The 142,118-nt window shown below is 44.4% G+C and overlaps 9 protein-coding genes across 9 annotated transcripts; 4 read left to right on the top strand and 5 right to left on the bottom strand.

Annotated features, from left to right (window-relative positions):
• Window positions 1–7,550: 7,550 nt before the first annotated feature.
• On the bottom strand, window positions 7,551–20,445 carry kcnk10a (potassium channel, subfamily K, member 10a). Its single transcript, XM_079571891.1, has 7 exons — window positions 19,987–20,445; window positions 17,329–17,711; window positions 12,824–12,941; window positions 12,385–12,545; window positions 9,389–9,581; window positions 9,123–9,265; window positions 7,551–9,051 (listed from the first exon to the last, which is right to left on the bottom strand). Exons 1-7 carry the CDS (start codon window positions 20,033–20,035, stop codon window positions 8,401–8,403), a joined length of 1,698 nt encoding a protein of 565 aa, XP_079428017.1. The 5' UTR covers window positions 20,036–20,445; the 3' UTR covers window positions 7,551–8,400.
• Window positions 20,446–27,152: 6,707 nt separating this feature from the next.
• On the top strand, window positions 27,153–47,600 carry meis2b (Meis homeobox 2b). Its single transcript, XM_079572106.1, has 13 exons — window positions 27,153–27,444; window positions 28,685–28,908; window positions 29,275–29,416; window positions 29,949–29,999; window positions 30,091–30,141; window positions 30,224–30,364; window positions 33,087–33,201; window positions 41,083–41,222; window positions 44,293–44,369; window positions 44,859–44,917; window positions 45,080–45,169; window positions 45,253–45,353; window positions 47,514–47,600. Exons 1-12 carry the CDS (start codon window positions 27,433–27,435, stop codon window positions 45,309–45,311), a joined length of 1,161 nt encoding a protein of 386 aa, XP_079428232.1. The 5' UTR covers window positions 27,153–27,432; the 3' UTR covers window positions 45,312–45,353; window positions 47,514–47,600.
• Window positions 47,601–60,200: 12,600 nt separating this feature from the next.
• LOC306975314 (uncharacterized protein) lies at window positions 60,201–63,831 on the bottom strand. The gene is made up of 7 exons (XM_079572831.1): window positions 63,681–63,831; window positions 63,450–63,611; window positions 63,116–63,240; window positions 62,734–63,034; window positions 62,561–62,659; window positions 60,917–61,071; window positions 60,201–60,771 (listed from the first exon to the last, which is right to left on the bottom strand). The coding sequence occupies exons 2-7, from the start codon at window positions 63,598–63,600 to the stop codon at window positions 60,748–60,750; spliced, it is 855 nt and encodes a 284-aa protein (XP_079428957.1). The 5' UTR covers window positions 63,601–63,611; window positions 63,681–63,831; the 3' UTR covers window positions 60,201–60,747.
• Window positions 63,832–65,023: 1,192 nt separating this feature from the next.
• On the bottom strand, window positions 65,024–68,679 carry mcm9 (minichromosome maintenance 9 homologous recombination repair factor). Its single transcript, XM_079572412.1, has 14 exons — window positions 68,499–68,679; window positions 68,141–68,318; window positions 67,912–68,059; window positions 67,737–67,843; window positions 67,408–67,614; window positions 67,243–67,324; window positions 66,884–67,084; window positions 66,639–66,764; window positions 66,429–66,548; window positions 66,186–66,360; window positions 65,885–66,096; window positions 65,517–65,717; window positions 65,360–65,442; window positions 65,024–65,254 (listed from the first exon to the last, which is right to left on the bottom strand). The coding sequence occupies exons 2-14, from the start codon at window positions 68,315–68,317 to the stop codon at window positions 65,093–65,095; spliced, it is 2,001 nt and encodes a 666-aa protein (XP_079428538.1). The 5' UTR covers window position 68,318; window positions 68,499–68,679; the 3' UTR covers window positions 65,024–65,092.
• Window positions 68,680–69,124: 445 nt separating this feature from the next.
• LOC306974977 (uncharacterized protein) lies at window positions 69,125–72,968 on the top strand. Its single transcript, XM_079572384.1, has 5 exons — window positions 69,125–69,178; window positions 70,157–70,287; window positions 71,571–71,696; window positions 72,765–72,837; window positions 72,904–72,968. The coding sequence occupies exons 1-5, from the start codon at window positions 69,133–69,135 to the stop codon at window positions 72,957–72,959; spliced, it is 432 nt and encodes a 143-aa protein (XP_079428510.1). The 5' UTR covers window positions 69,125–69,132; the 3' UTR covers window positions 72,960–72,968.
• A 3,734-nt stretch (window positions 72,969–76,702) lies between these two features.
• On the top strand, window positions 76,703–81,136 carry cep85l (centrosomal protein 85L). The gene is made up of 12 exons (XM_079572246.1): window positions 76,703–76,913; window positions 77,297–77,452; window positions 77,910–78,667; window positions 78,729–78,814; window positions 79,073–79,190; window positions 79,269–79,421; window positions 79,505–79,657; window positions 79,728–79,882; window positions 79,982–80,099; window positions 80,336–80,386; window positions 80,538–80,709; window positions 80,818–81,136. Exons 1-12 carry the CDS (start codon window positions 76,880–76,882, stop codon window positions 80,958–80,960), a joined length of 2,097 nt encoding a protein of 698 aa, XP_079428372.1. The 5' UTR covers window positions 76,703–76,879; the 3' UTR covers window positions 80,961–81,136.
• A 31,855-nt stretch (window positions 81,137–112,991) lies between these two features.
• On the top strand, window positions 112,992–115,718 carry LOC306974578 (uncharacterized protein). The gene is made up of 2 exons (XM_079571890.1): window positions 112,992–113,421; window positions 114,219–115,718. Exons 1-2 carry the CDS (start codon window positions 113,323–113,325, stop codon window positions 114,897–114,899), a joined length of 780 nt encoding a protein of 259 aa, XP_079428016.1. The 5' UTR covers window positions 112,992–113,322; the 3' UTR covers window positions 114,900–115,718.
• Window positions 115,719–116,835: 1,117 nt separating this feature from the next.
• Window positions 116,836–121,836, bottom strand: LOC306974881 (histone deacetylase 2). The gene is made up of 14 exons (XM_079572281.1): window positions 121,712–121,836; window positions 120,793–120,905; window positions 120,607–120,724; window positions 120,262–120,336; window positions 119,766–119,904; window positions 119,540–119,681; window positions 119,314–119,406; window positions 119,078–119,186; window positions 117,944–118,084; window positions 117,732–117,840; window positions 117,529–117,659; window positions 117,311–117,466; window positions 117,169–117,226; window positions 116,836–117,086 (listed from the first exon to the last, which is right to left on the bottom strand). Exons 1-14 carry the CDS (start codon window positions 121,764–121,766, stop codon window positions 117,056–117,058), a joined length of 1,470 nt encoding a protein of 489 aa, XP_079428407.1. The 5' UTR covers window positions 121,767–121,836; the 3' UTR covers window positions 116,836–117,055.
• A 1,696-nt stretch (window positions 121,837–123,532) lies between these two features.
• On the bottom strand, window positions 123,533–132,941 carry LOC306974811 (heparan sulfate glucosamine 3-O-sulfotransferase 5). Its single transcript, XM_079572203.1, has 4 exons — window positions 132,748–132,941; window positions 128,676–128,731; window positions 125,004–125,145; window positions 123,533–124,698 (listed from the first exon to the last, which is right to left on the bottom strand). The coding sequence occupies exons 3-4, from the start codon at window positions 125,108–125,110 to the stop codon at window positions 123,771–123,773; spliced, it is 1,035 nt and encodes a 344-aa protein (XP_079428329.1). The 5' UTR covers window positions 125,111–125,145; window positions 128,676–128,731; window positions 132,748–132,941; the 3' UTR covers window positions 123,533–123,770.
• Window positions 132,942–142,118: the final 9,177 nt, after the last annotated feature.

Raw genomic sequence — 142,118 nt, 5'->3', positions numbered from 1 at the left:
CACAAAGACCAGACAGGTACACATCAACTCGTCTAAGCTCAGGAAAGAACATATCTCACTATGTAAACGGTGGCCTATTCCTTTAACAATGCTTTTTTTTTAAATATATATACTTTGTGTTGAAATAGTTTTTAGTCCTGCACTTGTGCTGTTGAGGTGCTGTTGAAAAGCACTGTACAAATAAAGGTTGATGGATTGATCGAGCAGTGCCAAGAACATGTCAGCTACTATAATGTAGGATATAGCAATAGTGAAATATAGCACTTAGGCCTAATGCAGCCTATTTAGGTGAAGTATTAGGCCTAACATAAGATACATTTCCAAAGAATACTGTGTGATGTTTTTCCTATTAAATCTTCTTAAGCCTACAAAAGGTCTACCACATGCTGCATGAATCAGGTAGATTATTGAAGAAAAGGTCAACAAGAGAAAAATAATTAATGCTGCATTTGCTTCAGTGACTCACCATGCAGTCTCCATCTCACAGTGAGCTGTCCAGGCATAACACTAAAAGTACACCTTCTCTTCTCCTCCTCCTGATATGACCATGTTTCCAGTCTTCTCTCAAAGCAAACTCTTTCCTAATAAATCAAACTTCCTCTGATTGTTCATGTGTTGCTTCAAGAAACATTTTGTCGTAGATCTTTGAGGAGAGGGGTCCTTGCACAGGTGTAGACACAGCCCTTTTGCCTGTGCTGAGATAAAATATAAGCAGCATAAATGCAGCTTCTGGAAATAAATAGAAGAGTCATATGGTGTTGCTTGCTATTCCTAACTGAGTATTACAGTTCCCATTTTTTTTTTTTTTTTACATTATACATTTTGGATCACTATCGGGCTGTTTGTTCTGAAGATGAAACAGCAGAGGGCGGTATTGGCCTCTTTCCCACGTGGCTTGACTCGAAACAGGAAGGTTATGGAAACAAAGAATCTGCCAATATAATTTACAGAGGTCGATCCGAAATGTTTCAGACATAAAATACTTTATATCTTTCCCCCAGCAACATCAAATGAACTTAATTAACTTTATAAATACATAGGAAATGAAAGTACATAAAAAAGGAATCGTTTTTACATGGGCACTGCGCAGTACTTTTACTATATTCCATTCTACCACTGCCACTGCTTTTAGCAATCATATAAAGTTAAATGATACTCTGGGGTGTGATGCTGCTGTTGCCGTGGTGACGACGTCTGGATGAGAGTGGGAGACAGTCTGTTCTATTCTGTTCACTTTGATACAGACATGAAGCTGTGTCATGTCGCACTGCTCTGCCCCAGGTGTCTTTATTCTCAAATGGAGAGGAAAAATAGAGAAATACTGGAAAAAAGTGATGTAGCAATATTGGCAATATACTGACCAACAATGACAATCGAAATTCAGATCATAGAGCGTATAAATATCAAGCCCAGACGCATTAATCCCATGGAGAGGACTGACACACTGCTGCGCCACCAAGGACATTACCTAATAGCTTTTGTGATTACAGACGCAGCAGATTTAACACAGTCTTGAATCCATGTTGTTCCAGGAAAGGTTAGAGTAAGTGTCTCCCAGGCTGGTTGTCACCTTTTTACCACAGGTCCATAGCTCTTAAACAGAGCATCCCACAAGAGTCATACTTACATTTAAATAAAGCTTAAACCCTTGACTCTAAGTCGGCATCGCTTACTATAGTATGTGTTATTGCAATAAATAGTTATTAACCGTCAAAAACAGGAAAATGTAATGTGCAGGGCAGGTTGTTGCAACGTTTGGGGTTGGTTGTCGATACTGTTGTTGTTGTTGTTGTTGTTGGTGTCATGGTTCTGTCTATTTGTGTTCTGTCCCCTGTTTTGGTTTGGTTCTGTGTCTAGTCTTTTATTTTGTCATGTCTGTTCTGTCCTTGTGGTTTTGCTTTGCTTCCCTTGTGTTGATTACCTGTCCCGCCCTATATGTTTCACCTGTTCCCTGTTCCTTCTGTATTTAGACCCCCCCTGTGTTTTCCCTTGTCCTGGTCGGTTCATTTGTATTTCTGTTGGTGCGTCGTGTGTGTGTCCTGTTCCTTGTTCCTCTGCCGTGTTCCTGTGCCTGCTCCTGAGTTTTGCATTTTTATTCAGTTCTTGGCCTTGCCAGTAAATTTCCTTTCAACTTGTTTTGGCTGTTTTTCCATTTGGGTCAAATCCCCACCTCACACTCGTGACAGTTGGTGTCTTTACTTTTTAGCAAAATACCTCAGGAATTCATGCATAGCACCCACATATTTGTTCAACAAACACTAATAGCAAAATTATCATAAAAACATGATCATATTCATTTTCAACAACCAATCCCTGACTCACCTGAGACAGCCAGCCCTTAACTGAGCACCTGACAAAAAGCTTGAGTTGACCTCATATGACTTAAGCTTGAAAGCTCATTACATTTTCAACTCAAATCTTTGGTCTATAGGTTTTTGCACAATGCTAGATTTTCAGAAAGTTAAGCTTAGAGATAAGATAAGATAATCCTTTATTGATCTCACAACGGAGAAATTCACTTGTTACATTCGGCATTCAATAAGATCACTCAGGGTGTGCAAAACAGAAATATGTAAACAATTTAATAGGTTAAAAAAAAGTAGTAGTAGAATATCTACAAGGCAAAAGTGACTTCATTTTGTTCTGCAGCTCAGGGTGCAAGAACAAGAAGTTCTTGCGTCTTGTGAAGTATGAATGAGCCATTAGTCTTCCACTGAAAGAGCTGCTCAGCTCCTCTACAGTCCCGTGCAGTGGGTTGGAGGTGTTGTCCATGATGGAGGTGAGCTTGGCTAACACCCTCCTGTCCCTCACCTCCTCCACAGAGTCCAGGGGCAGCCCAGGACAGATCTGGCCCTCCTTACCAGCTTGTTCAGTCTGTTCTTGTCCCGCTCTGTGCTGCCTGGGGAGCAGAGGCTACCACAGACTCATAAAAAGTCCTGAGCAGAGGCCTGCTCACTCTGAAGGACCTCAGTCTCCTCAGAAGGTGGAGGCGACTTTGGCCCTTTCTTGTACAGGGCATTGGTGTTGTGGGACCAGCCCAGTTTACTGTTGAGGTGAACACCCAGGTTCTTGAAACTGTAATCGCCAACAGGCTTTTCATACAAAAAATTGGACAAATGCTTATAAAAGACTAAATTAATCTCGCCATTTCCATGTATTTCGAGGGGAATCAGGATGTTGCAGTTGATGTTCAGTAAAAATATATTGTCACAGCACCCCTAGTGTGGCTATAAGAGGCAATGTGACAACCAACCCGTGTGACAAGCAGTCCTGGTCTCCCCTACCGTTGAATAGAAAGATGGATGTCAGAGAGGAAGATTGCACTTAAGGTTTGTAGCTTTCTCTGAAAATGGAGAACCCCGCGGAGGAGCAGAGTCTGAGCAGGAAGAGGCTGTGCGAGGTGTGGCTGTGAGTTGACAGGAATGTTCTCACCTCGGCTGCTGTTAATTAAGCAGCTGTCTCTTCAAATGAAAATCAACATTCGGCTTTATTTGACTGATCTGTATTCGATTGAAGGTATGGTGCAGGGATGTGAGTTGTGATTGTACTTACCCTCTCTTTAATTAAGAATGCATATGAGGTCACACTACTAGAGAGAGAGAGAGAGAGAGAGAGAGAAAGCACCATCCTAATCGATATCTCATCGACCTGAGCAAACACAGCTCGTAACAGCCAGTACATTATTATTGGGGCTGTCGCAGTCGTCGTCCATCAAAGTCATGGTTCTGATGCCCTCTTCCCGCTTTTGATTGAGGTTTAGCTTTATTTCTCATAAGAAGGTTAACACATAGTCAATGATGCAATGAAATGTATGAGAAGAACATGTGCACACTATTCCTATACATTCACACTCACATAGGAAACACATTGCAAAAGGGAAGCAGAGTCTGTCGGAATTTCTTCATAACAGTCTCTGTGGGGAATGACCAGGACAGATCCTCAGTGACGTTCATGCTAACTTGGAACTTGAAGCTGCTGACCTGCTGCACCTCAGGGTTGTTGCTAGAGGTGCGGTGGTGTCTCTGTCCGTGGTGCTTCCTGAAATCTACTATCAGCTGCTTTGTTTTGCCGACGTTGAGAGAGGTTATTGTCCTGGCACCAAATGGCTCGTGGGCTGTCTGTTGACCATCTCATTGTTATTGGCATTGAGGCCCAAGATAGTGGTGTCTTCAGCAAATGGATTTATTTTGAGCTGTGTTGAGCAGAGCAGTCATGCGTGAACATGGAGTACAGAAGAGGGCTCAGGACACAGCCCTGCGGTGCACCAGTGTTCAGTTCAGGACACACGTGGAGGAGACGTGGCCACATACTCTCTTCAATTTTTGGCCTGAAAAAGTCATATATGGAGTCGCAGATGGACTGTGCACGCACATAAGTGTTCATGCCTCTGAAAGTCTGTAAGGTCATTTAGACAATCAGATTCCTTGAGACATTGTGTAAGCGTTTATATTGATTCAGGTATTTTCCATCATTGCAAAAGGTTGTTTGAGTTGAAAGAAGTACTTAAAAAATGCATATGTTATTGATGAGACCCTAGAGAATTACATAAACATCAATCCAATCTCGACCTCTTCCAATTGTTCGGCGTGCGACTTTTGGATGTCATTTGTGGTTTTGAGATGGCAGCTCGCAGACAGAACATCTGAAGGTGAAAGTGTGGCGTCTGTGTTTACAGAGAATTGGAGCTAAAGCCGCGATTAATTCAGACTGAGAAGGTTACAGCCAATGACGATGAACCTGATCTGCTTCACCGCCCGGGCACTCACGGATCCAAGGTCAAGATGCAAAACTTAGATTATTTGGCCTGTTTTAAGAGTAATCAAAAAGAGCTTACGATAACATATACATAAGGAAAGAAGGTAAGTTGCCAACAGAAGATGCACTTACTCAGTGCTGGTGTGCCTGGGCATGGATAAGTAAGACATAACCTTTATAAGATAATACATAGTAAAGTGCAGGTGAACATCTTAAAAATCATGGTATTTTCCTTGTCTTGAGGGATCTGGGTATACAATGGAACATACTATGAACATACCGTACTTAGGATAATTGTTCATTCATAAACAGGCACCGGTGCACGGCCTAAGTGTGTATGCCAGGCAGAGCCGTCAACAGACTTCCTTGGGCCCAGGGCAAGAAGGTTTTACATACCCCCCTCTCTGGTCTGTTATTTCGAAGAGAAAACGGGCTCCTTCATGGGCAACTTACTTAATTGCCCCGCTTGTCGACGGCCCTCGTGCCTGGTTATGGCTATAAGTTACATACAGACAATATAAAAGGTTCAAACAATCTTTTGTAAATTACATCAGCTTGAGATAATAAGTATCCATTGGAATGCATCCAGAAGCTTTCCCTATTGTGTGGTTGATGTTGCTAATTGTTTTGTAGATAATGTAAGTGCAATGGGGGCAGGTAATTAAGAGCATATTGCTGCAACCTAGTTCTTTTGCTTGAATGTTCGAATAAAAAAAAAAAAGATGAGAGGTGAAAGAAATGACCGGCTAAGACTTTAAAACCACAGAGGAGCACTTCCTCAAGAAGTCGAGGCATCACCTGATGACACCAGCTGGTGCAACAGAGCGTTCTGAGCTCCTGGGAAGAAAACAGGTGACCACCTAATGATGCACGAATGGAACAAAACAGTCTTTAGAGTCTGCTTTTGATACGATCTTAGAGAGGTTTAAAGCTTTGAACATAACAGGGGTAAAAAAGTAAAGATTCTTTCTTTGAACTCAGAGACTTACCACAGAAAATAGAAACCACCTGAATAAGGTTTGGTGAAACGTCTTTATTCAAAGGCATTAACAGTGATTGCACATTACTTGAAGCAGTGTCTGCATACAGAGTGTACTGCAGGTGACTCCTGACATCAGCATAAAAAATAAAATCAAAACAAAGTGCTGGAGTGTTTATGAAGCATGTGGTGTGTTACAATCAACACCATGGACATCAGCAGATTCTGCAGAGCATGCCTTTTCTTTCTTTTTTTGTTCTCAGCTTGATATCTTTGCTGTTCTCTAAAGCATTAAAAAGTCAGTTCTCAGGCATTAACAATAGCCTCGAACTTTGACAAAAGATAATGCATGAGGACAGTCACGTAGGGATTCCATGTAAGAAAGAGGGTACATTAAAAAAAAGCCTGCAGCTCCAATACATTTGTCTGGGCCGTTTGTAGCTTTGTGGGGCACAGCCTGCTGTAAACTAGAAACGGCTTTGACAGCGCTGCATTTGGAGCTTCCCTGTACATGTGTGAACTGCATTTAAAACTGTGAGATTACTCTTAAGGTGCTGAACGAAGTGGGGAGAAGGAGGATATGGATTCTCCAGCAGGTGCTTGAATGTGTCAGAGAAACATTTTGGTGTAGATAGCTCAAATGTGGAGCCTGAGTGATGTATATTTGTTTGCGGTATCACCATCTGCCTGCATAGATTTATTTAAGATATATATTTTTTCTCTTAGACAGAAACATTCTCTATTCTTGCATTCATTATGGCTGATTTAAACTTCACAGGCCATTCAGTATCAGGGTCGGGCTGTACACTATACGTTGAGTTCAAAGTGATCTGAATCTTTATCTTGACTTGAGAAGTTTGATGTGAAAATGAAGAAGAATTTAACTTATAATTTACTTCTTTTTTTTTTTTTTTTCCTATTTATGGGTTTTAATGTTTGTGTTTTATCAGTGCAAGCAGAATTAATCCTTTTTTTTAATCTGCTATCAGAGTACACATTTTAACATAGCAAATATAGAATCATAATAATCAAATTTGAAAACATACTAGATTGATGTAAACTTAGGTTTGGGAACATGGCCACGTCTCCACCAGCACATTTTAGCAACTCCTCAGCACTCAATTGCACCTCCCATTTAGCCTATTCTCCACACACAGTGGTTGGAGCCTTTTGAAATAGTGGGTCTGCAGTCTAACAGTGTTCGCCAGGGGCTGCTCTCCAGTGTATCACCAGTTAAGTTTACATCCAGGCCGGCTCACAGTGAAGGAACTTATCAACTGCAGAGAGGGTCGAGGCCAACATCTACGGATACTGGCTCTATCCCTGTTTTTGTGTGTTACGGTGGTTAGGACAAGAGCGCTGCGCGGTGAGTGGCACTATCTTATGAATTCTATGCAACTGCTGTGATTGGCATGGCTACGCCGCAGCTGCCAATCAAAAAGCTGTCATCTGCGCTTGTCCACACCCACTTTCTTTTGTGCACAAAGAAGCTGGATTTGTCTCGCCGGGCTATCATTTAGTCTGCAGTCTATTTGACGCATCTATTGCCAGCCCTCTCCCACTGATGATTTCCCCACTCTCCAAACATCCCTCACTTCCTGGACACAGCATTTGACACCTGGCATTCAACACCTGCACTTGTCATACATTTGCCACTCTGGTCTCTGCATCCAACACGCTGCACACCCTGCATTCTGCCTTACACTTACATCCTGCCGTTGACGTCTTGCACTCTGCTCCCTGACCTCGACATCCTTGGGCCCTGATCATCCCTTCATCGCATTTCATTTATTAAGTATTTCTAATCTCTTTGTTGAGCCATTGCCCTCACAAGTGAAACAATATCATCCAGTTTATAAAAAGTAAGATTAGCATGCAAAGTTCAAATCCCTATAACCCTTCCCTTTGTTGGAAAGATGATATGTGGAAGTCAGTGATCTTAGTGATGCAAACCTAATTGAGAATGAGCCCTGAGATTGTGTTTTTGGAGGTTATGAGAGCACTGAGACAGAGTGGACTGACATGAGCAGGCTAGGACCATGCACAGAACGTGTGGTACTTTAATGAAGGCAACTGAACAGGCGGATAAACAGCATGGCAGCAACCGCTCTTCTCTCAGCAGCTGCTCTAAAATACCTTTCTCTTCTCTGATTGATGTCACAACATGTGTCACTGAACGAACGGTTACAAAATCACTTGACTTCAATATTAATATTTCATAATAACATGTATGGACTCATTACCCAGCACCATACTTTTTATGAGAGAAGGGTTGTAAATCGAACAAGAACTTGCTCTTTGCCTCTGCCCTTGACAACACAATGACATGACACAATGTGGCCTGACACTGAACACTTGAGTGATGTTGAAGACTTGTTGTTTTGGACCTCACAGGTACAGACAGGAGCTTTGGAACAGAGTGTTAAAGATGGTGCCACGTGATGATTTTCTGTCGGTACGTTGCCGGATGGCCATTACAGACATGCACTAGTTCTACCAGAGTTTTCATGTCCGTCAGTGAGAGACAGGAGTCTTCAGCATGGATCCATCGAAGTCACAGAGAACGAGTACGTACAGTGGACTTCACAACAGGACTGTGCCCCTGTCACACAGAAGGGGCCTAAGGCACTAAAATTGATATTGATTTAAAAACATTTGTAGTCAGTCTACAGGCCCATCTCCCCATGGAGCTCTTTAGTGTCCAGTTCGATGTCTTTCTCTTTGGGCTGCTCCACAGTGAAAGTAAACTGAGGCACATACAGAGGGAAGTCCGACAGGCTCATGTTGCACTCTTTGTCCTCGTCCTCCGTTTCGTCCTTGCGTTTGTCGTCGCTCGTTGGCGTGCTACATTCGAACATGGGAGAGCTGCATCCGTAGGCCTCACTGTGCGGGCGGCGCGCCTCGTCAGGGATGTTTTTCTTCAGGTCGCGGTTCCTGCTGCGCTTAGCCAGCTTGGTGACGGAGCCCAGCCGGTTGAATATGTTGTCCTCCGATGTGGCCTGTTGGTTCGGCCGCGTGTCGCTCTGCTCTGCCCCGCGCAGCCGCAGGTTGTTGAGCTTGGTGTCGATGCTCTCCTGGGAGGAAGTCTTGTAGTTGTTGGTGTCTAGACTGTTGAAGATGGCTCGGCGTTCCGGGGACAGCATGTCCAGGGAGACTGCGCGCTGATCCAGCCCCAGCTGTCTGCGCTCCATGCTGCGGATGGTGGCGGCCCGCTGCAGCTTGTCATGGACCTCCACACTCATGCGCCTGCGTGTCTCCCTCAGCTCGGCTCGAACGTTAGCTTTCCACTCTGCCGCATGGGCTTTTATCTCGCCAACCTGCGACACAACCACCAGTCACTATCACGATACACTCACGACACCAGGTTTAAATGTACTGCAATCCATACCTCTTCTTTGGTCTTCTTGGACAGCACCCTGAGCCAGTCCCCGATCATGTTCAACACTGCAGCGAAGTAGGCCAAACCCCCCAGGATCCAGAACCACACCAGGGGCCGGTACCACTCCCGGTATTCGATACGCCGATTTCCCCCTGGGCAACCACAATTATAGACATTTCAATCCCCGTTTTTAGAATCAACCATGCCAGTTTTTCATGGATTTATTTTTATGTTTCAATACTCATCACGCTGAGATTTGATTTGAGAGAACTGACCTGCTACATAGTCCCCGATGCCCACCGTGGTGAGAGTGATGACCACGAAGTAAGTGGAGTCCAGCGCTGTCCAGCCCTCGATGTATTTGAAGATGACAGCAGGGATGGTGACGAAGAGGATACAGCCCGCCAGAATGAAGAGCAGAGTGGACGCCACACGGATCTTCGTCTGACTGATCTGATGTGACTTGTTCTGGAAGGAAAAGAAGACATTCTGGGAGGCGGCACACAGTTTGGACCAGTTCCACAAAATAATCGGGGGAGACATTACATTTTCCTCAGTGTGTCATTACAGTTTTTCTCCATTGGTTTGGATCTTGAAACAGAAATTACATTCTCAAAACAACATGGACGAATCTCCAAACCACTTGGCAATTGTTCACAACAGAATTGAATTTCTCATTAAATTCATCAAATTGCAATTGAATAGATCCTGTTGATCTAAACTGATTGATTCTCAGTCTAATGGTTGTTCGCTCCAAAACTTGTCAGCGTCATTTCATTGTATAAATCATCACAATAATCTGTTCAATTGTCAAAATTAGTCAAGAACACAACACTGTGAATACCATATACGAATCCCTTGGAACATCTGATAAATTTATCACAGCAATTACTGTAACAGTCAGGTGATTGGTGATGACCAATCAAACAGTATGTTTGATCTTCGTGTGAGGATATTACAGGAGATCAGTGTAGTAAGGGATGGTTGCGACATGCACGCCGTTTCTTCCCTCGTTGCATCGCCAGGGAGAATATACGCTGTGATGTGGACGAGAATCCTTGGCCACACAGAAAGACAGCAGCGTGTAGATGGCCAGGAGGGTGAGGACGTTGGCCAGGAGAGGGAGAGTGGGGACAGCGACCAGCGAAGAACTGTTGTGAAACTCCAGCTTTATTTACAGCACTGTAGGCTGCATATATGTTTGTTTTGTTTGTGTGTTATGTTACAGTATGTTATGCTGAATACATTTTTACTTTTTACTCTGATGTATGAAAGTTACTTTATTTGTGTGAATTATAATGGTTACAATTTCCTTGGCAGTATGTGTGCAATGTGTGATGTCAAACCTTGGAGGCTACTCTTACCCTCAAATCCTATTTCATCCTATTTCTTTGTTGTTGTTTTTTCAGTTTTATACACAACTGTATTGTGTTAGCTAGACAAAAAACAGTAACCATTGTCAATGAAGGACTGGGCTAAGACTGAAAGGTGAACATGTCTAAACATTTAGACTTGCAGTGCTTACACAATGCCAAAGGGACACAGCATTTTGGGGGCACTGACTGTTTAAATGAGAAGGAAATTTAGTTTTGACACATGAGTGAACTGTTTTGGGAGAGCTCTTACAGGTGTACCGTGGTGTTGTGCCGAACCATCCACGTTATTTTGGCAAAAGCACCAAGAGTGTTGAGAACGTCCGGTCTGTTTCAAGAAATGAGCCAAAGCAATTGAGAAGGATCTTTGCCATTTTGGGGGCATTGACAGTTTAAATGAGAAGGAAATTTAGTTATGAAGCATGAGTGAACTGTTTTGGGAGAGATATGATCTTTTGCAAGTGAGCTATAGTGTTGTGCTGAACTGTAAGACTGTTTTGCCAAATGATCTTAGAGTTTTGTAATGTAATTTCTGTTTCAAGAAATGAGCCAAACCAATGGAGAAAAGATGAAAGGCAGGGGGGTTTATTCACTCACACATACATTTCATACTCATACATTTGTAGCCGCTGTTTCAACTGGGGCAACTGACTAGGGCGAGGCTGCACAAATCTGCACCGACGGTCCCTCCGACCACCACCAACCACTCAACATAGGCATTGGGTGAAGTGTCTTGCCTAAGGACACGACAGTCTGCACCTCACCCTAATGGTTTATTTTACACATCATAAAAAATAAAACGCGCTATTTTCATGTTTATGTGCCGTTAAAGGCAACAGAGAAATTGTCACTTTTCAAGTTTGAGAAAAGCGATGTGCTAATGATATATTATGTATATTATGTATGGATGTAAACACAAGAAACAGACTTCTGTGGGAAGTGAGATCATCAGTGAGATCATGTGAACGGTCATTTTTATGCCTCTCATAAAAACACAATGGTGTTTTGTTACAGGAGGCAATAAAATTATATTGCTGCTCTTTTAATAAAAGTAACTGTGGCCAATAAAAATCATTGAACGTCTGTAATTAATTGAGTCATTAATTTGGACTGGAAGATGCTTGGCAAAGGTTCATTGTGGTTTACATGTAACAATAATAGTAACGTTGAAATACTGCAATAGCAAGAGTCTCAAAGCAGTAATATTGTGAACTTTAACTATACTGCGTATGCACATGTATGTGTATATACATACATTGTTTAGTTGCACTAACATGGTGAAGCAGAAGCAGAGCATCTACACCGACTATGACGCTGCTTGAAATGATTGCACTAAAAGACTGAGCAGCAGCTTCTATGCCAGAATCCTTCTAACAGTAAAAGTATACATGTTGTGAAGTCAATACCCTGATAAATACTGTACTATGAGATTTGGACTTTGGCTCAGCAGCATGTGCTCATCAATCACTTGTGTTCAAATACATTTTTCTTATAATATGTCAACAAATTATAAAGCCTCTTTGGGGAAATTGACTTGAGCATTTAAATAAGGGGTGCTCACACTTTTTTGGAAGCTTAATGCTTATGTGGCTCGTGTCTCACAGAAAAATGTTTTTGAGGCTTTAATCGTGCAGAATGTCTCAATTTGTAGTACCATCTCTGAGGATGTGTGCCAATTCAACAAGAAGCTTGAGAGACACCATAAATTGGTCTGAAGGTCACACTTTGGGCACCCCTGATGTAAATGTACGTGAAAAGTGTTCAGTTCTCGATTTAAATGGTGCCTAAAACCGTACGACTGCCTGGACACACCGCTGTCATGTCCAGTAAATTAGAGCAGTGTTATGTTAATGGTCAGTGCGGACTAACGTCTTGCTACGAAGGTATCAGCCACTCACTTTGAACATCTTCTCCACTCGGGCGATGCTCTTGACAAAGATGGTCCCGAGCTGATCACCGACCCCTGCCAGCAGGAAGCCGAACAGCGGGATGCCAAAGATGGCGTAGAGGATACAGAAGATCTTCCCCCCCTTGGTGCTGGGAGCGATGTTCCCGTAGCCTGAGGGGAAACACCATAACTGTGAGCAGACAATTAACAGGGCTAACACCACCTCATCATCGTTGCATCTGCTACAGTCGCCACCAAGTATTCATCCGCTCAGAAACACCTCTGCTGGAGGAACAAGTAGGTGACACAACAACAAACAGTTTTTTTTTTATTGTTGTTAACACGTTCTTCAAGCGAGGCAAGGAAGATTTTGATTCCAATGTTTTTGCTAATGACATATTATGGATTCAAAATTGCCTCTTGAAAGAAGACGAAAGCTCCCCACATACCGATGGTAGTGATGACTGTCCCGGCGAAGAAGAAGGCACTGCCCAGGTCCCAGTGGCTGGAGTTGTAGGAGGTGTCACCGATGGGGTTCACTCCAGCGTTCACCGCATCCACCGAGTGCTATGGGGCAGACAGAGTGTGTTATAGGCTCTGCAGTGGACATCAGGACAGTTTGACAGACTGCAGACGACCACATACAGGCCAGGGCATACAGGTCGGATCAGGGAGGGGGGCGAGGGACAGATGGATCATCAGTGGCAGACGGCGGCACACTGTGGTGAAGGAGACTGAAGGGCACAAGGACCTAAGTGGATGCACAGACGACAGTTTAACCCCTCATTTACTCTGACTCTTGCCTCCGGTCTGTCCAGAGTTTACACCGCTGCGTCATGTCTATGGCTCTGCATCAAGAATACGCAAACAAGTTTATTATTGACAATTGCTGCAGTGATGTAAATGAAGCTGAACAGACTATATTGAGCCAGAGCCAAGTCAGAAACTGTCATCCAGTTAAACTGCACTTTACTGGCCAAAGGGGGAGCCCAGAACCTTGTTTCCTTGTTTTTATCGGACAGACACCATGGCTAGATATTAAAGGCACAATATGCACCTTTTACAGCATCTGTATGAGTGGTCAGCATGGCGCCTTTACTTTTCATTACAGTGGTTTCTCGGACGCTGTAGCGTTGTAGAGACCGCTGTGATGGAAAGTAAAGGTGCCATGCTAACCACTCATACAGCTACTGGGTCACCACAAGGTCAAGCACAAACATCAACTTTTTTTTATTAACTAGAGGCCAACCAATATTGTCTTTTCTAAGGCCGATACCGATGTGCTTGGCCGATATTCTTGGCCGATTTTTTCAAATGTCTGGTCTTTAATCCTGTAAAAAACAAATACTTGGCCGCACCAGCAGGGGCCGATTTTAATTGATTACTTTAGGTGATCCAATCATAGTTTCTGTCCCAGCTTTGACTAGTTGTCATTAGCATTAGCATGTTTTTACTAGCCGCGGCATTTTGCCCCGCGATCAAAAATACTATAGTGGAGATTAAAACTGACTTTGCGATTGAATTCTCCAGATTCTGCACTTCAAAAGGACATGCAGCATGTCCATATTGACGGAGGTTTAGTGAAACTTGTGTTTAACAAACGTGAAGCTAGCTAATATTCATTGCGATGTTTCTCAACCCTCCTGAGGGAGTTGTGGGAGGACTCATTTTAAAGCCCGTTTTTGCTCTTTCCACTGCAAAAAAACCCGGAAAGTCTCTGTCATTTTTGATCCACAAAATATTGTCTTTTTTGGCGCTAGATCGGCCGATAGCTGATTTGGTACAATCCCCAAATATCGGCCCGATATATCGGTCAGCCTCTACCTTTAACCTTAGCTGCACTACCTGAATCAAAGCGAAGTCATAGTAAAATCTCTCATAGACCCTGCCGCACGTCCTGATTATTCACTCGAGTTCATTAGAAGCTCGTCTCAGCCGGAGTTCATAGAAAGACCGAGTTGAGACGTGAACAGGGCAGGCCGCCAAAGCTAACACTGCGCCAATTATAGCCTCTGACTTCCTGGTTCGCACTGGAGGTCATGGATTACTACTTTCTATCAGGGGTCATTATTGGGGAAATGTGAAGCAATAGAAGACTTCCTGTGCATCCTTTTCATAATTGTCGAATAAATAAAACAAATGAAACTTTTTTCAGATGTAAATTAAAAGGTCTCAGGCGATCTCTCCCCATTGATTACAATTGAACTAGTCCTTAGTGTTTAGGGCTCTTTGGATGCTTAAAGACAAATTATGGAAAAGACAGTTTGAAGTAAGTTTTGCACAGTGACAAACGTTAGTCAGTCCTAGTTCCTGATGGGTTGTGGGAGGAATTACTGTGGACGGAGGAGGCAGCGCACATTTGTTCATTTGTCCATTTGTCATTGTTTGTTGCTGCTTTTTTGACATAGCAACTAAAATATGAAAAAAAAAAAAAGCCTTGTGAGTCGGTACCTGTTTAAGCTCTACTCCAGTCATGGTGTGTGTCGGAGTGTGATAAATGCCCTCATCGAACGCACTTACGTCAGCATCACCTCTGTCCGCTCTGATACGTATAGACTTTTACTTTCCATGAGTCTTTAAATCAGACTCTGTGCCAGCGAGGCTCTGTCACTGCAAACGTCCAGCACCATCTGTCCTCCTGCACTTTTTCTACTCTTTTCTCCATTTATCCCTGCACTCCTTCTGCCTCATCCATAATTCAGCAGTGTAAGACTGGACCCATAGCAGCTCCACACACCTCCACCCTGTACCGCGCTCACGAAGACAGGGGTTTTTGCTTGCTGGGGACGAGAATCTAAAATGGGATGGCTCCGTGTTTATTTGCTAGTACGACACTTTTAGATAAATATTTTGTTAGGATTGGGTTTGACAAAAAGATTCTTGTCATGAAATCCAGTTTGCACCTGCTGTTTTACCAGACTGTCAGCATCTTAAAATATTCAAAAGCATCTCTAAGTCGAATTACCACATTGACCAGAGAGTTGACAGATTGATTCTCCTACTAGCATTTTACATTATATCCTTGGGCAAGGCCTTTGATGTTAAGATGTGAACAAGTCTTAGATTTGAAGGACCTAGGGTAAGGCTGAACGACATGGCAAAAAGATTAATCGCATTTTTTTTCTCATATTGATCAATCTCGATTTTCCATGACAGTTTCGCTGTCCATCCAAACAGCTTCCCCAGAGCTGTTGTCCGTGATGACCACACCCACCAGATATAGACGCGGCGAATACCCAGCGACGGCAGATGACGGCAGATGACGGCAGATGACGGCAGATGACGTCGCTGGCGGGCGGGACTGTCTCTTTTAAAAGTAAGTCCAGTTGTGTTGATTCACCCTTCTTTGAGTCTATTTAACTGCCTGGGTGACTGAGAAACTACATTGATTCATGAACTTAGATGTACTTTTTAGACAAACCTCAACTCAAACAAAAGCAGATGCTTAACCACGGCCAAAAATCTTCCATTGTCTCATCCAAACTCCAAATCTAGGTGCTGTTTGTTTATTTATTAGGCTCCATTAGCGGCAGAAAAAAACTGCTGCTGTTCTTCCTGGGGTCTGTAAACCACAGGAAGAACATGTTTCTAAACCTGACCATTACTGAAATTGACCAAAGTAGAGATTGCAATTTTGTATCAGATTTCGATATAAAATGGAGTGGCAGCGTGTCTTGCAAGGCCTTAACTTTACCTGATTTAAAGGGAGGATGATACCTTTTTATCCAAAATCGACTTTAGAACTTTTAACCACATTACAAAGTAGCTCCCTCATCCTCCACGGCAACGATCCGAAGTGCCGTGGCACCACCTTATAGTGTAATGCTCTTCCAGTTTCCCCAGAGCTCCTCTTACGTACATTTACCCCTCCACATCTGGGAGAGGCAGTGGTCTGTTTTGATGGGGAGTGATGAGATAGTATGTGTTTGAAGTTAGAAACTTTTACCTGTAAAAAGCAAAACCCCCACTTTCAGAATGATCAGGGCATTTGCACAAAAGGACGAGATCTATGGTTAGCAACGCCTCCTCTCACATCGTTTAAAGGTGCTTCCAGAAGACTCTGACACCTGATAGCCTCCCGGTTCAACCCAAACACGATTAATGCCTGGCCTAATGTTTACCATAGTGCACTTATGGAGCTGGTTCCCTCCACTCTGCTCTTGTGTGCGCTGTGGACCTGCACGATCCATCCATTCCATTATCAGACCGGGTTTCACCGCTGCCCTGCTCAATAAGCACACAGCACATCACTGCCTCTTCCTATTGTGCGGCGCTATAGAGAGGCCGCAGCTTTCTGGCCGTGAAAAGTCCTGCACTGTGCAATAGTACAGTAATGCAGTCCCGTATTCAGTCCTATACAGCTCCATTGATTCATGCTTTGTTGCCGATGGATTATGCCGTACAACAGAAAGAGAGTAGAGTGGGGTTGGTGCAAAAAGCTGCGGCGGGGCATTGCAGTGAGCGTAATTAAATGTACATGCATTACTGTTGATAACGGCTCGGATTTTTATAGCGCTACAAACTTGACAAGCTTCAAGTGCTAAAAGCAGTTATTCATTCAGGACACACAGCCCTGAACAAATGTGGTTACCAATGTGCGCCAATCACTCTCTCACACCGCATTCTCACAGGCAAGGCGGGATAAGTGTCTTTCAATCGAACCGCCTGGTAAAAAGACAAGCATTGAGCTGACCAACTATCACACAATTATTACGCAAATGATTGTTTTGATATTCTTGGCTGATATGTCAGACTTCACTTGTTACTTGGTAATTTTCCATTTGCATGTGGTTGACAGTATCATGGTTAAGGAGAAACAAATCTAATATCTGATGATTCTTTATAGGCGGTTCCAGGGTTCGGCAACATCAGGTCCGGGGGTCAAATCGAGCCTCCTCCTGCTCCATTTCTTTTGACCAGCACGTGTACGATATGTGTTAGTGGGGACCCTCACCGTTATGAGATCCTCCAGTTCTTTGGGGCTCACACAGGGATGCTTCTGGAGAAACGCTGCCTTCTCTGCCGTGATGGTGATCTTCTGGTTGTCCTCAAAGGGCTGCTCCAGAGCCTGGAACACCAGCCCTCCAGCCACCAAGTACAGCACCACCACCACAAACACCGCCAGCACCGTCTTCAGCTTCATGAAGGTGAAGACCACGGTGCCGTCCGTGCCCGTCTCCATGCTGGCCACCACGCTCGCCGGCCGGGACACCGACAGTCGGGGGACCGAGCAGCCCATGGGGTTCTGCATGGTGGCCAAGCTCGCGTGCACCAGGCTGGACTGGAGCATGCTCGCCTGCACTTTCTTTGGGGGGACCAGGTTGGTGTGAACTGGCACTGTGATGGAAGAAGAGGAAATCTAGATCAGAAACAGTTCAGATCAAAGTGCAGGGTGTAAAAAGCAGTATTTATTGAGTTTTAATGCAACAGTTTGTGTTTTCCAGACGCTCAAAGTCACTTTTCTTTACGTTACTGAGAGAGGACTGATAGATAGAAGTGTGCGATGAGAAGCATTTTGTAAAGACACCATATTATGTAATAACAGCTCAAAACATGAAAACATTTCCACCTAGTTGTTATACAAACCCACTTTCTGCATGTGTGCTGCAAGTTGCATTAATATTATCATTTTGCTACTTATAACAAAATGTGGGAAAGTTTACGGTAGCTCTTGACAATAATGGCACATTAATAGGAGTTGGTAAATATGTGTTTCGTTATATCTGAATTATGTCTGAATATCTTATTTGTTATAAGTGATGAGCTTTACCACTTAGACCATGAATATGTTTCCAAACGTTTGCTAATCCGGACATGTACATATGCCCAACCTTAACCAGCCACACAGCATTATGGCTACTATTTAAGAGCCTATAAATAATTAACAACGGTTTGTAAAACTATGTTAATGCTTCGTGTCAATGCTTTACAAACTGCTTAATAATGTATAGTTACAAAATGATGTGTTTTCATCATTGTCGACATCTGTACTATAGTTTAAGTGTTGGATGTTTCGCCTCTCATCCAAGTAGCTTTGTCAGCAACACTAATAGTGTTTACTAACACTTATTTTGGCCAGCAGGCTCAGAAAGTCAGGGGACAGATCCTCTCTCACTGCATTCTTTAAAACACCAACATCTTAAAAAGGCTAGTTTAAAAACTGTGCCAATGGCCTTTCTGACCACCACCAATCTCTAAACGACAAATGTTGTTGATGAGATCATGGGAACATTACATGCAAGCGTACTGACGTTTTCCGAGTCTCAGGTCTAGCTGTACCGCTTGCTGTAATGCTGCACTGTGTCTTTTAGGGTGAGTAAGGGAAAAAAAAGACTACATTTTTCAATTTGCTCAGTCACACTCTGGTGAAGAGCTACATCTGTCCAAGTCGATCACGCGCCGTCTCAGGAAACCACTCCTGGCGCTGTCATGTCACAGTACACAACAGCAATAATGGACATTCCCGGGAAATGCCAACCTCCACTACTACTTCACCTTGAAGACTTTCCCTTTATGCACACGCAGGATCTGACGTGAGTGGAGATGGCGGTTTTCTCATGTTCCCTTTGAAGGCAATTTCCTTTACAATTTGCACAACAAAAGCTTCAAAAACCAGTTAACGGATTGTTCGTCGAGGTCACGGGAGGACGGGGCTATACCATTTTGCACCCTGACTAATAGTGGGCCTTTCAGACTGCGGTCTCAAAGAGCGGATCAATCGAAATGGGATTTTCTTTGCTAAGATTGGCTTAAACGTGTAGGCCTATGAACTGTGACATGTCAGACACTGTTGTTGCATCACCTTATGCACCAATGTATTCCAGCTTACGCAGAACTGAGAAGAAACATTCTATTCTCTAGTTTGTTTACCTCATAACCAACACCTTGATGCTGCATATGGCTAAACGTTTGCTTTCAGTTAAAACGTTTAGAAACCCCTAATTCTGAAGGAAAAAACGTATATGGAGAGCCAGGAGGGCACACGCAGTGACAGAGACGCCTCGCTGTTTTCGGGGGGTGTTATGTAACAGCGGTTTTAGGGGGATTCGTGACCGCTGTCGCGTGTCTATAACAGGGTTCAGACGCGTTTCTGATACAGGGAGCGTTTGCCCCAGCAGGTGACGCGCCCTCCCCCTGGCTACTGCAGAGGCGGCTGCGAGGGTCAGGAGGACACAGGAGGAGCCCGACACGCTTCACCTGCTGCTGCTCCAGCTGCCGTGCCGGAGCTGACGTGAGCCACATGAAGATGCGCTCAGTCAGTCGATGAGGTAATGGAGTCAAGGCTTCCACTGCAGCCGCTAATGGTGTTTCGACAGGTCTTTAAACGCGCGCACGGAGAGCGGGGGGCGGACTGCAGTGTCTCAGCCAGTGCGACAACGTGGGCATGATCTGGGGACATTGTTGCAGCTCTTTGTCCTTTTTCACATGAACGCCACAATAACATAAAAGGGGAAAAAAAACAGTCTCTAAACCTTATCCTCCCCCCGAATTGTAAAGCTTTCCGTAGACCTGACTGTGAGTAACATGCCACAGGCGCAGAGCTTGGAATAAAAGCGTTTGACAAAGTGACTGACACTTGAATGAATGAGAAGTGCGCCGCCTGTGCGTTTACCTGGAGGGGGGTTCCCCTGTTTTCTCGGGTTCTCACTTGGAAATTTCATCTTTGACTCTCGTCGTTGTAGGCTATCAGTGGGAACTCTGGCGTCGTTAGTTTGGCTTTATCCGAGAGAGGGTAGCAGGCAGGTAAGGGCACTTCATCCCCGTCAGCATCAGCAGCAGCAGCATCACCACCATCAACAACAACACCACCACCTCCAGCACCAGCAGCAGCAGCAGCAGCAGCACGTATCTCCTCCACGGCCAGGCGCCACTGAGCTCGGACCAACGCCGCGGGAGTACCGGGCTCCAGACAGGCACCGTAACGTTCACATCCTGCTGCTGTGTTCCGTGCGCCCCTGCTGCTGTGTTTACTTCAGGTTTATGCGGCGGAGCTTGTCACACGGGTCCACCTCCCCTCCCTCTCTCTCTCTTTCTCGCTCTCTCTCTCTCACACGAGTGCGTTTTTTGGCGAGGTCCGTATATACGCCGGAGCGTGCCATGCCCATGCGTCCTCACGTACTGCGGGCATCAACACGTCAGACCTGCAGAGTGAGTGCAGACCGAAAGAGCGTTTTCCTGTTTTGTTTGTCATCGCGGGAAAGCAAGGCAATGCAATCTACATTAATGATAAGAAAGCACAAAAATATATTTCTTACCCCATGCTTTAATTTGTTGTGTTTCTTCTCTTTTTTTTGTAGGGTTATAAGCGGGAAAACAAGACGCGTGGTCGATACCGCCCTCTCCCGAGTAGATTAAAAGTTGAAGAAGCAAACCACGCCCATACACCTTCTTCAAACTTCCATGCTATCTGTCACTTATCGACAATCCGACAAACGGGCTACACATTGTAAAGGCCAGCAGAGTTTCCGAAACAGGGTAGAGTCGTTCAGAGGAAGGGAGGGGTCAGATGTTTGGTCTCGAGCGCACGTAGAGACTGTCAACAGGTGGTGCATTAGACAAGTCAAGCCTACTGCCTACACCTCTGATAATACAGCGTGACTACAGCACCACCACCGAACCTTTTCCATCCCCCTTTCTTTCATCTGCCAAGTTTAAAGATGTGGTGATCTGTTCCTTCCATCTGTGAACAGGACATGTCTGGTTTCCCTCGTAGCAACGCCGAATGTTGACTAAAGTGCGCCCCCGTGTGTTGCTAAAGAGCGATGCAAGACGTCTTCTGCAGCGTCCCTATTTAGATAGATAGATAGATAGATAGATAGATAGATAGATAGATAGATAGATAGATAGATAGATAGATAGATAGATAGATAGATAGATAGATAGATAGATAGATAGATAGATAGAATCTCCATCCACACCTATCACGTCCAAACCTCCCTCCCTCCCTCTCTCTCTCTCTCCTTCCCTCTTTCTCTCCCTCCCTATCTTTCTCTCGCTCCCTCCCTCTCCTTCCCTCCCTTTCTCCCTCCCTCTCTGTCCATCCCTCTCTTTCTCCCTCCCTCTTTTTCTCTCTCTCTCCATCTCTCCCTCTCTTTCTCTCTCCTTCCCTCTTTCTCCCTCCCTCTCTCCCCTCCCTCTCTCTCTGTTTCCCTCTCTTTCTCTCTCTCTCTCCCTCCTTCCCTCCCTCCCTTTCTCTCTCCTTCCCTCTTTCTCCCTCCCTCCCCTCCCTATCTCTCTGTTTCCCTCTTTCTCTCTCTCTCCCTCCTTCCCTCCCTCCCCCCTCTCTTCCTCCCTCCCTTTCTCTCTCCTTCCCTCTTTCTCCCTCCCTCGCTCCACTCCCTCTCTCTCTGTTTCCCTCCCTCTCTTTCTCTCTCTCTCTCCCTCCTTCCCTCCCTCCCCCTTTCTCCCTCCCTCCCTCTCTGTCCATCCCTCTCTTCCTCCCTCTCTTTCTCTCTCCTTCCCTCTTTCTCCCTCCCCTCCCTCTCTCTCTGTTTCCCTCTTTCTCTCTCTCTCCCTCCTTCCCTTCCCCTCTCTTCCTCCCTCCCTTTCTCTCTCCTTCCCTCTTTCTCCCTCCCTCTCTCCCCTCCCTCTCTCTCTGTTTCCCTCCCTCTCTCTCTCTCTCTCTCTCTCTCTCTCTCCCTCCTTCCCTCCCTCCCCCCTTTCTCCCTCCCCCCTTTCTCCCTCCCTCCCTCCCTCCCTCCCTCCCTCCCTCCCTCTCTGTCCATTCCTCTCTTCCTCCATCCCTTTCTCTCTCCTTCCCTCTCTGTCTCTCTCTCTCCCTCCCTCTCTTTCTCTCTCCCCTCCCTCTCTTTCTCTCTCCCTCTCTCTCTCGCTCTCTCTCTCTTTCTCTCTCCCTCCCTCGCTCTCTCTCCCCCCGCCTTAGTGTCTTTCGCTCTCTCTCTCTTCCACATTTACTGTATCTCTCTCCCTCCCTCACACATGTCTCTCTCTTCCACATCTCTCTCCGTGTGTTCTTCATGTCTCCCCTCTCCTCTGTCTCCCTTCCTTTCCCTCATGTCGGCCTCCATCTCTCTCAATCTCCCCTCCCCGTACTGTATCTCTGGATTCTGTCTTTGGCCAGCTCTCCCTCTGCTGTTTGCTCTCCTGCTGCAATCCCACAGATGTCCAGAAGATGGTGCTGCTCGCCTGTCCTCGGTTACACAGGCTGACCATCACGGCACTAAAACATTTTTTGCCATCACGCCAGAGGCTGGGAAATTATTATCTCTATTTAAGCATGTTTCATGGAGCAGGTGACATTTACGGCCCTTTTACGGTGTGATGACAAGTTTTATTTTATCATTTCACTTTTAAGAACCGACCAATATTTAGCATATAAATGTCTGCCAGTGATTTATTTATAAAGAATTATCCAGCGTTTGCGCTCTCTTTTTTTCTTTTGTATTGTAGAAAGCAATGGCTATTTTTTGTGATTGGATAGAGTGAGTTGCCTGCCTGATGTTCTTTTTGTTCTTTTAATTTCTATGTGTTTAAGATTTTGAATCGTGTATTATTTTTGACTTATTTTTTTTGCATGTTGTAGCTTGTAGGCTGTTGTAGGCTCTATACCTTAAAGTTGAGAGATAAATAACGCAACAAAACAGTTCTCGTAAAATCCTAAAATGAAATCCTAACGGTCTGTTGTCAGGTGGTGGCCCCCGTGAAAGCGCCCCTCGTCCCGACGAAGAGGCTCCGCTCACGGTCCCGTATTTTTAGGCTTTTAAATCATGTTAGTGAGACAAGCCATTTCTCTCGCGGTGTAGATAAGGCGCCTGAGCCGTGCGCGCCGATCTCAGCGCGGCTGCAGATTGGATGGTGTCCCCGTGCTGGGCGCGCACCGCTGCCGGGTGATTAATGTCTTCATTTCCCTTTATTAAAGACTAGAGCAGTGCTGCGGGCTACAGATATAGGCTCACATCGTAAATCTTAGCCAAATGAACAGTCAAATAATCGCTCATCGGAAATGAAATCTGGCCTCATTAATACTGACACCCAGACACGCACCGAGGGAGGGGGGTCAGGGGGGGTCTGCTCTGCCACCTCCAGCCACACCGACTCTCATTGGCAGGGGAGAATTACAGCTCTCCAGACCGGGACGAATCCAACTATATGACTCTAGAAGTTAGAGTCTTCTTTTTACTAACCTCCATGTCATATTTATGGCCTCTTGAAAAGTACCAAAATGCACGTCGAATTGCCAAACAAAATGCTTCGTTTATTGTACAAAGTGTAATATTTTACTGTCCCAGTTGATTTCTGCACTTGACCCCTTGTCTGCACTTTCAGGATTGGCCCATTATTCATGTTTTAGGTTGATGGAGAGAACCAGAACCCCACAGTGAACTCATCCCATGCGTGAAGAGAATCAAGCGAAAGGTCTCACGGTCTTGTCGGGTGAGAATAACCATACTGTATGCCATCGTGCATATTCCCCGTTTGACCAAAAATAATAAGCTTTCTTGGACTCAGTTTTAATTTTCAGCTTTCCATACAGATATCCAAGATATATTTTGAGCAATAGGGTGAAGACATTGAACCTTCCCATCTTCGTATTGTTCTTCCTCTCTCCAGCAGACGTAATGAAAGGGAGCACAGGGTGAATTGATTACAGCGTGATGGATGGTGACTGCTGCATTAGCTGAAGGATTTATAATGAGTGTTGTGATGGATGCTTTATGGAAATGACAGAGGCCACAATTCTTCTGCCGCACAGAGACCGTCAAGTCTGTACAGTGTTGGGGCTTCACTCGGGCGCCATTAGTGTTTATCAATAATCATAAAAAAAACTGGCCCCAAGAAGGATCCCATTTACCATGGGTTGTGTCTTCTCCGTCTTTGGCCCTTTGTCCCACTGAGAATCAGAAGCTCTATATTGGGAAGCCATGGTTGCCTGGACGTTGAACCCGTGACCTTCTTGTTATGACATGAGAGTGCCAAACACGTCATCTTCTCTGCACGTGGCCCCTCCTTGTCTGTGTCTGTGCACCCTCCCCTTTCAGTCCTGTGATTGGACCGAAAATTGCTGGATGCTGCTTTTGTCAGACAAGCCTAAATCAAGATTGAATCAGATTTAAACCGGGTGTAAAAAGGGTAACACATCTCAAAACGGAAATGAAATATGTCTAAACTGGAGGTAAGCCATGTCTATAACTTGACAGACGCGGACATTTGCCTCTCCTCCCAGAAAGCCTCCTCATGGTTGTCTTTATGGCTGTCATGGCCCAGGGGCGGAGCTACAGGGGGTGCCTGAAGTAGCACTGCGTATCTCGGTCATCAAGCAGTCACGTACACCCCGCATGAAATAGAGCCTCCCTCGGCCACGCTAGTCAAAAATGTCTCCACCACTAATTGTTTTCTCACCTACTGCTTCTGACTGGCCGCCTTACCCACTGGCTGAAGGGTGGGTCAAATAAGGTGGACACATTCCCACAACTGCATAGGCGCCGATTTATGTTCTTACCAGTGCGTGCCCAGTCAAAAAAAAAGTCGAGGTCGGGATCCAACTGGCAATCTCGTGGTTGAGCCCGGCGCACTACCTACGGAGCTAAACAAGTGGAACAAAATGGCGCCGCTGCACGTGAAAATTAACTTAATGAATCGGTATTTGCAGAAAACGAAGTAGCGGCTATACAAGATAGGCTATATTTATTGAATCATTTTTTTAAAAATTAGGGCAAATTCACCTGGGTGCCCAAAGATTTGAGTGGGTGCTCCAGCCCCGCAGCACCCACGGCATCGGCGCCTATGCACAACTGTGCAATTACAAAAAATAAAGAAAAACATTGTTAAAGCCATATACTGTGCAGCATTTCACTAAAAATGCTATAAATTACAAGCTTCTACTTGTTTACAGGCATTTTTTTTTTGGTGGAAAAAATCTTTCAACAAAACTTGGAAGCGGGACGTTACCAGCTCATCTCTCAAAAGAAGTTCGGACCAATCAGTTGCTCTTGTGATGTCCCGCACTGTGGCTTTAAACAAACTCTTACCATCGACCCATTCATTGCTCCGGGGCCACAAAACTTGATGGCCGCTCTGAACGGAAAGCCACATTTACGCATATTACGCACCACTGTCCATCCGCGTTGCACAGCCTGCCCCCCCTCAACCCCGGCTCTGACAACGCAAATAATCCTCCGCGGGATTGTGGATGCCGGCTGACACCCCTTGGACCTGCGTGTGGTGGTGGTGGTGGTGAGGGGGTTCTGGGAAAGATGGGGGGAGAGAGGAGGTCAGGGATGCTGGTACACGCTCCTCTCTGGTGATGTGGAGTGAGATGGTAATTTATTACACTTAAGACAAGGCCTGACACCCTGAATCAGCCTCTATTCAGATCAGGCCGGAGTAGGGTTGGTGGTGGTGGTGGAGGGGTGGTAGGGGTAGTGGTGGTAGGGGGGGTGGCGCATGGGTTGGAGGGGGGAGCCCCACGTAAACACACAAAGGAGTAGAAGAAGGAGAGCGGAGGAGGAGAGATGTAGCCTCGGGGCAGCCTGCATGTTTTGCCTGTTTCCTTATAGTTAGTGTATTTATAATTCAAATCCAGGCTTTTAATAATTCACACTCGGAGCATATCAAAAGGGAGAGTGCGTTCTTTGGATGGAGGGAGAGGGGGGGAAAAATGCGGCAAAAACTTTTAAGCAAATGCTGGCTCATTATGGGACCAGGCAAGCAAAGGAAAATGTCCATATAGAATTATTTTCACATTACTCTATATTTTCTCGAAATGTTTGTCTTATTTAGTTGTTATTTATTGTTGTTTGTAAGATTAATCATTGTTGCACATATTCTGTATTTTTTACAATGTTTCTGACAAATGTGAAGACGTTTGGGGGAAGAATTTGAACCTGAATCAGTGAATAACCACAAGATGCAAATGGGTGACACATCTCAAAGAGGAACAAGCTCCGCAAACTTTACTTTGTGGTGATGATTCATCTGACTGTGGCATGGTGATCTTTAAAACTGTCTCAACACAATCCAAGCCCTGCACTGCTAATAGACTCCAATGCCGTTTTGCTTGGGGAATAGTCATGTTCAGCAGCTCTGCAGTGCACAGTTTACACAAGATCACATGAAAGACTTGTATAGGTCCAACCTGCATTTCATGTCCATGTGCAGCCAATACAAATGCTGTTCTTATGGGCATGTTACTGTGAAAAGCACTGAATGAAATATATTAAAGACATTTATAATGATAAACCAGTGCAGTGGACAGAGCTGCACCGAAAACAATTTGAAATTATATTTAAAAAACAAACAAACAAACTCTTTATCAGGCCACTATTTATGCTCTACTTGAAAAAGATCCCTCAGTTTTGATGCACCACACAGTCACCCCCGTTGGACCATTCAAAATAGGGCTGAGAAGCGCGCGCGTACGGGTTCGTGGGGACTACTGTAAGCTCTCGCAGAAACACCGTGAAACACGAGCGCACAGAAGTTTCCTTCAAAGTAAGAGCACTCGTGACACTTTTGGGACAAATACAAGGCTATGACAGGTCTTTCAGAGTAACACCCATAGTTTATTATGAAAGAAGAATATCTACTTATTATTGAAATAAGGAAGGTGAAACAAACAGTGTTCATACTGAACACATGAGCTCATCCCCAAACCATGACTTTTCTCTGTGATAATGATGGAATAACGAGGAGCACGGTCCTGGAGCTTTTACGCTGAAGGCAGACAGGAAGTGACTCCTTTTTCACTAGCCTTTGACGCACAGTGTCCCTAATGCGCGTGAGGAGAGAGAGACGGCTATAAGCGCGCCCACAGAGCAGAGACGCACACAGCCTATGGACTTGTGCCGCGGACGCAGAGAGGAGCCAGAGTGGATCTAGTCCTTGGTGCGCTCGTGGGGGCCCAGGTGATGCTCCGGACTGCGCTGAGTTCACACCTGCTCCATTCTTCAGAGACACGCGGCATTGGGCACATGGTGACGCGCGGACCAGCGAGTCGTTTGGCTTGAGAGAAACGCGCTCTGAGCGCTTTTTAAGGACCCTCTTCGTTTGTTTACGGATTACAATAAGTGGATAACCTCCTCCTCAGACAGCGCAGAGGATGGCCCAAAGGGTACGTGCTCCATCCAAACTATGTGGCAGTTTGAGCGTTTCTTAAATCTGGATTCTGTGAAGTCCTAAATCTTAAAGTGAGTGTGGCTTCTGAAACCGAGCAGAAAACTCAGTGGGCTCGTTTTTACAGACAGGATCTGCCGCTGCAGAGTTGTTTATTTGATTCATCTCACTTCTGCAAGCCACGGATCATTCGACTTCAGGCATTAAAAAACAGACTCAAAAAACGGACAGTGGATTAGGCCTATTTGAAAATGAATTAATGTGTTTCCTTCTGAACTTTGGATGGAAAGGCTCATTTTAGATGATATAAATGACCAAATATCATGACAGCCTAATGAATAACACAAAATGAAACACAGCAAGGGCTGCGTCATTACAGTTATCTAAGAGAGATTATCTTTTCAATTTCTGTAAGATATAAGGCGAGCCAATGTAAGGCCAGGCCAATCAAAATCTATTCGACATACGGGCCTGCTGTAAGCGCACAAATCAACATAAAGACGACTATGGCCAAAGTTTATTTTAATGTATTTTTTAAATTATTATTTAGCCTACATAAAATATATACACATATATGTTAAAATCGTAAATAGAAAATATAAACTCTAGGTTATTTTCCATTCTTAATCTCCAGATACAAACGCGTAACGGGAATTTCTGTATTTTTTGACAATTTCGCGGCGAATTTGATAAAATTAGAGTAAAAACTGCACCTTTGAAATGAGAAGAAAAAAACGTTTCCCCTTGAAGACGAGGGCCGTTTGAGATAAATAAAGGACTGTCCAGAACCTATAGTCAGTTCAACAATCCTTTCGCAATTTGCTTATGCGGGGATTAAAATGAGTTATGACTAATGTCGAATAATAGGCTTAGTCAAAAAATAAATAGATTAATAAAAAATAAATAGATAAAAATAAGAAAATGCAAAAGCACACATCATAATTTTGAGTTCATTTTTGTAATGATCTAATTCCCTTTAGGATATGCTCTGTAAAGGCCTAATCAAAAAATCTCATGAAATTTGGACTTCTGCTTTTTTGCCCTTTTGTTGTTGTTTTTGTTTGTCATGTCTCCTTTGACCCGCAGTCATCAAATGTAAAAAGTCAGGGATTTAATTTCACGCAGGTTATTTTAAAAGAAAGTAGTAGTAATAAAACGGTATAATCACATTAAACCCCGTCATTCGTCACTCGCGGGCCTTTAACGGCGGCTGATCTGTGTCGATCCCATTCCTCCAGTACGACGAGCTGGCGCACTACGGGGGAGCCATGGACGTGCCCACGTCGATGTACGGAGACCCGCACGCGCCCCGGCCGCTGCCCCCGGTCCACCACTTGAACCACGGACCCCCGCCTCACCCCACACAGCACTACGGAGCGCACGCGCCGCACAACATCCTGCCCGGCAGCATGGGCAGCGCCGTCGGCGACGCTCTCAAGAGGGACAAGGACCACATCTACGGGTACGCACAGGGACAGTCGTGGTTTTGACTGCAGGTTATCGGGGCAAACGGAGGCCGTGTTTGTGTCACTTATGTGGGGCTGCAACTTTGAAATCGGAATTTGTATTTTAATTTGCTACCCATGAATGTGTGTTGTGTATTCAGTGTTTCAGATGACATTATTATAGGCCTGTAATATGTAATATAGGAGAAAAAAAGCAGCCCATTACAGATGACTAACTAAAAAAAACTTCTCCGATGGAAAATGCCAGTTGTTAATGTGCTGGTTTTGTTGTAATAGCCTATAGGGAGCTCAAAGGCCAAATAAACGTCATGCCAAAGAGAAACAAGCTCTGGGTCCTGAAACATGCCCTGATGCGTTCACAGACACCCGTTATTCCCGCTGCTGGCGCTGGTTTTCGAGAAGTGCGAGCTGGCCACGTGCACGCCGCGTGAACCCGGCGTGGCGGGCGGCGACGTGTGCTCCTCGGACTCCTTCAACGAGGACATCGCGGTGTTCGCCAAACAGGTCAGTCAGGGCCACACACCGGCACCGCGCGCTTTTACGCACGACGCGGCGGCATGAAGCTCAACGAGGGCCTTCGCCGAGATGCAAGGGGAGAGTGGGCGGTGGTGTTACCATGTAGGTCATCACTTAGATAGGATACACAGGGTAAAGAGTGAAAGAAAAAACAAATGTAGTGGTTGGTAGAGAGGCTATAATATAAGTGAGATAAATCTATTTACTAGAAGAAGAAGAACTATAACTACTCGAGTACAAAAAGTGGTTTGTGTTGTCCTGTGCTCTTCAAAAAAATGCTCCTGAAGTACTCTCTCTGACTATAGGCAGAAACAGAAAATCTACACTCATAATCCAGTTATCAAAAGAACAGCAGTTTCTTAAAGTGATTTATCTTTGTAATTTCCAACAGAGCTGTAGGAGTTTTGTTTATACGAAAGAGGAGAATGTTGTCACAAAACTAACTTATTATTAGAAAGCAGAAATGAGCAGTTGCATTGGCCAAGTTATTAAAGTGGTAAAAAAATGTGTCTTCTTTCAGATTCGCGCAGAAAAGCCACTATTTTCCTCAAACCCAGAGCTGGATAATCTGGTAAGAATAAAGCCTCTTATTTGAAAATGTGTTGCCTCTTTTGTCGTTTGTTGTCCGCTCTCACTCCGTGTTTGTAATCCTGTCTCTGCAGATGATCCAGGCCATCCAAGTGCTGCGCTTCCACCTGCTGGAGCTGGAGAAGGTGCCTCAATGTCCAACCAAACGTAACACGACACATTGTGCACAAGCGTAATCCTAACAAAATGCTCCCGTGATGCGTTCAGGTGCACGAGCTGTGTGACAACTTCTGCCACCGCTACATCAGCTGCCTCAAAGGGAAGATGCCCATCGACCTGGTGATCGAGGACAGGGACATGTGCAAGTCGGACTTCGACGAGCTGTCGGGCTCCTCCAACCTGGACCACGTGAGTCTCCCCTGGAAACCCACAGCTTTGGAGGTCATTCAAGTTACTGTTGCTCAGTGTTAGAGTGAGTTCATCAGATGTTTATGCTCTTGTAGATGGGGACAATTCACATTCAAGTGGTTAATTCAATCTTGTAAAGTTAGAACGTGTTATTACTCCTAAAGACATGTTTAAAATGGTGCACTGTGAACAGAATCTGCAAAATACAGTTCAGGAATTGCAATTCTTGTCTGAAAAATTGCAACCAGATATTTTTTTCCCTAAATCGTGCCACCTTGAATATCACCCCCACAATTTACCAAAAACTTTTGTCCTTACATTGCTCGAAAGGGAAACATTTTGGACCTAAATTCATGTTGTTGGGTTGTGACTTTTTCCATACTGTAGTTTGACAGCTTTATTGCCCCAATGCACAAAGCATGTGGCATAATGCGCTGACAATTGTTCTGTTCTTGGGCAAGACACTTCAGCCTTGACCTGTGTGGCTGATGTTTAGGTTGTTCAGGGAGGTTGTTTATGATCCTTAGCCGTTTGAACGCCTCGCACAAATGTCCCTTTGATGCGATGAAAGCAGACTCTGCGTTAGTCGTGTGGTTGATTCCAGCCGTGCTGCTGCTGCTGCTTCTTCTGCTGCTGCTGCGGCCGAGCTGCAGCTGTTTGTGCTCTGACTCTTTGTTTGGCCGCGTCCTGCTGTGCTCCTCACACTGACACTTCCTATTTTTGGCTTCTACAAAAGAAATGCATACAAGCGCGCCATAAGCATGTTTGCTGTGATCTGAATGCAAACCGGAGCTTAAGGAGCAGCTGACGATGAACTGAACCGAGAGACTGTTTGAAATCTTTTGCCTATGTTCTTTCATTCATCATGATATGGTTTGACTGACAGGACAGGTCAGAAGTTTTGTAGACTTTGAGTGATTTATAAGGGAATGACCTGGAGCATTTACGAAGCTCTGGAAGCTTAAATGTTGCTGCCGTGGGAGCCACTAAACTGTCATTAAAGTCAAAACATTATAATCCTTCAGTTAAAATCTTCAAGGCAAGCATTTTTGAAGAGGACGACCTCATGTTTTCCAAAGCTAAGCAGCAATATCGCCATGGAAACCTCACAGGTGACGTCCCGCTCCGTGAAAAGTTTACAAGTCAGGTCTCAGGAGAGTATTTGTTTCACATTATCACCTGGAATAAAGTTAGCTCTCGCGTTTTATTCTATTTATTAGTGAGAATGCTACATAGTATGGCTTTAAACAATGGTATTCTCCTAATCCAAATTGGGTAAGGGACTTGACAGATCAGTGAAGTCCACTACAGAGAGGATACAGTGTCTGACGGCCCTCGCGTTTGTGTGGCAGCCTCCCGCGGTCCGTGCTGTTAATTGGGTGTCAACAGATGGGGCCCCTTCATTAGCTTGATAAACACAGAAACACATGGCGGCCCCTTTCGAGTGCGTGCGCTTGCGTGTGTGTTTGTGTGTGTGCCGTGGCGACCTGAGAGCGTGCCTGAGAAGGGCCCCATTCACTGGGCTTTTGTCCGCGCGCCTCGTCGTCATCTGCTGAGCTCTTCACCGCGGCCATCCGGCAAACAGCTGACACCGCGCGGCTCAAGAGGTTTGCGGGCGGCTGTGCGTACTCAGGGCGCGGCTCAGGAGGGGGACCACGGCATAAATACGGGCTCTCCGCTCAGGGGCCTCTCACTCCGGAGCGGGACACTGCGCGCAGCACGACGGGACGGCCCTGTGGATTGTGACTTCGATAAAGAGCAAAGGCAGCGTCATGGTAATGTTGGGAGAAGGGAGTTGTGTGTTGTTGTTTTAGTCAGTCGTGTTCTTGTCATTGGAGGCCCTTCCTGGTGCATTGATGTGAAGTGTATGTGAAGGTTCCCATGATTTAAGGATGCTTTGGCCATTGGACTATTTTGTTCTTATCAATTTATTTTGCACATATTCGGCAAACATTGTGCTTCTTTAAAACCAAAAGGCTGCTGGATTAAGAGCAGATGAAAGTTTATTGAAGCAAAGAAATACTTGCATTGAAGTACGTGAAAAAGAGAATCGAAGTACCTGGTTTACTGGAAAAAAGAGAATGAATCCTGTTTTTGGACTATCTTAAAGTTAGATTGCTGATTGAACAAGCATGTTTGTCTTGCCTTGGGCATTTTGTTTTGGGGTAATAATTCTTATTTAAAAAAAAGTCCACAACTACTCAAAATCAGCATGAAGTCTCTTAATTCAAACACTTCTTAAGCAATTTATCTTTTTAAGACCATCCTAGTAGTGAAAAATAAAAACATTTATTTATGATGTAAGATTAGATATTTATGCTGAACTGTAGCTATTGTGGATTACATTTCCTTCACTTATTACTTCCTGAAAGTTGTGAGAAAAAAACATCACTGTCAAGTTTTGGGATGTTGGAAATGTGCTTGGAAAGTTAGGAATGAGTTTGGACAACATGCTCCATCTTTCATTGTTTGTAAAGAGAAAAGTCAGGTGTAGAGCGTTGAAGAAATGTTTCCTCACTCATTTTTTAAGGTTTGACATATCAATATCATCCACCCCTCCCATCCAGTCCAGCAGGTTCCTGGCTCTGTGTAGAATCTCATGTTTGCTTGACTTCTCACCTATGAATCGGTATTGGTACAAGTCGCCCTTTCTGACCTTCTATTCCTTGTGTCTTATCTCCCGGTGTGCGACCCCCCCCCCCCCTCACTCTGACCCCTGCAGAACCCCGCCTCCTGGAGAGACTTGGACGACGCCCACTCCACTCCTTCGGTGGGGACCCCGGGGCCCTCCAGCGGGGGCCACGTGTCACAGAGCGGGGACAACACCAGTGAGCTGGGTAAGAAGAGAGTTCTTCTCCATATCAAAGGGCCGACACGGCGCTGACCTCTGGCGACGGTGGGAGGGATCCATCTAATCTCCTCACAAAGCTTCACATGAGCACTTTAGTGCACCGTGATAAGCCGGGGCCCGCCTTCAAAGCAGCTGTGTTTATCTTAATGAGCCCCATTAGGCACGTTAGCCCAAGTTGGTTTAGCTTTAACGCGGGCTGCCCAATTTACCGCCAGGTTGATGTTATCGCAATGTCTGTATCGCAAAATCGCTCAGGTGTTGCATCGGATTGAGATTTACGATTTTTTTTGGCCAACACTGCCGAAAAACCCATGGTTACTTAACCTCATAATCCCCACCTGAACCAAGCACATTTTCTCTTGTTTGGCTTTACCCAAACCTAAAAGGTTCTTGAATAAAAGCTGCAAAATAGCAGCAAAAACGAGGACTTGATTTTGGTTACAAAGCTTGGTCTGTACATGGCACTCTTATTCAAAGCAGGGCACATTTTGAAAAGCGGAATTCCAAACGGCTGCAAATATTGAGGTCATATCATATTTTCTCCCTACATTGCTCCGCTCGAGCTCGCCGTGTCCTCCAGCCATCACTCCTTATCTAACTCACTCTGCGGCCGATAGCGGAGATGCCCCGTCAGTCTCTTACGTCCGGGCCGTTGAGCTGGAGTTTTCCGACGTGCTAATTAGTGCCCATCACGGTTTTATGGCTTGTTTTTTTGTTTTTGTGCCCTGCGGCGGCTATAAAAATAGCAGAGACTTTAAAGGAACTTTCCCCGGTGCCCATCAGGCTTCAGTGAGCAGCACAACAATGAGAGGATGCTCCCACAGAACGGAGCAGCGCTGGGGCAACACATGGGAGTCAGCGGGGCGGGCAGGAGCACTGACCTGTTTAAGACACATTTACAACTGTATAGGGCTGCACTGTAGATCCACAAATTATCCTCCAAACTAAGTGTAGTCATGGTTTTCCTCATTTACTCCCTGGTCCTGAAAGCATCGCTCTCCTCTGCTAAAAGCATGAAGAGGATGAAAACAAGGGAGTTGGGGGTTTGCTTTCCTGAGATCGGAGTAAACAACTAGAAAATGTTCATGTACATTCTGGGGCAGCTAGATTGATCGTAAGATTGTTTTGGTTGTTTTGTTAGCGCAACTTTAGCTGGCATTAGCATAACATTAGCATGTTGCTTACCGTTCATAGTTGTTTTTTAGCTGCTTCGTTCCTCTAGAATTTGCCTTGGTACCTCTGCATGATTCCATAACCCCCACCAGAAGCCAGCCTTTGTCCACATTTGTTCTCATCGCGTCTTACAAAACTTTTAATGACGTTCTGTACAGCGTGCACATCTGTGGGGGCGCCGCCTACAACAACTGCAGTTGTGTCGTGTAGTGGAAACACAAGCGTGTGCTGGGTAGAGTCGATGCATGATCATGCGAGTACATAGATCGTGGCAGTGGACGGTGGCTTTATGGAATGTGTCAAATTTGTATTGTCAGTAATTTGGTGTCGAAAGGTCCATTTATATGGACTTTTGGTGCATTCCTTGGTGCATTCATAAAGTATTTGTGGAATTAATCAATCATTGGATTGGTGCAGATCTGGTATAGTTTAAGTTGTGTGATCAAAGCCAATAACTTTGAAGAGAAAGATCTAGAGTAGGGTGACCAGATTTTCCACATTAAACACAGGGACACAATGGGAATTTGTATCAGGAGCTAAAAAGTGAATCTTCCTCCAAGGTTTAACTGCATATTTGTTTGTAAAAGTCCCATGTCAATTAAATGGACCTTAGACCTTTCAGCTTTTCATTGTTTCATTTGCTGCAAGAATTTCATGTTTGACACACATGGCCCAAAGTGACTAAGTTTCAAGAAAGAAAAAAAGCTACTCCTTCAAAACTGGGACGTCTGGTCACCCTAATCTAGAGTAATGTGGGCAGTTGCAGCGACGTCTGCAAAGAAAAACATTCGTAGACTCACAGTGAGGAGGGGTTGGATTGTAAAGTAAGTCGCTGCTAGTTAAGTTGGTAAATGGCCATTTAGCAAAAAAAAAAAATCTTATTCAGGAAATCTGAAATTGCTCTCGATCATATTTGTTTACAATGTCATGGAAGATGTTGATGTCCATGTCACATATAGGCAAAAAAAACAACATAATGGTTCTGAGACGTCTCCTCTGCAAAGGCCCTGCACAATGTCATTGGATCTAAATTCAACCAATCTCTCCTTTGAGATGGAGAAGAGCGTGGCTATCTCTTGCACCGGCCTTAAACCAGCCCCACCCCATGACCTTTTGACCCTCTGGAGAATGTGGGTGGAAGGGGGTGTGCAGTGCCCCCCACGGTGATGAAGACAGAGCCAGGGAGAGACAATGGCATCTCCACTCACCAGCACAGAGACAGCCAGAGAGTCATTTGTAGGTGCAGTAGTTGGTGCTGCATTTCAGTGAGCAAAGCAAGCAGATCTTTTTAGCTTTTGCAAAATAAAGGTGCGGCGAGTTTGAGAATTTGTGCTTTTATGTGACTTAAAACAGGAGTCTAAGCAGCGTGTGCCTTTGGTGGCCCGTGTGATCTACAGTGGCCCCCGCGATGCGCCGGGGACACCTTTGTGATGCACACTGCCCCCTGTGTGATCTTCTGTGTAATGCGCTGGGGACCCCTTTGATCGGGCGCTCCCCGCGGGCCCGAGTGTGGCTGTCGGCTATAAGGGCCCGATATCCCTGGAATGTTGGAAATGCCCATCACAAAGAGTGCGGCGGGACAAAAGCGACCGCGGGGGGACACTGGACACTGCTGAGAGGAAGACATGAGGACAGGAAGTTTGTTTAGTCCTTTAGGAAACTAAAGACGAGTCACACCGACATGTTTGAGATATTTCCATATTTACTGGGGCAGCATGATTCATTCAAATCAAAATCGTAGTTTGAATGTTTGCATGCAAATAACTACATACAGTATCTTGCTCTCATTCAGAAACATTGCCGAACATTCAGTTGTGAGGTTTGAACCAGTTTGTTCCCATAAGAACTTCCCTCCTGTAAACACAGAAATAATATACAACAGACTGAAAATCCACCAATTTTTCTGAAATGCAACACAAGTTTTTTGGAGGGATTTGTTGGAATATAACCCCCTCACCCAAATAAGAGGGGTTTTATAGTTTTCATTATTTTTGACCATTCCTATGCTAAAATACCTTACATCTGCAACAATATAAAGAAATAATAAAAGTCATATCTTTATACTTGATACATCTGAAGTGTCTCACCTTAAATATGTTAATTCACGGACTTGTTTATAATCATGACACACTAAATGTAATTGCTCCTAAGTTGATCGACGCTTCCATCACGCGGTCCTCCTTATCAAAACGTGAATGCAGATATTTACCAAAAGCTATCGTGCCGTGACAGCCGCTGCTCAGTGCTGGTTCTCCTGAGTTCCCTGTGAGCTGCTGGGCGATGGAGGGGTGGCGTAGGGGGGGGACATGGTGACAGAGCTGATGGATCTGGGGGCCCCTCAGATCGTTAGACAGACCGCACTGCTCTGCATCACTGACGAGGGAGTGCGGGTAATCAGTTCTGCTAGCTGCTAATGGTCATGTTAACACGGCCAACTTAACCACCGAGAAAACCAACAGGCAATCAGAGGAGACCACTGCGGCTGTGTCCCAAAGCCCCAGTGCGGAGGGAAGCTCTATCTATGTTAGGCTGCTCTCTCCAGACAAAACAGCACGGATCAAGGCACAAATCCACCCATTTCAATATTGCTTCTTCCCTGGACCTTAATGATGTGTTATATCATCATAGTCAAAGCTTTATTAAAGCTACACAGCGGAACATTTCAGGTTATATGTTGCAAAGCCACAAGGTGAACTACGTGCACAACTCAATATCCTAAACAGTAACAAACCCAAGTGTGTTCATCACAGTCTTGTCGATTTGTTAGCGTCCCGCTAGCAGCTGAGCGCGAAAGAGTCATTAACACCACCTCGTGATTAGCCCAGTCCTTCACTACATACTGTCCTTTCTTTAAACTGACAATATTTAAAATTGAAAACATTTTACCTTTTTCATCATCAAAAAGGTATTTTGTCAAAATCTGATGAAATATGTATTTAATTTGTCATGTCTTCCTTTGGTGTCATATTGACAATACACAAAACCAACAAATCATGACACCATGCAGAATTCTCAGGACTTTTATAATATAGTCTTTTGGGGCAAAAAGAATGTTTCCCTACAAAAAGAAAAAAAAAAGTCTGTTATCGACCCTTTAAAGTCTCAGTAATGAAGACTGAAACACGAAATGCTAAACTAATACTATCAAATGCATTTCAGCACATGTTTACCTTAAAAGTAAAACTCTTTGTTATTTGGTCTTTTAAATTGTAATTTTGTTCAGATCTTGTAAGGGTTCAGCCCACATCTAAACACATACTCCTATGCAGTAAAATGTGGCTGCTCAAACATGGGCTGTATGGATCAAAAAGAAATTGAAAGTTCAACATAACCAGTGAAAAGTACATGTTGCCTGTAGCGGAATATTGTGACTATACAAACATTGACGCAGTTCTGCACACTGTATCCATATGTGTGCAGGGTGTAGGACAAAGGCTGAGTGGTTAAGAGCCCGACTTTAGAGGAAGCCTTCTTCGTGTCTTCAGGAGCTGTTTTTCTCTGTGCTTCTCGGTGTAGCCTCGGGCCAATCCTGCAGTCGTGTTCCCTCCGGTACTACCCCCCTCTCCCCCGCGCAAACCCCCCGCCGACGCTGGCACGAGGGGGGCAGAGCAGCGCTGCGTCACACGCGGCACAGACAGGCGCGCTGGCCGCCAACAGTCACAAAGCATTAGTGTAGAGAACGAGTGCCCCGCGGCCGCTTCTGAGCACCGCGGACCAGGGGCGTGTGGGTGTGTGAGGGAGTGTGAGGCAGTGTGAGGCAGTGTGTGGGGATGGGAGCACAATTAGACAGATATGCTTTTGGTTTCTGCTTTTTTCGGTGCTGGCTTCTTTATATTTAGATGTCCTTCACGGTTTCCCTAGAAGCAAACAGTTTAGGACCATCATTGCTAGATCTTGAAATAAAAAGGAAACGGTGAGACTGGGGCACGTCAGGCCTGTCAACAAGGGCTTAACATTAATATTAGCCAACAAGCCGAACACTCTCACTAGCCACTTTGATCTGTTTAGTTTTATGCATATCTATTTTAACTGAGTTACCAGTTACTTTTTAACATAGCCTTGAAAGCAAAGATGATGAGAAGAAACAAAAAAGTAAGATTAAATAAAAACTCTAAAAACATGTATGAAGATGCCACATGTACTTGTGCTAGAGCCGTTTGTGGAGACAAGCCACTGTGGGCAGTGAGTAAAAACGTGAACTTCAAGTCCTAATGACAACAGTCAGTAAACGTCCTGTCTCTGACTTAGTCTGAGAGTATAGGCGAGAGTATATGAAGTGCTGAGTACAGTCTAAGTGTAGGACAGAAGGGTGACCCTGTCCCACCAGCTCTGGACACCCCCCTGCCCTCCCCTGCTCCCTCAGCCCAGGCCTGGGAGCTTGTCCTTTCATTGTCCATATTCATTAAGTAAAATATTTATGCATGAGTATGGCGCATATAGGCACGTTTGATTGATGCGTCTCCAAAAACAAAAAGACATGCCAGGCCAATCTTAAGAAAAGTAGGGTTGTGCCCCCGGGGGAGGAGTCTCTCAGATACATTATTCACATGCCCTGCAGGCAGGCTTTCAAGGCTGCTCTGCCCTGAGGGCCAGAGAAATAACCAGCTCTGTTAAAAGTAAATCATGGCGGCTGATACACAATTAATGCGTCCGAGGAGCGCCCTGCGTTGGAGGCTGTTAGCTGGCAGCGGCGGAAGTCTCAGCTTAAAGAAGGCCTCCTGTTAGGGCCAGCCCACTCCCCGCCGAAATCAAACACAGCCCTGCTAATGGGAGCAGCTCAGAGTCCTGCAGACAGGCTCAGAGAGAGATACAGCAGAGGAAACCAAGCAGCTTTCATCACAACTACCCCAAACAACAACAAAACACTCCACACTTTGGAACGGCATGAAAAGCCACTAAAACATACTGTTGTCAAATAATCGGTGTGTGCCTTTAATTACAATATAAACACTTTACATTAGAATAAAGGGTTGAAAAAGAAAATAGAAATAAAAACATATACATCATAAATCAAATATATTGCGCTTTGAAACATAAGACACCATAATTGGCAAATATTTAATTTACTATAGTAGTACATAGTATTTATCACATTCAGGAAATACAGGATCCGGTCTCTGTAGCTCAAACCTATTTCATTTTCTGGAAGTGATTTGGTTTCTTTAGTTCATAACAAACTTTTGGTCTTCCAGTGAAGTGAACAACAATGTCAATGTTTTTTCCCCCTAATCCTTCACACCTCAAACAATTTTACATGTTGAGAAGTTCCACATTGATGGACTCTCACAGAAGCTAACAGGTGCGTGCTTCTGATCTTCTCGTGCCCTTTATTCTGCTTTGCCTCCTGATTAGCTCCTTCTTCTTGTTAGCTTAGCGCTATTTCAGAAGTGGGCCACATATAAAGGGTAGCGCAGCGGTCGGAGCATCATTATTTTATGTAAGGCTCTGACTCGCCTCTCATTATCTCACGTCAAACTGGAGCCTCACATTGGATTAATAGCGGTGTTTTTCTCGCGCCTGCTCCACTCCACAGCCCAGTGTTCGTTAGCCAGCGTCCGCCGAGCCGGGCGGAGGTGAGACTGGCTGTGCACACGCGAGAATCCTTCCTTTCAGGGCACATTTGTAGCGTGCAGCATCAAGGCATTGCACTAAAGTAATGGCCACGAGAGCTAAGAACTTGGTGACTTTGGAATCCGCAACTTCAGAAATGGTTTTGTTTACTTACTAGGATTATAAAACGCTACACATGTTTCAATATGATTTGTTACCATGCCGTTGGCTGAAAGTGAAAGCTTGTTTTCATGTTTTATATGTGCCATCGGTACTAGGTCATCGAGTACCCCCAAGGGTCCCCGTTTCCTGGTTTATACCAGTGGTTTTCAATAGTAGCTTCGGGACCTTCAAACTGTCATATACATAATTTATTAGCCTATTTCAGACTAACAGATAACAAAACATTTTAGAATATAAGTATAAAACATAATTAAACTTTTATGCAAAATCGAATACAATGCTGTTAAAAAAACACACCTGGAGCTGGGTTTTGACCCGCTCGCGCATCTTTGAGTAATCTTTGGGTAATCTTTGAATCTTCTCCAGTGTCTGTTCATATCACCAAAGAGCTCCTCCTGAGGTCCTATGTACAGTGGGGCAAAAAAGTATTTGGCCAAAATCCAATAGCTTATGGGGGACTGACGAAACTGACCCCACTGTATATGATGCCGAATGAAGTGCTGTCCTCACCTCTCGATCTCTTGCTAAGCTTAATCCTTTCATCCCAAAGTAAAATCACTACAGCCACACAGGCCGCACAATATTTATACTTTTCTCTTTATTGAAACAGCTGCACAGCAAAGAGGAGCGAGAGGAGGGCGTTTGAGGGGCTTACGGGGAGATTGCGTGAAAACCAGGAAGTGAACCTACTGGATGTATTTTGTTGTGTTTTCTTATAGGAACTAAAACCATTTTGTCCTGATTTCCTTTCAAGACAAAATGGCACAACCGACATTAGGATCATCTTGACACCTCACGCCTTTTACACAGTTCTGAAATGCATTAAAGTATGTATTAGCTCACAAGTCTACGGTGAACTCATTGCACCTGATCTAGCCTAATCCCTCCGAGCTACCTCAATGTGTCGTGACCACCACGTACCTCTGGCCGAGACACTTACCGCTGCGTGTGTGTTGTGCAGGGGACGGTCTGGACAACAGCCTGGCGTCACCTGGGACTGGCGACGAGGACGACCAGGACAAAAAGCGGCAGAAGAAACGGGGCATCTTCCCCAAAGTGGCCACCAACATCATGAGGGCGTGGCTGTTCCAGCACCTAACGGTAAGCCCTTTAGAAATGTGCACCGATGGTTTCAGGACTTCTTACTCCACTGACACGTAATTGAACACAAAGCAATTCAATTAATCGGTGTTCTCCGGAGCTTTGAATCAGAAATGCAATCATGTAACTTGCTACACTCCAACGATTAGACCTCTACAATATTCTGGAATGTTAGTATATCCGTTTTTCCTCCTTATTTCAATGCTCCTGGACACATTTAAACATAGAGCTCCAAAATTTCTAGCTTGCATCTCTTGCGATTTGTTTGTATTTCATTCATTCGGTCGGCCTTTTAGCAGTGATCTAAGGAGCTTCTTTGAGCGCGATCAGAAGAGGAAAAACTCAGGGCGGAATTTGAAAGATGCAAAATGCTTTGATGTTGCCGTCTTCTCCATCGGGCCTCACTCGTTCAACATAAAGCCTGTGAAACTAGAAGACAGTCAAAGGCCGGGATTCCTCAACTATTTTCACTTTTAAGAATACAAGTCTTCAACTGATCGTAATTAGGTGTTCCTGCAGACCGCAGCCCCACAAACCATTGGAAGATCTTTTCACCTCTGCGCCTGCCCGCTCCCCTCCCCTCCCCTCGGCCGAGCTAACTCTTGTCCCGAGTTTGTTAAAGCCCCTCTGAATCGGGCTAATCCTTTTCTTCCCAAGCAGCACCTTTAGATTCGTGTCATAAAGGGGGCCTAATTGAATTAAGCCCTCCGCGTTCCCCTGGACCTTTCAGCTCCTATTACCGCACTACGAGTGTTAGGCCATGGCAGGATGTGTTTGTGAACAGCGCGTTTGGGCCCTGAAAGGCCTTTGCAGCGGACAGGCGATCGTGCATTCATCAGCGCGAGAGGAGGGGATAACAGCTTGTTTCTCATCGTTGTTCGAAAGGTGGAAGGCCTCAACTCAAAGTCCTGCTTTTGTCTAAGAGCCTCAGAAGATGCCCCTGTAAGGACGCAGCTGTACAGGCTTGTGCTCAGATAGTTTAGAGAGGACACGTTAGCCTATTGGAAGTACTAACATTTGTAGAACAGTTACGGGTAATTACAAGGACAAACGTTAGCCGGAATGGATTTGTTAAAAGGAATTACAAAAGCAAATAGATTTCCGATTTATGCTCTACATGCACATTTTATCGATGAGCCACAATAAGACTGGTATTCATAACATGCCCTTATATGTCTAAACTACAGGATCGGCAAGTTTCATACAGTAGTGACTGAATGATATTGATGGGCAGATATCATATCACTTCAGATTTTAATGCTCTTAATGCTGCAGTTACTGGTGCCATACAATTATTGTTTTGTCACAGTTCACTGTAAAGAGAGTAAAATAAGTCGTAGAAAATGTTTTTTGAGCCGAATTGAGGTCCTTTTACAAATGGAAAAGCCCTCCCTTCTAGAACAGCATGGGCCCGTTCTTCCGTCTTGCGCTAAAACAGCGTGGGTCCAAACGAAACGGTCGACTTCCCTGTGAACAACTGTTTCACCATGGTTATTGCCTTGTGACTGCGGTCAGTGGCTAAAGAAAAAAAAAAGGTCAACTAAGGTGGGGTTTGCTGCTTTCCCTTCACAGCTTCTTCATCTTTTCCTCCATAACACCGCGCTGCCTCATGCGCTCCCTTCAGCATTTAGGCTCCATCTCTTTTCAGCTCTCACAGGACAAACTATAAACTTAATTTATCTCACTGTGAGTTAAGCACTGCCCATTGAGAGAGAGTAAATATATCAACAGTGCCGTTGTGGCGCTGATATTGAAGATATGATCTTTGCACTGCAGAAACGTGATCAAAACACTTTTCTTCCGCTTCCCTCCCACCCCGCCATGCCCGTTCTGTGTTAAAATATTCAGGTCTATACTATAAAGTTTGGAGTCTGGAGCTGAAGATCACACAGAGTACACCTCGTCAGTGCGAACATCTAGTCTACAGTCTGCATTTAGAAACACAAGATCAGGCCCTGTAAGTCCAACCCGCTGCCAGAGATAGTAGCTGACGAAGCCTCTTCAGGTGAGAAACGAAAGGTTCTCAATTATAGATCCATTAAAGATTAAAGATCATCATTCTCTACGATGGAATACTCTTGTATGAGTAAGTGCTTGCACAATCACATCCAGTTTGCATCATGCATCAGATCCCAAAATATCGGCAAAGCTTGGTATTGGCCATGAAGACAGAAAACCTGTAACTAAGACAACGGCAGGCTTTATCATCTTCTAATTGTGAATGTTGGAATGGCCATTGCAGTTAATCTCGCAGCCCCAGATGTCTTGCAGAATTGCTCTCATCATAAAAATACAATTGAAGAGCGTGGGAAGCTTCATTTTACCGGGGCCAGCGCTATCACGTATAAGACCTTATCATTCCGCGAACACACATTTTCTCATATCCCCGCGCTGAAACCGGCGCGATATTGCCCCGTGTGCGAGAGCAGTTTAGATGAAGTGCTTGGAAGCTCATCCATCACCGCGGCCCATAGAACAACACTGCCTCTGTGACAGGCGCAGAATAGAGCCGCGGCCCGCACCCCTGCTCCGTGTCTACAGGTCAGCTCTGTGTACCATCTGCCGCCTCCTACGCTCTCGCTCGCTCACACACACACACACACACACACACACACACACACGCACACACACACACACACCTACACACACACACACACACACACACACACACAAGGGAGGGTTAGGGCCCCCCCACAACAATAGGCCCCATTGTCCCGCTTTGTACCCCACCAGATAATTTGTCAAGCAATGTCAAATAATGTCAAATACTGTCACAATGCCACGCGCTTTTTGGCCCCGGGAGCGAGGGGCCGATCCGTGGTCATCCTCTGTGTGTGTGTGTGTGTGTGTGTGTGTGTGTGTGTGTGTGTGTGTGTGTGTGTGTGTGTGTGTGTGTGGAGAGTCCATGCTGGGCCCCCAGAGCGCGGGAGCAGGGGCCACGTCATCTGCGCACCTACCAAAGGAGCACGACACTAGCTTAGTCCACAAAGTTGTTGTTCTTTTCCGGTTCCGATTTTTCCACTCACTCTCATTGCTAAAATTGACTTTTCTCTATCCTGTCCCTCCGCAGCACCCGTACCCCTCTGAGGAACAGAAGAAGCAGCTCGCGCAAGACACGGGCCTCACCATTCTCCAAGTCAACAACTGGTACGTTTGAATGATATCTATTTCCGTTCTACGATATCTGCCCTCCGGCGTTCGGTTTTCATTTTTCGCTCGATAAATAATTCATGGATTATCGATAAGAGCCGCGAATCGATTGCATTCATCAAAAACAGAGGTATTGACAAAACCATTAGCTTTATCCGCGCCTGAGGCCAGATCATTCAGTTAGTCGGTTTGTAAGCGTTCAGACCATATGGAAATACGGTTTCTACTCCAATTATGTTCACAGGTTAAGACGATATACAAAATGATATAAAAACTAAATGGAAAATGGCTTTGATGAGTTTTGTAGGTCTTAGCTTTCAAATGTGGCTTTTCCCTGGCCTATAGGCTCATTTAGATTTGGGCAAGCCTAAAATATGCTTGGTTAAAGTGGGGGTTAAGGGACCACTGATGTTGTTCGGCGTTTCCGTTGTTTTGCTTTGACATGTTCACAATTGAATAAATCTCTCTGCCTTTTCCTTTTCGCAGGTTCATCAATGCCAGAAGAAGAATAGTGCAGCCGATGATTGACCAGTCCAACAGAACAGGTGGGGACAACGTCATTCCTAGATAGATTTACTACCTATGGATTATGCTTTATTCAGACTTTAGAAGATACCTTTAGACATCCAAGGGAGTTTTCACATTTGATAAACGCCCCAAAATGAATGAAACAACGCTAATTTTTCTTTGTGTTGTCTTTCTCTCAGTGAGCCAGGGCACAGGGTACAGCCCAGACGGACAGCCGATGGGAGGCTTCGTCCTGGATGGCCAGCAGCACATGGGCCTGCGACCTGGAGGTATGAAAGCCTGCGGATGATTTATGTGTGAAGTTGCCAGTGTTACATTGAGACTATAGCCGCTGCCTGTGCCCCCTCTGCAGGGCCCATGGGCGGCATGGGGATGAACATGGGCATGGATGGCCAGTGGCACTACATGTAGAGCTGCGTCGCCGAGGCAACCGCCTGACAACAGGGTAACACCGTAAGTATGGACATTTCCTCCACTATGTAGATTCACATGCTCAACATTAGCCACAACTCTTCAAGTAGAATTCATAATTTAACAACTATTTTAAGCCTTTGTAATGTGTTATGAAAATACCCCTACTTATAAGAGTATGCTGTTCTATGCAGTTATACCAAACGCCAGCAGAGGGTGTGCTTCTTCCTCTTATGTGCCAGTAAAATTTAACTTTTGACCACAAACAGGATTAGAGCAAATTTGGAGCATATGTCTATACTTTAAAACTGAGAGAAACATTATAGAAATTGCGGAACATACGCGAGCAAGCAGGAAGTGGAGTAAACCAATCAGTGAAGGGCAGTTATTAGTTGGTCTATGGTAATATTCAAACAGGATTATGAATCACACTCACTTTCTGTTGATGTGTATTTGGTCATTAACCAGCGATTAGAATAAAGCTCTTTCTCCTATGTACCGCCTGTAGGTTGTTAATGAGGCCGAGGGAACTCCCACATCCCAAGAGTGATGCTGTTCACGAATAACACGTGACCACAAATGAATGATTCAGATTACACGGGCTCATTTCAGTTTGGCAGCAGTGGGCAAAAGTGAGTGCTTTGCCCAGACTGATATCCCTGTGTTTGAGGGGTATCATTCAGGATGCCAGGCGAGGAAACCACCGCGTGTCATACTCTGGATAGTGTGTTTTGAGTGTGGAAGAGATGGACTAAATACCACCAGTATATTTTAGATGAGGGTGTGAACTTACCTGCAGGGCTGTTGTAGACGGTGATGGGAACTTTTTTTTTAAACAATTGCCCACACTTTTCGCGTCTTTTAGCTTCCCCACTTCATCTTGTGCCGCCAGCTTCACATCCATTGTGAGTCGTCAAGAAAACTAAGAATGTCTCATAATCCACTGGTGTTTGCAAGTTTCCCTCAGTGTTTGAGCGGCTGCGCGTGAATGAATATAAACTAATGAAAAATGGTTCAAAGTAGACCTCATACTGCTGTACCACAGGTGTGTGTATGTGCGGGGGCGGGACTTAAATCCGTCAGTCAGTACATGTATCAACTCCTGCCCGTTTTCTGTCCTTTGTGGCCCAATTGTCATCAGATGAATAAAGGTATTGATGACATTTTGGCTGTTATGATATAAAAATACCTACATAAAATGGAAAGTACGTGGAAAGTTCTTTCGTCCTGAGATTATTCATGGCAGGTTTGTCGATCCAATCCCTGACAACAGTGATCAGGGATTTGAAAACAATGTCGTGCCCGGACATTTTAAAACGTGCACTATAAACCGCATGCATCAGAAACATGGCGATTGGGTATTTCACTTAATCCACTTAACATTCTCACTTTTCAACGGCTCGAGCACATCCATCTTGTCCCCCCGGTCTGATTAAGAACCAGGGTGCACCCCCCCTTTTCTTCCACCCCCCCACCTCCTATTACCCCGCGCCAGCGCTGACACTTCCCCAAATCAAGATGTATGCGGGAGCCGTGGGCGCACCAACACGCCGACCAACCAGTATTTAACAGGCGCGCTCGCTGCTCAATGAGCCGAGCCGTATAATGACACTTACCTTGATTAATAGAGCTCTTTATATGGAAATAGGAGCGGCTTCATTTTTTTTTCTCCCCCCATTCACCGCAGACAATTTTCAGCATTACCGACGTTTTTTCCCCCCATTATCCCAGCAGCTTTGTTATAACAGCATGGATGGATGGCTGAGAGACGGACGGCGCGCCCTGAACCGGACCCAAATCATTTCGCAGTGAATGACCATTGACTACTTACAGTAATGGCTCGTACGACGCCAGTGTTTTTAGTACGGGTTAATTTGATCCGCAAGCATATGCTGACCGCGGCAGTAAATTTCCTCGGCGCGTCGGGGAAGCGGGGGAGAATGGCCGTTTCACATTTAAAGCCTCCGCCATAACATTTGGACACTGTGGAATACATGAGCGCACGGGGCCACCTCGAAGGAACACTATTTGAACAAAAATAATAATAACCATATGAAGTGCGTAAATGAGAGGTTTCCAACTTTTTTCTGACTTACCAAACCACTTACTCTCTCACTTATTGTAACATCACATTGGAAGAAGGGAATGTTTGAGAAGCCCTTTCGTACACGTGTTTACTGATGATCTTTGTTTCCTTCGCAGGTCTCCATATTTGGCTCAGGGACCTTCATTTCCAGGCAGTGGAGCTCCTCTCACCCACCAGACCTCACCCCCTTCCTCCCGTGAACCTTTCCCTCTTTCTGTGACTCTGCCCCCCCCCCCCCCACCCTCCTCTGCGCCACGTCCGGGCCGGATCCTTACCCACACACTCACGGACTAAAGTGGCCCGTGACCCCGGAGCCTGGACTGACTTCTGCTGGAGAGAAGCTTTAAGTTATTTATTTATTTGGTGCGACTGTGGACGGCACACACAGCACTGGGACTGCTCCTCTGCAGGGCACCTCCTCCTCACTGCACTGAGCTCCTCACACCGGACCCCTGTCTGCATGAGGGCCACTGTACAAGGAAGAAGGACACTCGCAGCACGCTTTGACAGCCATTTTGGACATAAACCACTTGAGGAGAGAAAAGGATCCAACATAAATGTTTTTATACAAAGCAACACGTTTTATATCGTCTTTGTGTTGAAGTCATTGAGACCACTTTGGAGATGTTTGTCCTGTCTCTGGGTTTGTCTCTGTGTCAGATAGTAGTCCTTGGACGTTTTTATCTCTGAGCTGAAAGCGTCTTCGTTTGGGCCTTGGATTGCCTGGACCCCTCACCTCTTCTGGATATTCAAAGACTGGGGAACAGTTTTAAAACTGTCACAGGTTGTGAAACTTGAAGGTTTTTGTATGCTCACACACCTGACTCAACCTGACAGAGCTCATCGATAGCACAGCTGAAGTCTAAGCACACACAGGTATCCACTGCAGGTGTAAGCAGCTTTACAGGAGCCAGACATGAGATCTGAGCACAACATCATCAAAGCGGAGAAATAAACAGATGTATTCACCCGAATTGGCTCCTGAATAAAATGTGCATTGTGCTTCATAAGCCATAGTGTGACTTGTACTCACTGACATACCCTGGTCCAATGTCAAAACATTACACGACAGAGTATTAGACCACTGTGAGGCCATTTGAGTGGAAGTGTCACCCTGAAATGAAGTGTTTTCTCACACACAGTGTGTCAGGCTGAGCACGATGAGGTGAGGGGACACAGGACAGTCACAGGCAACTGCACTGACTCCAAACCGACACACTTTGTTTTTCTTCATGCTCATCTCTGTGTAACCCAGTCTGTCATCTCCTGCACAGAGAATACTAACCCTGCATTAGTTATTATAATGGAAGTGGGTGATTTCTAAGCACTGTGACCATTCCAATGTTCATGTTTTTCTATTATTATGTTGTTTCTTTGGTTAATGAAAATATTTGCATTTTTCCTGGTGCTCTACAGTGTTTACATTAAACCCACGCTTTCACTTGTTCCCAACATTTTAGGAAAGATTTTATTAGGCTATTCGAACTGATGTGCTCCTTTATTTGTTTTTTGTTTTTCCCTTGAGCCATGTCATCTGCTTTAAATTAACAATATTAAAGGTAAAACATTCTCCATAAAAAGAGGCAAACTAAGTCCACTATATGTTTGTATGTAATTTAAATGCGGGAAAGCTATTCTCTGTGCAGGATAAACTTTTACAGACTGCTTTCATTGTACAGTGTTTCTGAAGTGGATGTGAATAGTTTTGTAGTTCACCGACACTGCACTGAAATAAAGACTTTACATTCACTGCGCTTTTTTTTTTAAATGCCATGTTCGCGCGCAACGGATGCGCAGAGCCGCGCTGCTCGCGGTTGAGATATTACGCACGGCTTAACATGGAAAAGAAACGCCCTTTTTAATATGTTACGTTTGTTTTGTTGTTAATGCCATGCAAATGTGTGACTTAACAAACAGAAGGATATATTTTTTTCAATCTTCAAAAACCGTGGGCTCTAACAAATAACAGAAAAGATTTGATAAAAACTATAGGCCTAAAGCCAATCCATCACTGTCATCCACCGGGAAAAAACAACACGTGGCTGGAGAGTATTTTTAATCACATAAATATAATGATAAAAATATAATTAATATTTCATGGCATATGGTTTTATTAAATGTGAAATAGTCTTTCAACAGCGACATTATTAGTGTGAAATAAGACCGACCTTGTGCGTCAGTGTCATCCTGGACGGTTCGTTTCTTTAATATTCCCCCGTGTGTTTCGCTCATATTGGCCGATTCCTTGGTGCTGTGTGACCATGGGCCTGTTTTTTCTTCTTCTTTTTTTCTTTTGACGGTGACTGCAGCCGCGCGTGGGGCTCACACTGCGGCTGCGCTCGGGCCCGATCCGCAGCACGCGCCGCAAACGCGTTCTGAAAGCTGCCGGAAACACGCGCCCAGCTTCGATGAAATATGGGTCAGCGCTCCTTCATCATACACCGCACACACGCGTCAGCTCCGATGATGCCCCCCGCTCCGTCAAGGTCTAATAATAGGCCTCTTTGCTGCGCGCCAGAGAACACTGGCTTTCAGAGCTTTTAGGATTTGGGAAATGATTGATCTCTATTTAAAAAAAAATGAAATTAAAAACAACAACAACAACAATAATAATAATAATAATAATAATAATAATAATAATAATAATAATAATAATAATAATAATAATAATAATAATAATAATAATAATAATAATGTTATAACAATAAGAAGAGTTACCAATCAAAAATATTTGCTTATAAAGCTTTTTTATACTACTAATAATTATTATTATTATTAATCAGAACCATAGACTAAAATTAAGAATGGATTTATTGTGGCCGACTTCTTCCTGGAAATGGCAGCTGGCTCCAGAGGCTCCTGGCTCTCATGGACTTTACATTGAAACGTTTTGGCCTCTCTGTAAGTCATTATTGAACACAGGCTTGTCATTCTAACCCCAACATGTTCGTCTGAACATGGGCAACAGCGTCCTATATTTTTCCTTTTTTTTGCCTTTTCTATATGGTGGAGCTGGCTCCAAAAACCTGGTCAAATTGCTAACATGGCTGAGCTTCGTTAGCCCTCAGTCCATTAACTGATCAGAACTACCCGACTGTTGTTGCTGTAAACAGTGACAAATATAATGTTGCTTGGAAAGTTCGGAAAAAGTTTGTACAACGATCAACAAATATAAAATGCATACATCATTGTTTGTAAACCAAAAAGAAAAAAATCCAGGAAAGGGCCTTTAAAAAACAAACAATTTTCATTCGTGACTTGGCCAAGAAGAAGTAGCCTGGTCAGTCAGCCACTTGCTGTTCAAAAGCACAAGCGTCTGGGACTCTGTTTGCAGCCAGTCCCAAAAGTGAAAAACATGTTATTTTATTGTTCTAGAATCCCTCAAATCCCACACCATTCTGACCAAACTTTATAACTTCTTTAGGTTAAAGAGTTGAGTCTGGATTTGTAAAAAGAAGGCACTGTTTCTCAATCTTCAGTGTGATTTTTATTTGTTACTTTCACGTTTTCGTATTCTTAAAGTCGCCATGTTGGACGGACCACACCTGTCAGAACAGAACTGTAAAGAAAGGAAACGCATGTAGTCTGGTCTTGTGCAGACAGTAAAAAACAAAAATTGAGTTGGCCATGTTTCGGCCATGTTTCGGCCATGTTTGGCCCATGCACAATGTAGCCTAAATAATGACTTGCAGCCTAAATATGGAGATTTGATTTTTCCGGTGACACACATCGCCGGGTCTGCCTGCGTGTTGGCTTGGCTGCGTTGGCCGGGTTCGGGGGTCAGGGATGGGGGCAGTGGGGGGCGCTCTAATGGCTCTAACGCTCATCTTCTCCATCATGTCACTGTCAGGGCTGACCTCGCAAAGCGCTCATCTCCCCCACGCGCACGGACGCTCGCTGTGATCCGTGCAGGACACGCTCAGGACACACTCAGGCTGGTGCTGGAGCACTGTGGTGGTGGTCTTTAGATACGATGCCGTGCATGCAGAGCTTTGTTCATGTAAATTGCAACATACAACGTAGGCTGTATAAAAAATGTTTGTTATTTTTTTTAAAAACTGTAAGGAATGTCATATTTTGTCATTAAAATTGTCCAGTGCGAGAGACATTTTGATGATGGCCCAATTGGGTAAATTGAGCCATGCCTTTCAGCTAAAATGGGCCACCATTAAGTTGATGTTCAGCAGATACTTTGATGATTTAAGCTAGCAAAAGTAATGATGATGTTGCAGATCCTGGTTGGAGATTAACACCATAGATCAAAGCCAGGGAGTAGCACCACATGATGGAAATAAGCAGCGGTTCCTGCATCATATCTTTGACTTTCTGTTCTGGTCACTGTTGGACAGCTGTACAGTAAAAAACAAGAGGTCTGCAATGACTTTGCATCTTCTGTTGCCTCCTCCAACTAGTAATTGCCACTGTCTCCGTAACTATGGGCCTTAGGTGGGTGTTCTGAGCATGTTTCCTAAAGCTGGCGATGCATCCTTTCCAAGATCTTGTGCAGGAAAGACAGAGCTCTGAGCACTTGGTTTGTTCACTGCTATGATCCAGGATCAGCTGAGTACAGCAGTCTGTCGAGGTCAGTTCAATGGGAACTGTGCATAAACAATGCAGATGTTCTTTTAATGTTTCTTTTACATGTTCATTAAAGATAAATCAATAGAAATATGCACTTTAATCAATGAATAATAACTGGATTTGGCAGAGATATCCACCTGACTCCCTTTGGCTGATGAGTAGCATTTGAAAAATATGGAAAAAGCTTTAATAAGTTTAAAAGGCTCTAGGGCTTAAACCATTAAGTTTTATCACCTCAACTTCATCTAAAAATAGAATTAACGGACCATTATTATATAGGGTTTTTTTATTGACCAAAAACAGGCTCAATTTACCTCACATCAAGTGAGGAAAACATTTGCAACAATCCATCAGAGGCCAGCACAGCGGCCTGTTTAATGCAATGTTTAATGCTATAACTAAAGAAAAGAAATCAACACTTTACAATTATAGCGCCTGTAAAGATATAACAGGTGGTGGTAAGGGCTCTCCATTCACCACCGATCTCTCACTCACAGACACATGGGTGAGGCCCCTTATACTGCACAAAACAGTTCCCAAGCAGGATTAAAGTGTGACTACATGTTTTCTCTGTCCTCGAAGTGCAAGAGAAAACGAAGACCTACCGTACTCCTAAAGGTTGACTGACAGGGTAAACTTAAGTTGTAAAGCGCTGATGAAACATAGGCTGGATGCATCAGCGGTCATTTACTCATGTGGTGACGCACGGACAGGCTGCAATCAAAGGGACACGTGTCGGAGGAGGTTTCTCACAGGAGACGGCAGCTGTCAGACTGAAGCACCGAGGGCCCGTCAGTTAGTGCCGTCCCGGATTGTCAAACACTCTCTGGGCAGTAGCTTATTGTGTATAGATTTGTTTATTTTTGCCTACATATTAGATTCTAGAAGATGTTCTGAAAGGTGCCACTAATCCCAGAAAACTTAGAAACGTTGATACAGTCCAAAGCTCCACTGTAATGTTGTTTTGGTGATCAGGAAGCCCACATATTTGTTGGAAAATAACCAAAAAAACAAAACCTGATGGGAAGTCCTCGCAGCAGCTGTACCCCGAGGCACAGGCGGACCTCAGTGGTGAGGAGTAGATCCGTGCCAAGTGTTATCAATGTGAAGATGTTGTCAGAGAGCGGCCATCACTGCTCCTGCCACACTCCATTCGTCTGGAGGAGGACGCCGACACACAGCAACATGTCCACAAGATCAACCACAAGTGCTCCGACGGGGGACTTCTCAGAGTGTCACGTCCGCCGGTGAGGAGCCTGTGCCAGCACTGGTTAGAGTATAGTCAGACGCTGGTGTGGATGGAGTCGTCAACGCTCAGTCTGCACTTTCTTTTTTCCTCTGATTTTCCTCTGTCAGATCATCAAATTGTTCAGATACTGTCAAGATACAATATTTGCACACATTTGAGTCATTCTTTCAAGTTTGTTCAAAGAAGAAAAAAAAAATCAGTCCCCGATCAGACCTGGGAATGTGAAATCCTCCCTCATGTCACCAAATGTTTCAGACCAGTGCTTCTACTTTCACACCAAGCACCACCTCATGAGATATAGGAGCTTCCAAGAACCAGCAGGCCTGACGCAAGATCAAATCAGGACTAAAGCAGGTCTAAAGTAAACCCGAGTTGGCCTCAATGATGTGTATATCATGGCTGAATCTCCTGTCCCGGGCTGCATTGGTTATTGATTGAACTTATTGATTGACCTCAGGATGTGGCCCTCAAAGGTGAAGAACAACAACGCTATAAATGCAAGGCAAGGCATTGCATTAGACACCTGAACACATGAAAACCTCAAATGAAATCTGGAACCTTGAGACATCATCTGGATTTTGCTGGAGAGATATTCAAATCAAAGTAGGCCCCATGCAGCTTAGAGGAAGTTGCGTAGTCATTTGGCAGGTATTCACAGCAGATGCCGTTTCCCTGGTGCATATGGAAAATCACAATGTTTCACTACACAGATAATGTTGAACACGAATACAAACTTTTCAGTGATTTTACGGGCTACACTCATCAACAAATAAGACAAATAAGATCACTTAAACCTGCTTTTTGCAATAACTTACCAACTTACCTACATGTTGATTGATATAAAATAAGCAAGACGTGATACCTCCAGCTAAGAACTTTGACCCTGGCTCCTCCACTGGGTGAAGGATGGGTCAAATGCAGAGGTAGCAATAAAGTCAATATCAATATAACAAATTAAAACAACAGATCTATCCAAAGCTGAATCCTCTTTTCTAAAAACTCTCTGCATACCGAGCTCAGAATTGCCCAGATTTGTCTTGTGATGGTGGTGAATGGAGTAAGACCAATTGTCTAAACTCCCTCTAACAAGTCTGAATTGAAACTAATCAAAAGCCACATAAAGCCTAACTGCATGGACCTGTGCTCTGCAGTCAGAGTGATGAATGAGCGCGGCGCGGCCAGCCTCATCCATCAGCGGGCTGCAGCAGCCTGACAGGAACGGTCAAATAACGTTTAGCACACGGCAGCCCTGTGTTTGGTGGAGATTATTACTGTCACAGCTGTAATGGATTAGCTTGGACCTGAGCACGCTCGGCCAATGGGAGAGGGCCGCTGCGCATTAGCATTGCTATCAGAGGTCGGCCGGGCGGCAGTGCGCCCTGATTGACAGATGGGTGGCTGCCCGGCAGACAGCGCGCCGGGCCCGGGCCAAACAGCCAGCAGCCAATTATGTAGGCACAAACAGGGCCATTCATCATTCAGTTAGACACCTGTCCCCCGTGCACACAAAGGGGCGGCCCCAGAGCAGCTCAGCCATGGGAGGATGCTCATTACACTGGCATGCACAGGTTTACAGTGCACCCTGGACCCGGCACCAGGAGCACCAGGAGCGGACCTCTACTGTATATGTGGTACTTCACTCTCAAGTCTGCAGGGAGTGAGACTGAAGAAACATGTGACATCCGTGTCTTAGATTGGTCAGCTCTGTCCCCCACACTCCTCCACTCACACACCCTCTCTCACATTTAGGTAAGCATTCACTTTGGAGGGGGGGACTGACATGTTCCTATAAATCTACCCCCCGAGCACGGCAGGCCAACTGGGACCAGTACCTTTTACGTTTTTGTTATTGTTTCTTATATAACCAGAATATTCAATTATGTATTGTACTGTAACTGTAATTCCTCACTGCCTGATTCGGGAGATGAGTCCTAAACCCCCAAAGTGGATCCTTCATTATGCCAGTATATGTCCCAGCTGTATAAGAAGTGCTGACATGCTTTCATAAGGTAAGGTAATGTATGCTTTTTACACCCTGCTGGAATATTTTTCCTTCCGATGCCGCTGCTGGGACAACCTTTCAGTCTAGGGGCTGATTTTCAGAGGTTTTCCGTGTGTTGCATGTTGTAATGTTCTTGTTGTTTGTTACTGCTGCAGTACTGGGATGGTTTGGTTTCATCCTTGTTGTTTTCGGACACTTTTAACATCTGTCCAGGGACCACAGATGAGCAAAAACCTTCTGGATAATACTATCTTTATGGACATGTTCTTTACTATGCACTGTCCCCTCAAACAAATAAATGCAATAAAATGTCTTGATAAAGGGTTTTTGTTTTAAATCTACTACCTTTGTGGACACATCTCTTTCAGGATGCAACGCAAACAAAAGCAGATATAGCATTGAGTTGAATTGAGAGGAAAGCAGCAAGTCAACAGTCTTCCCAGAAGTAAATTCCACAACACTCTCATATAATGTTCACACACGGATGAGTAATGGTCTCCCACTGAGGTGTTTTTGGTCTGAAAGGTACACAGTAATCAGAAATAAAACCAAGGATGGTCAGCAAGTCTCAAAACCATTCACAGATTGCACGATTGAAAAACGCCCGACCTTGAGAAGAAAAACAATCATCTGAATGATTAAATTACTATCTAAATGCACCGTGCTGCTTGTTTTTCCGTTAAAAAGGCACATTTGGCTTCCGTAGTTGTGCACATGCAGGTTCCAGACAAAGCCGGGGCTCTGAGCGAGCTGCTTGCAGAGCCTTACATCTATATGTATGTGTTGCAGATGTAAGTGGAAGTGTCAGCGGATGATGGATGATCGGAGCACTGGGCTGCGTCTCCCAGCCGCATACAAGTGGCTTATTCCCCATCCATCTCTGCGCGCTGCCTCATCTGTCCAGGGAAAGCCATTTTCTGTGCACCGCAGCGCGCCGCTTAAGGTTATTCCATTTCTTCATTACAAACCTTTTTCCTGTGCTCCAAAGCCACACTCGCCACTATTCAACCGCTACACCAGGCCTTACAAGAACCAGATTTGTATGTTTTTTTTAATAGCTGAACACTTTGGAATTATAACTGGGTATTCAGTTCAAACCCCTCTCTTTTTAATTTTGTTTTAATAACTACTCACTGGTGGCTCAGATGGAACAGCGTTGTCTTAGGAAGGTTGGCGGTTTGAATCCCGGCTCACGCAGGCGCAGACTGTGTCCTGAGGCAAGACCCTTCACCAACTGTGCCTGTGTGAATGTAGTGTGTGAGTGAATGGTCGGTGGTGGTCAGAGTGAACAATGGCGCAGATTGTTAGCCTCGCTTTTGTCCGTCTACCCCAGGGCAGCTCTAGTAGCCTACACCACCGAGTATGGAGTGAATGGTTAATGACTACAGTGCAGGTTGTTGCCCCCTTACATAAGGCTACTAGCCAGCTTTAAGAGTATGCCTGTCGAGCAAAAGGGAAATCAAATCTGCACTGGTACATGGTCTGAAAAGACAAAAGGAATCAGTCACACTCAGTCACCAATATGATTGTTCGATTTAGCAGAAGTTAAATGACAGTCTTCAACGTAGACACCACTTTCCCTTTGAGAATCAGTGAGGATCTTACTGAACCTGAGGAAGATAGTACCTTTGCACAAACCTTTTGTGATAACTGTACATTCCTATACAATTACCCAGTACTTTTTACTTGAGCTTGAGTAAAAATCATTTGAGTAAAGAAAAGGCCATTAATTCCCAATGTGAGTAAATTGTAATGTCAAAGCATTGTGTATTATATGAAAGAAATGTGAAGTTCTTGCACTTAATCTTAATGACATCTTTGATCTATTTTTTTTTTAAACACATTTTTTTAACAGTGGTTCTCAAACTGTGGAGCACATACAAAGGTGGTATTTCTTCTTGCCATCTGCAATTTCATTTTGTTTTAATAAGAAATTGTTTAATTTATGCTTTAGCAACGCACTCAAGTTATGTGTATTGACATTGTTTACATTCCGATAAGACATAATGTTACCCAGTTTGTGTTCTTTTTAAATCCGGTTTAGTCCTGATTTCATTTCAATCTAGGCCTGGTGGCACTTGAAAGGTCAAATATTTTATGAGGTGAAAAGACATATAGACAAATCCCAGTTTTCGCTTCATGCCTATTCAACAGGAAGTAAATCACACTATCACACTCAGACAGTTTGAGAACTTAAGTAGCATTTTCAGCTCGGATTTTTCTCATTTTACTTGAATTTTTGTTTGGCCCAAGACTTTTTTTTATTTCTTTGAGTATTTCAGTATTTGTCCTAGTGAAGCATATCAATTAGAAAATATCACCTTAGGCACTTTCCTTCATCATCTTGCAAAAGCAAACTGGAAAAAGGGCAAAGCACTGGTAACCTTTAGACATGAACCGTTCCTTACTAAAAATGACATGACAGATAAAGATTTTAACGAATGCCTTATATCCCCCATCAGGCTGTCAGGATCCCATATGTTGAAAATGATTTGCGTCTTTCCTCATGTGCAGTGCGTGTTGTGTCTGCCGGGTTTGGGCTGTGTGTGGGGGTCCAGACAAAGAGAGTCGCGGCGTCATCATTAATCTCAGTCAGCGCAGAGGCCGGCCCAATCTGCACGAGCAGCTCAGTGACAAATGCCACCACCGCGCTGGGGAAAAGCATCTCCGGCTTCAGCTCGCCTTAATGTCACATCCATCAGACTGACCCTGTCCTGCCACGGCCATCACGTCACCCTGCCGTGGCCATACAATTAGACTACACCATGCAACACCAGGCAAAACCACGGCAACACAATCAGACTACACCATGCAACACCAGGCAAGACCACGGCAACACAATCAGACCAAACCATACAACACCAGGCAAAACCACGGCAACACAATCAGACCAAACCATGCAACACCAGGCAAGACCACGGCAACACAATCAGACCAAACCATGCAACACCAGGCAAGACCACGGCAACACAATCAGATCAAACCATGCAACACCAGGCAAGACCACGGCAACACAATTAGACTACACCATGCAACACCAGGCAAGACCACGGCAACACAATCAGACCAAACCATGCAACACCAGGCAAAACCACGGCAACACAATCAGAACAAACCATGCAACACCAGGCAAGACCACGGCAACACAATCAGACTACACCATGCAACACCAGGCAAAACCACGGCAACACAATCAGATCAAACCATGCAACACCAGGCAAGACCACGGCAACACAATCAGACCAAACCATGCAACACCAGGCAAGACCACGGCAACACAATCAGACTACACCATACAACACCAGGTGAAACCACGGCAACACAATCAGACCAAACCATGCAACACCAGGCAAAACCATGGCAACACAATTAGACTACACCATACAACACCAGGTGAAACCACGGCAACACAATCAGAACAAACCATGCAACACCAGGTGAAATCACGGCAACACAATCAGACCAAACCATACAACACCAGGCAAGACCACGGCAACACAATTGGACCAAACCATACAATGCCTGGCAAGACCACGGCAACACAATCAGACCAAACCATACAACACCAGGTGAAATCACGGCAACACAATCAGACCAAACCATACAACACCAGGCAAGACCACGGCAACACAATTGGACCAAACCATACAATGCCTGGCAAGACCACGGCAACACAATCAGACCAAACCATGTAACACCAGGCAAGACCACGGCAACACAATCAGACCAAACCATGTAACACCAGGCAAGACCACAGCAACAAAATCAGACCAAACCATAACACCAAGCAATACCATGGCAAAACAATCAGACCAAACCATACAACACCAGGTGAAACCACGGCAACACAATCAGACCAAACCATACAACACCCATCAAACCTTTGATGGTCATCCTAACCCTAACAGCCCTAAACGTAAGTTTGCAATATGCACCTGGTTAACATGGATGCTTGGTTGTTTCAGGAGGCTGACCCCCCACGGCAACACGATCAGACCAAACCATATAACATCTGGCTAAACCATGGCAACCCAATTAGACCAAAATGATATAAGGCAATACCATGGCACCACAATCAGCCCAATACTGTCAGGCCAAACCAACAGACTTTTTAACAGCCAAACAATCAGATCAAAAACCTTCACATCAGAATAAACCACAGCCACACAATCAGACCAAACTGAGGCATTATCACCAGAGCAAACTATGGCAACACAAACCAATAATATCAGCCCTGCCCAGGTCACATCATCATTCAATCAACACTTGGGTCAGACAACACCTTCAGACCACACTGCCATCAAAACAACAAACCAAAATACTGCAGTCATACTGATACTATCAAACCAAAAATGCCATCATTCCATCAATCAGACCATATGGAAATAGTTCTTATGATTATGTCTCTAACTGTAATGGGAAACGTGACAAAATTATAGGCTGATTAGTGCTCATTTAATATTTTTGTCTTTTATTGCACTAACTGCCTGAGAGGTGTGTATTATTTTAACTATTTCATGTATTAATTCGTTTTTGGTCAAAGTCATGAAGAGAATAATAAGCTGGTAATTGTTAAGACTGCACTAATGGTGCTCAATATGCGAAGAACCAGTTTTGAATTCTCAGGCAGTGTAAGCACGGCTATTTCCCCCATTGTATTGGTTTCTTTATATCTTTTACACCTAACTGTTAATGTGTCAGTCGTTGACATACAGCACTAGAATGCACATCTTTGCATTCTCTGCCGCATGTTTAAACTGGAGTAGCTCTGCTTTGCAGACATGATGACCCAATATGGCTCAACACTGCCCTCTGCTGGCCCGCCTTACTGCAGCTAAAGAAACATTGATCAAAATGTCGTCCCTGACATTAATTTCAATAGTGCACGCAACGATAAATAAAATGAACTCGCCTCAGAATGATCAAACCTTTTCACTTGTGTGCATGAGACTAATGTGTCAAACTTCAACGTATAAGTTAGTATTTTTTATTTGGAGATTTTGGATTCAGTGGAAAAGCAAACACATTTTACAAGAAAAAAAAATCTCAATTACCGTTTTTTTTACACAGTGATTAATAAATTCACATTTAAGCACAAATTGACAGGACAGTGGCACATATATGCGACACAGACAAAATTACATGTATTACAAAAATATAGAGAAGTGACAATTAAAAGCAAATTTAAATGCTTGGTTGTATTGACAGACAGGAATTGATTCTCTCCAAAAGAAGAGGAAGCCTGGCATAATGTATAAAATACATTTGTGACAAAGCACTTCTGAGACCTATATACAGTATATGCTATAAGGTCAACAGATGACACAGACAAACACAAATCTAAATGTAAGCTTTGAACATAAAACTATTAAATGTACAACGCTTAAAATAGAAGTTACATTTTGAAATTGGGGAAAAAAACAATCAAACCATCATTTGTTTCCAGCACATGGAAGAGGCCTCTTGGTTCTTCCAATCATCTGCAGCTCTTGGGCCCCCCTGCCCCTCTGTGCACTCTCTATCTGGCGTACCTCAGTGCCAGCTGAAACAAAAGACAGATACAGCCATGTTCAAAACATGATGTGTGTCCATGTTTTATTGACAGTACTATAAGTACTAGTAGTTTAAGTATCAGTAGTATCAGTAGTAGCAGCATTAGCACGATTGCAGAAGTGCTGAGGACTCACCTGATGAGCCGCGTGTGCAAACCAGGCTGAAGACAGGAGCTGCACGCTCCGGCCTTCAGTCTGGGTCAGTTTGCTCCCCCTCTTCCTCAGAGCCACACTCATCCTCTGCATAAAGTTTCTCATCACACCAGCAGGATCACGCTGCGTCATATGCTCTGCTCAGAATCATCAACATGTGCAGGAGAAGAGCACACACATTTAAACCAGACATTTATGGTAACATTCTTCAATATGGTGTCAGGAAAAGTTACACGTGCACTCACACCAAAAGTAATACTAGTCCTGTGGTTGAAAATGTTATTATGATGTTGCTACATGGCAACAGCAGCTTCAGGGTCAAAATGTAAACAAGACAAAATGTCTTATTTTAAGATTTTTAAAGGTTTTTAGGAGGGTACTTTTTGCAGTGTGATGACCAGTATGGGCTTAACTCGTAACATGTCATTAAAGGCCCGATACTGGACTTTTTTTTATTAACCAACAAAGTAAATTGTTAAATGTGGTCCTTACTGATTCCTGATTCCTGATTTTCCTAACACATACCTAATGAGTTAAAAGAACCTTTCCCAAGTTTCAGGAAGCAACACTATCACTGTAATGTAAACAACAAGCTTGCCAGTTCATGATCAATAAAAAGGATTTGTGATTTGAATTTCCCACAATTGACTCATTTTACTGTTAGGACAAAGCTTATTATTTCCACTATTAGAAAGAAAATCCGATACAGAGCCTTTAACATAGTGCCTGTACTAGTGCAAAGCGTGCGTAGACATTGTAGGGTTAACAGCCACAGTCTTTTGTCTGATCACACACAGCTAAAGTGCTGACAGTGTTTATATGACTCCACACGCTCCATCACAGCGGTGAGTGAGTTTACATGAGGTCAGTCATGAATGGCTGTAGTCAGTGTCCCAGAGCAGCCTGGTACCTCTCTCATCAGTTACACTCCCCCCAGTCAGCGGGGTCAAACCGCGAGCTTCCGAATGACCGCTATTGTATTTACTTTCACTCAAATAAACAAAGCTACTGTTGTCATCGGACTGACGCATCAGAGAGACTTGTGTCTGGTGTGATAACTTACAAATCACATTCAATTACACAAGAAGGCAATCAATATACTGAATGGGCAATAAATCTTACCTAAAAGACAAATCATAAATTATCCTGTATCGTTAAAAAGTCATTAAAAAAAAGCAGTTCCCAAAAGATTTGGGGGGGGGGACTGTCCCAGGAACAAATGTTGCCAAAGAGGAGCAACACATTATGAGTCATAACTCAACATGTAAAAAAGGGAACAAAAAGATCACTACTGGGTGTCTGGCACCATTTACAGTAAGCTATATTAAATTAATATTAACTTTTGGGGGGAAAACGGGATCACACTAATTTCTGCCTGGCCAGCACTTTTAGTAGTGGCAAACAGCATAAATGCTATGTTTAGGGGGGACTATGTGACTATGACAGAAAAGCGCTATATAAAACCAATGCATTATTATTATTATTATTATGTGGACATAAAACATATAAGACAGCCCCTAACATTCTGGACCCACCTCCGCCCCTTATTCAGAATTTGGCACTTGTCTAAAAAATATTTTTGGTGAGTAACAATAACTTTCCAGAGAAAACCTCCCAAGCGCTCACCTTGATCCTTGTATTGCTTTTGTTTAGTAGCCATCTTGCTCTTCATCCGGTTCAGGAGAGCTTTGCAGTGGTAGATGATCAGGTTCATCTGTTGAGCATCTGCACGAGGACAATGGAAGTCAGGAGAGAGGTTCCTTTGTGTGTTATTTGGACTAATTACTTCGATGCCTTACCTCGAGTCAGTTTGGGCTGGCAGTTGATGAAGTGAGTTTGTTTGGGGGGCACGTAGCTTTTGCGTCTGGCGCGCAGACTCCGGGGCGCGGGGCTGGGAGCCGGGCCCTCGCTGGGGTCACCCGGAGCCTTCTTCTGGCCCTCGTGTGTCCCTGGGGTGATCAGCACTCCTCCAGGCGGACCTTTCAGATGGGTCTTACAGGCTGTGTACAGCACTTGGATGAAGATGCACTTGTCGGCGGGCGAGCGGGTCACCCAGTGGTCCACGGTGTTGTCAAAGGCCAGCTCGAACTCGGGGCTGTCCTGGTAATTAAAAAAATATACATCGAAATGAGATGACAGGAGACAGAAACACTGCAGTGATGGTTGTGTGATTGCGACAACCTTGTTCGGGTTTATTCCGTTCACTTGCCGCAGCTCCTCCACTCTCCACTGGGACTTCCTGGTGAGGAGGTCTCCGGTCTTCTTCACCTTTGAGATGTAGAGCTGCTGAGGCTTGTTCTTTGTCACTGTAAACACACACACAGCACTGAAGTACAGCCGTCTCTAAAAACTCGGGGCTGTTGTAAGGACACTGTAGGATTCTGTTTTATTATTAATCCATAAAAGTATCCGCTACATCTGCAAAATCACTCAGGTCTTTCATCGGTGTGAGCAACATTAAGGAACCATTCACGCATTTGCACACACATTCTGCTCCTGTCGTGCAAGTGTCTACCTGAGACGCAGAGGAAGGTGTTTTGGCCCCTCTTCCTGGTGGACAAGAGAGACCTGTACCTCCGCTGAGCCCTCTGCACCTCCACTGCCACCAGCAGCAGCTCTCCGCACGGGACAAACAGCTCCTTGTTCAGCCCATTCTGGTTGTTCATTTTACTCAGACCTTAGGACACATTACAGCTGCGGTTATTCACATGTTGGAATAAGTCAGTTACCACGCTCTTCGGCTTACCGTTTGTTCCCCGGTTGATTCCCCTCTTTATGAAATACGACAGAGTCCAGCCATAGGAGTTAGTAGTTAGTGGTTAGTGTCTGAAGGCAGCCGTGCTCTGCTGCTCCCTTTAAAGGCGCTGGCAGAGGGAGGGTGAATGGGCTGAGCCAGTTACAGAGGCCTCAAAATGGTGCCAAGTCATGGGAGTAGTGGTCTAAGCTCGAACATCCAAACTCCCCTCTCCCCAGACACTTCCTTACAGCAGAGACAGACCACCAACAACGAACATTCACCTGTTGCTCCGAGCGGGTCGATGTCAAAATGTGTAAGGAGCTCTGGGGAGTCTTTGGTCATTATTGATGTAAATGTGTATGCGTTGCTAAACATAGACTATGTATTTTTAGAGAATGTTTTAAATATTTATTGTCTTCCCATGCGTGTTTGCTACTGAAGTAGAGCTGAATTCATTAGTAATTATTATGTATCTGATATAACATATATCAAATTAAAATTTAATTTTTATTCACAAATACTATATTTTAATGCCACAATTGCAAAAATACCAGTGCATATTTTATTGCTTCAGATTTGCAAACAAGGTATACTTTATCAAACTCAGGGTAAGTGGGAAATGTTGTCAAAAGCACATTGGACATGAGCAAACATATGCTGAATGTGTTTCACAAAAACTTGTCATGATTTTCCCCCCAAAATTGATTTGTCAGTTTTAGTTGAATTCAATGCTTTATAATGACTTAAAAGGCGTTAATTTTCATTCATTTAATGACAAAACATCTCCAGGAGATCGTGTGCATACATTAAATATATACACATTTATATTACAATAGTTACCATCATACAAGTGTTTTTTGGACCAACCATTTGAGAGTAACGCAGTTTTGATTGACTATATGTGCTTTACATGTGGTAGAATTGGCAATAAAGCCAATAGAAATGAACTGTGAGACATAAATCTTATAGCTTATCATATTTTACTCTGAATATGTCGCAATCACTCTTTGAACCAGAGCTTCAGACAGACACAAAAGATGGTTGAAATGCTTTCCAATTAATCTATCTTTGGCTAATGAGACGGATGGACATCAAATGACCATGATAACAGTGACAGCCAGTGTTGCCATGCATGAAACTCACAGAGCCTTTAGATTTAGCCGACTGTTCCCAGCCAATCCATACTTTTACTCTTGTTATAATGATTTTCCTCAAGAAAATTGCTACATTTTTGTTTAATTCTTTGTGAAATGCTCCTTATTCAGTCATTATTATAATCATTATATTTTTTGGTAAAAAATTAGGGCTGACTCTTCGCCCTGTATGTACATCATTTCAACTGCTTGAGATCGAAAATAAAGTGTAAAAAAATATCATCATTATTGAAAAATAAAGCATATCTGTATTAGTGCATCTGTTCTTCAGTTGACTGCTTGTGCTGAAAGTCTGTCCATCTCCTTTTGCAGCAGCAGAGGCAAATTGAGTCCTTCTAGAAGTAACTGGCACTGAGTCCTGTACTGCTGCACGGGATCTTCCGGGAAAGACGTCAGTAACGCGTTCATGCTTCCAAGCAGAGCTCCGCCCTAGAGCCGAGACCAGAGTCATGAATCTACATCTACACAAGTCTTTATTTGAAAATATTGTACGATTTTTTGGGGGTCCCATTATGGAAAGAAGAATCGTTTTACCTGCATTGAGCACTCCATAACAGAAACAGCCATGATGGCATCCTCTATGGTTACTGTCTCGCGATACATTAGTTTGGCATGAGCTGTGGGTTAAAAACATATTTAGTCCAGATATAACAAAAAGTATAAAAGAGCAGTGAAGAGACGGATGCACTACCTTCGGCCAGCCTGCTCAGACTCTCCAGCATGCGTATGGTGGTGCGAGCGTTGCGTCCTTGGCTCTGCCTCTGCAGCTGGTAGTAGCTGGTCAGGACCCTGTTGGCGTCCTGTGAGAGCGCTGGCTGCATGCGTTTGATCAAACAGAAGTACGCCTTCATCCGGTCTATGGACCACAGGCTGGACGAGTCGCCGGGCTGACCTGAACACACGCACAGAAAGAAAAAACATTTTTCAAAGAAGAGATATGGGATAAAATATATAAAATTTTTCCATTTTGTCCATATCTTTTCACTGATCTAGTGACCCTTACTAATCTTTTCCATGATATTTGAATTGAGATTTGATACAAACACGGAGAAGCCGTACCTGGCATGCCCCTGTCCTCCAGGATGAAGGAGGAGATGGTGCGGTCCCACTCGGCGTTCCTGCTGTCCAGCAGAACCAGCACCAGGTCGAAGCGGCTGAGCAGAGGACTGGCCAGAGCCACGTTCTCCGACAGAGACTGGGCCGGGTCGTACTGGCCTTTGGGGTTAGTGGCTGCCAGGATGGTAGTCCGGGTGTTCAGCTTACACACCATACTAGGAGGAGACACTTCACTCAATAAAACACATTTCAAACTACTACTACTAATCTCTGTGACCCAGACAGAGAGTGCGGTGTGGCGTACCCTGCTTTGGCCACACTGATGGACTGCTGCTCCATAGCCTCGTGTATGCTGATGCGGTCGTGCTCCTTGATGCTGTTGAACTCATCGATGCAGCACAAACCGCCATCGGACAAGACTAAAGCCCCTGCCTCAAGGTGCCACTCACCCCCATCCTTCACAGCAGCTACGGTCAGACCTGAAAGAGCAGAGGGAAATCAATATACTCACGTCACATTAGGTACAACTAACTTAAAGAGGCCCTACCTGCGTTCGTTGACCCGATCCCAGCTGTGAGCACAGAGCGAGGCATGACTTTAGCTGCGTACTTGAGGAACTGAGACTTTCCTGTTCCGGGGTCGCCCACCAGAAGAATGTGACACTCGCCTACGGAAAGAGCAAATCTTTATGAATCCAAACGCAAACAGCTTTATCTTTCAACAGTATGTAAAAAATAAGCTTTCAACTGAACTTTACCTCGAACTTTACTACCCATGGAATCTATCCTCTGCACCCCTCCAGCCATCACCATAGCCACGGCCAGCTTGACCACGTACATGCCAAATATCTGTGGGCAAAAGCTCATCAAGATCTGGTCCCTGCCTACAGAAAAAAACAAAAAAACAATTAACATAAATCAAGATAGCACTTCTAAATTCCTGTACATATTAATAACATAGAGCGAACTAAAAAGAATGCATGTCTCAGCCTCCAGAACTCACCGGCGAGCGGGTTGAGCCTGTAGGTGTCCCAGAAGTCCTCCACGTCGCGGTGAGCCTCCTCCAGCAGCACCGAAGTGGCCGAGTGCTGGTTGTTCACCTCAATATTGTTGGCTTTCAGAATGAGCTCCACGTCGCAGCGGGAGCCCTCGGTGAACGGCTTCCAGCGCTGACACACGATCCCATAGACCGTCACGTCATCTCCTGCAAAGACAGAAAGTAATTGGTGATAAGAAGATGCTTATTATATAATAAGAATGGAACAGTTACTAGGGATGCACTCAAATTTCCCACAAGAAAAGGAGCACGTCTTCTCTCTTGTCCAAGCAATGTGTTACTCATTACGTTCAGGAATACATTACCTGATTTGCAACTGTCAACCAAGTCATCCTCCAGAGCTATGAGCATGGAGCGGGGAATGCTGCCCACGGACAGCCGCTGGACCTATGATGAGAAAAAAAAACACCTTCTATACCGGGAGAATAATAAGATTCTGGATTCGTATTTATCAGCAGTATTGTCCCCACCTGCTCTTGGATCTTGATCTCCTGGTAGTCCCTGCAGGCGGCCGGCTCGGTGTCGCCCGAGAGGCAGCTGAACTTGCGGGACTCGCAGCGCTCAGGGTTGGGGCAGGCGGCGGGAGGAACAAACGTGTAGAACTGGTCAAACTCGGCGGCAACTTTAAAAACATGCCGGCACTTGGCACACATGTAGTCGCGCTGATACTCCAGCACCTGTCAAAGGCAGAGGAAAAGACAAAACCTAGTATTCAGGAGTTTTAGGAGAGATTCATAATATATTTGTATTGTGTCACAGTGTTAAGCTACTTATCTGAGTGAATAATAAAGAGGCTCACCTTAGTGTCACTGGTTCGAATGACTGTGCCATTGACGGACAGGAAATGACCCACATCTCTGGAGCGGGGAATGGTTTCCCTCGTGAGCTCAGGGCACACAGGCAAGCCTAGAAAACAAAAGTTTATACATTAGCTGTTTTGCTCAGGAAGGATGACAAAAGTTTAAAACGTTTACCTGACATGCGTGCGTGAAGTGTGCACAGAAGTTTATGCTCTGCTGCCCTCTGGTGGCCGCTCGCTGACAGTTCCAAAGCTCTTTGCTGCAGAACCTCGTCGAAAAGAGTCAACACTTCATTGGGATACACATTAAAATAGTCCCCGACCTGTAAAAACGGAACGTAAACAAACAACCATGTAATTTATGTTCGTGTAACTTTGTGAAGGAAACATGTGCGAACTCTTACTTCCATGTTTGCTTCAAAGAGGTTCATGGCGTTGACGACAATGGCATGGTGAGTGAGCACTTCAGCCTCAGCGATGACTTGGAGGATGTCTTCATTGTGATGCTCCAGCACGTAATTCTTGAACACGCTGCGGATGAGGCTCTCCTCCTCCGAGCTCAGCCTCATGAACTGGGCCATCCTGGAGACGAGCGGTTACATGGAGCATAAACATGGGCAACAATAAAATAAAAACAGATGAACTTGACAAAAACATAATGCAAAACGTGAATGAACTTCACATTTTGGCAGACGCAAAGCATAAAGGTGTGCACACGTTTTATGGGAAACACACGGTCTTGTGTGTGTGCGGTGTCGTTACCTGCACAAAGCTATAAATTATCCAAAAATGATAAATAATCACATATTTAGTTGTTGCTTCCACAGCTTCGCTTCCACAGAGTTGTGTTTCCCGGGTACCATGTTTCTGTCACCCTGAGTTTTGTTTTTAGGCGAAAGGTTTACTTAAAATAACGAAAGCTCGCCAATGTTGCTGGGTTGTACAGTTTTACAACGCAGGAAAAATATGCCTAAGAATAAAACACATTTTACGATTAAACAAGAATACATTCCATACATTAAGCACGAAAAGTCGCCTGTAAAAATAATATCTGGGCTTTAATTTCGCCGCACCTCTTGTTCGTCTATTACCGTTTCTGACCAGGCAAGTGAGTCTCGCCCCCTAGCGTCTTGTAAAATTGGAGGAGGAGCTCGCGCAGTCCGTTCTGGGGTTTTGGTTGCTGAAGAAAAGTTGTGTGTGTCCGACTCCTTTCGTAGCCTGAAAAAACGAGAATCGACCCCAAGATCCAGCTCGTTTAAGTTTATCGTTGTGTATTTTGTTTACCCTCGGATCACTAGCTGACTTCGGATGAGATTGCATTAATTTTTTCAATCATCTTCGCTCTGCAGCCACCAGCCACCCTCCGCCAGCATCAGTCTATGGCCAGCATCCAGCAATGTGGCCCAATCATCAGCTGCTCGTGGTGCTGCTGTCAGTGTCAGGTAAGTGCATGGCTTTGCAACAGCGTTTGACTCCATCGGGCGCATTACCGAGCTTTGGCCTCGTTTTAACGCATTCGTCACAAGTGTTAGCTAAGGGAAACGTGGGTGCTAGTAGTTGCTTCAAAATTGTCAAGCATGAGTCATGATCTCATGACCGCCGGCTGGTAGGCGGGGGGAATTCTGAGCTGGGTGCTGAAATCCTTTTCCTAGGATGGGAAAGGCAACATTTGCATATCGACTCCCTGATTGGTTAGATTCGTACTAACGCCTGAAAGACACCTTTTGTAAACTTCACTTTCCTTAAAGTTAAGGTTAGTTTGTAAAAGACAGTGACCCTGAAAAGGGACCCTGCAAATGATTAAATATGTCTGTAAACCCGTCTCTGTGAGTTTTGGACCTCAACCAACATTTTAATTTAATAATAATAATAATGATGATGATGATGATGATGATGATGATGATGATGATGATGATGATGCTTTACACTTGTGTTGCGCTTTACAAGCTTGTGTTACCAACTTTCCCAAAGTGCTGATCTGTCGGCTAGTCATTGTTTATTCACTCGGTGGCAAGCTACTGTTGTAGCCACAACTGCCCTTGGGTAGACAGACGGAAGCAAAGCAACCTGTCTGTGCCATTGGCCCCTTCAACCACCACCAACAACTCACTCACTCACTACATTCTGACGGGATCGGGCCGTGCGAAGGGGGAATGGCCTTTTTACTCTAGTGGCTTCCTCTATCATTGTTATCGAAAAATCAGGTATACAGTAGTGCCTTTTAAAGCCACAAAAAAAAAACTGTGAGAAACACTACAAATGTGAAACCAAATAAATGCATTCTTACTTCATAATGTTTTAAGTAAAACATATATCAGGTACTATTTAGGCAAGAGCGCAAACCACTCAGCCCCTGTGCACAAGAAAGACCTCATACAAGGACAGTCTCTGATCGTTTTGTTCTGATGTGCTTTTTGCAGTCTGTTTACAGGCAGTGCTTGGTGCTCGAGCCCCGGGGGTCTATGTGGCCAACCAGACAGTGAGTTGCTGTGAAGAATTGATTATACCCATCGACAAAGACTGCCTAAACAGGTTACTCATTGAAGACATGGTAAGACTTCACACACACTTGAGGCTATTTCACACCAACACAATAATCAACAGTCGTGTCGTGGTCGTGTAGCTTTTGGCCAACGTCGGGACGCGAGTGGTTGGTGTGAACAGCACCGTCGGTCGTAGATGCCATCTGTGGAGGTCGGTGAAACCAGTTCCGTGCTCCCTCGCGCTCCCTTTGCCATACAAGCTGCGCACTGTTTTATCAACTAGCCGGAAAAATATACAAACTTCTATGTGACATTAACAGAAATAAAAAGGCGACGGGACTGTCTGAGAAAACTCACTGGCCAGAGACGACCACCACACAGCATTTGAACGGGGACCAAGGCATTTTGTTACAATTTACCACTATACGTATGTACACTACAAACATCATGTGCACGGGCACTGTGCGGCTATCGGGTCTGGGGTTCAGGTCGCTTGTTGCCCTTAGCAGGTGAGACGGGGAAAGACCTGAGCAGACAAATAGTCGCCTGACAGTGCATCGAGTTGGTGTGAAACCTATTTTACACTGTCCATGAACCAAATAAATGAGTCTAAAAAACAGTGTTCTGATCTTATACTTTATAGCCACAGAAGCTCGTAACTGGTTTTATTCAAACACCCAAAGGTTTGTCTCGTGTTGACGTGCTTTGAGACCTTTCAGTTTCATTTCAGTGTGACCCTGTGTGCCCAGTCCAACTTTAACTAATGTGTGTGATGTGTGGTGTGTTTGATAGACCCTTTTTTTCAAATTTCTTTCTAAATATCTCCCATTATTTTTGTCTGCCATCTCCTCCACCTCACCGTCTGGTTGCTTACCTTGGGTATTTTTCTGTGTTTCACAACTTACCCAACTTATTTGAATTATTATTCAATTTCAATTTTCAATTTATTATTGGAAAACCCCTTGAGATGACACATCTCGTTTGCAAGGGGGACCAAAACATAAAACAAACACAACATATATTAAATAAAAGGAGAAAGACAACTCCCTGCCTTTTAATTGAGTGAAATAAAATAACTTCAGTAGTGAGCCCATTTCGCATCATGTGTGGGAACCCGCCCAACAATTTTGTTTTTGAAATCCCTGTGATTTGGAGTATGTGCATAAAGATGTACAACATTCTCAAGAAAAATTATCCTGTAAGGCTTGACTCTCTGGGCATGTGACTTTATTTTGTTGCTAGTCAGGTGGAGACTCATTTCAATCTATATCATTTCACTCCTCACTCATGTGAATGGAACTCTTTCATAACGCATTTCATCTGCTTTTCTCCTGGTCCCGTTTGTCTCCAGGTTCTGGCTCGGGTGAAGGGGACCAAAGCCGATGTCCTGGAGCCATTTCACTTCCTCCCAGATAAAAATGTGATGCAGGTTGTGGACTGCGTGGGTTTCACCCTTCAGAGCAACTGTGATGTGGTCGTGAGTAAAAAGCATCAGATTTAAATCGTGCTTTTTGGACGCTATAAGTGGCTTTAGTTGCATTTTATTCACTCGCCACAAGGTACTTCTGTAGCTACGAGCTGACTGAGGGGAATGTACCAGCCAATCAGCACCAATACCTCTCCACCGTTAACCCAAACTACACTCAGACATGGGCGGTCTAACCCAAGGACATTACAGGTGAAACTCAAAGTGACATATGTCACTATGCCTTTGTTTGATTTAATTTGGGTGATTTTGGCGATAGCTTGTAAAAAAGTGAAGGTCCCCCACACTTTGAGCTATAATATTGTTTTTTTTTTTTTTACAAGCTGTAAGCCAATTTGTTGTCATTTTGATAATTATGACTCACAGCTTATGAAAAACCCTAATAAAACATCTCAGAAAATTAGAATATTTTGAGAATGGACTGTAAGCCAACATTATAACAAACAAAGGCTTGACATTTGTCACTTTGAATGTCATGAGTCTAAATCATATGTTAGTTTCACATTTTAAGTTGTATTACAGACAGAAGTGAATTTTTTCCACGATATTCTAATTTTCCGAGTTTTACCTGTATGGTATGAAGATAATGAAACTGAAAATCTCCAGGTCACAACCATTCTATCTACATTTTAAAATGTCAGAAACAGTCTAAAATCTAAAAGATGATTGACATTAAAATGGCATATCATCCATATGGGACTTTAAAATACATTTTTTTTAAAAACATTGTTTTGGAGCCTCAGCATCGTTATTGTACGTTGTACAGTTTGAAATTATGTTTCTGTACAAATTAAATAGTAACAATGAAATACAGGGGCGAGAGCTGGTGAAGACTTGGACTGTAGCTCCTCCTGCCGGCAGCTTTAGGAACAAAGTATTAATAAACAACTTTCTCCTCTGATTAATGACTTATGTGAAACTTCAGAACGACTCAGAACCGATATAATGTTGGATTACGGGCTCTAAAAATGTGGTGAACAGTTTTAACAATGCTGCAGCTGTATCCAAGTACAGAAAGACGCACTGACGCTGTAGTGGTTGACAGTTGTTTGCCGACAGGGAAACCTAGAGAGGGAGGACAACATTCACTACCTCGTAACTCCCTGTCCCAATGCTGCTGCTGCCATTCAGGGTAAGTGTGGCTGTGGCTCAGAGGCTATCCTCTCTCGTGCCTCGCAGTAAACTCCTTTTCTTTCAGGATCTGACCGGTGCCTCCTCCTCACTGTGGCTTTGCTGATGCTGAAGTTTCACTAGCACCAGCTGTCATTGTCTCACGATCTTCGAGAGATGAAGTGACCATCTTTTATTCTGTTCTTCTGTGCAATGATGTGAATGTGCGCTGTGTTTAGAACGCTATTTAGTCAAAATGCTATCCCAAAGTTTCTCCAAAACCAAACCAGGTTTTTAACTGGACTATACCAGGTCTAATCTTGGGTTAACCAAAAAAAAAGACAAAAATAGTATGTCGAAATGTCCAAACCTTTGAACTGCAGAGAAGCCTGAAGCAGCCCTCATGAATTGGGATCCCGCTGGGTATCGATAAAATGTTTGTCATTTAGAACTATGGAACAGAACAAAAATAGCTATTTATTCCATAAAAAACTATTACTTAGATCAGTGGTTCGCAACCTGTTTGGTCCCACATACTGAGACCTTCATTTATACTCTCGAGAGCCCCCTAACTTGAGGGTTTGCCAAAATTTGAACAAAATTAGCAACTAAACATAGATTATTCAGTATTTATTAGAGTGTTATATTCATTATGTTTTTTTAATCTGAGGTCATATCAATTACCCCCTGCCAAGGGCTCAAGTACCCAACAGGGGTGTCGTACCCCTGATTGGGAAACACTGCCTTAGACTACTACTACTTCATATCATTTATTTGAGCTGAAAGCATTAACTTAAGCATTAATCTATAATGCTGTCCCTGGACCAACAGGCATTAAAATGTAGTCCCTTGTTTGTTTTGATACATTTGTTTTTTCAAAACCATTTTTTTTTATTTATTCAATACCATACGGGTATCTTTTAAGGGTATCCAGCCCTATACATTTTTAAGGAATTGATTATATATATTATGTAACACAAGATTTTATTCACAAACACGTTTTTCAAAGTAAATGTCAGTCGTTTTGTAATTTTAGATGATTTAAAAAAAAAAGAAGTGCCTTTTATTAATTGCGTTTTCTGGCTGCCGTTATTAACACTTTATTAACATATTAGAAATTAATAAGAATCAATGAAGTGGTTTGTAAATCAAAGGTTGAAGCAGGAACGAGCATCTGGGACATGAGACATGAGGGAAATAATATACTGTATTTATATAACTTGTATATTTATGTATTTATTGTGACTTTAAATTATTTTTGAATTTCATATTGCACAAAACTAGTTGCTGCAGCAGCTAAAGGAAAAGGCAACCAGTTATTTATTTTTTGCTAAAACTGACCATTTCAAGCCACAACAACAAGCAGGATATTTCTGGTGGAATTACTGCAACATAAAACACCAGGCATAGGCTCCACTTAAAAAAAAAAAAAGTAACACCGACTCAAAATTGGTTTAGTGATTGTTTCTTGAGCATACAAACAGGTCTGCCCCGGGACCACAACGCTAAAACCAAATAGAACTCTCTAATTTCAAGTTTTACAAAAGATTTTTTTGCATCATAAAACACTGTAATTTAGCACAGCACTGTGAGGTAGACCAGCACTGTACCGACCTGAAGGTGGAGGAGACCAGAACAAAGTTTACTCCACCTAGAACAAACTCAACCACGAGCCAGTGTTTATGTTTGGGCCACAGACTCGTTCAGTGGTGTCCTCTGGCTCAAACTGACTGTTGAACAGATACTGAAGGATCCCCACATGCAAAAGGGGCAAAGTGAGATCAAAGATATGACATCCTGTGATTTTATGCTGAAATCAAGACTATAAATTTGATAAATATATGCTGTTATTTGCAACTTCAGAACAACTAACACAGCCAGGTCGCATAGGCAGCTCAGACTTCCCTATCCGTGCAGTTGGTAGGATTGGTGCTCCTGTTTCAATCTACAAGCACAAAAAGAATCTGTAATCTTGCTGCTTCTGAAAGGGAATTCCTACCACTGTGTCAGTGAAGTACATTATTTTGTTTGTCAGTGTGACATGTTTAAGTTTGTGCTCCAAATCACGTACAGTATATGGTGATGAGCAACTGAAGTGCCCTTGCACTTTATTTAGGTGTGAACGATGCTCTTTTTTGCTTCAACCAAATACAAATTGAAAGTCGTGCGCTTTGAGAGCTAATCCACCAATAGCAGTAAGTCAACAATATCCAAATCCGAAACTCTTTTATTGGTGAAAATCAAACAATATATTGTAGTTTTCTCAGTTGAAAATATGCACTATCCTCCAACCAGGTGCTACGGCTCTAACCGGGTCCACTGTTCCTTACAGGAGAGCACTTTATGTACAAATAAAGTTTTATAAGCTTTAAAACAAATAATAATAATTAAACACATAATTTAGGTTTTATTCACAGCAATAAGCTATTGGTGGATTGGGGTCGTGTGTTAGGGTTTAAAAAGTCCCAATGAGCAAAACCTAACTGAATCCTGTATGCATGTAAAGATAGTCTATCTAGTTTGTGTGCTTTTAGAATTAGGAGTGTACATGGATGTGTGAAATCACAATGCTGCCTTCAATCATGTTATGCATGTATGCAATTCTTATTAAAACAAATTGAAGACAAATTATTTGTTTTAGTTTCATTTTTCAACCAAACACAACAATGCAGGTGAGGCCATTTTATTTGTAGAATGAAATTCACACACAAGGCAATTCAAAGTGCTTCACAGTTACATAAAGTTACAAGAAAGAAGATACAATCACTCCATATATCAATATATAAAAATGATACAGTAAAAAGCAAGAGTGCAGATAAAATACATTTAATAAGTAAAAAGTGTGAACTGTTTCCAGCCTGAATTTGAACATTGTCATAGTCGACGCCTGTCTCATATCCTCTGGAAGGTCGTTCAAGATTTTTAGTGCGTAAAGCTTAAACACAGCTTCACCGTGTTTAGTCCTCCTTTTATTGATCTCACAATTCACTTGTTACCACAGCTCTCAAGAAACAATTGGGTGCACATGGTCAGGGAAATGTGCAATCAAAGACAAACAGGATAATGTACAAACAAGTAGTAGTAAATAGAGGTACTATCATAGAAAATGTCAACAGCAGAGAAAGTTTAACTTCTCCAAAGCTGTTACAGCCAACATCTGGGATATACTGGGACAATTCACATGACACAAAAACTGTCATAAGGTTAAAGCGTCTTTTCCTTTAGCACATATAAACTAAGGCCCAAATATTACGCTTTATGGACATTTGACCATTACATTGTGGCTTGTTTGTTGTGACCTATTTTGAGCGAGCATTAATTTGTTCCTTCCAGATAACCAGTCATCTGATCTATGGAGATGTCCTCGTCCAAGACGTCTTATGTACAGTATCTGCTGTATATGTACATTCCATCTTTGCATCTGGACGACTTAAGACTCCTCTGACCTGTTACACCATTGGTCCACTCTGATCATGTGATCTGTGTCCTGGCTCTGAACGGGCAGAGCATCTTTGTACAACCTGTGCAAAATGCGTCATCATAATATGCATATGTCAAATAAACCTGCACGCTTAATCCGAGACAACTTCTATCTAGTTTTCATACTTACCAAACCACTTTTTCCCCACAAGAAGGAGGAAAACACAGTTTGACCAGTTACTATACAAGGAAATTTACCGCCAGCAACATCGCTTCGTTCACACGGGTACACAAGAAGCAACGATCCAACGAGCAATGTTTACAGTTTTTCCTCCAGTCACCACCATGTCAACACCATCGACCCTCCATCCACACCATTGAAGTGGACCCACCCATAGAAATATATACAGGACCCACCGCATCAAGCGATCAAACCCTTCTGCGCATGCGTTCCGAGCTGCCCCCTCCTGGAGCGCGTTCTATCCATGGGTAAAGTGAAGCCGTGCTGCTGATGCTGATGCTGCACCCGAGGCATCGCCAAGGACATCCCGGTTCCACGCGTCTGGGTTATGCCTGATTTCTAAAGAAATGCGTGTTTCCATTGACTTCTCTGCCCTGCGCGACTGTTTCATCCGAACGAGAGCATGGAGAGAACTGGAGCAGACGTGAATAAAATAGGTAACGTTAGGCTACGTAGAGATGCGTTTGCTGCGCATCGTTATCCGAGCGCGAAGCTAACAGTGCTAGCTCCATTTTGCTTTGAGTGGATCACCATAGCCTAGTTTGCGTGTGATGCGTTGTGCATAGTTGCCCAGCAGGCCTAAAGATAAGCTAAGTCACATAACACTGCATTGACGTTCATCACTTTACAAAGCACTAAACAATACTCAGTAATCACAGCTATACAGGCTTAATACACAAACCAAACAATATTGTGGTTCTTATGTTGTTGCAAGCTATCGTATTGCATTGCATTGTCAATGATTGCACATACTTGAAGTATGAGGATAATGATTGATTGTCACTTCATTTAATGTAACTCCTGTGCTTTTTTTCCCCAGGCTGCAGCAGTGATGGAGGCTCCTCAGAGCTCCTGTCAGGCCCCAGCAGCCCCCGGGCCATGGCCTTTCGTAACAGGACGTCCGGCCGCAGAGCCAGCTCCCTGTCCGACAGTGGAGACACAGGCTTCTACACATACAGCTCTGACAGTGTAGAAGGTAAGCATGGCATCAAATCAAAAAAAGATATAGTTTGTATATGAGTGTTTCTTGAGAGAATTTCTCCATTGTGAGATCAATAAAGTCCTATCTTATCTTATCTTATTCATTTTTTTTTTTTTTATATATGTACAATTGCATTTTCACAAAATTATCAGTCCAGTCCAGTCGTCTGCTCAATGAAACAACCCTCTGGCAGAGTTTTGTGGCACAGCGGGTCCTCTCATACTGGGGCTGATGAGAACATGAGCGATTTTGTGAGTTGACAAAAAAGACATTTCCTTATCGAAATTATGATAAATTGTATTAGGTCAAAATCAACACTGAGAGATTAAACAAACTTGTAATGATGTCATGGTTGTTGTTTTTTGATACTGTTCATGATTGAGTTCTTGATTCAACAGTCTCTGCATATAAACCTACCTCTGCATATAACCCTACCTCTGTGTGTTTCCAGATGTTTCCATGTACAGCCAGAGAAGCTCCTCTCTGCAGCCCCAGTCCCTCTTTGTGTCAGGCCTGTCTCCCGTGACCCTCCGTCCTCTGTCTCTGACCCGCTCCTATGACCAGCTGTCTGCCCAGCAACACAACACGGCTCAGTGGTACAAGTCCTGCCAACAGCTCACCTCCGCCCCGTCTCCCGGGGTCTCCATGAAGACCAACACCCCAGAGCCCATCAGAAAGAGCTCCTCTCTCAACAAGCTGTCGTCCTGGGCCGTGTATGACTCCGCTCGGACAAGCGGCAACAAGAGCGGTGACTTCCAGGGGTCTTTGGATAGAGGCTTGCTGAAAGGGTACAAAAAGGAGGCGAACAAAACTGACTTTTACCTGCCGCTGACGCCTTCATTTCGCAACAGCTCCCTCCTCCGCTCTCCCGGGTCGGGTCCGTGCCACCACTACAAGCTGAGCCGCAAGTCCACGGGCGTCGAGTCGGAATTGTCCATGCGCCGGAGCACCTCGGCCTTCTCCTCGCCGATCAAACACAACCTCTTCACAGGCTACGCTGCTTCACCGGATCTGTCCAGCCGGAGCTTGAGCGAGCAGCCCCCTTTCGATCACCCACTCCACCCGGAGGTGCGCACGCAGATGTGGCTGAGCGAACAGCTGGCGTATAAGCCGAAGTTTGAGGTGGGGAAGAACGAGACAGCGGAGAACTACGGGGAAAAGCTCACCAGGCAAACGGGGAGTACTCTGCAGAAGTCGGGGCTGAAGCAGGTAACGCCTAACTATTAATGTATATCAATTGCCATTATTCCACTGTCTTCCCTCTTTTCAGATGTTGAAGGGGAGTCCGGCACATGTTCCTGGTCTGGTGAAGTTTCAAGAGGGGCTGCTGAGGCAGAGGGAGCAGGAGATAGACTGGTACTTTCAATTCTCTTCTGATTTTTGTACCGGACTGTAACCCTGGGTTGCCAGATATAAAAAAAAATAATCTGTTATTCACGTAAAAGCTCCTAAAGCCACTCAATTCTGCGGGAATACATGGATCTGGCAACCCAATGCCACGGATAATCTGTTGCAATAAACCTCTTCTAAGTACTTCAGTGTCATAGGTGTGATGTTTTTGTACAAAAGTAATTGGTTAAAAAGTTGTAAAATCTCATTTTGTTGTCCCTTCAGGCAGAAGCAGCAGATTGTGCAGCTCCAGGCGCGGATCACCGAGAACGATCTCAGAGTGCAGCAGGTCCAGCTGAGCCACCGAGGCAGACTGGACCACTCCGGCATCTACAGCACCAAGGTCAGCTTTGAGTTCAAAACTAGACTCAAAGTGGTCCAGTATAACCTGCTCTTTTCAACATATGTGGTATTCCTTCAGGACAGAGTGGCCAGACAGGCGCCTTTCACACTGTGCGACAAAGATCTGAACCAGAAGCTGAGCGCGGCTGAAATGGAACTGCTCCATCTGAAAAATGTGTTTAAGCAGGTCACCCAGAAGTACACGGAGGACATATGCAAAATGGAAGATAAGGTAGGATTTGGTTTAAGTCGTGGCAGACCAGACGGATCCTGAGCAATCCTTTTTTGAATGTGTTTTTATGTTGCTTTGTTCAGATCCAGACGCGGGACAGGTACATCTGCAGTCTGAAGAAGAAGTGCGGCCGAGAGAGCGAGCAGAAGCTGGAGAGGCACCAGCGTGTGGAGACTCTTGAGTGCTATCTGGCCGACCTACCCACGCTCATGGAGGCGCAGGGCCAGAGCCAGCAGGTAGACACAGATACTATAGTACTTAAGTTTCATCATTTACTTACTTTCTGTTTTCTGTGTTCCACCTAAGTTGAAAAAGGTCCAGCTGAAGACAAAGGAAATGGAGCAGAACCTGTCGTGGTTACAGAATAGTCTAGATCAAGGCCAAGGGCTGCTGAGGGAAAAGTACATCCAGATCGAGGAGCAAACCAGGAGGGAGGACGAGCTCTTAGCCACTGTACACAGGTGACTTACCAGCTATCCCGCCTGCTACTATCTATTAAGGCTAGTCTAGTGAGTATTGATCATCATAGAGGTATTGTTGGTGTCTGTCTGTGGTCGCAGTCTGCAGCAGAAGGTGACGCGCTGCCTGGAGGACGGAGCGCGTTTGCCAGTGACGGACCTGAAGAAGCTGCAGACGGAGAGGGCGGAGCTTTTGGAGCAGCAGGGCCACAGCAGCAAGGCAAGGGCACACATACAACAGCTGTCAACAGTAAAATTAGTATTTGGTTTATTTCATATATTGCGAACAGTGATGTATTCACAAATCTCCAAATCTACCCAACCTTTCAGGATAATGGTTGGATTTATAGCATGAGATCGTCCCTTTTTTTTCAGACTTGCACAAGGGCCAAATCTGAAAGCACATTCTCCTTGTTTCCACATTTGGAACAATAATCGTCTTGTCAATCTTTACAGGTCATTGATCAACAGAATGAGCTGATTGAGAAGATGTCTCTACATTTGTTGGTAGGGAAATTTTTTATAATTTCCGTTTGAATTGACATGTCATGTTTTATAAGCTGTCAACCTGCGTTATGAAATCAAAACATCTTTTTAATGTATAGTTTATGTCCATGATGTATTTTCCTGTTTTTGTTCATTCCCTTCTGTGTGTCAGACCGAAGAGGAGTCTCCAGCTCCGCTCTGGCCCGTGTCGCAGAGGCCTGAGGTGTCCCAGCTGGTCAGGGACATGTCCGTGTGTGTGAGGGACCTGCAGGCCCTGGGCACCATCCTGAGGCAGAGGGCCCAGGGACAGGAGCCCAACCTCAACGTGCTGCTCGGGATCAAGTGTATGTACCATATATAACCCCCAAAAGTTGGTTTCGGGCACAGTGTCTGAGTTAACTTTTAAAGTTGTAAAAAAGTAGTAAAAAGAAATGGCTTGTTTCCCCTCACAGCCCTGAGCATGTCCGTGGAGGAGAGCGAGCGAGTGCCGGAGGAAGAAGAGGAGCTGGTGATGAAGCTGCATGAAGTGACCCAGCTCAGGCGGGACATCGAGGAGCTGAGGAGGAGCATGGCCCCGCCCTCCGTCCTGCACTGAAAAAGGTCCCAGGTTTGATTCCCCGGTGCTCCAATAGGCTGAGCCTCCAGTTAAGCTACATAGATACTCCTGGCCACGAACCTATAGCTCAGTATTCGGGCACTGCTGTGCGGTCGCCCACAAAGTACCTGTACCTTTTGGACCATGTAGAAATACAATATGTAAATAAATGCTGAATAACCCACTCTTTTTACTTACTTTTGTGTGTTTTATTTGAAAATTTACTTTTGCTTTTTCACTCTTATTATCACTCTGTGTTAATGTGTTAACATTAACACAAACACTAGTTTATACCAGAGGTGGGCAGTATTCACAAGCATTTAAGTACATGTACTTTAGCAACTCTTTGAAGTAACTGTGCCTTTTGGAGTAGTTTTAGCACTCAATAACAGTACTCTCACTTGAGTAAGTAAGTACTTGATTAAATCTGTAAATACCTAAAAGCTTCTCTTTGACATGAATATAAATCAAAGTTTAATTGATTGGGATTTTATCCCAAGAATTGTATTTTATATACATTTTTTTTTTTATGTTGTTTTCTTTGGAAACATTCAAATTTCCAGAATTATTATTTCGTGGAAATTACTGATTTATGTTTAAATGTCCCATTTATCAAAATGCAAAATCAGACTTTAACACCCAGTCCCTCAGTAATCCCTCAGTTTACTTTTACGTGCGTAAAGTAAATATCTTGAACAACTTTTTTGCCTCCACTTTAGTAAAATTATTTCAAAGGAACGCTACTCTTACTTGAGTAAACATTTTACTCACTCAACTCACTGCAGGTCGATACATATTGAATCTCCCTCTCAAGACAAAAACACATGTCCAGTAGAGGGCGCTCTGACATAGTTATAAAGGATGTAGCCTACCACCATGTAATGAAGTTAGTCCACTAAGAAAATATACATTTACTCCACTAACAATTAAAATGAGCTCTTGCGGGCTACATTTTGGTCCTTTTCATATATCTGTTGCTATTTTGTGACTTTCAGTGACAGCACATGTGCATTTAAAGATGTGAGTTGTGTTTTTTGTCTTGTTTTCTTAGCCAATTTAAGGTATCACACCATTTCGAATCAAAGAAAGCCTTTAGAAGAGACAATTACTACACAAACCATCCCTGGTCAATGAGCTTTCCTGACATTGATATTGATGATAATAATAATAATGAATAATAATAAAATAGATCAGGACAGTGATGTCGCGAGGTAAACTTCTGGACTGTGTTTACTAGCCCAACTACTACTTTCTCCTACTGTATAGTAGCACAGGGCTGGACGAGCGAGGGGCTGGGGCCTAAAGGTGTGCCGCTGACAGGAAGTGGGCCCGCAGTGCATTCCTCCAGCAGATGTTTGACTGAGAAAATATTATGACAGATGGAGAGAGGAAGATACAGAGGAGTCCGGGGCGTGGAACGATGTCCACAAAACTGGCCCTGGTATCCTCACAGCCAAAACAATAGATATCTATAAACTATTAGGCTTATATCTTCTCCTGGGGTCTAGAGAAATCAAACCATGAATGAAACTGCAATCACATCATTATTTCATGTAGGCCACCCATTCATTCTGTCCCCAGAATTAAACCTGAAATCTGAGCTTTCAAATTAGGTATGGAGCGATAAAGGCGTGTCCCTCTCAGTATGGAGTGAAAGGCGACACCGTTTGAGGAGATACAAACCAACACTATGACTCTGTGCTAAGTAATAATAGGATAAACCTGTTTGCAAAATGCCTCCCTAACTTTATGTCGATGCCTTTTCTGACGATTCCACTTTGGTTTCGTTTTTGTCAGGCTTTACAAGATGCAGCGGTGTCCGAACATGCGATTTCTCTGCACACCAGTCGGACCAGTCGGGGCACTCTCACCTATAGATTAAAAACCAAAGAGTAGCCTTTATGGGACCGTTAGTGATCTGATGCTCTTTGAAACTCATCCAGGCGACAGCGGGTTGCGGCAGGATCCGAGCTTGACCCCGGGGCCAAAGCCAGTCCAAAACAAATATCTGAGACGGGAGCTGGAGCTGGAGAGTCGGGGAGGAGGGGTTACTATGGGAAACTGTGGCAGGCAGTTGCAGCAATCACAGTGAATGCGGGGTTGTTGATTTTTTTTCTTTTTTACAAATTTGAACAAGATTTGTGTCAAAGGGAAACAAAGGCAGGGCTTTATCTTCCCTGACTGAACCGGGGAGATATAGATACAGTGCCTCTCGAAAGTATTCATACACCTTGAACTTTTGCACATTTTGTCATGTTTACAACCCTAAACATAAAGATTTTATTTTTATTTTTTTACTGAACGTTCACACACAAGTAACAGACAACTGTGAAGTGAAAGCAAAATGATACATGATTCTGTTATTTTTCAAAAAATAGAAAAGTAAAAAGTGGGGCGTGCATAAGTATTCATACAGCATTTTCTGAGTGCATTAAATTGCCTTTATAACATTCCTAATGACTCCAGAATGTTCACACCTTGGCCTAACGGTTAAATAGAGGCCACCTGTGTGTAATCTACTCTCAGTATAATTTCAGCTGTTCTTTTAGGCCCTCAGAGCTATGGTCGGAGTGTATTGGTCACTAAACAACATCATGAAGGTCAAGGAGCACCAGAGAGGTCAGGGATAAAGTTCTGGAGAAGTTTAAAGCAGCATTAAGTTATAAAAAGATTTCCCAAGATTGAAACATCTCCCGGAGCACTGTTCAATCCATCATTCAGAAATGGAAAGAGTAAAGCACCACTATGAACTTACCAAGACACGGTCGTTCACGTAAACTAACAGACCGAACAAGGAGAGCACTGGTCAGAAATACAACCAAGTGCCCCAAGATAATTCTGGAGGAGCTGTGAAGTCCTGCCGCTGAGCTGGGGGAATCTGTACATGGGACAACTATAAGTCAGACTCTACACAAATCTGGCCTTCATGAACCAGTGGAAGAAGAAAGCCATTAATGAAAGGAGGCCATAAGAAATCCCGTTTGAAGTTTGCTAGAAGCCACATGAAGGACACAGCTCCATGTGGAAGAAGGAGCTTTGGTCAGATGAGAGAAAAATTGAACTTTTTGGCCCAAATGCAAAACGTTTTATATGGAGCAAATCTGACACTGCTCATCGTCCTGAGTGCACCATCCCCAGTGTCAAATATACGGGGGGGTGCATCATGCTGTGGGGCTGCTTTTCCTCAGCGGGGACTGGGGAGATTGTAAGAATAGTTGGGAAGATGGATGGAGCCAAATACAGAGACATTTTGGAGGAAAACCTGCTGGAGTCAGCAAGAGAACTGAGGCTGGGGCGGAGATTTACCTTCCAGCAGGACAATGACCCTAAACACAAAGATAAATCTACAATGGAATGGTTCAATAAAAACATATTAATGTGTTAGAATGGCCCAGTCAAAGTCCTGACCTAAATCCTATTGAAAATCTGTGGAAAGGTCTGAAAACTGCTGTTCACAAACGTTCTCCTTCTAATGTGACAGAGCTTGAGTTGTTTTGTAAAGAGGAATGGGCTAAAATGTCAGTCTCTACATGTGCAAGTCTTGTAGAGTCAAACCCCAAAAGACTTGCTGCTGTTATTGCAGTCAAAGGGGGTTCCACAAAGTATTCATGCATGCTGTATGAATACTTATGCACGCCCCACTTTTCGGTTTTCTATTTTTTGTAAAATAACAGAATCATGTATCATTTCGCTTTCACTTCACAGTTGTCTGTTACTTGTGTGTGAACGTTCAGTAAAAAAAATCAAAATAAAATCTTTATGTTTAGGGTTGTAAACATGACAAAATGTGCAAAAGTTCAAGGTGTATGAATACTTTCGAGAGGCACTGTATAGTCAGAAAGAGATAAATTGACAAGGCAAGTTATGGAAACAAAATCGTTAAAAAGATGAAACTGTGAAAACTCAGAAGTAATGCCCTTTTCTGACTCTTCCATGGTGAAATAGAATCTCAGCCTTTTCCTGGTTTCTTGTATTTAAAGGCAGATGAGTTTGGGGAGAGCTGACCGGAAAAAGTGCCTTCTTCTGCAGATGTTTCACCCCAGCGCTCGACTTTAGCTCTCACAATAAAAGACAGTTGAACGGGAACGGCAGCCAGAGGGAACGCTGCCCTTTGGAGGAGCAGGAGGCGAGACACTCTCCTTCAGTATTATGGAGATTTTTGCTGCAAATGTGATGGGTCCTCTCGCTGCAAGGTCTGTCAAGTTCATGTGCACTGCCATCTTCTATTCCCTCAAAAAAAAAAAGAAAAGTCTTAAAACGTCCTGATCTGGAAGACTGGAGTGTGTCAGGAAAAGAGTGTTTCAGGCCACTCTGCGAAATCGCTGTTGATAGATGGTTTTCAAGAGTTACCTTTATGATCAATGCTTGGTTTAGCGGGGCTCTGGTCAGGAAATGCTATGATGATTTCAAATTTAAAACCATATATGTTTAAATTAAGGTCACAGTTTGTCGTGATAAGTGGAAACTGCGGCCCTTGACAACCGTCGCATGAGCCAAACACCATGACGTGTAATGAAGGCACACGGAATCAGATCTCGCGCTGGAAACCGTCCGAAATCCACTCAGTCGTCTCTGGGGACTCTTTCTCTTTCTTGCGTGCTCTTGCGCCCTACACCGTCACCATGGCAACGGACGGCCCACAATAGCGCTGCCATTCTGCTCCCAAAGTGCCATGACCGAGGCTTACAATGCACACCTGACAGACTCCATTCAGATGTCTTTAGTAACATCTGCCCGCAAGGCAAAGTTGGATCAGGTATGTTTGCGTAACACTCAAGTACTCTTGGGATTCTTTCACATACTGAAACTTCAAATATCTGTTTTTGTGTTGATGCTGTGGCTGTTCTGCACTTCTCACAAAGCAGAAGATTAAAGTTTGAATACTGTTAGGGAACTCCTCACAAACTGTTGACTGTTGACCCTTGAAAATGAAAACCTGCTGTGTCACAACCCACGTCATACTGTATCTGCAGACCACCCAACCAGCGCCAAAGACTAGAGCAACAAAAAAAAAAAGATACACTGTCCCGAGCCCTCCCTCCATGTCGGCCAACCCCTCAGAGAAATATGGACAAGTATGCGCTCTGGAAAGGAAGAGGCCTCTTGTGCATCACAGGCAGAGAGGAGAAAGCCGTGTGTTTCGGCGCCTTTTAAATGATCTTTCATCTGTTGGAGAGGTGCTTCAAGTGTTTCGGGGTTCTTTTTCTTCCAACTGTTCTGAAAGTCCTTGCGCTTTTATTGACAGGGTGCACAAGAACAGGAGGCTGAACATGAGGCCGTGCTTTGGGGGAAGAGTCCTGTGTAATTGACAGTGAGTCTCTCAAGTGTTGTAAAATTAGAACCGCAGCCACAGAAATGAAAGTGGGCACATTCTTTGGGTACGTCCATTGAATAGATCCATGGTTACGTCACATAGACTTACATTAGTAGGCTGTCATGGCTCACTCCTCCACATTTGATTTAATTCTTCCATTTGAGCATGTTAAAAAAGGACAGAAAGGCTGGAAACTCTGCCCCCATTAGCAGTGCTCCAGGGCTTGTCAATCAAAGTCCAAAGCTAACATATCAAGCATAAAATGAACAAATAGAAACAAACAACAGAAAATGTTACTCTTCTCAGTGTTGTCCAGGAGGAAACGGCTTTTTTCTTTAATTCCAGGCTTTTAAGCAGTTTTTGACACATGTAAAGTCCCCATTGGTTTCCATGTTATAGTAAACCTTCTGGAGTCACCACTAGCCACTAGAGGGTGGTATTGCAACATTGTCTGGCTCATTACTTCAGTATTGATATGTTACTTTAAAGGGGCTAGATGCAAGTTCGTGATTTTATACTCACTACTGCCACCTCAGGCCTTATGTGTAACTGCAGCTTAATTAAGCTTGTGCATGATGGCACTTCGGACCCGAATTAACACCTTTTTGAGTGACAGTGAAGGATTTTAGAGGCAGTTTTGGCTAATAGGTCTGGGCTCATTCTACACATTAGGACATGGCTGGAACATGTAGGGGGAGGAAAATACATTATTTTAACATTTTTAAACTACCTATAGTCCCTTTAAAACTAGAAAAAAGATCCAGAGTGAGTCGCAGGGCTGGTCAGGATTTTGAATTGGTCTGGAGTGCCCTCTGCTGGGACCAGTGGGAATGACACATTATAAAACACTGGAAACAAGCCACAGTTTTTTGCTACCAGCATGATACCAAATCCGTGAACATACTTCGACTGCTTAGGATGGGTTTGGTATGGACTATGTGCTTTGAAAATGTGGAGAAGCCAAGAAATAGCTTTAGCAGCATAGAAGAAGAAGCAATCTAAGTGATCAGAGGAAGCAATCTAAGTGAAGAAGCTAAAGTGGGTGTGGATGTTCATTTGGGAAACGTTTGGTATCGCTAATACGTTTCTTTCTTAATGACAATTTTGTAAGTAATATCGCAACATTCTCCTTGGATTGTTCCTCAGTGTGGCTTTATGTTTGTACCTGCATGTCCTCCATCTTGAATTTCATGACCTTTCGGGAGTTTGACATCTCATGAAGGCAGTGTCTGGGTAACTGTGTGTCCTCCCCAGCGCTCCCGTTCCCACCGCCGCTGCTGTGTACCAAAGACTATTGTGTCCAGAGAAAGTCCAGGGGTCAGCCAAAGACCCCCAACGGGTCAGGCACAAGCTGCAGCCGGGAGTGAAGGGAGGACAGAGTGAGCAGTGAGCGAGCGGGGGTTGGTGGGGAGGTGGGGTGGGGCGGGAGAAGTGGGAGAGAGCCGTGACGTCAATAGAGACATTTCAAAAGTTTGGATTTGGATGGATTTGGGTTCAATCGTCTTCTGTCGAGGTCTAACTGAGGTCCTGTATAAAGGTTTGTGAAGTTTTGCTACATAAAACAAAGAGCAGAGGATTTAAGGAATTTAAGTTTTGAAGCGCAATACAATACAAAATATCATGTAAAACTTCTTCACAATACCTTTTTTTAATTCAATGTTAACTTTATGTGCTGACAATCCCAGATGAACTTGAGTTGTGGAGCCGGCCCAGAGTAGTGACAGGCGTTTTGAGCCGATATCTGATACAGGCCCTGTGTTCTGGCACCCAGATGAAGCTGCCTCTCACTTTTCTCTGCTCCACAAAGAAAGTATCAGCAGCGGACACCCACAAAAAGGCCACCGCACCCTCCCTTTATTTTGGCCTCTGAGGTTTCTATGGCAACTTTAATACTATTTAGTCCTTTGCGAGTAAAGCAATACTTGTAGGTGCTTAAGGGAAGAATACCTCAAATCCGGCACTTTGGAAACGAGAGTGTTCAGAGGGAGCCCTGCAGACAAGAGGGGAGGGGTGGTCCACATGCTGCGACCCAAGACTTACAAAAAATAATAATAACAATAGAGGCTGTTTTAATGTTTTAATGGCATTTTCTTTCGACTCTGAACAAAGCCAGAGAAGTGAGCAGGCCACAAGGTAAACACCGTGGACAAATACGTGGAAACAAAAGTGCCAAAAAACAACTATGAAAGGGAAGCTCCACACCCACTTTGAGCTTCTCCCTCGGTGCCGTTTGCATGTCGGTTGGTTGGATCATCGGCTGGAGCGCTGGCTTGACAAGCGCAGGCTCAGTGTCTGCCAGGTTCCGACTTCCAGTGACCCATGCTTCCCACAAAACCGTTTTATAGCTGGAGATACATCTTATTTTGTAAAAGGAGGAGTGAATGGCTCTGAATTAGTGAGTGATGGCGTCATGGAAAAAGATGCGCTGTGCAATTATGAACTTGCAACCCTTTCATCTAACGTCCAGTGACAATACTAGCGGGCTAAACCTCCAACCGTCTCTGCTGATGGTGGCTATAATGCTTGCAGCCCAGTTGGCAGTCACCTCTTGCAACAGCAAAACTACCTCTCTAAAAATTTTCAACGTAAATGCTATGCGTATTTCAGAGGACTATCTTACATCTTCTTAAAGCTTTACCCGTGAAGACTGAAGCTGAGCAGAACCATATACGAGTGGAAAAAGCCTATTCAAATAAGGTTGTCAATATGAAATGCCTCACACTGTAATCATTTGAGAAGAGGAGGGACTCTCGGTGAAGGCTACATGGAGGGAAAAAAAAAGCTAAAGCAGCTTGAGGGTCTGTAGTCATTCAAAGCAGTGCTGACTAATGCAGATCTTGCCATACGCTGGAGGAGGGAAGGCAGAGTTAATAAGAGTGATGAGACCAAAACGTATGTGTGCGGTGCGCTGTCGCTGAGTTACCTGTTGCCGTGGAAACCGTAGGCCCGGGGGATATTAAATCTGCTCATGGGGGTGTCAGATAGCAGTGTAATCTGTGCGTGTCTCTCCATCGGCTCCGCAGTTATTCCCCGGGGACCAGGCCGTGCTGATCTCACACATTCTGATTTCATGGCAGGTTAATGTTGAATGTTCTCATATTTTTTTCTCTTTAGGTTGCTTTGCGATGAAGAGGTTTGATTCAATCGGGCCATCCACCACATAAATCCACACTTTACTATATTCCATGTTTACAAACCTTTTAACTTTCCAAGTGCCACCAAGCCTAGATCAAGACCAAATCCCAACTAAACCGGCTCTAAATACAGCCTAAAGTATATCTAAATTGAGCTGAAACTCTTCACAGCTTTCTTCGTGCTACTGTAGGATCACTCAGAGGCAGCAGAGTGGTTTTCCAGAAGCTCCGCTCGCTGAGCCGGAGCAGGCAGCCAAGTTCACTGCTAAACCAGGCGCAACAGCCAATAATCAACTGCACAGGATGTCTCACACATGTGCCTCAGCCCGTTCAGACACACAGGCCAATGGAGCAGCAGCTTCTCCCACCACCACCAAATCAGACAGTCACTCAGGCAGGGTAAAGAATAGGAGAAAATGGGATTCTGTCCAGTTTATCAGCGGATTCAGTTGGAAAAAGATGGACTTATAGGCATTCTTTCTGAAGTGGGTCAGGTCTAGACATACTTTTATTGTTGATATGTTCTTTTGAATCTGTCTAAACAGTTTCCAAGGATGGTACACTTCAACATGCACAGAATAAAAACTAACTTGTGACCAATGAACGTGAACTTCCTACATATTAACCTGTTTTTACCGACTCACAGACAAGAGGTCTAGACACACGCCAGACATAATGCATCATGTTTCCGACACTGCGTTAGCCAGCCTCGACCTCTGTTATCGCATAATCCTGTTAGGATGCTCTCGCAGACCATGAAGTCATAGCAGCGATCAGAAGACAAAAGCAGATCACGAGGTAAACTGTGGAAGAGCTCAGAGAAGAATGTCTTCTGTTCGTGAATTCATGCCCTCTCCTGCTGAGGCCAACCTGCCTCTGAGCAATCTTCCATCTGCTGCTTCTGCGCTCGCTGGAAAAGCATGTTGGTCACACAAACAAATACAATTGTCTCCTCTTGCAGCTTTATTTACTGTGTTCCAAATGCTCAAAGAACACCAAAAGTCATGGATTACGTATTCCAAGCATCAAGAGTAAACATTCTCTGTCAGATGGAGGCCTAACTGCACTTACTCCCTCCCGTAATCTGACATAAAGCTGGAGCTGAAAGGTGCTGAGCCGTACGATCCAACTCAAACTCTTTTCCTGAAACCGAAGCCGTGGGTTCTGCTGCAGGGGGAACCGCAAGTGCGTTTGAAGTGTTCCTACCAAACCGTGTCCAAAGTCAACATGAGCGGAGCACTGTCCCGACCTCCCGCCCACACATCACTCACGTACAGCTGTTACCGTTTATCTGGAAAAACCACCGCATTCCAGCGCCCCGAGTGGATGTGGGACATGACGCATTCCGCTGGTTCTGTCCTAACGCAAAATCCCCCGAGCGCTCGTGACCTCACAGGATCGCTGCATAGGCCGGACCAACCTCGCAGGTATACCCTTGGCTCAGGAAGAGGATGGGACCTTTCTCCTGAACTACAAGACAGCGTACCCAGATAACTGTTTCGCCTATCCTCAAACACCAACCGGAACCGTGCCCCATTAGTGGAGAACCCTCTTCCCTGTCAAATCTTTCTACATTTTTCAGCCGTGCTCTGTCCTGGTCTTGCATTTTCTTGAGCACACAACACCAGATCTGCTGTACCCTACGTCCCACTTGAGAGGATGCTCATAACTCTCCACCCAAGACAAAGGAAGACACTGCGATCGAATGGGCTGATGCTTTTACCGGTGAGAGCCAGTGTTTCTCAAGAGAAGGTGGATGTGATACCGTCGGCCTGTATCAAGGCGGCAGAGTCCTCTCTCCAGAGTTCACAGACAGGCCACGACAGCCCTGCCGTGGCCCCTGTATTTTATAATGTGCTTTGGGCTGTTCTGAGAAATCCGACCTGCAGCCTTGAGAGTGTTCACACCAGTTTTAGTGACTCTCTGACTCAGTCGTCCGTATCTTTACATGAAAGAGGTCCACTTTCTATTGGGAAAACAAAGTGGATTGAAATGCAAAATGTTAGATCGCAATACCTTCTCATAGAACAACCAATCTCCTGTACTCTACATCTCTTTCGCTTTCACTCTTACGTCTGCTTTCTCTTGAGACTAATTTGAAGTTCCCCACTGTTTTCTCCACCAAAAGAAACATGTCCTTGTGTGGAAGCGTGTTGTGCGCAGGAGAAGCCTGTAGAGAAATGAATGAAGTCCAACCAACAGTCGACAGTCTCCAAGGACACATAACTCCTGGGAACAAAAGTCACGAAGCACAAAGATGGCAAATAAATAAAGCTGCTGTGTGTAAAAGCGGCCCGTTCCTTTTTCGATCGCACGATGGTGAGAGGCGGCTGAATAGTACCTTTGTGCGCTTACTGACATATGCTAGTTCAATTTGTGCTGGAAAAAAGATGAAAGAAAAGAGTACGTTGCCGGCCGTGTGTTGACATCATCTTTTTGCGCTTTTAACCATGCTGTTCCCTCACAATATTTCTCTTGATTCACGCAGTTCAGAGTAATCCCGTTGATTTCGGTCATTTCTTCTTCTTCTACTGCTGAAGCGCTCTGATCTGTACTTCCTGGATTATATTTTACAAATATCCATCCATCCATTCATTTTCTTCCACTTTTCCGTTTCCGTTTCGTGGGAGCAGCTGTTGGAGCTGCCCAAATCACATTGCACCAGCCCCTATGGCTCCTCCTGCAGGTGGTGGGTCCACAGAAGGACGGCCTCACGATTCAAACCGGGCCTGTTGGTCTCTCATAAGGGGCTTCTGAACCGCTCTTTGTCTGACCCGTCACCAAGGACCTGTTTGCCCTGGGAGACCCTACGGGGGCATGAAGCCCCCGACAACAGGGCCCCCAGGATCATTCGGGTGCTCAAACCCCTCCACCACGTTAAGGTGGCGGTTCCAGGAGGAGTATTTTACAAATATGCAACATGAAATGGTTTCCCATTACTAGACCCGCTCTGAGCACTTCTGTGTGTTCACAACAGCATCATCAATGTGCTAAGGCTGCCGTTAGGTGAAACTGAAAGCTTGTATTCACTTCCAACGGCTACATGCAGAGGGAGCTCCTGGCGAAATTAGTCTTGACAAAAGTTTTTTTTTTTTTTACAGGATGTCAGGACAATATGATTGATTCCAATTCTTCCCCCATACCTTGACCTAACCCATATCGTAACCCGATTGTCAGTGCAAAATGTCTTTTTAGGCAACGCCCACTTCCCCTATCATCCTGTAAGAAGCGCCCTGGCCCCTTGTTTCCTGTCCCACTGTAGACATTATTGTATGCTCCTTACAAATGCATTATTTCAAATCATATCTGTTGAGGTGCTCAAAATGGTCTTTTTAAGTTCCTACAATGCATTATGTGTCCACTTTAAAGCATCCTTTCACTATTACTCTCATCCCGTACGCCTAACTCTTCACATGCACAGTCCATGACATCATTGGGTCTGCAGTACTGTATAATATCTGTGCGTGACCTTAGGAGGAGCCTATGTGAGGTTATGCAGAGGGGCCCCATAATTAATGACAATACTCCATCCTCAGGAAACCCTAGAACCTCGTCAATATGCCACAGGTAATGTAAACTTTCCTCAAATGTATGAAAGAAAATCTCATTGTACCCCAGGAATATAAGGCGGGACGTCTGGAGGCATTCGTGCCGACATGTAAGTGAATTATCTGCCAATTACTCAAATTAAGATCAAATAGTCTTAGTTCCGGTAATTCTATCTCAACAAGACATAGTAGTTCTTTGGTGTGTAACATATGACATACATAATTAATAATTTACTTCACATACAATATGTTTGCTCCTAGATGCAGGCGATAATGCTCCTTGATGAAGAGTCAAATCAAAATAAGGTTTTAAGCAAACCGAAAACAAATGACATTAAGTTAAAGTTTTCACCTATTTGAATATTTGTGAATATTGATGGTATTTAGTCACAATGCCACATACAAAGAATGAGCGCAGAAGGGCACATAGAGTGTACTGAATCTCTCTGAAGATTTCAACATGTTTATGGCTCTTCACTACTATATGAATACATTCACTACATTATCTGGCAAGAACCAGCCCCATACTTTTTTTTTTTTTTAAAGAAAACGCGCGACCACAGATAAGAGTTTAACAAGAGCTTCTCTTTTGAGTCTCCAAAGATACAAACACGGTGTGAAGGTCATCTCTGCTGTGCTGCTTTTTCAAACAGACTTTATCATAGCGCCTTCCCCCAAAGTCGACGCTCACAAGGTCAGCAGCCAGCGGTGCACCTCCAGCTGTTCGTGTTCACACAGAGGTTAAAGTCTGGAGTCTGCTCCCCTCAGTTCTGCTGGAAGGAATGTTCAGTGGTTATACAGATCTGCATAACCACATTTAAGAGAGACATGCAAAATCAACCATTTTGAGCTATTAGCCATGTCATAATGGCACTCAATCATCAGAAAAAATGCCCTCATTCACACAGCCTGGAGGAATCATCTTCACTTTGGTTGTTTCTCAGTTGTATCTATTTGCCTAGCAGACCAACCATTCATTCATTCATTCATTCTGTCATACTTTAGATAGGAGATATTGCATGTGTGTGTTGGGGCCATCGGAGCATAATCCTGGACAGCCTCTGTGTGGTGAGCCAAACGAGTTTTCCTGAGTCATGGTTTTTTGGTCCGCCACGTCTCCAGCAGCTCTGCCAAAGTGGAAAAACAGAACGGGCCCAAAGCCAAGCGTGCTCTGTCTACAAGGCTGTCCCACTGCCATCTGAGGACACTCCGGTCTCAGCGCCACAGGTACGTTTCTGTTTTTTAGATGACTTTTCGACAATGTGGGGAGGATGGGAAGATGGGAAGATGTTTTGGCCCGGGAAAATGTGTTTCCGAGAGAGTTCATTCTGTGGGATTACATGGGAAATCCCAAAACAGCCTGCGTTTAAGACAGCACATTTCGGGACCAGGACTTCATTTTGCGGCAAGTTTCGTTCGACCAGAAACTTGGTGGCACATTACTGTCGTCAGAGGGCCACTGCAGCTGCCGGGTGGCTCCCTCCTCTCTTCATTAGACTGTCAGCATAACCACTGTGCAGTGTAATAACAGATCTCCGCACATGCTCACTACCGCTGTGGCCTGTAATGATGTAGCTGTGTGGGATTTTGGCATGTGTGGTGTTCGGAAACAAGCCGTACTTAAGTCTAGCAGACACAATTCAAACATTTAAAAAAAAATCAACCCAATAAATCACGCTCCGTCCCATATGAGGCTCCAATCTTTCTAGAGTGTAGAGCGGACAACTTTCTGCAGGTCTACAGGGATTACCGCCTAATCACACATCTTATTGGAAACTGGAAGGCCAAACATCATGAAGATTCTGGAATTTGGCAACCCAAACCTACCACTCTGCTGACACAACAGAGATTTTCCAATGGCAAATGCCTTCTTTTTTCAGAATCGAGGCAGAGTATAAGCGGTTTCTGGAACCTGGGGTTTATGGTTTTGCTGCAAATTGCAACGAGCAGCAATGCATTTTAATCTTTAGTCCTTTATTCATTTCATCGTATGGTAAAGTTCCACAGTAATGTGACTTTAAGTGAAGCGTTTATTTGCAAAACCAGACAACGGACTAAGCTTAATCGTTTTAGCCGTTTGGGGAAATTTATTCTTCTCATGCTAACTTTGTCAGCATTGTCACATTCCTAAAATGTCTTTATACTGTAGACGCCTGACCAAAAAAGCTTTAACTAACTGTTTTGATCTGGGGTTGTTGAAGTTGGTCAAGTGTAGGTTTAATGTGCCCAAAGAATAAGCTGAACATCCTGAATGACCAGGTTATTCCATCAATGGATTCCAATTTCAGTGCCAGGGTTCATCAGGCTCACATGGTGAAAGAGTGGTTCAGGGAGCACAACACATCATTTTGACACATGGATTGGCCGCTGCAGAGTCCAGATCTTAACCACATTGAGAAATTTAATCATAGCTGAAGGCGGTATTAGAATGTGACCGCTTTTTTTGTTGCAACTTCTTTGGTCAAGAAGTGTATGAGGATTTCCTTCGCTTCTGCAGCACTGACTCTCTGCCCTCTCTCCTATTTGACTGTTCTGTGTGTCCATGCTCTCACCTAGTTTGCATGTGCAGATAGCTCTTAATGCAAACACCCACCTCTTATCACTGCTCTACCTCCCTCTGTTTTGCATAGAGCTTCAAAGCACGGCAGATTGTACTCTGTGCCACCTGCGCCCTCAAAGAGCCCCATTCAGGCCTAAATCTGTCTGAGGAGATAACCACGGCTCATCCTCCCTCCCTCCCCAAACCAAATTATACTTCTGCCACTGTAGCAATGCAGCTGTCCCCCAGTCCATATACACGCACTATTATAGTCTTTTCATTGTTCTGATACTTGTCCCGACGTGTTGCGTGGTTCTTTTGTGGCCAGGCGTCATAGAAGTTCATTGAGGGTAAACCACAGCCTTGGGTGCATCCCAAAAAACACATAACGGAGGCATTGTCGCGCTGCAGCGCTTGACCCACTCCGAGATGGCATGTCATTGACTCCGCTGGCTCTGAATCACAGTCTAACAGTGTGACGTGCGAGTCGGATGAATGTGCACAAGAGCAGAGGGGTCAGGATGGTAACACAGCGAGGCTCCGGGCAGCTACTTTAATGTGCGTAAAAAAATGACAAAAATGTGTTTGTTCATTGAGTAGAAAGTGATTGACTGGCTAAGCTTTGTTCCATTTGTTTTGCTTGAACGGAAGAATGAGCCAAATAAGAGAAAACTTCTTAAAATAGAACTTTTAGGACATCTTTAATGTGCGGTAACATTATGTGGTTTATAAATAGTCTATTAATGACAAAGAAAAAACACCCTAGCTTATCGAGTTTAACAGTCGCCTGGAGTTGTGGCCTCAACAAGTGTCATTTGAGAATACTTGCAGTCAGAAATTAGGCAGCGCCAAGGGGGGGTCCTAAATTGTCTGAAACCCCCCTTAAGACCCCCATCCTCTCCCCAGATCATGGTATAGGTTACAGAGAGAGCGCAGAGACAGAGGGAAGAGCGGCTGTCATGCACTCCCAAATCCCACATGCAGCATCAGCAGGCACAGCCCTCTCCTCCCCATCAAGATTCTTTATAAAAAACTTAGATCAGTCCATCCAGAATTCCATTTTCAGTGAATATGTTTGAGCCATAATCACGGCGTCACTAGCCAATGTAAAATGCCAAGAAAGGTGTTATTTCCCGTAAACACATTCCCCTCTATATAAGCAGGACCCCTCTCTGCCACCAAAAAAGTATAATCTCCGGAGCTGCCACTACTTGCCGTACTGACCTACTGTTCGGAGGTATAATTCAGGTGCCCATTCAACAAACCTGGTGTTGTTTAAGCACCGGTACATGCAAAACATTGACTTTTCACAAGCTCTACCTGTGACAAAGACAAACATGACTGGGGAGCAAAGCTGTGCCACGAGCCATGTCCACATCTGTGTCTATGCGCTGGGACAGTTCAGCAAAGGGAGGTCCACACACCAATCCTCTGTGATGGTGTGAGGCAGTGGGAGGTAGAGATTACAAGATGCACTGTAATGATTTACCCTACAGGGCTTATCTTGTTAGGCCGTTTGGCTACAGGAATGCAATACTGAATATTTATGGCATTGTTCATTAGTCTGAGACCTTTCGGAAACGTCATATCCATGAATGTTATGTTCAACTGTCAGGCTGAATCCGGTACTTCACAGAGGTAAAAGCAAGTGCTGAATGCAAATAGGCAAATTAGATGTAACAAAAAACCTAGTCCAAATCCAGAGGCCATGTGTTTTACAAGCCGTATTACACACCATTTATAAAAGATTGTTAAAGATTTGCCTTGAGAAATAAACGTTAGATAAAAATAGAGATTATTAACAGGAGTCTAGCCTGACATCTGGTTGTGTCACACTGTAAGGCCTATAATGTCCGTGCTGTACGGTCCTTTTTCTCGCTGTGACATTCCGCAGATAAAGGGGCCGTTACAGTGGTGTAGGCTTCAGGCTGGAGACAACAGTGCCGCTGCTCTTCCCCATAAAGAGGGCCTTCATGTCCCGGGACGTATGGACCTTACATGGGCCACACAAAGCTCCGCTCTGTTTGCCACCTGCCGTCGGATGGTCTTCTCTGACAGCAGCACTGGAAAGCAGAGATGTCAGGGAGAGTACAGAACACAAGAATATCCAAATCTTTTGTTTGTAATCGTAACAATAATGCAAGACTTTTATTACTGCCATTCCCAGTTTGTCGGTGCTCTCCAGTGTGAGGTGCATGCTGAAGGTGGGGCCGTGTTTTGAAAAGATTCAATTTCATTTGCATTGTTTGCAGAGTACAGCGCCACACCCTGCGAGGACAAATGGTATCAGGGCAAAAAAGAAAACAAGATGACCTGGAAAACCACTTGCAAAATAAAAATCTGTGGGTGTCACGTCGCAGAGGCATGCGTTATCCTGTATGTTTATCATGTTTGAGCACGTATGTAAGAGAAAAGACACTTAATTTATCAGATAATGTGAGTCTTCCAAATCCGGAGGGACTGCTTGTGGCGTCCTTGGGGAGTTCTCTGCCCATCCTTAAGTCCCAGTGGGTGCGCAGAACTGCCATCATATGTTACACGCCCGTCTCATTACTTTATACCGAGAGGTCAGCAGTGGTCTTTGTGATCAGCGGAGAACCTACGGAGCGGTCAAGGTCACAGTGGTGCATCCGCCTGAGAGTGCTCCTCTGGGAAATCACTCAAATGAGGAGGGAGGGTCCTTCTTCTGGTTAACCGGACAATACATTTAGAGCTATTAGTCAATGATGCTCTGAACACTATGTACATTAGGAAACAAACGGTACAAGTGGTGTATCTTTGCCAGCTTTTAGCAAGAAATGTTGAGGTTGGTTCATTAAATGTCCTGGTTGGCTTTGTCCCACCAAGCAAAATCATTCAAACTATCTCTGAGACACTCTGAAATTGACTGGTATGTAATGTATTTAACCATTTATACAATAGCCAGTTCAATGATGTCATTCGGTGCGTCACCCCTTTGCACATGGGATAGTAGTGATGTCATCTGCAGCGATACCATGTAGGCATATATGACAGCAAACCCTGACATCCAACCGAGGCAATCTGACAGCTGTAATCCCGTGGACAAAGCCCGTCTGTGGCTGTTTACAAGCCCTGGAAAGAAAGATCTCTGCAAAACAGCGGCATCAGAGGGAGCAGAACACAGATAAACCGTGCACATGTGTGTTACAATAGGCCCAGTGTGAAGCGGTACCAACAGTGAGGCTGTTCTGATCGGGAGCACAGGCCTGACACCGGCGTCGTGCATGGGATAAGGCGAGCTCTTATGTCACGGATGGACATCGTGTCAGATGTAAACAACTTTCGGTCCCTTTAACAGTTTGATGTAAACGCCTTTTATTTACAGAGGACAGTTGACTTCACTCAGGCCAGTCAAACAGGCCAGTGAGACCTCTGTTTGACCGCAGTATTGGTCATAAGTTTCATTTTCACCCAAAAGAAGTTCTTGAGGGGGAAGTGGAGATTCCTATTAATCGTCAAATGTCATGGTGTGTAAAGGCTGACCACTATGGCCGGACTGACTGACATGTCGTGGCTGTTTCCTCGAACGCTCACTCTGCGTTAGTTTTGTGACAAACACATTACCAAGCTCCATGTACAGAATGGCTTTTAAAACATTGGTCAAAATGACACCACAGGACACTCACCTCACTCCAAGTAAACCATTCATGAGAATTTCTCACCGCCTTTTGCTCCTCTTTGCGCTTTTTTAGTTCCAGTCTTTTGATCGCCTTCCGAGGAGCTTTTCCCACTCTCATCCTGAGGGTTTGCACAAAATGTATGTATTTTTGTGATAGAGAAGTGGCCCAGATGAAAGGCCACATGCAGAAGTTGTGGTGAAGTGTTTCACTTCTGCTGGCTCGACTGCTGCATCATAAGGGCTGGGTCAGCAATAAAAACAGCTGTAAGTTGATCAAAAGTAGCATTTAGCTCTACTGCTACTTTAATTTTCCCATACGAGTCAATGCAGGCACATGGGTTTGGGGAAATAATAAAACAGATTATGGTGTGGATTAGACTAGACCTTTGTTTCCAAGTGAACGCACACTTTAAGGAAGAAACTGGCCCCAAACCTGAAAAGTGTCCCGACTTAATTTCCCCCCGATTGCCATAATACTGCAGCCAGACTGGAAAAGCCGGTTCTAGCCAAAGAAAGAAGAGGCAATCCGAGCCGGTTGACCTCTCGCCCGGGGATACTCTGTGGAGGGAGGAGGTCATGGTTCTTTTTACTCAGGGAACAGGTGCCTGCAGAGGGGTCTTCATACAGACGCAGTGCCAGGGCGACAGAGGCGGACAGCTGCAGATACAGCTGCTGGCTCACCACAGGTTTCGGACATATTCTCGACATGTGGAACAATAGAAACTAATGTCCTGAATGCTACTGTTACGCGAATGTGGCAAGGCGAGGGTTGACTTCGATTTTACTTTAGCTCCAAAATGCCACAACGCCACCCCAGGAGTTTCACCTGGAGATTTAACTAAATACAGATTGAACAAAGCACAAGGCACACAGGTTCGTTCTGATATAAAATGACAAGCAGGCAATGTCCATCTTACAAAGGTTTGCTTTATTTTTCTATAAGTTAAAACAGTTGTTTGTTGAGTTCCATTTCGAAGTGCACAATTACATTTAATGCAAGTTCTGTACCACTTGTCCATAATTTCAGTTCTTTATCCAGTACCAGGTTTTCGTTACTTCAATACATTTCGTAGTCATTCGGTTGCACTTGTTCCAGAGCGAAGAGAGGACCAGACAAGACAGCAGTTCCCATGCCTGAAGCTGCACAATTAAGGGCGCATCTTAGGCACTATTCAAACAAAATGATATATGTATGTCTTGTATAAAAGTTACCTGCTAACACAACGAGGGAAACCTAAACGGTCGACAGGAGGACGGAGCTTTTTAGTCGGACGCTACGCCGAGGTACCACAGCTGTGACAAGAATACGGCGTGAGTATGTTTTGAAAGATTTTGCTAAGCTAAAAGGCTAGCTGCCACTCTTACCTCCCACAAGAGCGTCGCAAAGTTGGACGATGTAAACAGCGCACCAGATACCAGCGTCACCGACATGCTAAAGTAGCGGAGAAGCTCTGCATTAGGACCAATTTAGCATTAAAACGCATTAATTAGCGGGTTGACGTTACCTGCGCAGACATGAAGGAGCGCTCGAACCGGGTGGCCCGGAGACCAGGGGCGGAAGTGAGAGGTCAGAGGGCGCGTAACCTGAACCACACGCTATTTATAGGGCGACGCAATGCATGACGCAAATAATAAAAACAAAACATTTACGTGGCAGAGCCTGCCTGCAGGCGATACTGCCACATATGCCCCCCCCAAAATGCATCGTCGTCCCGGCGATGCTAAAACACATTCATACCACGCTCGCAAACAACTACCAGGTACTGCAACTTTTCCTCAGCCTACACCCCGCTCGGAGGCTGGAAGAGGTGCCTTGACGGCCGCAGAGGGGCGTGTTGAATGCCGGACAACACACGTACGCAAGGGGTGTACAATGACGCCCATGACTACAGCGGCGGCGCTATGAGGCTAAGGGGGTTCCCCTAAACCGACCACTGTACTAAAGAAACGCCGTGCACCAACGGCCCATCACAAACAGTTTAAAAACAGCTGCCACACCTTCCACCTGTAACCAAATGGGATGTGGGGCCTTGACGGCTTGCCAGCTGAACCACACAGACTTGGCCTGCATAGGAACCGTACCCCAGCCCTTTCCTTTGACACAATAGCTGCGTTGACCGCCCATATAAGTGAGACCACCCCGGATACTGCCCACACCAGCAGCTCCTACCTCTCGACTTACACACTATTGCCGGGTGGGTTTAAGCCACCACCAGGAGGCCACCAGGAACAGCTCCCAGCTCCGATGCCAAGATGCAGTGACCTCACACTTCTACCCCATAACTAATCGTTCTTGGACAACTGCTGTCTTGTCTTTCTCTGCACAAACAAAAAATATATGTTATGCCAATACAATGTACACAGATACAGTCAGTAGAGTAATAGCGTTAGCAGTTCTTTTAGCATTAGCACTTTTCCAAACCATTTAACATGACCAAAGAAATATTTACAGAAAGCATGCATGCACAAAAGGTACAAAATTAAACAAATCACAGCAAAACAAAAATACCGATGTGCAGGTCAAACAAAAACACAAAATTGGTCAGTATGGCTTTCAAAAGGCCAACACAAGAACTTTAGGCTACCACTTCACATTGACAATAGCTATACATTGTATCAATATGGAACATGCCGCTGTCATTTATCAAATCCTGCCCGAACTAACGCCAGAATGTGGCAAGGCGAGGGTTGACTTCGATTTTACTTTAGCTCCAAAATGCCACAACGCCACCCCAGGAGTTTCACCTGGAGATTTAACTAAATACAGATTGAACAAAGCACAAGGCACACAGGTTCGTTCTGATATAAAATGACAAGCAGGCAATGTCCATCTTACAAAGGTTTGCTTTATTTTTCTATAAGTTAAAACAGTTGTTTGTTGAGTTCCATTTCGAAGTGCACAATTACTTTTAATGCAAGTTCTGTACCACTTGTCCATAATTTCAGTTCTTTATCCAGTACCAGGTTTTCGTTACTTCAATACATTTCGTAGTCATTCGGTTGCACTTGTTCCAGAGCGAAGAGAGGACCAGACAAGACAGCAGTTCCCATGCCTGAAGCTGCACAATTAAGGGCGCATCTTAGGCACTATTCAAACAAAATTATATATGTATGTCTTGTATAAAAGTTACCTGCTAACACAACGAGGGAAACCTAAACGGTCGACAGGAGGACGGAGCTTTTTAGTCGGACGCTACGCCGAGGTACCACAGCTGTGACAAGAATACGGCGTGAGTATGTTTTGAAAGATTTTGCTAAGCTAAAAGGCTAGCTGCCACTCTTACCTCCCACAAGAGCGTCGCAAAGTTGGACGATGTAAACAGCGCACCAGATACCAGCGTCACCGACATGCTAAAGTAGCGGAGAAGCTCTGCATTAGGACCAATTTAGCATTAAAACGCATTAATTAGCGGGTTGACGTTCCCTGCGCAGACATGAAGGAGCGCTCGAACCGGGTGGCCCGGAGACCAGGGGCGGAAGTGAGAGGTCAGAGGGCGCGTAACCTGAACCACACGCTATTTATAGGGCGACGCAATGCATGACGCAAATAATAAAAACTGTGTCAATAGCAATGTTATTGTTGTGTTCCTAGGGGGACCACTTTGAGTGTGACACCGGGTCTAAGAGCAGGCTGCAGTAGCATGTACGTGTGTTCCCGCATGTCTACAAATAAAGCTGAGATTACAAACTATTACGTCCATTCTGTATGGTTTAAGACTGAGTAAACGGAACAGAATGAAACATGGTGGCAGCGGTCATGAAAGTACCCGAGGCGAAGAGTTTTGCCACGTAAGAAAAGTGCCGCTAGCTGTTAGCCTAGCCCGGGAGCGCGAACGAGAGACGGCCGATGTCAGGGCCAACTACAAACAGTGACAGTGAGGAACCGAGAGAAGTGGACTTCAAGATGGAAGGTCTGAAGCCGCCACCCACACTGGTGTTGGACTCTGCCAACTTGGCGAAGACATGGAAAAGTTGGAAAGAGGAGTTCACATTGTACACGGACCTCACTCTGCCCAGCGCGGAGGAAACAACAAAAGTAAAGTTGTTCAACTACCTCCTCGGAGAGAGAGGAAGGGAGCTTTTGACCACGCTGGAGAGTGGCAGGACGACGGCCAGGAGGACAGTGAGTTCTATGATGGCGTTGTTCGATGATCACTGTAATCCAAAACTTAATGAGACTGTTGAGAGATACAAGTTCTTTGTGAGGAACCAAGGACAAGACGAGAATATAGACAAATATGTTACAGATCTGAGAGTTTTGGCCAGCACATGCAACTTTGGTGACATAAAAGACTCATTAATAAGAGATCGCATTGTATGTGGTACAAATAGCGCTGCTATGAGAGAAAGACTGCTAAGAGAAGAAAACTTAACGCTGGATAAGTGCATGCAAATATGCAGAGCTGCAGAACTTTCAAGAGAAAACAGCAAAACAATACAAGGAAAGACACTGGAAGAAATACATGCAGTGAAATGGAGTCCAAGGAGAGACAAGAAGGAGGAGATCGACTGCAAATTTTGTGGTAACCTGCATGAGAAAAACAAGCATAAATGCCCAGCTTTTGGCAAGAAGTGTAAGAAGTGTGGAAAAGAGAACCATTTTGCTTCAAAATGTAAGTCCAAGCTGGAGAGAGTAAAGAAAAGCAGACCGATACACACAATATCAGAGTCGAGTGGATCATGTGAGGACATCATGACCATAACGGACGTGTGTGAAAACCAAGAGACAATTAACCAAGTGAAAGAGGCGCACTGTAAAAACCAACAGCTTTTCGCAGGTATGGTGTTGAATAAAAAGCTGATTGACTTCCAAATAGACTGTGGCGCTACTTGTAATGTGATACCTGTGCACATGCTAAGTCCAGACACACAACTTGACAAGACAGAGAAAGTACTAGTGATGTACAACAAGACAAGACTGAAACCGCTGGGAAAGTGTAAAGTTAAGCTCAGAAATCCTAGAAATGAAAAGCTGTACAGGCTGGAGTTCCAAGTGGTAGACCAGGATGACAGGATCCCCTTGCTTGGAAGAAAAGCTAGTGAGGCCATGAAGTTGATTAAAGTACAGTATGAGAACATCCTGGCAATAGACAGCATAGTGACTAAGCAGTGTCCTGAGAATACACGAGAAGGAAGTGAGCAGCTGTCGAACATGGACCAGATAAAGACTGAGTTCAGAGATGTTTTCACTGGTGTAGGCTGCCTCGAAGGAGAGTACAAGATTGAAATAGACAAAAGTGTCCCACCAGTGAAACTCCCGAAGCGCAGAGTGCCTGTTGCTCTGATGGCACCGCTCAAGGAAGAGCTTAAAGACTTGGAGAGGAGAGGCATCATTGCACCAGTTGAGCGCAGTACAGACTGGATAAGCAGCATGGTGTCGGTGACTAAGCCAAATGGAAAGCCAAGGATCTGCATTGACCCCAAACCGCTGAACAAGGCGCTGAAGAGGAGTCATTTCCCTCTACCCACTATTGATGACATCTTACCGGAACTCTCAAAGGCCAAGGTATTCACAGTTTGTGATGTAAAACATGGGTTTTGGCATGTTAAGCTGGACGAGGAGTCAAGCTATCTCACCACGTTTTCGACCCCGTTTGGGCGGTACCGATGGCTCAGGATGCCTATGGGTATCAGCCCAGCTCCAGAAATCTTCCAAAGGAAGCTGATGCAGGCACTGGAGGGTTTACCAGGGGCCTATGTCATCGCAGATGATATACTTATCACAGGTGAGGGAGACACACAGGAAATGGCAAATGAGAGACACAATGAGAATCTGAGACATTTTCTTCTGAGATGCAGGCAAAAGGACATTAAGTTGAATGCGGACAAGTTTAAGCTAAAGAGAGAGTCAGTCCCTTACATTGGACATTTACTGACTTCAGAGGGCCTTCGGATTGACCCGGAGAAGGTACGGGCGATTAAAGACTTGCCCAGGCCCACAGACGTTAAAGGTGTACAGAGACTTGTAGGGATGCTGAACTACTTGTCAAAGTTTTGTGCTCACCTTTCAGATGACTGTGAAGTTTTGAGACAACTTACACACAAGGACAATATGTGGGAGTGGACTGAGGTGCAAGAGACAGCTTTTAACAGACTGAAAGACAAAATAAGTGACGCACCACTACTGAAATACTATGACCAGTCCGAGGAGTTAACGCTGCAGTGTGATGCTTCAGAGACAGGTCTAGGTGCTGCCCTGACTCAGAAAGGTAAACCTGTAGCCTTCGCGAGCAGAGCGCTAACTCCCACCGAAAGGGGTTACGCCCAAATAGAAAAGGAATGTTTAGCCATTGTTTTTGGGATGGAAAAATTCCACCAGTATACATATGGTAGAAAGGTGACAGTGCAGAGTGACCATAAACCCCTTGAGAATATAGTGAGAAAGCCACTACTTAGTGCGCCAAAGAGACTACAGAGAATGTTACTCAGGCTGCAGAAATATGACATTGACGTGACTTACGTACCAGGTAGAGACATGCTGTTAGCAGACACGCTGAGCAGAGCATACTTATCTGACAGTACGCAGGGCGACACAGAGTCCGAACTAGAGACTGTTAACATGCTAACCTACCTACCGATTTCTGCAGAGAGACTGTCCGCAATCCGGGATGCGACAAAAGAGGACGCAAAGTTACAAAGAGTGATAGAGCTGATCAAAAAAGGTTGGCCTAAGCACAAAAGAGACATTACTCTGGACATACAACATTATTTTGCATTCCAGGACGAGCTGAGCTTCCAGGATGGCATTGTGTTCAGGGGAGAAAGAGCAGTTATCCCTGACACGCTCAGAGCCGACCTCACCTGCCGCATACACTCATCACACCTGGGAGTCGAAGGATGCCTCAGACGAGCACGTGAGTGTGTGTACTGGCAGGGCATGAATGAACAGATAAAGACCTTCATATCCAAATGTGACATCTGCAGGTCAGTTGACCCCAAACAACAAAAAGAGACTTTACAGCCCCATGATGTTTCCTACAGACCGTGGTCCAAAGTAGGAAGTGATCTGTTTTCATGGCATAACAAGGACTACATGGTAACTGTGGACTATTATTCAAACTTCTGGGAAGTCGACTATCTCCCAGACACCAAGAGCACCACAGTAATCCACAAGCTGAAAGCACATTTCGCTCGTCAAGGAATACCGGATGTGCTGATTTCCGATAATGGACCGCAGTATTCGTCACAGGAGTTTAAAAAGTTCAGTGAAAAGTGGGAATTCGAGCATCGAACATCTTCACCGGGATACCCACAAAGCAACGGAAAAGCTGAGTCTGCAGTCAAAACAGCAAAACGGCTCATGCAGAAAGCCGCAGCTGCAGGACAAGACCCATACTTGGCTATACTGGATCATCGAAATACTCCAAGCCAAGGTCTTGACACAAGCCCAGCCCAGAGACTTTTGAGTAGGAGAACCCGGACGCTTCTGCCTACAAAAGAGTCACTGTTGGAGCCAGAAGTGACTAACAACGAACAAGGACTTATCAACAACAAACACAGACAGGAGAAATACTACAACCGTACAGCAAAGGACTTGGACTGTCTCAAACCAGGGGACAGTGTGCGAGTCCAACCGTTCGATCATTGCAAAACCTGGAAAGTTGCAAAAGTACTCAAGACTGTGAGCCCAAGATCATACGAGGTTGAGCTGGAGTCAGGTAGTGTCCTGAGGCGTAATCGTCGCCATCTCAGGCACAACCACAGCCCACCTACTCCACCCACTCAAACAGAGACTTTGACCAAAGCACAGATGGTAGTAACCACTGAGAAAGCTGGTGATACCACGGTTACTAGGTCGGGTCGTCAGGTTAAAACACCTGCATATCTGAAAGACTACTGTAAGTGACGGTTGTTTACTGTTTTATTACTGACTGCTGTTGCACCGTAATGAAAAAAAAAAAAAAGAAAAGAAATAAAAAAATGTTAATTTTGGTTAAAGTAAGCTGAAAGATATTATAAAAAAATTAAAAAAAAGAAAAAAAAAAAAGAGAAAGGATGTGTCAATAGCAATGTTATTGTTGTGTTCCTAGGGGGACCACTTTGAGTGTGACACCGGGTCTAAGAGCAGGCTGCAGTAGCATGTACGTGTGTTCCCGCATGTCTACAAATAAAGCTGAGATTACAAACTATTACGTCCATTCTGTATGGTTTAAGACTGAGTAAACGGAACAGAATGAAACAAAAACAAAACATTTACGTGGCAGAGCCTGCCTGCAGGCGATACTGCCACACTTACAATATGAATATATGAGCTTGTTGAACAGAGGGGGATTCTTTTCCAGACAGGTTTTTGACACAGAACTTCCAGCAGGTGCCTCTGGGGGAAGTAACCAGTCGTAAGTCATCGCATATGGCAGTAGCATGAGTTCACTCTCCTAATGGACTATTTACACACTCAATCCTTCATGCCACACATAGGTTGGACTTTCGCTTGTGGGTCTATGTAGCTTTTATGTTCATTTGATGACCATTTTATCAAGAGAGTAAAAGTGCTGGAGGCCAGAAAGTAAATGAAATTGCAGCTTTTTATTAATTGGCTACAATGAATATATAGATGCTTTGTTCCCATATCAAAAAATCCAATGACTCATTAATGTAGAGTCAACTATATGGAAGTACCGCTTGAGTCATCTTTAATATGGGATTTAGTCCGATCCTGTGTGGAAACGGCAGCTGTGCTTAGCCTATTTGCACCTTGCTCATTCCTGATCCTGTTGAACACAAAGGCACGCTCTGGTCCCCTCACTCGCACTGCCCCTTCCCTTCAAAAGAAATGCTAATGAGGAGCCGGAACTCTGTCGGAAGGGTTGGTTGGACTGGTTTTGGGGGTGCATTTCCCTGATGCGCTGACTCATCTGATGTAACATTGCCCCTTTTACACACTCATTACGTTTACATGCAAAGTTTAGTCGAGCCATGCTAAACGTCTGACTCCAACTTATTTAAGCAGTCAAACCAGTCTCGTCTTAGTCTACATGACAGCTTTATCTTCATGGCTTTATCTATTCCATTTCCAGTTAACCTTTCCCAGCACATGTTTGTTGTGACAGTTAGCTTCGATTAGCCGCTGGTGCATTCAGACAGAACCACTGGAGCCACTTTGGAGCTTTAGCCTGTTATATGGCATTTTAGTGTTAGCATTACAGCTACTGGTACTACTACAATTATCCATATCCAAATGTTAAAGGGTATTGACAGGAGAGCTTACAGCCTATGCGTCAGTGTGATACCTCATTTGAAAGCCAAGACCTTCTAGTTTCTAAAAATATGTGTAAGATCTGTGTGCGTGAAGCACAACTTAAAGAACTAAGTAACTTGTTTACCTTAATAAATCCTTTTCGTAGTCCCTCTGGAGGTAATACAAGTGTTAATGGGACGATTGGGGGGTCTTTCTTCTCTCCCTGATGTCTATGTCCAGAAAACCACCAGTGCAACTTTCCCTGCACCGGGTTGGAGGCGCAATACACACTAATAGAATCACGAGAAGAAGCTAACTTGCTAACGGGTGAAGCCAACTGTGGGCTAGCGCCACTTTAGCAGTATTTACAGTCAAGTTTGAGTGAAAAAAAAAGATCTCCATTGTGTAATTGGGTTGTGGCACAATGTACAATATCCCTCTCTCAATTTGTCTTTTCTGTTAGTGTACATTCTCACAGACAATTAATGAGTAAAAGAAAACGCAACATTCTTTTTTTTTTTCATTCGCGTTTCCAGCCAAGTGGGATCCGCACCACAGCGGGACCGGCATAGGCTGCATCTCTTTCTCCCAGGACACGAACATTGTTTAGCTCAAGACGGGGTTAATAAAGTTTTTAGTTTGACCTGCGATAGCCTATCATGCTTAAGGAAGAACACAAGGCGATGTAAATGAGGAAAAGAATTTGGGGTACCATCAGCTCACTGTGTAAATCTATAAGCGACGCCCTCTCGCAAGTGCGATGCAGCGCCAATCACAAGATGTACGTTCCTTTTGTCAGTTTGAGTATGCGCGCTCTTTCCGCCAGGCACAAGATCTGGCCCATGGTCTACACTAGGGTCTCCCCTTATGTTTAAGCTCAAATCCAAGAGAGGTGAATTATTTTTAATTTAGCGCTTGCAGCTAGCGTATCTATGAGAAACCTCTAGTCAGACTGGGCGAGAGATCCGACTTTCCCTTCATTCATGTAACCGTGATGATAGATTAGGCCTCAAAAATAGGAGGAATTCTAACAAGTGCAGTGCTGATGGATTTAGAGTAGGTTGACATGCAGGTGGATTATGAAACATGCACCTGTCGAACTGTGAGAGCTGACAACTCCAGACATGCCCCAAGGTTAATCACTGCCTACTATACTGTATAAAAGACACACAAAAGGCAAAACAAATACCGGATGCAACATGCTATCACCAAGAACAGGTAGACTTTAAAGCGCAATTCCTCTTACAAAATCTGAAGGTTAGAAGATTACAAAAGTATATGTTGTGCAGACTTATTCATTCATGAACCTGGAGTCAAGTCCCAGGCTGCACGGAGCACATCCTTCACATTCCTAAACTGGAGCAATTAGCAAATTCTGCCTTGTGCCATGTAAAGGGCTGGGAACGCCACTTTCATGAATCACTGAGGACCTTTTAAAGCTGATAACAATGACTTTCTGACATTCCACCAAGAAAATGTCCATGTGCCCCCGCAGCCAAGAGAGGTGGAGGGGGCATTGGAACAGAGTCATGATTATCTGTAGGGCTTTCTGGGGGTCTACTGGCTATGGGACCAGCGTTAGACCGGCTTCCCATAGAGCGGTGCGGGGCGGTGGGGCCTGGGAGCAGCGGCTAATCAACAGCTTCCTGCCATCAGTCAAAAGGGATGCACTGCAGAGAATGAGCGCATTGTGCTGACTGTATCATGTCCACAATGTCTCAACCTACTGCGGCCAAAAAGCTGAGACGCATAACAGACCAGTCCTGACTTGGCTTGGTACGGCAAATCAGAATCCCCTTGCAAGAACGTTTGATTTTTACGTTTTGAAGCCCTCGTTGTTCGTGTCCAAGTTCGAATCATTTAGGACTACTAGTTAGTCGTGAACCAAGTGCAAGTCTTCAGTTTGCAAGTCCAAGTTTTGAATATGCAAGTCTAAGTCATGCAAAAAAGGTCACTGTCACTGAAGTCCGACCCCAACTCACAAGCTTGTTTTCTACCTTTCTATTCCAAACAATATTTGCTCAATGGACACTATTTTTGAGCTTAAAACATAAAATCTAATTTGTGGAGCTCTAACTGTTGGTGGACAGGTCATGGCTCCCTCAGAAGTGTGAGCTGTCAAGCAGGCCAGTAAAGAATCTGGCCTGTTGCAAACTTTCTTTCTTTCTAAATGTACTTTGCCGTGAAATGGCACAGCACGGCACACCAGCGGATATTAAACCAAATGTCAAAGACAGACCTGAGTGATCTGCTTGGTGAAAGGTCTGCAGTATCGCTGCTTGAGGTGATTTATGCATCGAGGAAACCCGAGTTTGCACGTAAAAGTGGGATGCAACTTTGTTCTGGCCCACACTTGACAGGTGATGTAAAAGTAATGTGAAGTCCAGGAGCAGGATTCTTCCCACAGGATGTATGCTTATCATGTGATTTCATGTGGCTACATAAACTAGGATCATCCAAACTGTTTGTCATGTGAAAAATGTCACACTTACGGATGTACTCATCCGAATATATGACAATAATGTACAGTATGTGGTCTATCTGGAAAACCCCTAATAATGCTCAGACAATAACTCAACAAGTACTACTGTAATTAACTGTTCTGTGCCTTTCAGACAACCCCCCTTTCTAACCACAGTGAACATGTTTACAGCAATGCTACACATATGCAAATGCTTCAGAGTGTGCCAAGTGTGAAGTCACAGTGGAGTCAGCAGTCGCCGCGGCACAGAGGGGGGGCTCCATCTGCCCCTCTTGCGGGCCCGCCCCAACATGTAACGAACAGAGCCAGCACCTCGCCTTCCGAAACAAAAACCCACAGCTTATGGGAAACTGGATCACCTCTCGCGGCCCGGTGTAGGGTTCCTCTGCCTTTGTTCAGGAGGCGCAGGGACAAATCATGGGTCTTAGCAGCAGATTGAGTCAGTCTTTTCCCACAGGGCACTGGAGTATTCCTGTAAGCACCAGTACAGCAAACAAACAGGCTACTGTCATGCATGAACAACAGCTTCACAACATCCACTGTGTTTTCCTTCTCATGGTCAACACTGCTGGGAAAGGTTTCACAGACAAAAGCGAATAGGAAATGTCACTTAAACTTTGAAAATCTACAATATTCAACATCATCTGCATCTCACCCATCCCACTTCTGATGCTGGTCACTCTGGCCTGTGTCAGTTACAAACACACTGAAGGGCCGGGCTCGCAGATGAAGCAAGGGTTGGGGGATGGCGTGCATGTCAGGTGAGCCGCTGGCCTGCTTTGCATTGCAATGATAACAGATTATAGGACGGAGTGGCAGGAGCTCACCTACAGTAAAGGGCTACGAAAAAGCCCTCACACCATCTCACGTTTGACTTGTAAATGATCCCAAAGCGTTCCAGCACTTCCCCCGATCCCTCTGGGCACCACACGGCCATCAACAGGAGATCAGCATAAGCACACAACACAACTTTTCATGAGCGGCCTACACCTCGAAACCATTCGCAATCATTTCAAGATAAAGTACACCGGTCTTTACAAGCTTTGGATATTCTTTGACCAGGTTTTAGTTCCCTGAAAGCTTAAGGAAAACAAAGGCACCTGTGAATTGTCTTGGTGGGAAAATCTCATGTTTGGCCAATCCTCGAGTGAGTAGACGATGACCTTTGACAACTCTAGTTTTAAACGTGCAATAACGTTTCATGTTTGTTTACGCAGCCTACATAATTGGGTGCTTTATCTTTTGCTTCAAGCTTGAACACATTTCTTACTGGACAGGTTTTTATGAAGTGGTATGTGGCAGGTCAAATATTTTATGAGGTGCTGTGAAAAGTTTGAGAACCATGAGTGACCGTCATTGCTTGGTTTTCAAGGTTCCCTGTAGAACATTTGGTCTACTCCTTATGATGATGTGCGTACTAGAGATGAGGATCCATTTTAATCTCTCTCACCTAAACCAAGCACAAAGTTAAAGCTTCTTGAAAAAGCGTCAAAATGGCATAAAAAACCCATCAAAACTGAGACTAAAAAAGTAGGTATTACCCTGGCCTATAGGCTGTAAACTCTCCAGTCGAGAAGTTTTTAGATTTGGGTAAAGCCGAACTGGAGAAAATATGCTCGGTTAAGGCGGGGAGGTTAAATGCGAATTGTCTCCTCGATTCCACATTTGCACTTTAAAGCCATGGGCTTTTGTGACTGCCCAGCTGGACCGACCAAAAAATCAGTCGCGACTACAGTTCAATTTTTTTCCCTAAAGGTTGCAAAACTTGCTTGCTTAAACTCATGATGGATTGGGAGGTTAGAAATGAGTTTGGAATTTTAGGAATGAGCTTGGACTACAACACTTTCTCCCTCTTTCATTGTTAAGGCAAAAAAAAAAAAAAAAAATCGGGTACAGGGCCTTTAAACGCTTTACACAATTGGATGCGCACACTGGCTGTAACTCCAGTCCATCCTCAGTTTTGGGGGTAGTTGACCTGAAAAGTGCTTAAGACCCCTTGGCTTTTTTCCATTCCTACTTTGTACAATAAAGTTGTCGAAGTATTGCGTAAAAACGAATGTCTGTGCGCCTTGAACGCAGCGCTGCTCCCCATTGTCAGCTCATTGTTCGCCCCCTTTTGCCTTTACGCGCCGCCCTCCCGAACGTGCGCGCTCTGTCATTGGCTGCTCTCATCTGTGGTGCCGTCATCGCTTCGAGACCCATTCATCTGGGCACTTTGGGCGTTGGACTCCCATCTTATTAGCAGCAAAGAAGGGATTTTCCGTGTGCGCAGGGACGTCGGGGGATTTTAAAATCACGTATCGTTTTTTCCTCCTTCACCCACTTCCACTGCGCCGGGGACCGTGCGTTTTTCCAACTTGGCCGCTCGCCGTAGAGGGAGAGCTGAACACACCGGGGGGGACGCAGCTGAGGGGCGACCCCGTTATCACCGCGCAGACTCGGGTCTTTGTTCGCTTCGGATCGCCTACTTCTTCTTTTTCTTTTTCTTCTTCTTCTTTGTTGGGGCGAGCGGCTCAGCGGCAGCAGAATGGGAGCGCAACTGGCGAAGGCAACTGGGAGAGCTGAGATTGCGGCGGAAAAGCCCGGAGAGGCAGCTGTCTCACCCGCCAAAACCAACGGGCAGCAGGTAAACCCACGCAGCGGTGCCCGACGCGCGTAGAAAAAAAAACAAAAACAAAAAAAAGCAAAGAGAGAAAAAAGAAAAGGTGGATACGGACACCGGAGCAACAGTTGATTGTGTGCGCTTTTCTTTTGATGCGTGGATAGCGATGCTTGTGCACAAACATATCTGGCAAACCTTAATTGAGAAATATATGAGAATACATGTTTCAGATATTGATTTGGGACGCCAACAAAAGGCCACCGAGCACCACGCCTTTTGTTCCCGAGCTGCTGCTGTTGCTGACTGTGGACGCGGGGCAGAGAGCGGGGGGCACTGGGCCATGGGAGGGGGGTTGCTCAGTGGGAGGCAGGGCTGGCCTGGCTGGGACACGGGGCCGCTGGATTTGTCACAGTTAACACGTCGGGGCAGATGCAGCGGGTTGCGCGTTCAGTTTCAGTGTAGATCCTCCGAACGCAAAACCTGCAGCTGTTGTTTGAGTGAGCGGCGAGGAAAGTGGAGCAGCGCTGCCCTCTGGTGGCGCGTGGGCGATAGAGAAACAATAACAAAACTTGGAATGGCATTGTTGGACTTCATAGACTGTGTCCATGCGAGCAAGTGTAATGACTAGGCTCTGATGTCACTTAGTTGGTTAGAAACAGACGCACAGTTTTATGGTCGTGGTTGTCGTTTATTTGAGTGGAATGATACAGTCCATTAAAGCACTGTCCAAGTGTGACTCCATTGTTACGGCTGGATCTCGAGCATTGTGTAGAACTTGTAAAATGGTGGCTCTGACTGATTAATGTGTTTGTTTGTTTCAGGAAAATGGCCACGTCAAAGCCAACGGTGATGCAGCAGCTGAAGTTGGTAAAGAGGAAGCTCAGGCCAATGGCAGTGCTCCAGCAGAGGAGGCTCCTAAAGAGGATGGAGAGGTCAAAGCAGAGGCCCCTGCAGAGAATGGGACCGCAGCTGACAAAATAGAGGCAGCACCCGAAGGTGAGGCCAAGCCTGAAGCGGAGGCAACCGCCAGCACCGACACGCCCAAGAAGAAGAAGCGCTTCTCCTTCAAAAAGTCCTTCAAACTCAGTGGCTTCTCCTTCAAGAAGACCAAGAAGGAGACAGGAGAGGGGGCCACAGAGGGCGTAGCTGAAGGGGCAGAGAGCAACACTGAGGCCCCGGCAGAAGGCGCAGCAGCATCAGCAGCAGTAGAGGAGCCCAAGGCTGAAGGAGAGGCAGCCCCCAGCACAGAGCCGGCTGCAGAGGAGCCCAAACCTGAAGCTGAAGCCCCTGTTGCAGAGCCAGCTCCCACAGAAGAGCCCAAAACAGAGGAGAAACCCGCTGAGCCGGCCCCAGAGGCCCCTAAAGAGGAGCCCGCCCCTGCCCCAGTAGAACCAGCCCCTGCCCCAGCGGAATCTGCACCAGCAGAACCAGCTCCTGCACAGGAAGCAGCACCAGCAGAGGCTCCTGCGGAGGCTCCTGCAGAGGCCCCTGCAGCGGAGTGACAGCGCCCCCTGTGGCCACAAGAACTATGTGATCTGAAACCTTTGTCGTCCTGTCCCATAGGCCCCTGACACAAAACCCGCTCGGCCCTCCCTGCCCTGGGCTGTGACAGCGGGTGGCTTTGATTTGTAAAACCAATTAACTACATTCAGCCATATATTTTTTCAACAGTATTATTTTTATTTTGGATTTTTATACAAAATGTAAAAAGGACGCGGCCTTGGGGTGGAGCTGTTATTGCAGGGTAGGGGGTCATTGATCTTTGAAGTCCACAACAAACCAACCAACAAACAAATCAACAAACAAACATGAGACCAGCGTCCACTGAGGAGGACCACAAAGTTTACATCAGCAGCCAGCCTTAGCTCTCCATCAGAGACTGTAGGAATACCACTTCTAGGCTTTCTTGTACGACCTTTTTAAATGTAAGTATGTATAGGCGGAGGAGTTTTTAACTGTGATTATTGTACAAAACGAAATCTTGATCTCAAGGAGCACATGAAGTTTGCAGATTATTTCCATCCAGCCATTTTTAAAACCCACACTCTCGAAAGCATCCCAGACGACTTTTAACCATGACCAAGCTGTGACGTGGCGAGCGTTGCTGTCTACACTGTGCCGTCGGGAGCGTACTGTACCCGGAGACTTCTCAGATGCAAATGTTTGTGTAGCATCTTGTTCATGTTTTCATTTTGTAAATAGTGAAGACGCTTTGGCCAATTTGACTCTTGAGATGGAATGTAACTTTGCCTTTGAAAATGCTATTAAAATGTGTGTGCTAAAGGTGTTCTAATTTCCCCGGAGCACACTAAAAGTGAAAATAAATGTGAATAAAATGTACCGAGAGTGTGTTCTTTGAAAATATCTTCAGTCGTTAGTAAGGAGATTATAGCTTTCGGGTGCTTTTTAGCTATAATTCTCATCTCACAATGACTTGCGAGTTATGCATGGTCCAGTCAGGTACATAAGTCCTCACAATAATCAACATCTTGGGGCAACCTGTGGACCATCTCCTGTGGTGGAAACTAACAAAGTACAAAGTGTAGGCCTACTCACAGGGTTAAAAGAAAAAGTATGTTTTTTTTTTCAATTATGGTTGATATCCATTTATTTTGGCAGTGACCTTTCTGTGACCTCACAATCTAAAGCTGCAGTAAAGCATTTCTGATCAGAAACATCACAACAGTAAAGTCATAAAACTGCGACATATTCACTATCTGATGTTTGACCGGGTTTAGTGACAGTATATTGTAAACTCAGACATTTGTGGGAAAAACACTGCAGTCAATTAAAGCATTTGCATCAATTTTATGAACTTGCAGCCATGTTTTCTAGCATTTCTGTGACAGAGACAGTTGTGAAAATGTGCCTATAAAGAATTTGGATGCTACAAATAGATTGGAAAAGTCAGGTATGAATTTTTAACCACAACTAACAATTTCATTTAGTGGCTGTTCTTTTCATTGTTTATAATAAAAAATAAAAATAAAGGTATAGGGTCTTTAAATAAAAGTAAGTTTATATATATATATATATATATATATATATATATATATATATATATATATATATATATATATATCAGTCCCAATGTCTGCACCTACAGTCACACTTTTTTGTGTGTACTAGACATGTTTGTGATGGAAGCAGCTTCTGTGCGGATAGGGTATTACAGTAGGTCAAAAGATAATACTGGACAATGTTTCGCATAACATTATTTTTGCTTGGTCTTTGGTGCCATCTGGTGGCTATACCTGCAGCAGCAGCACCTCCACACAGTCAAAAGTGCAGAAAGTAAGAAACTATAAAAGCTAGTGTCTTGCATATCAAACAATTGGAATATTTCACTATCATAGTTAAAGGAAAATGATTACACACAAAAAAACAAGATTGTATAAAAAGTTTATTGATAAATGCAAAATATCAAAATTGAGACATGATCGTTTGCCATCTAAAGTCTTGCTGCTAAAAAAAACAATTCAGAAGACTGAGCACATTGGAGACGGTTTCGAAAGGCCTCAATAACATGGCTAATAAAGGGATCGATGGCCGACACGAAAAGATGCAGGTACAAAATCAGCTTCAGAATAAATATAATGCTTCATTGTGGGTGTCTGGGTGAGGGATGGACAGCACCATGAGGCAGTTAGAGAGCACGTCAGGCACTGCTCGTCTGCTCTGCTTTCACACTGTAACACAAGTCAATGTCAGTGCATCTCCTCTTGATTTCATACAATACTACGCTAAACAAAAGAACACAGGTCCCACTACCTTTTCAAGTCAGTTTTGTCAGCACTAATGTCCTTAGACTTCTCCTCTTCTTTGATTTCTAGGGAATGAGCAGAACAGAAAACTTATGTATATGATTTTAGTACCAGAACCAGACAAAAGAACCATTGAATTATGAACACACCAGTCTTCTTGTCCTCGATCTCCTTCTTGTCCTCGTCCACTCGTGGCCTCTTCGCTCCCTTTTTGTTGTTGGCCACGTTCCTCCTGCCTCCCTCTCCTTCATCTTCAGAGTCGGAAAACTCCTCATCGCACGCGATCCGTTTATCTGTGGCTCGGACTGAAACAAACAATTCATGACTGTAATCCGTACACAAAGACTAAGACTAATGATTGACTTACTGGACAGGCGCTTGTCTGGGTCCTCCGTGTCTTCGTCCACCGCCTCTTCTGGTACAGCGTCCTCAGGGATGGCCTGCATCTGCACCCCCGGAGCGTGAGGCAACATGCGCAGGTTCTCAAACAGACGCTGCCTGTACAGAGAGAAAGGGAGATGCTCAGCCTGCTACATATTACAAACGGTTTAAAGGAAACGCTCAGCTCACTTTATTTTGTCCATGTACTCCTGCGTGTTCTGGTTGGTCATGTTGGACGGGCTGATGTGCAGTTTGAAATCTGGCCCAAAGTATTCAAAGTAATCGTTGTATGGTAGTTCTGCAAAAGACAAAGTGAGAATAGATCGAACCAGCACAGCACTCATTAGAGACATCAGCAACATGATTGTATTCATCCACACATGTAAAGAAGTAGCCTGTACCATCTGGGATGTCTGTGTCCAGGGCCACAGCTGTCTCATAGGTCCAGCAGCGGGCGACGTTGCGGATGGTGTAACCCCCTCCCCCCAGCATCAGCAGGGGAAGGTTAAAGGACTTCATGTACTCCACACACTTGGCATGTCCTAAGCAAGACACAGGGCCGACAAGATTCATCATCATCATGATCATTCTAAACACACCCTTTAATGTAGCCATAAGCAGAATTTGCAAAACTAAAATAACTAAGTAAACAACAGATTTAAAGCTAACATATGCTTACAAACATTAGGGTCAAGTCAAATTGATGTTTTTAATGTAATTTTAATTTTTTTCAAGATTGTCAAACATTTAATCAAACAGAGGAAAGATTTTTGGCATTTTTAACTGTAGAAAATTGTTGAGAAATGTCATAATTTTCCAAGAAATTTCGATGGAATGCCCGTTTGTATTCAATTTAATACTTTCTCATGACATTTCAGGCCTTGATTTTGGATCACTTCATTTGACGACTTAAGGCCCAGCTGAAACCCTGAGCATTGTAAAATTTCAGCCAACGGCACGTTAGCAAATCTGAGTGCCATGATGAACACACTTTGAGCACAAAACAGGTCCAGTGATATATTATGGGTTTTAAACATGTGGAGGAAAGTTTTGGATTCCCTCTAAGACGGAGCAAATTCCAGTAAAATACAGATCGGAGCACTTCAGTAGTGCATGACACAACTGAAGTTAACAGGATTACTGAAAACTGTATGAATAAAGAAAAATACTAAGCGAGAAATAATTTTGACAAAGGAAAAATGTTATATGATTAAAATAAAAATAATGCAAATTTAGCATGATTTGTCTTCTTTATTAAAGGGACTAGACGGAGTTTAAAAAATGTTAAAACAATCTATTGTCTACCCCTACTTGCTCCAGCAGTGTCCTAATGTAAAGAAGGAGCCCAGACCCATTCACCACAACTGCCTCTAAAATCCTGCACTGTCAGAAACTGTAATTACATGAAAGACCTGAGGTGGCAGTAGCGAGTACAAAAGTGATCCATCGAGTCTCTTTAAAGTTATGTACAACAAACAGATACAGACCTCCGAGGGACCCACTGCATTAATGTTCACTGACAAAGGGAATCTCACCACGTATGGTGAGGTTGAAGCAGCCGAGCCGGTCCCCTGACAGAGAGTCCGCCCCGCACTGAAGCACCACCGCACTAGGCTGGTACATCTCCATCACTTTGGCCATTACCTGCACACATTACATACACAAATCTTTCTATTTCTTCCTCAACCTTTTCAAACTTTTACAATACACAACGGCAAAAAAGGATTCCAACTACTACATAACATTGTAGTTTGTCACAAGTAATACTCACCGGCTTGAAGATTTGTTCATAGGACTCATCATCAATGCCGTCTCGGAGTGGGAAGTTCACAGCATAATATTTGCCTTTCCCAGCTCCAATATCCTGATTAGACACAATAAAATTAGGTTTTTAAAACAATCAGACTTTAAGATAATATTACGGCTAGAAAAATAGAGGTATGAGTACTTCCTGAAATCGCTACACTATACAAAAAATGACAAAGACCACAGCTCACCCTGAGGTCGCCAGTTCCGGGGAAGTACTCTCCGTATTTGTGGAAGGACACGGTCATGACCCGGTCTGTGGTGTAAAAGGCCTCCTCCACGCCATCGCCGTGGTGGATGTCTATGTCTATGTACAGCACTCTCTGGTGGTACCTGGGCAAGGGCAACAGGAAGGAAGGGACCAATTAGTACAAAATAATGTGATGCATAATAGGAAAAAAACTCAGTTGAACACACTTGAGCAGCTCGAGGATGGCCAGGACGATGTCGTTGACGTAGCAGAAGCCAGAAGCCTCAGATTTCTTGGCGTGGTGAAGGCCTCCGGCCCAGTTGACGGCAATGTCGGTCTGCTGCCTGTTCAGCTTCACTGAGCCAGCTGTGCACAACAACGTCAAAAGATTTCTTAATATTCACACCTAAAAATCTACAACTACCAAGACATAATATTGTAATACTTTCTAAACATTAAAGAGCATTTTATAGAGTAGGTGAAAGCAATGATTTAGCTCATTATTTTGTCACTTTCTGTGGTTTGACATTTCTGTAATTCAGTTCATTATTTTGCTCCCTTCAAATTAATTGGATATTTAGGAAAGCATTAAATTCTGTCACATGCACTTTAAGTAAGCAGAGCCACATCAAGGAACTGTGTTTTATCAACCTGGCTTGATGTCCAAAGAGGGTCCAAGAATTGTTGAAATGATAGTTATACCATCGTGTTCCTGGTACTTACCAGCTGAGCCTCCAGCTGAAAGCTGACAGAACTCGAACAGGCCATCGAACACAGGACAGTCCTCTCCAACATTAACTGGAAAAACAGAAGACTTTTTAAAGACCCATTTTAATGTAATTCAGAAGGGTAAGATTTAAAAATATATATATATATAATTCAAGTAATGAATTTTGAAAACCTTTTGAAATCACTGTAAATAAAGCTCAAAACAATTTACTGCAATTTGTCTAGTCTAACTATATTTTCAAGAATCACTGCATAAATATATTGAACTGTACACTCATTAAACAATACCCCGCCTTAGGCACAGACAGACTGATCACACATAGTTTAGACAGTACGTACATCTCTGCATCTGCTTGCTGAATTCTGACATGTTGTCGGGCCTTATCGACCGGAGGAACTTGATGTAATCGTCACTGTGGTATTTGGTCATTTCGTCTCCGGTGGCTTTGTGTGGTCTCTGATGGAGGACAACATACGGTCAGCCCTGAAGAGTCTCGTATGTTACCTGTGCGGGTTTACACTTACATAGATCTCCATTTTCCTGTACAGCCCGTAGTTCAGGAGAAGGTTGTGGGTCATCCTGATGCGATGGGGCTTCATTGGGTGACCTTGGCCATAGTAATAATTCCCAATGTCACCTGGAAGGAGCGTGGGGGGGGGGGAAAAAGTATTCATATTTACCATTTATAATTCGCATTTATAATCTAGCATTCAGATTGTCTCTCCCCCGTGCTATCCTATCCAATAAGGCTTTGGGTACACCAGTATGAGCTGGGATTGAACCATTGACCTTTGGATCAGTGGACAAACGCTCAATCAATTATACTGCTCAGTTTAGCACTGTACCAAAGGAACTTCCGAGTAAGTGTTGGGACATCACATGGCTATCCAGGAAATGACATCCTCTCTAATTAAAGTGGCCAAAAAGACAAAGCCATTAATCCAACCCAAAGGATATAATATATGTATGATAGTCTGTTATGTGCTTGAACTAGATTGCACTAGATTGACTCAGTTCCTCTTCCAGACAGTGTGTGGACTAGCAGTGCAAGAATATCATTTGAATAGATTTGACTAAACTTTTTCACTTGATAGGGCGCATCGGATTGTGACGTGAGAGACTACACGTAGGAGTTCAGACAATGAGGGTGAAGAGCAGTGTCAGGCACGACGTCTGTCCAACCCACAACCTCCTCTCATTCATTCACAGGACTCCTACACTCTGTTCACATCCATATCGCCGGTGTTCTCTGACGAAACAGTCGATAAATCCGCGAAAAACCCACGGAAAATGCGAATAATGAGCCCTTACGCCGGAGCCGACACTCATCAACACCTCCTCCTCTTCGTCGTTAGCCATGCTAGCTGCACAATCCCACTAATGCCTTAGCTCCGTGGTTAGTGCTAGCCCCGTAAGCTCCCGGTGCTCCGGTGCGGGACCTACCGTCATAGTAATAGCACACTTTCTTCTTGGTGCCCCCCGCAGTGGTGTAGGCCATGATCAAACTGTTCTTCACAAAGTTAGAGTTTTGAGAGATGATCGCAGGGACAGCATCAACACAGGAGAACAGAGAGAGGTGTCGAGGGGGAGGGGCCACAGAGAGGGGGCGGAGCCGGCCCTCACTTTAATTTAAGCAAGGCCCCCTCATCTTTTTATTTCATCTCTTAACCCCCAGCTGGACCGAGCACATTTTCTCCAGTTTGGCTTTGCCCAAATCTAAAGCTTCTGGAAAAAAGTGTCAAAATAGTGACAAAAAGGAGGATGAAAAGAGAACAATGCAGTGACAAAAAAAACAACAACTGCTGGGTTTCAGGTGACATCACAGCATTCTAAAGGCCTATGATATAAAGTATTTTGTTTTTGAGGACATTTTTGGTCTTGTACAGAGAGATCATGGACCCAGTGACTGATTTTAATGATATTTTGTGTAATTCATACATTATCTTTTTAGATGCAACTTGTGAAAGTGTAATGCTGTTAATAGGCAAAACTGGCCACTGCCCCCCACTGGGTCCTGTGACATCCTCACATTCTACAACCTCCAACCCACAAATAACACAATGGGCAAGCACCAAAAAATACAACTAAAGAGTGATGAAAAAGCGACAAAAGTGACAAAAATCCAATGAAAAAGTGACGAAAACTCAAGAAAAAAGTGATAAAAACGTGACGAAAAAGTGACAAAGCAACAAAAAGCAACAAAAAAGTACAAAAACATGAAAAAACGTGGTGAAAACGCAATAAAAAGCTACGATCAGTTTTGTAGGTCTTAGCTTAAAGGAACAGGCCACTGTTTTTCCATACTGAGATATGTTCTTATCTGAGCTTAGACGAGTTGATGCGTACCTGTCCGGTCTTTGTGTGTGCCCTCAGTCTTGCAAAACGACCAAAGATGTTGTTTGCATTTGGCCTCTCCCAATGTATTCCTATAGCTCCAAATGGTGGTGAAGTTGGAAGCTACCACGCTCTTCCACGGGCACAAAGACCAGACAGGTACGCATCAACTCGTCTAAACTCAGGTAAGAACATATCTCAGTACGGAAAAACGGTGGCCTGTTCCTTTTTAAGGCGTTACACTGGCCTATAGGCTGTACGCTACAGTCGAGAAGCTTTTAGAATTGGTTAAAACTGAACTGGAGAAAATGTGCTCAGTAAATAAGGCGGGGGGTAAGGGGTTAAAATGTAATACTTGGTTTAAAATGTACTGAAACAGCCAGCCATTCAGATGAATCTAGAGCAAGCAAGTGAAGGCAATTACAGAACAAACATAATTAATTCATATACACATTAAGGTCATGACTCAAATACAAATACGCCTAACAATAAATCATCAGTAATTATATAGAAGAGTTTATAAATGTCAACCAATAATGTAATTCAAGCAGTTTATTCCACCAAATGTTGCTGAGTAACCAAAGGAATCAGAAATCATCATCTTTCAGGTAATTTGACAGTTAATGACATTATGTGAACTGCCTTGGAAAGTAAATCTATACTGTAGCCTATTTTACATAAAACAAGCAGTGGTCTAGAATAGCATTAAGATGAATGCACAAGAACCCTAATAGACAACTGAAATACAAATCATTTTCATATATATGTTTAGGAATCCAGTGTTCAGCGGTCAATGACAATGGATAGACGACCAAACATTTACCCATGCTGACAAGATCAAAACAACCATGTTAGGGGATGACTAGTGATTAGACTTGGCCTTTGCATGATATCACCTTTGATTGGGGGGGGGGGGGGGGGGGGGGGGTATTTTAAAGTTTGTTAAGGAGTATGCATGCCTAAATGGTCAGCAAATCAATAAACATTTATCAACTAAAAACACATGTGACTAATAGGTAGCTCTAATGTGTATTTAGCTCAATTCTGTTTGGTGCTTTGACATACTGAATGACACTAATAATAATCATAAAATATTTGGTCACATTCATTTTCTTAATTCAGTCAGTGCTATGAAAAATCATATTTGCTGATAGCCTAGATTAGTGCATCATGGCCAGGTGAAAGTCCGCCCAGTGATCTGGTAGAACTTCTGGTTGAACGGGTGGAAGAAGCGTTGTAGTTTGGTCAGCACCGAGGGGTCTACCTCAGGGTGGGTGCGACCTTTGCTGCCTGCTAGGCACTTGCTGAAAACAATGTTAAATCGCAGACAGTAAAATCCCCTGGTGGCGTTAAAGTAGAGGTTGAAGTGGCTGATTCTGGGGGGCAGATTGAGGAATTGCTCCACCAGCGTCAGCTCAGACAAAGGGTCGGTGATGAGCCGGTCCCCGTCCACAATATGGAACTGCTCCACAGGGAAGAACTTGAGCCAGCGCTCCAGGTGTTTGGTGTAAATGCTGGTGCGCACGGCCTTGTACTTTGTGTTCACTTCACACGTACTCGAGTCTATGGCCAGCTTCTCAAACTTGTGGTAAGTTTTGTTTTTGCGTTCCTTACCCTCCAGCACTTGTGTATAGTCCGACACAGCTCTGGTGGTGGGCTCCCTCACAATGATAAGCAGTTTGATGGAAGAGTTCATCTTGAAGATGCGTTCAGGAACTTCCTCTGTGATGAAGTATGCAGGGCTCTTTTCAATGGTAATCTGATGGGGGAAGGAGAAGGGCATTTTACTCCTGTACCATTCAATGCCCCGGGCATAGTTCTTGTCATTGTCAAAGAAGTGAATCTCCTGAGAGGCTTTGACCACGGCTGGGTGCAGGTTAAGCATCTCCAGCAGTGCCCGGGTGCCCCCCTTCCGCACCCCAATGATGATAGCCTGGGGCAGCTGCTGCACCAGCCGTTGGAGGCCCAGCTGCTCCTTTGTGCCATTGCCCCTGCGCAGTTCAAGCAGCAGACCCCGCTTGAACTGAAGGCTGCGCAGGCGGATCTGCTCAGGCCCACGGACCAGTCTGTGCTCGATGTGGCAGATCGGCTGCAGCCTGGAACACAGTATCATGCACATAGGGTCTATTACTGCTTTTCACTATATCTAAGACTCACCACACAATTTATTTGCCAATGTGAATGTCTAGTTTGGGCCTAAAGTAAAGCACTAAAGATTACATTTATCTCTCATTAACGAGAAGCCAAAAGTCAATTCTTGTACTACAGTACAACAAGGCCTCCCTTGGTCTCTTGCTTGCAAAACTATTGTATCATTTATTAAAACTAACAAGGCCTAATTTAGATCTGGGGCCCCAAAAGAAGACTCATGTATCTGTACCTACATGTTCATCTTACTTACCTGTCCAAAGTCCCCACTCGGGCCACTAAATACAGCACACTTCCGATAGCCAGGCTGCCCAAAACCAGGAGCTTCTGTCTGAGCAGTGCCTGCTGTTTGAAGAGCATGGCCCTCCATCAATCTTCAGGACTGTCTCCCGAGCCTGCAAAACAAAAAACAAAACAAAATGTTTTTAAGCAAAGGTCCCAATACAAAGAGGAGCAATACTGACATGCAGTGCACCATTTTTATTCAAATTATCATTATGTGTGTAAGCTCATACTTTCACAAAATCTCTTGGCAATTATACAACTGCTGACTAGCCTTTTTGCACATAATTAAAAGTGAAAAGTGGTGCTGTTTACAGACCACAACATCTCTAATGAGTTTCCCAGAAGAACAAGAGCAGAATCATTAAGAGTGACAATAATGCTGCGGCCTGCACTCACTTCAGGCTCTGCTGCTTTGGACCGTATAATAATATTTTTATATCACACAAGTCAGTGGAGCAGTCACCCATGGATACAAAGGTCTGCAGTTCAAATCCCGGTTGGTGTGTAAACGTTGTGTCAGAGGGGATTTTGCATACTTTATTTAGTCTTTGAGAAAAAAACGTTATTACAAAAAAGTAGAAAAATACACATATGGCCTTGTTTTGGGGGAATTTTAATGTTCAAAACATCCTGACAGAAATTAGATATTCTCCTAAAAACACAAACAGTTTGTGAATAATAAACTTTCTTTTCTAAATATAGGAGAAAAAACTGGCCCAAAATTTCTCAATTAAATAAAAAAGAAAGATTAGACAATAATTGACTATGGCCAGTGGTGCAAAGAGTCTTGTCACAATGTTCTAAATAATTCACAGTCTGTTTGTGAGTGTTACAGATCTCTGCATGTGCACAGGGGAGGACTGTGCAGACCGGCCCATACAACAGATTCTTATTTGAAGGTCATCAAATACACATTATTTATTTATGAAGCGGTGCCACTGTCTTTAAAGAAGCTTCACAATCAATCCTTTATATTGGAGAGAACAAGCAGGTGAACAAGCAACTTGAAACTTGATAATATTCACCTTATTCAGGCACTCACGGTGAGTGGCGCCATCCTGTGTTCATGGCCAGACTGCAGGTCTAACTTAAGCTGACATTGGCTTACATTTATGATATAGATGTAACGTGATATTTCTGACATGCCTCTGTGTATATTGGTCGGCGTCGGTTCTTTACAGAACCTCACAGCCAAACCATTAATGCAGAGTTCCCACACAGACTTATTTTCCTTTGAGCTTTTTTGCAAGTTTTCAGTTTATTTTCATCACTCCCTGTGATTGACAACAATTGGAATTTCCACTGAGAGGAAATACATGCACCACAAAAGTGAGTATGTCAGGATAAATGAACGACATTGTAGTACCTGGGGACCCATCTCCAGATCTGGAGCTATAGAATCATGGTCCGTAGTACTTACCCAGCTGATGGATTAGCCTATTGTGCATGTTTTGGGCTGACAGGAGAGACTAAATAGCACTGACTGCTATTCAGTCTTGCATTCCTACAATTTTATTACATTTACAATATCACAGAAAGTAGACATTTTGTATTATCTGGATAGAAACTACATTCACGGCTACAGTAGATAAATCTTTGCCACCGGACACCTTCCTTAATGAAAAAACAACAAACAAAAGTGTCATGATATCCATAAAAAAGCGACAGGGTGCAATCCAGTGCAATACTCCGGCAAAGAGTTGTGCTCCTAACTCAATTTTGGTCCAAATCCGTGAAACATTGAGTCCTCCATATGACTAATGATGAACCCACTTCTGTCTCTGCGCAGTGACAGAGCGCGCAATAAATAAACTGCAGGCTGGACATTTCCTTTATTAAAATTAATAATTCATAATCCTCTCTCCAGAAGGTGTCAGTGGAAGCGGACAGTGCCGGAGGAGTGCCAGACAAGTTTATCTCAGACAGAAGCTGGACTTTTTTATATACTATTATGTTTTTTGGTCAAGTTTTCCTCATAATCAGCTCTGTTTAGTTAGAATGGGGCTAAACGTTTGGGTCCTGATCTAAATAACTATAGACTTAGCTGATCATTTCTATCTGATTGTGAACAATGGTGCAGTAGCAGTTTCCCTTCTAGTTTGATCATCAGCTCATTTGCATTTTCCTTCCAGTTGCACATTTCCCCCAAGTGTTCTCCCACTTTTCAGCGATGATAAGAACAAGCAAATAATTCTTTACTAGAGCAGATATTTCCCCTTACAACGTAAAAGATGCTGCGGTTCGAAAAACTCTGTCTTCTCAATGGCGGGGGTGATCTTAAAGTCAAATGAGGAGAGCAGGTTTTGATGGATGACAGGGGAAGGAGGACTGGCAGCTCATTTCTGTGGAACATCTCAAATGCATTTTTAAAAAATAACAGTTGGAACGGAGCGGGCGGGACATGATTATATTCGTGTTCGTGAATGTGTTTCCCTGCACAGTTCGCTCGCAGATGAAAGACTGTTTTGTAAGTAGTTTAATAGGACGTTTACTCATTAGCTGTGGATGAGTAGTGAACTAAACTAAGAGTATCAGATCGATAAAAATAAGTGAATCAAACGCTCTTGTACTTTATGAAAATAATATTTCTTAAACAGCTCGCTTGCATGTGGCCCGTTAATAATATATGGTGCAACAATCTATGACAAATGCGAAGTCAGCGAAACATCCTCCAAATACTACAGGTCAACAAAGTTCTGATGGCGCCAGGCCTTGGTGGACCTGATTTATGGGTGTAGCTGTTTATTTGCGTTGTTTACACATACCAGCGCTCTTAATTTGGCCATATTTCAGGGCGCACTGTCACCTCATCTCAGAGGCAGCCTATAAACCTGCGGAGGTGCTGACACGCGCGGGGGAGCGGGGCGAGGGATTCATCATGAGCCACGCGCGGTGGGGATAACGGAGTTGCGTCAGGTTTAGAGAAAGAGAGAGAGAGTACGGGGGGAGGAAATGGGAGACGAGTGGTGGAGGGGGGTGGGTGGAAAGAATTTATCGTGACAATATTAAAATCCAACAACACAAGACCAAGCCCCGCAGATTCAAAATGAACCACCTATTGTTTTCATAGATTGTTGCCAAAAATATTTCCTACTTCCGCGTTTTCCTCCGCATTATGAATGATGGCGACATTCATAATGCACGAGAAGTTTGTTTTCGCATGGTGCTCCGAGAGAAAAATCCTCCCTGGGGCCAAGGGGATTTCTTTTTTGCTGCAGTATCACAGGGCAGCCACTTAATCCAATACTGTAGGTTGCATTCATAAATTGAAGTGGTGAGCAGGTAAGAATTCAATGGTGGTTACTATGGTAATCGTCAAAACGCTGATATTTTTGTCTCGACGATCCACATGAAACTGTCACGAAGTTCAAGGTCCTATTATGATTTTCTCATAACGGTGTCCAAAAGTGGAGACAATATTCTGATTCCGATCACCTCCAGAGATGATGATATCATCTATTGACGGCAGACCAGAAGTAGACCCTCCAAACCTCGCATCCACGGACCAATAACTCCCATAAAGCCTCGCCTTCAGGGCACACATTACCGTGGTTCCCTTCAGCACTTACGACTGTGACTTTTTCTTTCAGTGAACTATGAAATACGTCATTTTGACAGTGCAGCAGCAGAGCGCTCTCACCCTCTGGTCCTCATGACTCCCGCGGTACTGCAGCTGGACTCGGATCAGCGCGCAATCTGAAATGACAAAGTCGAGCCGGGATGAGGTTAGAAATACTGAAGATGTAAAACGTTATTCACTGCTATCTCTCTGGCCGCCTGAATGGGGTTAGATTGGTCTGAGCTTTCATGGTGCTGCCTGACTTCTGACAGCAAGTCTCGGAACCACATGATCATTTATGTGGGGTGTTAGGATACGCTAAAGTCAGCGGCCGTGCTTTGGAGTCCTGCTGAGTGTAGCATCCAAACTCCAGACCTCATCATGAACACAGCGCTCAGGTTACCCATGGTCACACCATACCGGGGCGACGCCAGAGGGCACGGAAATGAATGGAGACGTATTGATTTTAGCTCCCTGACACCAGGTGAGAGCAGGAGACAGGGAGCCGAAACTCATTGTTCTGAACAAAGCCTTTTGAGGTCCGTGTTTACATAGTTTGTTTTAATAAGATGTTGAGGTCGAATCCAGGAAATTGCGTCATAAAACTGACATATGAATAAAAAGCCTTCCTGGGAAACATAGGCTGTGGAAGTGTTAGAGATAAAGAAAGGACCTTTTACACTTACGTGGAAAGGCAAGGTTATAATGACTAAGTGTGGTTCAGGTGCAGAGTGCAGCGAGAGCAGCTGTGGAAAAACGACACTCAGCAAAAACAGCAGAAAGCTCCGAGCTCAAACTGCAGTCTCAGAGCGATGTTCACATCCTCACGTGACGCCAGGCCCGCTCCAGGTGGGTCCACAGCATTCTGTCGTTTTAGAATTATATAGCACAGAAAGATATGGGCATACACAAACAAAACAAAGCAAAAAAAAAACTCATATCCAACCAAGTAAGTTAAGGATACAACCGCTGACCCAATCTTGACATAAGGGAACCAAAAGTTTTTTCAACTTTTTTGTTGGATATTGCCCCAACACTAAGGACTTTTTAAACTGTAAGTAAAAAGTGCAAACTATCGCAAGGGCTGTCACGATAATTACTATATCGACTTATCGTTAAATAAATAACAGATAAGTGATACATTATTGGGCTCAATATTTATCGTCTGTACAGTTATTAGCCTTTTCCCCCTATTTTTTCTTTGTAAAAGTTACATTTTTAACTGACACAAACTGGGTTACATTGTATTTCAGGTTTATTGCAGCTTGTGTGGTATTTTAAGATATGATCATGCACTTTTAGAACAAGGGTTTGATTTCATTTGTTTGCTTTAGAGTTTGCACGGGGCCTTTCTGTGTGGAGTTTGCATGTTCTCCCCGTGTCTGCGTAGGTTTCCTCCGGGTATTCCGGTTTCCCCTACCACTAAAAACATGCACAATAGGCCAGGATGAATGATGTGTGTGAGTGATTGTATGGTGGTGTCAGAGGGTCCGTTGGCGCAGACGTGTGTAGTCGCGAAAGCACTTCTGACAGTCTCCCCCAGGGGAAACTGAAGCTACAAACGTAGTTTACCACCACCGAGTATGGAGTGAATGTACAATTGTCTCATGTAAAGCGCTTTGTGACCATGTCTGTGAAAGGCGCTGTATAAATAAAGATCTTCTTCTTCTTCTTCTCGAGCCATGGTTTGACCACCAGTCTTTGAATAGTTTTCCATAAACAGCTCTCAATGACAACATTTAGGACTCTTCTGCTCAAGACATTGTCTTACTGACGATTCAAGTCCGGCTCCGCTTCCATTGCGGCTTAGATGATCCAGGTCAAAGTTCAAAGTTATACACAAATACTGTAAACTACAGGTCAACAAATATGGGCTTTTACTTTTGAGATCAATGCATACAGTATATAAGTAATTGATTAATATTATATCATTGTTGCCAAGTCACATGCCCATATTGCAGAAAGTTGTAGGCCTATAATAGTTCCAGATTCCACCAACCACTCTAACAAATCACAAAAGCCATTCTGACATGAGAGAGTGAACATGTGCTGCAGTCAAAGGCTCTGATTAGAGTAATGCCATTGTGCCGGAGGCCTGTGCCCACACTGCATCAGCAGAGTGAGGCCCATATGGCTAATGGAGCCGCTTATGGTATTGTTTTGGAAGGCGGCATGTGCGTCCTTCACATGCAACAGCCCCAACAAACCCCCCCCGACAAATCTGCGGCAGGAGGCAGAGGAGCTGAGTGATGCGAGCGGTCACCTTCCACATAAATCACAGCTGGAGCAGATGAGTGGAGCGGTGTCAGTGCCCAGGCCTGACAAATGTCTACTGCAGCCGGAATCGGAGGCCGCGGCGTCACACGCTGGGAGGTTTCTTTACTTCAGCTAACTTAAAGAACTGTGTCAAAACCTGCTGCCTGGATGAACAGACTTTCGTTAGATCTAGAACTAATTCAGGATCATCTGCAGTTTTAGACTTCATCCTATTCAGAGATCAAAGAAACGATGTTAGAACATGGTTTAAAGCTAAAAAAAAACCTTTTGCCTGTCCTATCTCCTTTTAAGCATTACTCTTTGCTCAAACTTTGCTCAATGAACGTGCCGCACAGTAAACACTCCCAATTCTCTGCCTGAAGTAGCTGCTGCACAAGCACAAGGTCATGTTGGTGGGAGTGTCTGGCTGGATCCTGGATGCATTCAATTAGCGGCGGCGCAGAGGCAAACGTGAGTGAAATCTAATGCGTTCACGTCCATGTCACGGCGAGGGGAGCGCTGATGGATGCAGCGGACAGACACGCAGCTGGTAGAGGGATGGTCCTGTCTGCTCTGGGGTGGAGCTCAAAACAACAAAACTCACACCATGCGCTCTGCACCTGAGTGGGCCAGCTGTTACAATGACTGTAGCTGCCCTGTACGCTTGGCAAACCGCTCCACCCAGTGTCCATGGGGAGGGAAAAACGAGTACCAACTCACTACCGGTAAAGAGTAGTAAAGCAGGGTGTTTTATTTGTGATATAATAACTGATAAAGGCTGTGGATCTGTGGTCGGTTTCAATCATCGGGATGGTACTTTTTTGGACTTTTGAGACTGATTTCTGTTATGTGGCACAGGAACAAACATTGTGCTTATTACCTCCCTCCACAAAAAAACAATGACAGCATATTTGAATTAAAACAGTGTATACCTTTATATCTTAACCTCGTCGTTACCATTTTTTTTCTTTTTTGGTTTACATTTACAGCAAAAGAGCTGAAAAGGAGTTGAGACGAAGAGCTGCACACAAGACCATGCACCATTACTGTACTGTATTTCTAGCAACAAACACATAATCCTTGAACCTAACGCTGGTGCATGAAAGCATAGTTCAGCCCAGCTCTGACGATATCATCCTCCGCCTGCCTCGCTTGCTTTCGGCTCTGCACTAATAAACCTTTATTAGAGAGTAATGCAGAATAATGATGACAGGCCCTGCTCTGAAAATAGCACCTGTCACCTGGCTCCATGATAGATGTCTGGAAGCCAAGGCAAAAATGGCAAATGTGTAAAGCTTCTGCGCAGTAATTGATATATCCAGGGAGGAAAAGTGTAGAAATACTGACAGCAGACAATTTATAGCAAGGCTACGACTGGTGATTTAGCTGTTGACAAGTCAAACGTAAATCCCAATGGTTGGTAGGCAAGTTTGCACAGTTCATTTTTATGTTTTCAGTAGCCTTTACAAATTAACTAACTTTACAGGCTTCCTTTAACATATGGAGTTGACCATGTGTTAGCTGGGCATGGGGGTCCAATATTTTTAGTATATTGGAGTGTTTTAACAGGCATTAGAGCTCTGTTGGGTCCAGTGGCACGACTCAAATTGAGCCTGACGTTTTTCTTTAGTAGCCTACCACTTCGATTTTAATGGTACCTATATTTTTTTTATTCTGTGTAGGCCTACATCCAGAAGAAAACAATTGACAGTTACTAAATTAGTCATTAATAAAGAGACCATCATCTTTTGCAGTAGATTTTCTTCTAACTGCAAAACCATAACTTTAACCAAAACTACAATAACGGCAATATCAGGCGTTTTCTAAAAAATAAAAATAAATTAAAAAATAAATTAAAAAAAGTGCCTTTAGTTCAGGTGATGTGACTGCTGCTTACCTGCAGCTCTCTGCTCTCCTCTGGCTCGTCAGTGGGAGGGTCACGGTGTTCCCTGGAAGTCTGCGCGCCGTGGACACACACCGGCGGTCCCTCTGCGCCGCGGGGGCAGAAGACGCAGTCCAGGGATCATGCTGCGCGCTCTGAACTGGGCTCCGCTCGCTCTCGCTCCCTCCTCCGTGTGAAGAAGAGGTAGGTGCTGATCGGAGGAGGACGCTGTGTGGGAGGGGCGTGGTGTGGCGGGGGAGGGGCAACAGAAAATGAGGAGAAAATCATTTGACAGGAGGGTGTAAATGTTGGTTGCATTATGATTAAGCCTCGTGTTAAATACTTTTTGGGTTGTAACAATGAATTTGTTACTTCTACTTTTTACATGAAATAAATGGAACTGGGGTCAATTTTATCCACTACAAAATTTACGTTGCGTACGACAAACATTGGGTCGGCCTACGTTTTGTGCCTATCTTCAGATTCAGAAAACTTTATTGATCCCAAAGGATAATTCATTAGCAGTAAACAACAAACAATTCAGACAACAGTAGAGGCTCAAGAAAACAATAGTCCAGAACAAAAAAAAATAGAGCACATTTTAAAAAGTCTATGCTACTTAAAGAGACTAGATGCAAGTTGGTCATTTTATGCTCACTACTGCCACCTCAGGTCTTACGCGTAACTGCAGGTTTTATATTAAGCTCGTGCATGATGGTACTTCAGACCCGACTTTTTGAGTGACAGTGCAGGATTTTAGAGGCAAATGTGGTGAACAGATCTGAGCTCAGGGAAGGGGAGGAAAATACTTAGTTCATAAATTTTTTAACTCCGTATAGTCCCTTTAATAAACATGCTCCCTTTAGAATTCAACAGTTCAAAACGATTAGTTTTCCGAGAAGCTACGGAGCATGGAGAGGCTGACCTTCTTTTGCAACATTAGGTTTGTTTAGCTCCAGTGATTTTAGAGCAGGTTTTGACCATGTTTTGCACTTTGTTTTTATCTTTCACAGACAAACCCCTGTACCTGGTGTTATTAAAGTAACAATTCAAGAATTCTTAAACATTCAGGATGATGAAACCCACTAAACCAACACAGCTGGACTGCAGACCTAAATGGGCAACATTTGGAGAATCATCCATCCTCTTCTTCCCACGGCCTGCAGTCTACGGTCAGTTCTACAGATATATGTGGATTCATAGCATATTTATTTGTATGCCTTGGCGTTTAATGTGGTTTTCTCGTCCGTGTGAGCACTTTGCATTTTGTTCTCAAGCTCCGATGCAATGCAGAGCAATGTAAAAAAAAAAAAAAAAAGCGCAGCTCATAAACACTCACACCGTAGTGATGAGCCTGTGCTTTGAGCGTCTGAGAGTCATAAATAATTCACCTGCTGCGTTTGTGTGCGCCACTGGCACATCTACCAACAGTGTCTGCTGCGCTGGTGCTTAATGCTGCACATTAAGTCGGCCTGTCCCGCACAATTATGAAAATGAGTCAAGTCGGACAACATCCTGTGAATGTCAATAAAACCAGAGATAAATCACAGACTCTGTTAGATACACCGGGACGCTCCGTACGTATAATGTGCTGCAATTACCACAGTGGCCATTAGTGGTATTAGAGTGAAGCTTTACCGATTGCATAGACCATCACTGGAGTCATCATTCAGCCCGATCACGGCCGTCACTTTAACACCACCATTGACACCATGGATACACGCCATTACAAAACACTGCGTATAATGTATGAGCACATTACCGCTGATCTATATTCTATAACACCTCGTGCCTTGTCATTTGACTCGGAGTAAAACTGGACGTGCTTTGTCAAGGTTGAAAGGAGAGGTAAAGTCAAAGACAATGTGGGTCTGTTTTTGCTTGATTTTCATCCATACAAATTGTTAGGTCATGCATGCACCTCCATGCATATCCATTGTGGTTAAACAAATACTGAGAATAATAAGATAAAAGCATCCATATATCCTTAAACAAACATGAACATTTGTTGTATGTAAAATAGAAAGTAAACAGCTGAGATATCCACACTCTTTGGATATCAAGCTATGCTCTTTTCATTGGACTGTATAAGTCTGATGTTTTTTGGCTCAACAATGATCTGGACAGGGCCCGTTCAACTGGCTGTCCTGTGGCAGAGCAGACTGTTAAGGTTTGCAGAGGAGGATCCCCAAAGCGGAGACTGAGGCAGGTAAGTTTTACCAATTTATTTCCAAAACAAACAAAACAAAAACTGAAGAGGCTGAGGCGACGGGGCAGGCAGGCAGCAAGTAGAACCAGGACGGAGCAGAGGTAACCCAGAGCGAGAACCAACCTGGGCAAAGACGGAGACATGTAAGAATTACAAAAATACGTCTGGACAAAAAGCAGGTAAGGCATCTACCGACTGAGACGGAATTATCTGGCAGTGTGGAGAGGACTGAGCAGAGTATTTGTAGGCTGGTTCCCAATCAAGTCCAGGTGTGCCTCATTGCTGCATGTGCCAGCCACGCCCCCGTCAACCACCAGCTCTGCACAGAAGGAAAAAAAAACACAAAGAGGAGGGGAACAAAACACAAACCATAACAGGGCCCCCCCCTCAAGGGACGCCACCTGGCGGTCTACCAGGCTTAGAGGGATGCAGGGCATAAAAGTCACGAAAGAGCGACGGATCCAAGACGAGGGACCGGGAAACCCATGAGCGGTCCTCAGGGCCGTAACCCTCCCAGTCCACCAGATACTGGAAGCCGCGGCCCCGCCTCCGAACATCCAGCAGCCGCCGCACAGTAAACGCAGGGTGACCGTCGACCACCCGGGGGGGCGGAGGGGGCTCGGCCGGAGGGCTAAGAGGACTCGTCAAAAAAGGCTTCAGCAGGGAGACATGGAAGGCAGGGTGGACATTTACAGAAGGAGGCAATTTAAGCCTCACCACAGCGGGATTGATAACCCGTTCTATGACGTAAGGGCCAATGTACCTGGGAGAGAGTTTTTTTGGATTCAGTTTGTAGGGGAAGGTCACGTGCGGAAAGCCAGACCTTCTGACCAGGCACATACTCCGGAGCAGGAGAGCGGCGGCGGTCTGCAAGCTGCTGGTTCCTAGCAGCAGTGCGGGAAAGAGCTGCTCTGACTTCATGCCAGATCTTACGAGCACGTTGAAGATGCTGCTGGATGGACGGAACCGCAACTCGAGTCTCCTGGCTTGGAAAGAGAGGGGGTTGAAAACCAATAGCAGCCATGAAAGGAGACATACCAGTAGCAGAGGAAACGAGGGAGTTGTGAGAGTATTCAATCCAAGGGAGATGCAGGGACCAGGAAACCGGATGGTGAGCAGTGACACATCGGAGGGCCGCTTCCAGGTCTTGATTCGCCCGCTCCGTCTGGCCATTAGTTTGTGGATGGTATCCAGACGATAAACTGGCTGTAGCCCCCACTGCACGACAGAAGGCCTTCCAAACTTGAGAAGTGAACTGTGGGCCTCGGTCTGACACAATATCCTGTGGTATGCCATGGAGTTTGAAGACATGTTGAACCAGCAAATTAGCAGTCTCGAAGGCAGAGGGCAACTTTGGTAATGGAACAAAATGAACACACTTCGAAAATCGATCCACAATGGTCAAAATTACAGAGTTACCTTCAGATGGGGGAAGGCCAGTTACAAAGTCCACAGCGATGTGGGACCAGGGACGGTGTGGAATCGGGAGTGGACGAAGCAGACCAGCAGGAGCACGGTGGGATGCTTTACTGCGGGCACAGACCGAGCAAGCAGAAACAAATTCCTTTGTGTCAGCGGACATGGTGGGCCACCAGAAGCGCTGCTGGATTAAGGTAAGGGTTCGATGAAATCCAGGATGACAGGAGACTCTGGAGGAATGGCCCCACTGCAAAACCACAGATCTGGCTGATGGCGGCACAAACAAGCAGCCTGGAGGACATCCTGGAGGTGAGGGATGATTGACAAGGGCCTCCTGGACAGATTTCTCCACCTCCCAACAGACTGCCCCTACCACACAAGTGGGAGGCAAGATATTTTCAGTCGGAGGTTCTTCATTAGGAGGCGCAAACTGGCGGGACAAGGCATCCGGCTTGAGGTTCCTGGACCCCGGACGGTAAGTGAGTGTGAAGTTGAACCGGCCAAGGAATAGTGCCCAGCGAGCCTGGCGGGAATTTAGCCTGCGAGCAGAACGTAGATAGGATAAATTCTTATGATCTGTCCATACCATGAATGGCTGTGCCGAGCCCTCCAACCAGTGCCTCCACTCTTTTAGTGCGACGATGACTGCCAGCAGCTCCCTGTTGCCAACATCATAGTTCCTTTCTGCAGGAGTTAGACGACGGGAGAAGAAGGCGCATGGATGCAACTTCTGGTCAGTGGCATTGCGCTGAGAAAGGACTCTGGTGTAGGCTCCTACACCAGAGTCAGAGGCATCCACTTCGATGATGAACTGGGCAGAAGGATCTGGGTGAGACAATACTGGAGCAGAACAAAAAAGGTCCTTTAGTTTCACAAACGCTGCCTCTGCTTCAGCAGGCCAGTCAAAAGGCACTTTAACAGAAGTAAGTTTGGTAAGAGGTGCCGCAACTTTACTATAGTCACGAATAAAGCGTCTATAGAAGTTTGCAAATCCCAAAAATCTTTGGAGTTGCTTCCTATTGGAAGGGGTTGGCCAATCAGCAACCGCCTGTACCTTGGCTGGGTCCGTCTTGATCTGGCCCTTTTCAATGACAAAACCAAGGAAGCCAACAGAACTCTCATGAAATTCACACTTCTCTGCTTTTACATAAAGTCTGTTTTCGAGAAGGCGTTGAAGAACAAGTCTGACATGTTGTACATGTTCTTGAAGAGAGCGAGAAAAAATCAAAATGTCATCAATGTATACAAACACAAATCTATTCAACATATCCCGCAACACATCATTAATAAGGGCCTGGAACACAGCTGGAGCATTTGTTAAACCAAATGGCATTACCAGGTACTCAAAGTGTCCGAGTGGGGTGTTGAACGCCGTCTTCCATTCATCTCCCTCCTTTATACGGACTAGATGATAGGCACTCCGAAGGTCAAGTTTGGTAAAAATGGTGGCCTCTTGGAGTGAGCAAAACGCTGAATCAATCAGTGGAAGGGGATACTTGTTTTTGACAGTAATATCATTGAGCCCCCTGTAATCAATGCAAGGGCGAAGTGTGCGGTCCTTTTTATCAACAAAAAAGAAACCGGCCCCTACAGGGGATGAGGAGGGGCGAATGAGCCCAGCAGCTAGGGAATCGGTGATATAAGTCTCCATAGCCCCCCTCTCAGGATTGGAAAGATTGTAGAGCTTGCTGGTTGGTAATGGTGCGCCAGGGATCAATTCAATGCTACAATCATAAGGTCTGTGAGGAGGCAATGATGAGGCATTGTCCTTAGAGAACACCTCCTGTAGGTTATGGTACTCAGCTGGCACAAGAGACAAATCTATGGGCTTGGGATTAGCAGGTGTGCATCTGTCAAGAGAGGGAACTGCCGAATGTAGACAGTGGCTGTGACAAAATAGGCTCCAATTAATTATGGATAGCTGTGACCAGTCAATGTGTGGATTATGTAGTTTAAGCCAGGGGAGGCCTAAAACTAGAGGAGTGGAAGGAGAGTTAACAATGTACAAAGAAATTGTCTCGTGATGATTGCCAGATAGGAGTAATGAAACTGGGGTGGTACGATGCGTAACGCTGGCAAGAAGTTTCCCATCAAGAGCATAAACATTCTTGGGCTCAGGAAGGGCATCACAAGAAATGTTACATTGGGAAACAAACATGGAGTCAATAAAGTTGTCATCTGCTCCTGAATCCACTAGGGCAACAAGGGGAAAGGATTTCTTTGCGTAGGACACAGTACCTTTAAGCTGGATACGTCCGCAGGAGGGATCAGTCGGTGTGTGGCTCACCAGCGCCCCTCCGCTGGCTGATGAGCCTGGTCTTTTGGCAGAGCAGGGCAGTGATCAACAGTGTGTCCAGCTTTACCGCAGTACATGCAGAGCCCAAGGCGAAGGCGACGCTGGCGTTCTTGTTGGCTGAGTCTCATCCTTCCCAACTGCATAGGTTCCTCAGAACTTGGAACAGGAGTTGGAGCAGCTGGTGATGATTCAGTCGGCAGGTGAGTGGCAGGTGCAGGCTGACGAGGTTGATGAGAGTAGAGAGTGGGAGGGGGAATACTCTTCCTAACTGCTCTCTCCCTACGTCTTTCAGATAGACGATTGTCTAAACGGATGGCTAAGAAAATTAATTCTTCCAATGTAGAAGTCTCATCACGAGCTGCCAGCTGGTCCTTGAGTTCCTCACTTAAACCACTGAAAAACACCCCCTGCAAAGCTTTCTCATCCCACCCGGTCTCTGCAGCTAGAATGCGGAAATCTATAGAGTAGGAGGAAACAGAACCACTACCCTGGCGTAGGGAAAGCAGCCGGCTACTGGCCTCCTTTGTTTGTAACGGGTGGTCAAATACTCTTCTAATCTCATTGGTAAATGTATCCATAGCATTACAAACTGGGAAACTACTGTTCACTAAAGCTACGGCCCAGGCAGAAGCTTTACCAGAGAGTAAACTCATAATAAAAGCAACCCTCGCTTTATCAGTGGAGTAAGTTAGCGGCTGTTGGTTGAAGACTAGCATACACTGGTGTAGAAACTGTCCACATAACCCTATTTCACCTGAATATCTGGCGGGAGTGGGAATGAAGGGTTCTCGAGGCAGGGCATGTTGATGATCCGGAGGAGCAGAAGCCGCAACAGGAGCAGGTGGAACTTGAACTGGTGGAGGATTGGCTGCCAGGTGACTAGCGAGTTGGTCAAAACGAGCACTTAACTCAGAAAAATTTGAGTTAAGTTGGCGGAGTGAGTCAAAAACTTCCTTTATGGTCCTCTCATGCTGGCCCACATGGGATGCTTGTAGGGCGAGAGCCTGCTTAAAACTTTCAATCTCTGCGGGGTCCATGTTGGCCAGATAATTCTGTTAAGGTTTGCAGAGGAGGATCCCCAAAGCGGAGACTGAGGCAGGTAAGTTTTACCAATTTATTTCCAAAACAAACAAAACAAAAACTGAAGAGGCTGAGGCGACGGGGCAGGCAGGCAGCAAGTAGAACCAGGACGGAGCAGAGGTAACCCAGAGCGAGAACCAACCTGGGCAAAGACGGAGACATGTAAGAATTACAAAAATACGTCTGGACAAAAAGCAGGTAAGGCATCTACCGACTGAGACGGAATTATCTGGCAGTGTGGAGAGGACTGAGCAGAGTATTTGTAGGCTGGTTCCCAATCAAGTCCAGGTGTGCCTCATTGCTGCATGTGCCAGCCACGCCCCCGTCAACCACCAGCTCTGCACAGAAGGAAAAAAAAACACAAAGAGGAGGGGAACAAAACACAAACCATAACACAGACAGGGTTATCTCAGAGGGAGATACCACGCCCCGTCTCACAGCCTCTTCAGTCCTGCCACAGGGAGAAGACTGTGCAGATTAGATCCGTGCCAGTTACAACTGACTGAAGGACAGTTTCATCCACCGAGCTGTCAGGAAGCTGAACTCTCCGCCTCCCTCCTTCTGCTCCCCCCATTGTGTACATATATACTATTTGACATTATTCTCTATTGCCTTCTTGCACCAAGGGTTTGAGAGTAAGTACATTTACTATGGTAGAATTGACAATAGGAACTGAACTGAAAGCCAGTTCCTTTTCATTTTCAAAGAGAGAGTCTCTGACCCACCTTACAGCAAATCATTTCAACCACAAGTTTGTGTTGTCAAATGAAGCAGCCCTTTTTGTACCATATTTAAAATGCTGAAAACACCTTTGCCAAAAATGAATGAATCAGAAGTTTGTCAGTGTGTTCTTAATCATCCGTCTTTTTGCTCATGTAAGCTATTTTTCTTTGATGGAAAATGATTTTGTCTGGTCACTTTATTACACCTCATCCGACCCTTGGCTGCGATACTAATTTCAGGACTAGCTACTTTATAAAGCATAGAGAAATAGTCCTCCTTGGCTGGCTTAAAGCTTGATGATCTGTCTGGTGACACCATGCTGTGTCAGGCCTCTGCGCATGTGTCACCAGCCCCGAGCGCACGCTAATCCATGGAGTCTGGTCTTTGATCCTGCTTCTTCTGCAGAAGATCACTGGGAATCACAGAGAGCAGATGTGACACGGGCTAATGGGGCGTCGGAGTCGAGCGGCTGTTGCTCGCTTGAACACAACTAAAGTTCATTTGTAATAAGTGCCGCAATTTGACCATTTCTGAAGAAGGACCTCTTCAGGAGCGAGACAGGGCCATTATGTCCTCCATTAAACCACCTCAGGAAAATTAAATCCGTTAGCTTTTTTCATTCCTGCCAGCTCTTTACTCTGAGTGCAGGCTAATTGTCTTATTAGGTATGTACCGCCATCGAAATTTGAACTCACTTTAAAAGCAAATCCAAGCTTTTGCTGGGTTGATTGAGGATAAGTTCTGGTTGGTGAATGATGCAGTTATCTAGATTTGGGACTAGCACCATGTCCCCAAGCGGAGGGATTAAGAAATAAGACTTTGTGGTTTGGATTGGCTGTACTGGAGAGTTGCCACATTATCTGACTGGTGAAAAGGCAAGAACGCAGCACATGAAAAAATAAATAGAAATGAAAACACAATTTTGTGGTATAATGAAAAAAAAAAAAGTAGTCTTGATGTAGTTTGCCATGTGACGGAGTGAGACTGAAGCAGAGGGCCCAGGGCAAGACTGAGCAGAGCCCTAAAATATTAATGCACATTTATCAACAGTCCCAACATCGGCTGCTTCCTGACAGTGCAGCCACTAAGGGGACACATGTGCAAAATTGCCTTTTTAAGTGTATTTCTATTGTTTGCGCCGCACAAATGATTCACATACATGCAAATAAAGCCTGTGGTACATTGCAACAAGAGGAGTGTATGTTTGAAATGACCATTTATAAGTGTAGCATCTAACAACAGAAAGCTAAAGGAGAAACTAGATGAGCCCATAAAGTCCTCAAAATGGCGTCTCGCAAGATTTTAAACCATCCACTTGGAAATAATCAGGACTCTCCAACACAGCAGAACAAAACAAAAGGTATAAATTGCTGCTGTCCAACAACTAAAACATTTAATCGCGATAAATGTCATGAATGTCATAGTTTACTCATTGAAATACTTTGAAATAAATAATTTGAACTTTAGAGTGTTATTGGGGGACATAACACAAGTTTATTTCTGTTGTAAAAAATTTCAAAATGCTTCAATGTCGTGCAGAAAATGAATGTGAGCCAAGTTACCATATTTGGTTCCTTGCCCTTAAAGGAATAGGCCACCGTTTTTACATACTAAAATATGTTCTTACCTCACTTTAGTCGAGTTACTATATCCCCGTCT

The sequence above is a fragment of the Gobius niger genome (genome assembly GCF_951799975.1).
Source record: "Gobius niger genome assembly, chromosome: 15".
Classification (NCBI taxonomy): domain Eukaryota; kingdom Metazoa; phylum Chordata; class Actinopteri; order Gobiiformes; family Gobiidae; genus Gobius; species Gobius niger.
The sequence above is the reverse complement of the archived record's forward strand: the minus strand, read 5'-3'. Positions and strand labels throughout refer to the sequence as shown.

Excerpts from the sequence above, each read along its gene's own strand:
- meis2b (XM_079572106.1), top strand. Across the intron at positions 28,909-29,274 it reads GACAAGGACCACATCTACGG|ACACCCGTTATTCCCGCTGC; the intron begins GTACGCACAGGG and ends ATGCGTTCACAG. Across the intron at positions 29,417-29,948 it reads TCGCGGTGTTCGCCAAACAG|ATTCGCGCAGAAAAGCCACT; the intron begins GTCAGTCAGGGC and ends GTCTTCTTTCAG.
- kcnk10a (XM_079571891.1), bottom strand. The coding sequence starts at position 20,035 with ATGAAATTTCCAAGTGAGAACCCGAGAAAACAGGGGAACCCCCCTCCA. Across the intron at positions 12,546-12,823 it reads GACAGTCATCACTACCATCG|GCTACGGGAACATCGCTCCC; the intron begins GTATGTGGGGAG and ends GTTTCCCCTCAG. Across the intron at positions 9,052-9,122 it reads CCAAGAAGACCAAAGAAGAG|GTTGGCGAGATAAAAGCCCA; the intron begins GTATGGATTGCA and ends GTTGTGTCGCAG.
- LOC306974881 (XM_079572281.1), bottom strand. The coding sequence starts at position 121,766 with ATGGCCTACACCACTGCGGGGGGCACCAAGAAGAAAGTGTGCTATTAC. Across the intron at positions 120,725-120,792 it reads ACAGGAAAATGGAGATCTAT|AGACCACACAAAGCCACCGG; the intron begins GTAAGTGTAAAC and ends GTCCTCCATCAG. Across the intron at positions 117,841-117,943 it reads GGACACAGACATCCCAGATG|AACTACCATACAACGATTAC; the intron begins GTACAGGCTACT and ends TGTCTTTTGCAG.
- mcm9 (XM_079572412.1), bottom strand. The coding sequence starts at position 68,317 with ATGGCCCAGTTCATGAGGCTGAGCTCGGAGGAGGAGAGCCTCATCCGC. Across the intron at positions 67,615-67,736 it reads TTCGAACCAGTGACACTAAG|GTGCTGGAGTATCAGCGCGA; the intron begins GTGAGCCTCTTT and ends TGCCTTTGACAG. Across the intron at positions 66,765-66,883 it reads CAGGCTCAACCCGCTCGCCG|GCAGGGACCAGATCTTGATG; the intron begins GTGAGTTCTGGA and ends TTTTTTCTGTAG.
- LOC306974977 (XM_079572384.1), top strand. The coding sequence starts at position 69,133 with ATGTGGCCCAATCATCAGCTGCTCGTGGTGCTGCTGTCAGTGTCAG. Across the intron at positions 71,697-72,764 it reads AGAGCAACTGTGATGTGGTC|GGAAACCTAGAGAGGGAGGA; the intron begins GTGAGTAAAAAG and ends GTTTGCCGACAG. Across the intron at positions 72,838-72,903 it reads TGCTGCTGCTGCCATTCAGG|GATCTGACCGGTGCCTCCTC; the intron begins GTAAGTGTGGCT and ends CTTTTCTTTCAG.
- LOC306975314 (XM_079572831.1), bottom strand. The coding sequence starts at position 63,600 with ATGAACAACCAGAATGGGCTGAACAAGGAGCTGTTTGTCCCGTGCGGA. Across the intron at positions 63,241-63,449 it reads CACCTTCCTCTGCGTCTCAG|TGACAAAGAACAAGCCTCAG; the intron begins GTAGACACTTGC and ends GTGTGTTTACAG. Across the intron at positions 61,072-62,560 it reads AAAGCAATACAAGGATCAAG|AGCATATGACGCAGCGTGAT; the intron begins GTGAGCGCTTGG and ends GATTCTGAGCAG.
- cep85l (XM_079572246.1), top strand. The coding sequence starts at position 76,880 with ATGGAGAGAACTGGAGCAGACGTGAATAAAATAG. Across the intron at positions 77,453-77,909 it reads CAGCTCTGACAGTGTAGAAG|ATGTTTCCATGTACAGCCAG; the intron begins GTAAGCATGGCA and ends GTGTGTTTCCAG. Across the intron at positions 79,883-79,981 it reads CTCTTAGCCACTGTACACAG|TCTGCAGCAGAAGGTGACGC; the intron begins GTGACTTACCAG and ends CTGTGGTCGCAG.
- LOC306974578 (XM_079571890.1), top strand. The coding sequence starts at position 113,323 with ATGGGAGCGCAACTGGCGAAGGCAACTGGGAGAGCTGAGATTGCGGCG. Across the intron at positions 113,422-114,218 it reads CCAAAACCAACGGGCAGCAG|GAAAATGGCCACGTCAAAGC; the intron begins GTAAACCCACGC and ends TGTTTGTTTCAG.
- LOC306974811 (XM_079572203.1), bottom strand. The coding sequence starts at position 125,110 with ATGCTCTTCAAACAGCAGGCACTGCTCAGACAGAAGCTCCTGGTTTTG. Across the intron at positions 124,699-125,003 it reads CGAGTGGGGACTTTGGACAG|GCTGCAGCCGATCTGCCACA; the intron begins GTAAGTAAGATG and ends ACTGTGTTCCAG.